The following is a 118,786-nucleotide window of genomic DNA, read 5'->3' on the forward strand; positions in this document are numbered from 1 at the left end:
AAAATGTTTTTGCATGTTTTTTTACTCTCTTGTACAAAAATACAATAAAAACAGCACTATTATTGAAATATTACAGTTTTAAATAGCCATTTTCTATTTGAATATATTTTTAAATGTAGTTTATTCCTGTGATGGCAAAGATGAGTTTTTAGCAGCCATTACTCAACTCTTCAGTGTCACATGATCCTTCAGAAACCATTGTAATATTCTGATTTGGTGCTCAAAAAACACTTTTTATTATCAATGTTAAAAGCAGTTGTGCTACATGTTTGTAGAAACCATAAGATTTTTTTTCAAACCACATTTTAAACCACATTATTTTATCAAGTCAAGTCTGCTTTATTGTTAATTCTTCCACATGTACAGCACATACATACAGACAATTTACTCTCAGACCCTTGGTGCAAACAGTTAACATTTAAGACACTGACAGTAGACGTTCAAATACAGATAAATACAGTCTAAACATATGCACATACAACTATACAGATATACAAATGAGGACATTGTAGAAAAATAAAGAAAGAGATAGATAAAGTGGCATAAGGCACATGGCAGATAGAGTGCAAACCAGTTAAATACAACAATGAATAGGAAACTCAAAACAACATTAGTAACATTAGTTACTGTCACTTTTGTTCAATGTAATGGACCCTTGTTAAATAAAAGTTGCAATTATACTCTTAAAAATAAAATAGCTTCAAAAGTGTCGCTCTTTCATGAAAAATGGAGAGCTATCGGAAACGGCGAGGGCGAGCGAGCAGTGCTGCGGGGTTGCCGGTGTGCAGCGCAGGGAGGAAGCGGCGCTCAGAGCCGCAGGGGAAAGGCTGCATCTGGTCGCTAATGAGTCGCTCACAGGCAGCGACGTTCTCATCAGCTCTGTTTGTTTTCACAGGCCTCTCTGTGTCCACTCCACAATTGTTTTGCTTGGTAGGCCCTACCGTCGTTCTCAGGCTCTCGGCCCTTATTTATCAAGTGACTGCCCTGTTTTTTTTTTCTTTGCTTCGAGTTCATGGGGCTAAATATAATCTGTCCTTCCTTCTCGCCCAGTTGCTTGCATCGTGACAGACAGTGGTTCTCAGCTACATCGGTAAGGAGAGATAGATTGGGGGTGTTTCCCATTGCTTTAACCTTCACTGGCGGTGGTCCAATGAATGCAATACGAACAGGATGTAGTACAAACATTCTCTAAAACGCATGTGTGTGGAAAAGACTCAGGCCCCGTTTACACTAGTGCGTTTTCCTTTTAAAACGCATAACTTTTGCTACGGTTACGCCTATCGTTTACACTACTCCGGCGTTTTCGAGGTTGAAAACGGAGTCTTTTGAAAATGCTGTAGACCCCGTTTTAGTTTGAAAACTCTGGGGTTGCGTTTCAGTGTAAACGGACCAAAACGGAGACTTTTGAAAACGATGGCGTGGCTGCCCACATTCTCTCTGCGCATCCTTGACGACCGTGTAAACAATAACATCATGCTCATTGTTGTACCCATAGATGTGTATAGGTAGATTGTATATAGGAATGTGTATAGGAATTTTGTTCAGGATTTTTTACATGCTTTAAAGAAAAAAAGAAGCCTTTTTGACAATTAAAGTTGGTTTAAAAAAATTAAATAAAAGACTAACAATAGAAAAACACAAAAATTCTGTCATATTTGGCCTTTTTTTGGAAACCCATATGACTTTCCATATAGTTTATTTTATTATATTAAAAATAGTTTATTTTGCTGTTCTGCTGTAATCACTTGCTGCTGATTGTGTATTATTCATCACTTCGGGCACATCTATTCATATATAGAATAAAATAACTTTCTAATAAAAAATAGTAATAAAATAAAATAAAATAATGCCTTGTGATAGACTGGCCATCTGTCCACGTACATGTATATAAAGACCAGCTTGGACATTTTTGCTAAACAACTAAACATCTCCATTTGAATTACTGAAAAGTGCAGGTGAGCAAATAATGACAGAATTCAAATTTTTTAGAGAAGCATTCATTTTATTGTAATATGTAAGCCAACTTTCCATATAGTTTTCCATATAGTTCAAGCAAATATTTTATTTAGCTGTTTTGCTGTAATTACTTGCTGATTGTGCATTTATGTTTTTAGGGTGTTTTTTTCTCCTTCAGTGACAGTTGTATATAAAAAATAAATAAATAAATAAAAATAAAAGATTGTGATGGACTGGCCATCTGTCCATGTCCATTTTAACGTTTTAATTTTTTATTGAAGTATTAATTTTCTTCTAATATTTAAGAAAATTTGGATACATACATTTGCAAAGTGTTCATTTTTCATTCTTTAATTTGTGAATTTTTCATTAAGTAATTTTTGGACTATAAGTTATATCTGAATAAATGCATGTAAACGTGAGCCTGTAATGAAACTTTGAGATCTCTCCTTCAAAATTTAAGCTTCTTTCTGGTCTCATCGCCGGATATGACCTGAGGTCGTCTGTTTTTACAGTTTGAAAAAACAAGCACATGTCTTGTGATCAGTAATCCCTCTTATCGTGGACATGTTGTGACTCCCGCTGCCATACTTCCTGATCAGTGATCCCTAAATGCTAATATTACTTCTGTGCTTTTTGGTCCTTTATAAAAGTCCTGCACATTTCTGTCCATGGTAAAATGCTCGAAACGCTCGACCAGCTAAAGGATAAAAGTTGGCCCTCAGACTCCTAAAACCCTCCTGAATACCCTTTCAGGCGGCCAGCACGGGGGGGGGTTTGGATTCTGATCCACGCTCCTTTTTACAAGTACCACCGTTGAAACGTGACAGCAGGCCAGCACTTCAGAAGACTGATTCAAAGGTATGGCCGTGGGCCGCTGTTCAATAGGTCCTACCCATCACATGCTCTTTGACTAAATCATCATGACCTGAGATTTCAACCACTCCGCCACACTCTTTCCCAGGCTTTTCTCCTTGTGCATGCTCTGGTGACAGCCAAACCGCCGGCCAGAACGAACCCCCACCCTCTTCCTTTTTCTCTTCAAACATTTCCTAACCAGACTCCTTCTATGAAAATACATAACCGATGCCGTCCCCGAGAGAACAGAGGGATAGAAAGAGAAAAAAAGAGACTTCATAGATGTTGCGTTATGCAATGGAAGGGGGCAGTCGCTGGGCAGACAGTGGCACTCTGTGTGAGAGAGCGTAGGGCACGGCGGGGCGGCGTGGTGCTGGTGTTGCGCTGGGAACAGGACGATCTTGGCACGCCGTGGGAGCAATGGTGAGGAGGACAGGGCTCCTGGCGGCACTGTGCTTCTCTCCCCCAGCCCTTTATCTCTCAGTGGGTCAGCGTTGGGGGCCGAGGTACGGTTACATTTGAGAGCCTCCACTGAATGAGCTCTACTCCCTTGATTACAGGGCAACGTTTCAAAACGTCATTTATCAGAAGTGTTACAAAAGATGAAATGAGAAACTGAAGGGATATCTTTAGGCCTGCAGTAAGTAATCTGGTAACAGGAGCTGATATGAGATTATTTGTAGTCGTATTTGTGTCCTTTGAAAATTATGACAATTCTACATGTTCATGTCCTCTAACCTGATTAGATGTTCCAAGACTGCTGATAATTATATATTGTACTATAACAACACCGAAACACTTTTCATTTCCACATCAATCACTAATTACACTAATTAACTCAAGTTTAAGTTACTATTGCTTCTTGGTTATAGAATTTTGTATAAATTCTATAAAAGTGTGCGGTGATACTGAGTTTTAGCACATCTGTTATTATCTGCAGAACTTTAAAATCTACACAGTATTAAAGGCAAAGTTCACCCAAATGAAAACCTGTTAGACTTAAAGACAAAAGAAGATTTATGAATTTAATTTTTGTATGAACTATAAGTGTTAGATGATAGATAGACAGACGGACGGACAGATAGCTAGATAGATAGATAGATAGATAGATAGATAGATAGATAGATAGATAGATAGATAGATAGATTTAAAAAATATATATATTTATACATTATTGACCAGTTTACAGTACTTTAGCTAAATATCACCTCATGTAATTTATGCTCTTTAAGATGTCTTCGCTGGGGTTAAATTTCAGAGCCACAATGATGGCATTTCAACATGTTTGTCGTCAAAGAGGACGTAGTGCTGCTGCCTTTAAAGCGCGTCAATAATCGATTCCATGGCCGCCAAAGGCTTCACCTCTACTTTAACAAGAAGTGAGCAGAGCGGAGGCACAGACCTCTCACTGTGCGTCACCGCCGCAGCCTCTCACAGCCTCTAAATCAAAGCTCAGGAGCCATGAATGACAATGTCCCTTTCTTCAGGCTCTTCCCTCTGAGGAAGAAAGGCCTGCGAGCCCCCAATGTGCTCCCTGAGAGGGAACAGCGTGGCCTCCCCCCTACCCTCCCCACCGCTGAACTCAGTTTATGGCCGGGCTGAGGTTGCTCACTTCAAGGTAGTGTTCTTTTGAACAGCAGCGTTGCCGGGGCTCGTGTTACACCTGCCCCCGCTCTAACCTCTACTCATTCACACGGCCCTCCGGGACAAGGCCCTCCTCTGTCTGCCTGCCCTGCCGCACAAAGCACCCACAAGCCATCACTGCCAGTGCTGTTTGTTAGCCACCATCGCCCCAGCACTGTCCGCTCACACAATGCGTGACTGTGGTGAAAAGGCCCCCTGACACCCAGCATAGTCAGCCGGGGGGATTCCAGATCCATTACCCATCACCATGGCAATGTCCAAAGAAGGATGCATGTTTTATTTATATGTATACCTTGTAAGTCGCATATGCATTTACCAAATTAATCAAAGCTTAGACTTCTTTTGGGATATGGATATACTGATCAAAAGTTTGGGGTGGGTCAGATTTTCCTAAGAGCACAAGTCTTATATGCTCACCATATTTATTTGGTCAAAAATACAGTAAAACGGTAATATTTTGAATTGTTCTTTTAATTAAAAAGAACTGTTTTCATTCAATATATTTTAAAATGTCATTTATTACTGTGATGGCAAAGCTGAATTTTCAGCATCATTATTTCAGTCTTCATTGTCACATGATCCTTCAGAAAACATTCTAATATGCTGATTTGGTGCATATTAGATTTATTTATTTATTTTTAAATAAGTTATAAACAGTTGTGCTGCTTAATATTTTTGTGGAAACCATGATATTCCCTTCTCAGGATTCTTTGATGAACAAAATGTGCAGAACTGCATTTATTGTCAGAGGATGTATTTTATTTTTAATTTTTGGTAATAATGTAAAAGACTTTACTATCACTTCTGATCATTTTAATTGCAGAACAAAGGAATTAATTTCTTTAAAATACATATAATAAAATAAAATACTGACCCCCAACTTTTGAATGGTACTGTATGTGGTAATCTGCATATTTTGAATAATTTGCCATAATTACACTGCATTTTTAAGTAATTTAATCAAATTGTTACATGTCATTGATAAATATATTTATCTATATTTTAATGTTCTTTTAAAGCAGAAATAGCTCCAAAAATGAGTGTCTTCTATTACGTTTTACACCTGCCTGCATAAAGATTTACTTTGATTGGAAATTTAAATTAATATCCCAATACAGTCACATTTCCAAATACAGTGTTTACATGACAAAGAAAAATGATTAATACAGGAATATGTCAGCACGTTGTATTTAGATTTTTAGAAATCAGAATATTGGCTTAAAGGAATAGTTGACCCAAAAATGACAATTTGCTGAACATTTAATCACCCTCAGGCCATCCAGGCCATGAAAATGAAATTGGTTCTTCAAATCAACATTAAGCAATATTATGTATAGAGGATATTTTAGTCAGAAGCATTTTAAGTTAAAAACTCTTAATGGTGGATTTTTTTCTTAATTTGAGGGACTGGAGTCCTGTGGATTACATCTGGATTATTGTGATGTTTTATCAGCTGTTTGGACTCTCATTCTGACGGCATCCATTCACTGCAGAGGATCCATTGATGAGCAAGTCTGTTCCAATGAAGAAACAAACACATCTACATCTACACTGTATGGCCTGAGGGTGAGTACATTTTCAAAAAAAATAAAATTTTTGGTTTACATGACACATGCATAATTGGTATAAGGTCAAATGCTGATTCTTGTACACAGAGAAGAGTTCAATAGCCATTTCGTATGCATTTCTGAATCTTAAATGTCTGGCAAGTCACTCTCACTTGACTATCAAGCAGTATGTGTTCAGAGTTGTAGAGGTTCTTTACTCTGTAAACAGAGCGGGCCAGAATCTAATCACAAACACAGACAACACAGCACTGAGCAAGGATGGCCTGTTAAAGTATCAGCTGGGTGCCGGGAGCAGACCTGCCGTCGTCCCCAACACACCCCTGTGAGTGATGTTCTGAAGACCCCACGTGCCCTCTGTAAACATTCCCCTCCGCCGCTGATGGGACAGCACCGCATTCTCACGAGAAACTGTCGTCGTGTCCCACTATCCATTTCCGAGGCAGTTCACACAACTTCCAGAGAGCTGCAAAATCCCCCAAAAGAGTTCCCAGAGCATTTTTAGCTTCTGTTTCTAATATTAGACCTTCTCTGGTCAACTGAGATCAAAGGTCGGCGGAACGCTTGAAATGTAATACAACCGAACAGTTAAATATAGAGGAAGAGACAATTAGGGAGATGAGCGGTCAGCAGCCCAGTGTCTTTCTGCAGTCAGCTGTAGGTCTATTTTCTGCTGCCAGAAGAAGAGAGGAAGGAACATTGTGTTTCCTGTAAATAAAGAGAGGAGCGCAGCTATCATTGTTTTGACAACGGAAGCAGCATTAGTGTCGTTCTTTTTCTGACACTCGTCACACCTACGTGTGAAAAGAAGCATTCCCTACTGGCCCAGGGGTCAATTAGAACCATTCACAAGTTGAAATGAAGATCTCTACGTCAGGTGAAGTTGTAAACAACACTGGAGTTTCATGCCTCAAAGGGATGAAGCGGTTCAAATTACATCCGTGAAGCTGCATTTAGAAACATGTCCTGTCTTGAATTTATTTTCAAAGTGATCTAAAACACAATCACAGTTTCAAACGATGGTAATATCTAACAGACTATTTTTGCAATAATGCAAATTGCATCAAACTTTGAGAAGGAATCAAAACAAGGAAATCCTGAAATTATATATAAAAGATTTTAAATTTATGCTGAAATGTACAGTACTGCTTTAGGATCTTGTGACAGTGAAGGCTGGAGTTATGATGCTGAAAATTCAGCTTTGATCACAAAAATAAATTACATTTTAAAAATATACTGAAATAGAAACAATTATTTTAAATTACAATAATATTTCAAAATGTTACTGGTTATAATGTATTGTTGATCAAATAAATGCAGTCTTAATGAGAATAAGAGACTTCTTTCAAAAGTTTACAGATACTAAACTTTTGAATGGTAGTGTATATTTGAGATCTTATATTCATATTTATTGAATAAATAATCTAAATTTATTTTGTCAATTAAAGACTGTCTTCCACAACTTATTTTTTTAAATAACATTTCACGCCATTTAGTGTGAAAAAATACTTTTCTTTGAACTTTGAAATGGACACTGAACTCTGAAATGTTTTATTAAACGCATCTTATGTTTTCAACTGCATGAGCTAATCAAACCATTTAAAACCCTATTTCATTAAAGCTGATAGCAGGTATCCCACAATGTGCAAAATATCCACAGTACATCCTTCCTGGTGGATGTTCAAGAAGTGATAACCAGAACACCCACAAGCAGGATGTATTGTCTGCACCCTCTACAAATAGACCGTACCTCCAGGAAACTGTGTCATGAGAAAAAGCGGTGACTTAGGTAGGGGAAGATGACCTATATCTGTCACCGCAAACACATGCCCACAAAAAGATTTGCACGAGGAAGAGACTCGTATCTTGTAAATAATCAGTCCGCCGCCTCACATACAACACTGTCTCATTTGCTTTTTATCAATGTACAATGAAAGTGAAAATTATTGTCGTTGAATCTATATCATATTGTATACGGAAATACAAAGCTTAAGTTTTACATTTCCTGCATTAACCTTGAATCAGTTTTGTTTTGTAGTCTCTGAGGAATGTGCACATGGTGAAGTGGCCATTTCTCAATCCCACTCACTTACTTTAAGGAAACATTGTAGACAAAGTCTATGTCAAGGCCAAAACAACTGAGGGAAGAATGATTTTGAGAGTCACAAGATGGTTAAATGATTAAAATTTGAGAAGCACATGATTTTAATCAATGATCAAATACTGTTTTTGTCAGTTACATTATTTAATAACTGCTAAAAAAATTCAATAAATATCAATAATGATGGAAAAATGTCTTGTAGAACTGCGTTCTATTTAAATGTAGAAATGTTATCTTTAATTATTTTAAAACTTTATTGTTTACTAACATTATTTTTGAAGTACTGTACTTGCAGATGTTTCTTGACTTGTGTAGTTTTTTTTTTTTTTGACTTGTGTAGTTAGACGCCATCGAATTGCTTGTATTCTTTCATCATCTAGTGGTGGCTGCATGTCCTTACAACCACAACAACCGGCAACTTGACCCTTTGTTGCACATCCGGGTCGCTGACGTCGGCGACCTATTGGTTGGCTCTGGTTGGTGTAACGGAATGGACAACATGTTACAATTCATGAAACTAGTTGGACAGCTAAAAGTGAGTGAGATTCGTATTAATACCAATGTTTTGCGCGTTAACCTATGTTATATTAACGCTTGCTTGTGTTACAGCGTGTACCACGAACAGGATGGGTGTACAGAAATATCAAACAGCCTGAGAGTGTATCTGATCATATGTACAGAATGTCTATGATGGCCTTAACCATACAGGACAAAACTGTCAATAAAGAAAGGTTTGTATGAGGGGTCTTAAAATACAGGATTTTTGGCATATAGGCCATGTCGGTTGTTTACCTTGGAGCGAATGTAGATGTCCTTACTGATGTTCTTCATGTTTATTTGGGAACGATGGTTGACAGACGGTTTAAACCACAGAAGAAGCCTCTCGACATTTACGGGGGGAAACACCGCTTATATCCTCTTCAGGTTCTTGTGTTATTAATACAGCAACAATATTGTAACGTATTTCTCGTCAGTTTTGATAAAACTGCATATAAATGTATCCAAACACACATATCCTCAATGTAAGCGAGCAAAAGTTTGTCTGACAACAGTTGCTAAGGTAGGATTGGTCAGTAGCGATTTTAAGGCGGGGCTTAAAGGCTTTCATACTTGTGCGGTTCATTTTGACTCATTCACACTTATTCGATTCATTCACATTTCTGAAGTTCATGTAGTTGTAATTAGCTTTCTGCACCAATGTAAATGGTACAAAATGTATAAATATCTTTACAGTATTAGAAGTTTAATAAAAACATTTATTTATAATAGTGCTGTCAAATGATTAATCGCGATTAATCGCACCCGAAATAAACGTTTTGTATACATTGTGTACTGTATTATGTATACACACACACACGCAGTATATACATTTATATTCTTGTTTTATATTATATATAAATATATTTAACATAATTATACATGCATGTGTTTGTATTTATACTGCATACACACACATATTATGTAAACAAAACTTTTATTTTGTATGCGATTAATCGTGATTGGTCATTTGACAGCACTAATTTAAATAAAAAAAACACGGTTATTCTAAAATGTCTCCACAGATGCATGAAGCTGGCTTTAGTTCATGACTTGGCTGAGTGTATTGTGGGAGATATTGCTCCAGCAGACAATGTTAGCAAAGCAGAGAAGCACAGAAGGGAAAAGGTATGATGGTTTAAGATCATTTTTTACATTTGAAATATTTTGTGTTTGTACAAATTAAACATTGAGAATCTTTCTCTTTAGGAAGCGATGGTGCACATCACAGGTCTGTTAGATGATGGCTTACAGAAAGAGATTTACAGCTTGTGGGAGGTGAGTTGATCAAAACTAAACAACTGGACCAAGTTTTGTGTTCCTCTTTTTTCGCTTTGGAATGACTGGACATTTTTCAAAGGAGTATGAGACTCAGTCCAGTCCAGAAGCCAAACTGGTGAAGGAGTTGGACCAGCTGGAGATGATAATACAAGCTCATGAGTATGAGGAGTTAGAGGGGAAACCTGGAAGACTGCAGGAGTTCTTCACCTCCACTGAAGGTTTGATCTTTACATACACATACACATATCTAACTTCTACCAGCTCAGTAATTCTAAAAATACCACTTTTATCAAAAGTGCTCAATAGTGGCCGTTCACTCCCATAAAGAAATGTGAATGAATTAATCAAGTATGTCTCTCTACACTCTACACCTACTTAAAGGAACAGTTCACCCAAAAATACATTTGCTTAAAATGTGCTCACCCTGAGGCCATCCACGATGTAGTTCAGTTAATTTCTTTTTTAGAAATTGTTTTTTATCAGTTGTTCAACTATATACAGTATCCTCTGCTTTGAATGGGTGCCATCAGAATGAGAGTCCAAACAGCTGATAAAAACATCACAATAATCCACAAGACTCCAGTCCACTCTATATATATTGCATTCTTTAGTGAAAAAGTCATCTCGTCTCAATTAAGAGAGAAATACGCACTGATAAAGTACTGTTTACAAGAGAAAAGACCAGTTCTAAACAAAACCTGTCAGTGGATTTTAAAGTAAGAGGACAACAGGGGATAGACTTTTTCACTGGAGGATGCATTACTATAAATTTTGGCCAGAAGTGATGGTTTAAAGTTAATGATGGATTTGTTTCTTAGAAAACCCAGTTTTAATCATTTAATTTTGGGGTGAACTATTCCTTTAATTATTTGTAGATATTTGAAAATGCAAATAATGATTCTGTTAAATAGCTTTATATTTTGCCTGTTATGACACAGATGTATTTCTCCTCTGATCACAGGCAGGTTCCATCATCCGGAGGTGTTGGGTCTGGTGAAGAGTTTGAATGAGGAGAGAGCTCGACACATCGCTGTCAAAGGAGATAATGATACAGAGAAGGCCACTGACACAAACCCTCACACCCTAGCGACACCATGATCTCAGTTCCTGTCAGGCTATGAAACTACCTCCACACATCTGTACACGAGTGTTTATTTTGTCCAGATTTGCTGTGTTTTATTCTAATTGTATTTAATTGCACAGAAGCATGGTTTGCGGTTGTTTGACGTTTGTGTCCTGTTTGTCGGAATTCTCTGCAGGACACAATGTTTCCATGGTTGCAATTTTTATAAAAAAATATTTTTTTTTAAACCAAATGGAAATGTGACTGTTTATTTAGCGTTCAGAAGTTGTCTTTATTTCTGTTTGTATTTTGATCAGCATTTACTGCCTTCCAGTGACTGATTTTTCAATAAAAATAATATTTAGTTTCAATTGAAACTTGATTTTACTTTGTTGAATGCATGAAAATGGAATGGAAATGTAAACACAACTCATTCTGCAATAATTATAACAACTTTCAAAATACGTTTGTACTGTATAAACATTAGGTTCTGTGAAATTTTGAGTTAAAATAGTTACAAGAGTGCTAGTTTTCCAAGTGGAAACATTAAGCAGAAGCTACAAAAATGATTTTATAAACAACTCAAAGTTCAAAACTGAGCAGCATCTATCTTGCAAACATTTTTTGCAGACTTTACCACGCTTTACCCTTTTACTGACAAAGGAACAGTAAAATTAATGTTCATTTTATGGTTTTTGATCACGGTTCAGTTCACCTTAATTTCATGACTGATGAGCCGGGGACTTTGTGACTTTGCAAAAAAAACATTTAATGACTAACAATATTAATGAACAGCAGCTGAACACTGGGTATGAATTTGAAGAAAGATTTCAGCTATAAAATCTTAAAACAACACCTGACTTCATTGTCAATGTTAAATATGTAAAGCTGCAACAAATTTCACACAAATGTATGAAGTAAAGAACAAAAAAACTGAATATAATGCTATACATTTTTGGTCAGTGACAATTATTATTACCAATACATTACAATTTACATCAGGCATATCAGATAAGATAAAAAATTGCAGTAAAATGTAAATCGTCATTCTTTTATTTGCTGTTTGCATCTGTTATTAACAAACGTGCTCTAGTTAGCAGGAATTGGAGCATTAACACATTTATGACAGGAAAACAAAGTCTAACATCTATTTTGTTGAACATTCAAGTACTTCTCAGCCATTATTTTTGGTCCTGGAAATGTATCATGCTTTGTTACAGTTAAACAATGTTGAGTTAGTATAAATAATAATAAAGTAATGCAGGACTACACCAAAGACAGTATCCTCGAAAAATATACATATACTTAAAGAATAAACAGGCTCCACTTTGTGGTAGTTTTCCTTCCGTGCACAGATAATCCACCAACATGCACCTGAAAGGCATGTATCACCATGTTATGGGCCCCTGGTGCAACTTTCACTGTGGTCTCCAAACCACTAGGGGTCATCAGAGTTCCACTGGTAGACCAATAAAACTCTTAGTGCTCACTGTTCTCGGTCACATTATTAGTAGGGGTGTCCTGGGCGCTGGCTTGGGCCGCTGAAGACAGGACCTCTTCAAAACTGCCCGCACCTCCTGTTCCTCCAACCTTTGACTACTCACAACACAAAACTCTCATGACATTGGATAGTATGTATGTTGACATTTAGGATAGTGAAGTTGAAAAATTCCTAATGATAAGCTGATCAATAATCAATAAGGGGCAAGCCAAGCTATAGTTTGCTTGTTTGACCACTAATAAGGTCAACAATGTATGTCAGACTTACCTTAATGTTTGAAACTGTGCTTTCGACTTTCTCTTCAAAGGACTTGAAACTAGGCGAGTTCCTGTAAGATAAAAACAGTTTAGTTTTATTTACCTAATCTAGACAGTAAACCTCAACTGGTTCGTTCAACTGCAGTCCAAATATTCTCTCCAGGTTGTTTTAGTTTAATGAAGGTACATAAAAGATGCTACATGCAAGGATTACCATTATTAAAAAAAAATTTATTTAATGCAACAAAACCACTGTTTATACATCTGACACACCAACAGTCAGTTGGTACTATCACACCTGTAGTGTACTATTTTATATATGCATATGTGCTACATAATGTCACATGCATTTTTATGTTGTTTGTCTATCCTTCAATGTTTTAAAGTTTTTTTTAAATGCAATAATAGAACAAACATGCAAAGCAAGCTGTCATACACATTTACCTCATTGTAGGCATGCTCATTGAATGCCGTATAGAATAGCTGTCCCATGAAAGCATGGCCAAGCAAGAGAGAGGGTCGATCATTATCATGGACAAACAAATACATTGCAAATAAGAAACATAACATTGCTAATAATTAAAAGGTCTAGTTATATGCAAGTGTAGCCTGCAGCAGTATATTTCACTACACCTACACAACCAAACATTTGGATTAGTAAAATCTTTAATGTTTTTGAAAGAAATCTCAGTTACGCTTTAGATTACAACCCGCAACGTAGCTACTGCATAAGTAAACATAATTTACGGTGTAACTTTCAGTTCAGTAGGTATAAGGGAATTATATGTGAAGTTTGGGGAATAAAGGGGTAATAACCTGTAAAATTACAAATTATTTCTACTGTAAGTATTTTAAAACTAAGTGGTACCTATTCTAATATTACGTGGTATTTAGGCTGTACAACAATTTTATATTTGAAAGCGATTTAGCAAAAACGTACACTGTTTCATTGAGCTTTGTAAACACGCTAATCGAGCAAGCTACTATTCATTGACCATAGTTCAGCTTTCAACACTATAGCCCCCATCAAGCTGGCCTCTAAATTCACAGACCTCAGCCTAAACTCCTCACTCTGTGACTGGATTCAAGACTTCCTCACCGGCAGACCTCAAGTGGTGAAAGCTGGCCAGTTCACCTCAAACTCCATCACTCTGAACATAGGAGCCCCACAGGGCTGTGTCCTGAGTCCCCTGCTCTACTCTCTCTACACTCATGACTGCGTGTTCTCTCACAGCTCCACATCTATTATCAAATTCGCTGATGATACTGTGGTTCTGGGCCTCATCTCCAACAACGATGAGACCGCATACTTGGATGAGGTAGAGAGACTCACATCGTGGTGCCAGGACAACTGTCTCTCTCTGAATGTGAGCAAAACTAAAGAGCTGATCATGGACTTTAGGAAGAGACAGCAGCTGCCCTACACTCCTCTTATGATCAGTGGGACCCCTGTGGAGAGAGTGAGTAGCTTCAAGTACCTCGGTGTAAACATCTCCGAGGACCTGACTTGGACTACACACATCCAAACACAGGTTAAGAAAGCCAGGCAAAGACTGTACGATCTGCGACAGCTGAGGAAATTCAGGGTCTCACCAGCAATCCTGAAAACTTTCTATTCAGGGACCATAGAAAGTGTATTGACTCAGTGCATCTCAGTGTGGTATGGAAACGGCTCCAATCAGGACTGCAAAGCACTACAGAGAGTTGTGCGCTTAGCTGAGCGCATCTCAGGATCTGCTCTCCCCTCTCTGCAGGACATCTACCTCAAACGCTGCAAAAATAGAGCTGTCAAAATCATCAAGGACTCAAATCACCCTGGTAACGTCTATTCACTTTGCTTTCATGTGGTAAACGCTTCCGTAGCCTGATGGCAAAGACTTAGAGACTTAGGAGGAGCTTCTTCCTCCAGGCCATCAGGCTCCTAAACTCTAACTCTGTGTCATAACATCACTTGACTCCATGTAAATATCACCATATCAATAAGCTATTCATAATTTTTTCTACCTCATATTGCTGCTATTTAAATACCCTGTACAACTTTTTGCTCATTCCTCTTATTACTATTTAAGTCAACAACATACTGACCCGCACATTTATATTTATATTTTTTATCTTTTATTTCATTTTATTCTTTTATTTTTTCTACTTTTCTTTTTCTTAATATTTGTATACTTTATAACTGCCCTGTCCTTGCAGCGGACCTGACCTACATTTCACTGCTGGTTATACTCTGTATAATTGTGTTTATACAGAGTATAACCAGAGAGTTATACTCTCTATAATACAGAGAGTTTTGTCCGAGTATGTTCTCACAACATTGAGCAGTAAAGCCGGGAACTGAAGTAAGTCAAAATGGTGCTTGAGGAGGTGGATCAAAACAGTAAAATCAAAGATGGTAAAATCCTGTCAGTTCGTTATAATACATAGTTTAATGTTGACTTCAGTGTTTATTACTGTGTGTTTATTGACGTGGTTTGGCCATAATAGTTTAACTTCGTCAGTGGGTGAAAAACATGAACAAATTGAACAAAATCTTAATTTTGTTCTTAAACTTTTCAAAAGAATTTGTTTTAACTGTATAAGCTGTATAGTATGGAGCTGCTTTGCTTTTTCTGAACTGGTGTAATACATTTTTATATTTTATTATCTGTTGCCTGTGTTGTTACTGTTGTCATATTGTGTGTGATTTTAATTTAAAAACCCAAATTTCAAATAATATTTAAATAATATTAAATAAAACAGTCACCATGTTTATATTGATATATTACCTGATATATAATGTATGACCTACTGTATAAACAATTGTTTTAGAGCAATTTGTTGTAGCCACTTACCCTGTAACTACATAGAATAAGGAGGGAACAAGCACTACTTTGATTTACAGCCCGCAAATGTTGTATTTACCCTGTAACTATATGGAATAAGGAGGGAACAAGTTGGGCTTAAACACAGAACAAGTGTATATTTGCACAGTAATTACAGAGAAAAATATTGCACTAGTTTTAATTTAATTGTTTGATGGCCAAACTAAATCCTTTTTTTTTTTTTGCTATAAAAACATCACAGTATACATCCACTGAAATACAAATGTTGTATCATGCATTTTTTTCTGCGAACAGCTGGAAAGAGGTAAGCTTGTTTTAAGCTGCATTGAACCTTGATGGTATAGTTATTTGGTGAAAGTGGTGTTGGGAAGTTGCTGCTGTGACTCGGCTGAGATCGACGAATAAGCTTTCATAAGGTAAGCTGACTTGTGAATTATAAATCATAGCAGAATCTCATTAACTCATTTCACTAGATGTCCAGTTTTGTTGTTCAGTAATCATCATGTTTTCTTTAATAATATAATGGTTAAAAATACCTAGGCCTATAATAAAATACCAGTATAAAATTATACAAAGAATATTGTCTTTCTAAATCATGCCTAAACACAAGATTATTGTTTAGGCCATACCACGTAATATTAGAATAGGTACCCCTTAGTTACGCTGCAACTTCAGTTTACTTATGCAGTTCTTTGCAGGTTGCATATCTGGTTGTTACCCCCTTATTACCCAAACGTAACATATTGTTCCCTTATACCTACACGTACGTTCTTTATAGGTACACTATAATTACAGAAACGTAAACTGTAAATTCAGTATAGTTACGTAGTTCTTTGCGGGTTGAAATCTAAAACGTTACCGAAAGCTCTTATGCTCACCAAGGCTGCATTTGATCAAAATAGCAAAACTAGTAAAAATGTATATTATTACAATATAATATAACTGTTTTCTATTTTAATATTTTAAAAAATATTTCTTTCCTGTGATGCAAACCTGAATTTTCAGTAGCAATTATTACTCCAGTCTTCAGTGTCACATGATCCTACAGAAATCATTCTATTTCTAATATGCTGATTAGGTGCTCAAAAACATTTCCTAATTATCCATGTTGACAGATGTGCTAATATTTTTGTAGAGGGAGCATCATTTTTTTCCCCAAGCATTTACTTGAAATAGACATCTATTGTAACTAATGTCCTTACTGTCAATTTTGATGCAATGCATCTTTGTTAAATAAAACTACTAACTTCTTTCTAAACAAGACCTGACCCCTAATTTATAATGGTACAGTACAAGCTGGTGTTTTTCCAATGGACAATACAGTACAGAACTGTGATCATTTTGCACTTCCTGTTCTCTTTCATAGGTTCACTCAAGGCTGCGTAGCTTACGCAATGGGAAAACCCCCAGGTGTGAATTGTCTGAAACCCTTATAGAATCAAGCCAATTCATTGGCTGATGGCGCGAAATACTGCCCGTACGTCATAAGCAATTGACATAGACCCACGCTCGGTGAGTATTGAGTAGCGGTGAGTGGAATGGACTTTAGTCGGTGCCAGCCGCCGTGCTCTCGTCTCATTGCGAGTGACGACCAGCACGGTAAGTGCGTCAGATGTGTGGGCCTGGCCCATGCACGAGACGCTATCTTTGGCATTTCTAACTGCAAGTACTGCGAGAATTTTACTCTTAAAACCTTGCGCGCTAGACTCGTGGTTTTTGATCGAGAATCTGCCATTCTCCCCCGCCGCGCCGCTCAGGAGGCCTCCTCCCTCCGCGAAGCTGCGGCCTGGAGTTCGGATGCGGAGTTCGAGGCTATGGAGAGTAAGCAGTTCTCACTTTCTCTCCCTCCATTCACTACGTGAATTCTCCGGTCGAGTTTCCTTCGGGTTGGAGGATATTTTGTTTACTGCGGCCTCCAACTCTTAGGATTTCAGAGGCGCGTCACTCGACGCTCTCCCGCCAGGAGGTGCAGCCTTCTCTGGCCTATACTGAGCTTGTTGATGTTTTGGCGCGCACCACTGAGAAGTTGAGCTTAGATTGGCCAGGCAAGCCTCGCGAGTCCCAGTAATCTAAACTCGATGAGCGTTTCCTCAGTAGCTCCGGTTTGCATCCGGCGAGGAGAAAGCTGCGTTTCTTCCCTGACCTGCATCACGAGATTTCCAGGTCTTGGAAGCTGCATTTCTCGTTCAGTGCGGACGGTTGGGTGCAGTATGGCAGGTTTGGTGGCGGCTGAGCGCCACCTGTGGCTGAATCTTACAGAGATCAGGGAAAAGTAGAAGGTTTTCCTCCTCGACGCCCCGATCTCCAGCTCTGGCTTATTCGGCGATGCGGTTAACACCGTCGTCGGTAAGTTCAGGGCTGCTAAAACGCAGTCGGCGGCGCTTAAGCAGTTCATGCCACGACGTGTGCACGAACGAGCCTCTGCCTTGTCCTCCAGGGAGCACCCGACCCCCAGAAAGGAGCCCGTCAGTAGAGTGAGCGATCCGATACATCCCCCACCGTACACAGTCTGTGGAGCCCGTGGTCGTTTGACTACTCGCCAGCGCCCCCGCAATCGGGTAGATTTGAAGCATCCGAACAAACTCCCTGCGGCGGCTTCTTTGGGTCGCTCCTGGTATGCGTATCAGGAAGAGGAGAGGTTCCCCCACCTCGTTGGATTGCGACGGACCGCTAAAACGTATCTGTCCATCTCCGAGATGCTCTCATCCACCAACTGTGTTGTGCTGCTTAATATTTTTTGGAACCTTTTTCCTTTGATTAGGCTTATAAAAAGTTAAAAAGAACAGCATTAATTAAAAATATAAATATTTCCTAACAATATAAGTATTATACTATCACTTTCTATCCATTTAACACATCCTTGCTGAATAAAAGTATAAAAAATAAATAAATAAGAAAGAAAAAATTTACTGACCCCAAACTTTTGAATAGTAGTGTATATTGTAACACAAAATTCCTATTTTGAATAAACACTGTTCTTTTTAACTTTTTATTTCTCAAAGAATCCTGAAAAATATCACAGGTCCCAAAAAATATTAAGCAGCACAACTTTTTCCAACATTAATTATAAATTAGCATATTAGAATGATTTCTGAAAGATCATGTGACACTGAAAATTCAGCGTTGCTTCACAGGAATAAATTATATATTTTAAGTATATTAAAATAGTAAACTTTCATTTTAAATTGTAATAATATTTCACAATATTATTTTGTGAATATTCAGTATTTTTTATCAAATAGATACAGCCTTGATGAGCCTAAGAAACTGTACTGATCCCAAGCTTTTGAACGGCAGTGTATTGTACTGTAAAAATGATTTCTCAGATAACCTAAAATGTACATAATTTAGTTACATCAAGGGTCAAATCAAATATAAATAGCACATTAAAGTTAAAAGTTACACACTTTTTTGTGCGCGCTGTACAGATCTGGTATAAAGAATGTTTTTGCTCAGGTGCCCGAAATGTCCGCCCAATAGAGAAAAGTTTTGCTCAGCAAGAAAAAAAATTAGGGAACATTGCTACACAGTTTTTTTTTTTCTCAGAATCAATGTAAGACTGACACTCATTGCAATTGTATTGAAATATTCATATTAGCTTCTCAGATACTTGAACACCCTTTCACACCCATATTGATTATTTATGGAAACACTGTGTCTGAGTAAGTCAGATTTAGTTTCAGCACCGTCACTCTTCTCATGTATCATGCAGATGCTAAAAGCTATTACTAGCAGCTATTGCTAATCTCTAAGATCTATAAACACAATATCTTACCCAAGAGAATATGATCTTTGGTGTGCACAAGAGACAGGGAAAGAACATTATAAATAATTTTTTGCTGACAGATTATAGACCATACAACAACATTCTGGTAATATGAGCCTCAAAACATGTTTGAGGACATATAAAATTCATGCAGTTATCAAGTTAAGAACAACTATATCGGTAGAACTTTCACTCACATAAAACATAACAATAAATCAGAATTATTTCAGACGATGCAACTGATTTCTAAATTATTAAACAAAATCATAAATTATTTTAGAATTGTAATACAGTGGTCACAAAAGTTGTTTGAACACTTAAATGGAAATAGGAAAAATATTAAACCAAATGATGTTTGACCTTTTTAGACCTAACTTTTATCCAAGTGGTGTCAAGTTTTGTTTTTAGCAGATGTCTGAATTTAGTTTCCATAAAGTTTACACTACAAACACTTGTCTTCATTTTAAACAATTGCTCTGTCGCATGAAACCTTGTTAAATGAGCTTTAAAACTCTGCATCTAATGCAATGGCATTCACACATTTTTAAGTGTGACTTACTTAAAGTGTCTTTACTTTTTAGGGCCACTGTATACTGGCATTTAAATTTGCTAATGAACTTTAACAATTTCCAATAATTGCCAATTTAGGCCTGATGCATCAGGCTGAACACAGCACTCGGCACACACAGAGAGAAACTGTGCAGAAGTTATAAGTATATTTATCAACATTTCCAAAATAAAAGTGAATTTTGACACTTTTTGAAGTATTGATGAACTCCTGAAAAGCAAAAAGCATTATTTTCCATATTGACTCCATATACAGACTGTAATCATCCAATATGCTGCTATAGCTATATAAGCCATTAACCATGCAAGGCTAAACATTGTTTTTTGAAAGTTCACTGCAAACGTGAGGTAGAAAACCCCCAAGCACATGCAGAGAGATGGTGTCACACACTGGCAACCAAACACACATACCTCCTAGGATACAGTATCTGAAGGCCAAACATGCTGAAGTAAAATAAAGTAATGAGGTGTTGGATCCACAGAAATGTCCAATTACAGTCAAATCAACACTATATTGCTAAAGCAAATGCAGGAGCGAGTGGCAAATTAGAACTGGGCATCATGCAATGATTTTGATCATTCTTTTCAATTAATTGATGAATAAAACATTGTCTTACGAACACACAAACACACAACATAATGTGCATCGCATCCTATAACACTCCTGCAAATTCTATTACATTATGTAAATTATATATTTTGTCACTTATCAATCTATATTTTTGACCTTTTTCCCAGTACATTTTTTTTTCGAAACATCATTAAAACATTTGAGATGAAACATCTATCTATCTATCTATCTATCTATTAGGGGTGGCACGGTACACAGATGTCACGGTTCGGTACGTACCTCGGTTCGGGGGTCACGGTTCGATAAAATTTCGGTACAACAGGGAAAAAAAAAGACATCTACTTTGCTCAGTTTCTTTTATTTTGATGTGAAAATGCTAAATATTGTTACATGTTATATATATAAAATCTGTTTTGTTTTCATTGTGAGTGTACACAAATAAAAGCAGACCTTAGACAATAGAGTAAAGATACAAATAAAATATCAGTGATTTTCAGGGGGTTTTTTAGGTACAGAAATTGAAGTACGATTAAAGTAATCAAAGGTAAAACAGCATTGCATATTTGACTGTATAAATTAAACATTACTCTTTATTAAAGTTACAAAAGCGATTCAATCAAGAGCAGTGAGTGATTTCTTTGTTGTTGCTGTTTATTTAATATTAACTGTCACTTTAAGAGAAAGCACTGATACTGTACGCCCAGCCGGCTATGTCTGCTATAGGATACTTACCAAGACGGGCATTTTGACAGAATTTTGTGTGAATTTATCCATTAAAACACAATACTTCAGAGAGAGCTTCATATTTGCGCGCGTTCTGAGGCGCAGGTTTGTGCGCTTCTGATGAACGCACGCACTAATCTTCTCACTGCGCGCGCGAGCTCGCGTCCTCTGGCTCTTAAATATTTGAGCTGGCAAAGCTTACATGACTTTAGTCTAAACACCGATATCAACGTGTGCTGTTCAGGTCTCACCTGTGCGCGCGCTATCAGCACCGGGTGATGACGGAATAAATGCTCATATTCCAGCATACCGCACTCGCATTGAACAAGAGTGAATGATTTGTCCACTTATTTTTATTTTTTTCCTTCTCAACGCTGTTGTTATAATGTACTGGGAAGCCAGAATGCGCATCCATTAACAGAAACATACATTAGCCGAACCCTATTTGTTTTACGTTATTTATAACAAACCACATGCATTGTCAGAATTCAGTTGAACCGCGGTCCTAGCGCGTGCCGAACCGTGTGTGGAGAACCGTGCGGTTCGGTTTTTTTCCGCGAACCGTGCCACCCCTACTATCTATCTATCTATCTATCTATCTATCTATCTATCTATCTATCTATCTATCTATCTATCTATCTATCTATCTATCTATCTATCTATCTATCTATCTATCTATCTATCTATCTATCTATCTATCTATCCAATATATATAAGCAAAATTTAGCTTTTCAAAATAATGTATTTTCTTTTATAAATATATTTATTTATATATTTATATAAAGGAGGAAAAATCTGTTGTTGTTGTTTTTTTTGCAGTGTTTAGGACTTTCATCTGTACAATAAGTATAACCATTATTAATTATAACTGTCAACAGTCAATCCTTTATCACCCTGCTGTAGATGTGGACACTTCTCTCTTACTATTCTTCTGAACTGAATGCATCTATTGTCAAAGAGTGTCTCAACCATCCAGGAGCCAGTGAAGAGGAGCTGGTAAATTCTTCATGCCATCACAAGCTCTTATTTTTATGCCAGCTGGATCTGCCCCCAATCTGGCCCACTGAAAGCTGCTTAAATGAGGCTTACGTAACAGAAACATGCCACTCAAACAGACTGGCCAAAGTAAATGCCTCAAGACCACTGTCATTTCACTGCGCAACAATCACAGTGTGTACTATGCATTTGTGGGAGATTCCTGCAGAAGAGAAACAGGAAATGATAGATAGCAGAAAGAGGCAGAGGGGGAAGTGACATTGTACCTCATATCGCCAAACTTCCTGGTGATGACATTGCCCAGGTTATTGAAGGCCGTTGAGGTCCGCTGTCCTGCCGTGGTCAGGGTCTCAGACGTCTTTTTGTATCTGGCAGAACATTATAAAACCAGATATTCTTACTCAGATATTCCTATCATAGGTGTCATTGATAAAATATTTTTCATAAATATAAAATATGCACACAAGGCAAGGCACAGTACAGTTTACACAGTTTAAAGCATATTCCATAGCAGAAATTACCTCATGGTTTGTCTAATTTTACAAACCCCTAGGGTTCACAAGAGTACTGCAGGGGATTCGCAAGTTGAAAGCTAATAATTAAAGTAAATGTAAAATTTAAATAAATATATGTGGCTGCACAATTAATCGAATAAAACTGAAAAGGCAATACAGCTTAGTGTGATTATCAAATCAAAGGCTACGATTGCTGCGATATGCACATTTGCATATAATTTCTGTGGATAAAAGTTTAGTGTTTTACCAGTATTCTGCCAAAATAAAAGCTGAAAACATGAAAATAAAATTTGCATAAATTAATGATATATAAATTAAGTGTCATTTTTTTATTTTACACGAACTGTAATTTTCTAATAGCAATATATTTATGTAATTTATTATATATATTTTTTATGCATTTAAATTTTTATATAAATGCGGTAAAACAATATAATAACACCTCAACCACCAAAAAGCCATACATACTGGCAGCACTATACAAATAATGTGACAATAAAACATTTGATATTAAACAATGATGTTATTTGATATTAAAATTCAATATTTTAAGTTTAATTGCATGTCATGTGACCATTAACCAATCTCAGAGAACTATGAAAATGTGTCATTATTTATTTATTTTATTTTTTTAAATATTAACTTCAAATATTAAAATCTCAAAGGGTTCTTCAAGAAAATGTTTTCTAAGGAGTTTGACTTATAAAAAGTTTGGGAACCCCTGATGTAACTCTTTAGTGGATCTTAGAATACATTAAACATGACATTTAAATATTAGACATGCCAGTTCCCAAAGGAGAGTGAAGAACGAGAACAAACTTAGAACATGCACAGGCAAAGAACAAAAAGGTGCCTTTTCTGAATTTGTAGACAGGAAGAACTTCACTTCAGTTTTTTCTGTGATCTCGTACAAAACAGGAAGAAATTCGGCTTTAATCCACAGAATACAACAAGACAGTCTACAAAGGCAACACTGCAGCCACAATGCTATTGATACTCTACAGAAATAAAAAGTGAAGTGAAGTGAAGTGACATTCAGCCAAGCATGGTGACCCATACTCGGAATTCGTGCTCTGCATTTAACCCATCCAACGTGCACACACACAGCAGTGAACACACACACACCGTGAACACACACCCGGAGCAGTGGGCAGCCATTTATGCTGCGGCGCCCGGGGAGCAGTTGGGGGTTCGGTGCCTTGCTCAAGGGCACCTCAGTCGTGGTATTGAGGGTGGAGAGAGCGCTGGACATTCACTCCCCCCACCTACAATCCCTGCTGGCCCGAGAATCGAACCCGCAACCTTTGGATTACGAGTCCGACTCTCTAACCATTAGGCCACGACTTCCCTCAGACATTTCTCAGAAAATCAGACCCTTCAAAATCAGAGAAAATTCCCTCAGAAAATCAGACATTTAGAGAAATATATATGCTTAAATATAGGTTTGTATTGTATAAAAATTATTTCCTACTCTTAAGTTTTTTCCTAAATGTTATTAGGTCTGTTGGATGAAAGTCCCATCACATTTTAAACAGCAAGTCGACTAAAGTCACTTTTTGAACCCAAGAGCTCTACATTCCTCAGAACAAAACTTCCTCATTTAAAAACATTTTACACACACAGTATCCAAACCTGGCACATTTTGATCAGTCAAAAGTCTACAAACAACATTGGTGTGTTTCTCACACAAAGAAATAGAAAACCTGCAATATACCATAGTCTGAGATTTTCTGAGCTCAATCATCCCTCTTTATTGTATTAAAAAAATGCAGTATGAACATAGTGTGAAACATCTTTTATGATAGAAAGTCTTAAAGGTTTGAACTGACATGATGATGAGTAAATCATGACAGTGTTAATTTTTGAGTGACCTGATTCTTTAAGTTGTATCATGCTAAAAGTCACATTTCACAGCCCAATTACAGTACGTGAGGTGAATCACATTGTGAAATTGCATGCTTTGTATAACAGCACATCTAGACTGACCCGAGACCAGTCTAAGAGATGGAAATCTAGTCCTTTAATGGGAGTATGTGCAGAGACACTCAGGCTAATGCAGGAATCATCCATATCGGTCAGCAGGCGCCATCTGATCGCTTTGTCCCTCTCAGCCCACAACCTCCTCACCATGGCAACTGCGACATGAGAAGGACTATTCACGCTAGTTACCATGTCACTGTAGTAACCGAATAACCAGGTGAACATGGGATATAAACAAAGTCAGAAAGACTTATTACAGATTTAATTTTCAAAAAAGAACTCTTGTGAAATCAGTTCACCACAGGTACTGTAACAAGAATGACAACCAACTAAGAACCATTTTACATTGGTGTAATAAAAAAACATATCACTCAGGTGTTTGAAAATACCAAATACTCTTTATTAAAACAATAAGAAAACAATAAAGGCATAAATCGTAGACTTAAAGGAACAATTCACCCAAAAATGAGGATGACGTCTATATTTACTCACCAACAAAGTCATTCCAAAACCTGTTTTCTGGTATTTATCCAACAAAAAAGTAACATTTAACATGGTGCTTCTTACAGACAACGGCCAACCTGACAAGCTCAAGCATTGCTAATTTGGTACGCCAGAATTACAGCACTTTCTTCTTGAGATTAATTGTTCCTCCATGTATTATTGTAATTTGCAAGTTGCTTTCGGTAATAGCATCTGCTAGATGAATAAATGTTCTTCTTTTAGAATAAATGCACATAATCATTGCTTATAAATAGTTTCTGTTCATCAAGCTTGTAATCTGTGTATTCGTCTGCATTATTCCTGAGGGTAGTGATAGTAATCATGCACAACAACTTTATTATGAGACTTCATGAGTCATAAAGAGACATGATATAAAGTAAGTCTTTACTTTTCTTTCATTGACAATAATAGCTAATTTATCTTTTCAGTGTGTGCGTATAAAGAGAAAGGTGCAGCAAACCTTGTTGCAATGACGTTATTATTGTGCAAATGGGTTGTGTCTCAGAAAGTCATTGTTTGTCAGGGTGAATGTGAACAGAGGCAGATATGGATCACACTGTGATGCAATAACCTAAATACACATCGACAGAAGGAAACGCCGCTGTGTCAACATGTTCATTCAGATTGCAATTCATTCTCAAGAAGGAAGCTGGCTAATAAACAACGGGTCAATGTAAATATTGTTCTTTTTGATGCAAAGTACTGGATTTTAATAAGAAAACAATAATACTGCATGAGACATTGTTAAATAACTATTGCTCATACTCTTTGTGATACAGACAAGGACACGTGTCAACTCAGAGTCGGACCTGTAATCCAAAGGTTGCGGGTTTGAGTCTTGGGCCGGCAGGGATTGTAGGTGGGGGGAGTGAATGTCCAGCGCTCTCTCCACCCTCAATACCACGACTGAGGTGCCCTTGAGCAAGGCACCGAACCCCCAACTGCTCCCCGGGCGCTGCAGCATAAATGGCTGCCCACTGCTCCGGGTGTGTGTTCACGGTGTGTGTGTGTTCACTGCTGTGTGTGTGCACGTTGGATGGGTTAAATGCAGAGCATGAATTCCGAGTATGGGTCACCATACTTGGCAGTATGTCACTTCACTTCACTACTTTTTATAAATATTTAGAATTAGCTTTTGTTTTTATATTTTCAGTTTTAATTTTAATTATTAATAAGTTTGTTATGCGCTTTGTACTTTTAATTAGTATATTTTAATTAAACTATTTAGGTTTAATTTTTTTCAATTTTCACTTTTAGTTTTTATTTATTTACAGTTAGTAATTTTTTGCTTGAAGTCTTCCATCTAATATTTTTTATTTATTTAATTTCAGTTTCATTTGAATTAACAAAAATATTTTAGTTTTAGTTAACATTAATATCTCAACTACACAAATATATACATTCAGAAATATATAAAAAATAATTGTCTGAATCTGAAATAAACGTCTAGGTTGTTAAAAAGTGACCCCCCCCCCCCCCCCCCCCCCCCGGTCATGTCTTTTCTCCAAGTGAGCAAGGACCACCACTGTTGTCTTTTTCAAAAAGGTGCATGATGCATCTGATATCATAAGCTACACTGTAAAGAAAAACTGTAACCTGTAAAATTTACAGTAAAAAAACGGCAGCTGTGGTTGACAGAATTTTACCATAAAAAATATGGCAGCAATGTTTTAGGTTTTAACTTAAATTTACAGTTAAATACCGTAATTTCCTTAACTGATATAATGTTAAACGGATACTCCACCCCAAAATGAAAATATGAAAAACATTGCCAAAATAGTCCATCTGCCATCAGTGGTTCAACGGTAACGTCACCGTAGCGCCATTTTAGAGAGTATCGCTGCACGCAAAATGCGTACGCTCTTCCATGTCAAGCCCCGTTCACACTACAAGCGACATTTAGCGACAAAGTGACACAATCCCATTCATTTCAATGGAGAGCTGGCGATTTCCGGCGACATGAGCGACAGCGACCGTTGGCAACCAGATGGAGCGTGTCCAGCAACGTGACAAAGTTCAGAATCCTTCAATTTTATGCAAATGAAGAGCGACTTTCGGGAGCGACAGCCAATAGGAAAGAAGACGGTTGTTCTCGTCTCAGCCGTAGACATACGCAATGGAAGAAAGTAGACTCTGTTTCTCATTCATTTTTGTTTGCATGTACAAATTTTATTTAGATTTAGATTATATTTATTCTTTTGCCTCCAAAATGTTTGTACTTAGCTGCAAGACACCTGATTCGCTGTCAAGGCAACCAGTAGTGGAAACGCCCACTAGCGACCTCATCGGCAGCCCCTGGCGACATAAGTCGCTGCTAGTGTGAACGGGGCTTCAGCCACGACACAGGGATGCGCTGTTTGCGTTCAAATCAAAGCGTAAATCCACGTAGAAAATATATCTGTGTGTCATGGCTGACACGGAAGAGCGTACGCATTTTATGTGCAGTGATACTCTCCAAAATGGCGCTACGGTGACGTTACGGTGCTGAACTGACCGTTCGCAAAACCCGCCCACCCTTAGTTACTGTTGCCATGACCGACAAACAATGCCATGTTCTCACGCAGTGAAAAATACAATGCAGAGCAAAGAGGAAACTGACAAAACACGGACAGATAAGACAGAGCAGAATACTTTTTTTTTTTTTTTTGGTATCTGAGCAGGTTACTTCTGATATGAAACAAGGTCTCAGGACCCTCAGCTTTCAAATTGAGTAATTTTAAAAGAAATTCAAATAAATACCGTTTTGTGGCTCTTCAATGTGTCATGACAGATCACTGTATTGCCTCAGTTCAAACACGTGAACTGATCGTCTTTTCATATTTACTTAAAGCACCAAATGAACATGAATAAACATCAGAAAGTGTTTTATTTCAACCGCGGAACACACCATTTTTCATGTTTAAGTCCACCGAAGTTAATCTACTCTCCTGTCTGGTCTGATTTGTGGTTAAGGCTAGAAGGGATACAGCTGTGGCTACACTGGCCATGCGTATTTACATATTTTCCGAGCCAACAATATAATATGAAACCTATAAAAATGGTTTTTAAAAGTACATAGCACCATAGTTTTATCACTTTAGAGTGTCGCAGTGACCGTCTTTTTGCAGTAAAGTACCTGTCATAGTTTAATGAGTGGGAAGATGACATGAAGCGTCGCGAGGTTAACTGCATTGAAAACAGATGAGCACACGTGTATATTTAAAGTTCCCATTTGGGGCGAAGTTCACAGGATTTTGTCCACAGAATGATAAGAGCATACGTTTTAACATATTTTATTATTTAACACTCAGTATTTAACTTTAGCGCTGCAAGCCATGCATACAGCGCCGGACATGACAGATTTTCTGGTACGCAAAACAAGTACTTTAAAGGAATACCTTAGCTTATTGCCGTTATCGTGGCAGCCAATAACAGCACAGCTTAACCCTCCGCACATTTTCATATTGAGTTATATTGAAAAAGTTTCAATTCAGTCTATCTTTTTTTTACCCCGTTTTAACATGTATTTCTATGGAGACAGGCCGTAGCTGTCGGGCAAGATGGCAGATAGCAGCGGCAGCACATTATCTCTGCGTTCTGATTGATCAGATCGCCTGTCAATCAAGCTCTTTGCAAACGGTCAATTGTTGAATAAAGTCGTTATCTTTGTTTTATTTCCGTGCAAAAAGTATTCTCGCCACGTCATAATGTTACGGTTGAACAACTGATGGCAGATGGACTACTTTGGCGATTCTTTTCATGCTTTTCTGGACCTTGACAGTGTAATTTACTTGGCAGTCAATGGGACAGTTACAAACCTCCCGGTTTTCATCTAAAATATCTTAAATTGTGTTCCGAAGATGAACGAAGCTTTTACGGGTTTGGAACGACATGGGGGTAAGTGATTAATAAAACAATTTTCATTTTGGGGTGGAGTATCCCTTTAATATACAATCTGTTTTGTACCTTTGTAACATACTGATAACCACCAATAGCAGGTGGTGATGAGAAGTCACATGATGAACCAAAGCCAATCATTAGCAGCTTTTAAATATTAACATATACAGAAGGCGCGCAGTGTCATTCACACAAACACTTAACACCATCGTGGTAACACACATGAAACTGAAATAATGCAATAAACATTAATTTAACAACATTTAACATACAACCCTAATGTGCAAAACTGATAAAAAACAAACAAACTAAGAAACATAGTTATTTCAACAAAAAAACCCATCAAATTTGAAATGTAACACAGGGAATTCTGGGAATGTCAATTTACAGTTATTCACTGTAAATTATACATTCTTTTTCACTTCCAAAATGGTATACTACCATAAAATTACATGGTCAATACAGTTTTTCACCGTATATAGTAGGGGAACTTACCGTTAACCATTTAACAGGTTTTTATTGTAGCATTTTTTCAGTCTTTTACCGCTAAATTCACAGTCATTTTTTACAGTGCAGAATGAAATATGGCATAAATCACGAGGTTTAGCAAAGGCTACTTACGCTGTGCTGGTCTGCATGTCATACCAGCTCTTGGAGAAGTTCTGTCGCAGTTCACTCAGGGGTGTGATCCCTAGTTTCTGTTTCAGCTCCAAGTGACGCTTTTCTTTGGAGCCCAGGACTTGTTTCAAAGTAGTGATTTCTTCTTCTAACTGACAGAAGGAAAATAAGTCAAGGTTGGGGGCTGAAGCTTAACAACAGATAATTCAGTTCTGATATGAAGTGTCCACTCTTTTATTTCTGTGTCATATGCCAACTGTTTTACAGTTAACATCGGCCTTACATGGCTCAGCGGACCGAGGGATAAAGCAGCCAAAGAAAATGGGAAAGATTTGGTCATATAATTTTCAATCATGGGTATATGTTCCGGATGAGATAATGCTGACCATTTGTGTGGCAACAGCACAGTATATTTCAGGAAATACATTACAGTAGACTGGACCGTATTTCAATACTAATTGCTTTAATATGACTGAAATCACCTTACTATATTTGTACACTAATAAATGTAATTTTTAACTCTCATAATATATAGAAATACAATAGCTTCTTAAGTGAACAGTGGCACATTTGTCTTTCTCAGAAGTGTGTCACAACATGCAAAGAAGGAAAATGGAGACAGATCTGCAGGATTTACATAACATGCGCTATTTCTGCTTGAGCTTGCTTTGTAGCCTTCAGGTTCACAGACTAACATAGTTTCTAAGGATCAACCTGCCCATTTTCCTGGTCTAGCACTAAAACACTGGAGAAAATACCTTGATCAGTTCATTCTCAATTTCCTCTCGCTCCTCTTCTGTGACAGTGTTGTTGAGATCCACCTCTGACACCATATCCTCGTCCACTTCCTTTAGAGGCTCTTTGTCCAATAAACCTGGAAATAAATGTACAAAAATTGCAGAACAATGAAAGTTATTGTTAACATGTCTCAATCAAATGGACACATCTTTGTGCACACATTCTTGCGCAGATTTGATTTTACTGAAATAACTTGTGTTAGGTCAATCCACCAATGCTAATAGAATGATAAAACCTTAGAACCATTTAGCCCAAGAGTCCCAAACACTCATTAAAACACAGGATAAGGGTATAATTTATATACATAAAGGAATAGTTTACCCAAAAAATAATTCTATATTTATTTATAGCTATTTTTAGGAAAACTTAATCACGTTTGCACTGTACAGAAACTTTTCAGTCAGTCTAAAAAGCCTTTAAACACATTTAACCATCACCTTAACGATGTAATGATCCTGCCTCACGTCAGAATGAAAGTGTATTTTCAGTTATAATGAAAGGTTGTACAAAAAAGACTGAAAACACTAGAACATAGAGATTGATGACGTATAACAGAGCTTTACATGTTTACTTTAAGATCACACTACAGTTAGTCAACTGATTTTACAAACATGATGGCATTTTTTACAAGCATTATGACAACATTAATTTCAGGCAACATAAGGCTGATTTCAGTCTAAAGCACCTCATTATAGACACGCAGAGACTAGAGACCAAAACAACAGTATTCTCTTACACATTTCAGGATTTAAATGTAAAGAATAGAGGACATGAAAGTAGAAATATGGTTTAATTACCACACCTATCACTGAAACCTCAACCCAGTTCCCCAAAATCCCAGTTTCAACTGCAGAATAATCTACTCAGTACATCATGTTTTAGTTTCATTTCATTGCAATACATGACTTACATAAATCAATCATTTAGAATCATCCAAGAGTGAAATTATAGCATGTACTGTGTGTAATGTGAATGCACAAAACAAACTCAGACCCCTTTAGAATTGGACTCAAATGTCAAAACACCCTGTTACTTTTATAATTAATTTACTCAGGAACTCAATGTGCTTCAGAAACATTATGCTGGAGGTCAAAAACACTCATGATTAAAGTGAAAGAAAAACTTAACCCTACAATAGCTAGAAAATGAAAGCTCATATGATGAAGCACTAATGCATTTGATATGGCTCCAGTAATGCGAGTAAATGTTAAGGTTGTTTTTGCCCACAGGAAAACAAGAGTCACATCTCAGAGATCTGGTCAGTCATTACATGAGAAACTGATTAGAGTACTGTGGCATGAAACGCGTGATACACTTTTAGTGGCTAATGCGATCAGCAGGTAGAAGAGCAGAGCTGGACGGTCTAAGCAAAGGAAAGCACTCAGGAATGAGATCTCAGATCCATCCTTTACACCACACACAACAGCTTGTACAGAAGATCATATCTATCTGTTTACAACTAAAGCAAGATGGTGCATTGATAGCTTGAGGACATTATAAACATGAAAGAATCAGACTGTGTATGTTATGCATTTACAGTTTTCTTCATCTGTCTTTCAACTATGTATATTTGCTATTTGCACAAAACCCATTTGGATTTGCAGGTCTTGAAGCAATAAAATAGTGCAAATAAAAAATATAGGCCTGCAAATTTCACAGTTATTTAACACACTTCACTATAAAAACAAGCATCATCAATGTTTTATTTAAAAAACAAACGTCTTCTATGGCCCAACTATTACAAATTTAGATTTTCTAAACACATATTAACATATGTGATTAATTGTGAATTTATTTTTATATTATTATTTGTGAATTAATTAATCGGCATCTCAAAATGTTTTATTTTGGTGGCAGCCTTACTTTGGACATACTTTGACTGTTTCAGCTTTGGTCTAAATATTTAAATGTCAATATGATGCAAAAAAGTTTCCAACATAGAGCATGAACATGTCCTGTGTGGCTGACATTTAACATATGAAAATAATTAATATGACATATCAGAGTCATCAGAGCATGTCCTCAAAATCACTTTTTCATAGAAAAAACCCCCTAATATTAAGACATAGGCACCAACATATTGACTTTGCACATGCAAAATTCTGACATTATCTGAGATGCTGGATTACCCCTCTGGGTCTTCAGTTTGTAAGATGTCAACACTGTTTATTTACTTATAACAAGAATTGATTTCTTGATATAGATTAAATCTGAAGGTTGGATCTTTGAGCATAACTCAAAAGAAAAGCTACTTTATAAAAGCAATTATCTCACAATTCAACAGTCTCATTGTTCAGGTTGCCTAGCAACTTTCTTGATGTCTTGCATCAAGCTCCCAATTATCCCATGAATCAGATTCCCTAAATCTATTTAAGGCCGGGTCTGCGTCTCGAATAAGAGGAAGTACAGAGGATCATTTTCGTGTTAAATATGTAAAATAATACCCTTTCCATTCCATTGCCTTTCTAATTTGTCTACAGATACTGAGCTAAATCTTTGTTGAAGGTTTATTACTGGAAAAAGAGAGCTGTGTGATAGTAAATTGGTTCATTCAACAACACCAAGATGAAATGCTGAGACATCTAAGATTTAAGCCAAGATCATTTGAAAAGATAATGCTACGGTGCATTTCAGATGGAAAAAAAGGGTTAGTTTGAAAACTAATTTAAATAATTACATGGTTTCCAGGTAGTTCATACCTGTTTAACTGGTCAGTTTGGCTATTAGCCAGTATAGCTTAGACTGACCTTGAATGTAGACCATTATTTTGAACCTATCTAGAGCTAGGAACCTGGTTGAGCTGGTTAATCAAAGATAACATGAAGTGGTTGGTCATCTAAATCTGTCTTCTTTCATCAAATAACTTTAAACATGGAAGGAATCATTCTTTTGAGCTGATTTTTTTTTTTAATGAATTGATCAAATCTGTTTATATGGACTGCTCAAACGAACCAACGCGTTGAATTGAGTATGACTTCCCATCACTAAAATTACAGGAAAATGCAATAAAGAAGTGATAATCAGAAACAAACTCCTCCATATCTTCAAACATTCCCTTTCTAGGTTAGTTTTGTCATTAATGGGCCAATCAGAGTTGATCTTTCTCATGTTCTTCTGTCCGGGTGAGCGAGTCCGAGTCGTGTCATGGAGTGTCATCTGAGTAACTAAGTGTCCCTTCAGGGCAGTGTACTCGACAGTTCAGCTTCTTCAAGCTCACTGGACTATGCATCAATGTCCTCATTTTCCTTCCCAACGACGCAACAGATTCACAAAGAATCACTTCACTGTCCTCAGAGAAAGATTTCAATGTGAGGAGGAGGAGGGCATTCTTATTATCAGATGAACAAAACACCTATTTCTTATCACCCACTGATAGAAATGAAGACAAAGGCATTCAAACCCAGACCAGAGATGATCAAGAAAACAAATTAATTAAATATTTGAGATACTATTTTAATCTGCGTAATCTGTACTGTAAAACAATGCGGTCAATTAATTCAACTAATTAATCACCACTTTATTATAGTTTTTTTATATACACAAACCAGCAAAAATTCTATAAATCAACAGCTAAATAAACATTAAACCAATTGCACAAGTTAGTGTTATATTAGTATTATTTATATACTATTACTGTTTATTAATATCTATAGATTTTATATATATATATATATATATATTAGGTTAATGCATTTTTTGTAATTTTTGTTAGTATTTTAATATTTCTATTCAGTTTCCATTGATTTATTTCAGGTTTAGTGCTAGTAATTTTAGTACTTTAGTACAACTTACAAACAAATATTTTTTTTAGTTTTAGTTAACAATAGCAATGCTGGTTTGACAGCACTAAAGTCCTAATAAAGTGTTTTCTGTGACAAATGGAACAAATCCTGTTGTTGTTTTTTTTACTAAATAACTCCATTTCAATAATGCAAGCACAATCTATTTGGAGCTTGAAATAAAGCAGTATAATTTAAGGACATAGTTTCAGTGAAGCATTGCGTAATTTCTGGCCTTGCCGGAGTAATCTGAGGGATTTCTCCTTAGTGATTATCTGGCTGGATTTAATTCCATCTGACTTCTGCACTGAAACACGACAGAGTATTTAGTGACTGGCAGGAAATTCCAGATGGTGACCATGCAAAGCGTGTAATGGGTTGCTTTTAAAACTCAGCTAAACTACATTCTTCAGATGAAATGAGATGTTTCTGAGACCTACCTGTATGGAAAGTTTCTCTGTCCTCTGTGGTTCAGCAGATTGAAAATAAGGAGAACATACATGATCTGATTCATGAGCTGATACACCAAGTCCAAACAGATTACATATTATAAATTGCACAAGAACATGTAATCAGGCAGCATTCAACAGCAAAGAACTGAAATTAGATGTGCTAAATCATTCAAAAACAAAATGTACACAGACTTGCTTATCAGACCCATGCTGTCTCATTCAGGGAACTTCAACATGGCATGCATTTGAAGCACAACAAAAGGTCTGTCAATCAAATAATGTCACGATTCTAGGGTTTAGCAGTGTCTACAAGTTTTGAATGTGCTTAAATCTTTGACATGGCTGTCTACTTCCATCTAAAAGCACCTATGTCAACACAACTCAGCACCAATCAGCATAGAGGTGGAAATGGAGTGATCTACATGGCTACAGAGGATGGGTTTGTCACATTCACTTTCATTACATTACACAGCAAGCTCTTACCCCAGTCTACTATTGCTTCAGTTGTCAGTACGCTAGAGTACAGCTCTGTGAAATACAATTGGCAAAACCAGCACAAGATATTAAAGTAGGATAAGTGCACAAATGCGTACATACATGCATTGACTTTACAGCTTATAAATATTTAAATAAATATATTAATTACTTTAAACTTATAATAAACATATTATAAATATACTATTTACAGGCTTGTGTACTTCTTGTAATGCACTATATTATTGTATTCATATTCTAAAGCCTACTATAATGAGTGCAAAAATACATTGACTTGACATTTATTCACGAACTCAACTACTTTGCTATAAATCTACTTGCATTTTGTCTAGTCAAATTATAAAAAATATATAAATACATAATTATACATTAAAAATAAATTATTTACATTTGATAAAAATACTACACTATGGCATAAATTGCTATTTTAACTTTACTGTACTGTACTACCATAATAACAGCAGAGCTGCACTGACTTCACATTTATTGTTCTAAATGACTCTAATTACAAGATCTTACTAATTTAGTTTTTGTCATTGCAATGATTTAATTTACTATACTACAGCTTCACTTTGTTACTGTTTGTTTCTTTATGTTTACTGTTCTAATATTAATGCATTGTTTATCACTGGCCTTGCTGGTACAGGTGTTGATGATGCTTGCCTAGATCTCAAACAGTATACCAAAGTGTGTTTATTACACTGACATTGATTGATGATAATTATATGACTTTTCATCGCCCAACCCTGTCATTAGAGCTTGTTACATTGGTGGAGGAACACAATACTCGGTGCCAACAGGATGTCTATACTACTAAACTGTACAGTTTTGTTTAGTTAAAGACCAACCAATTCACTGGTACTACCACTTGAACATATCTGGTCACAAGATTGCAATTATTTAGCTCTGGACAGTCACGTGGAAATGAAATGGGAAGGTCACGAGAGAGAGAGAGAGAGAGAGAGAGAGAGAGAGAGAGAGAGATCATTTGTTTAGGTGTTTTGACACCAGATCCCTGGAAGACTTGATCACAAGTCTGGCTTAAACTCATGCACATCGTTAGAATGAAGCCTAAATTAACTAGCCTACAGAAACATATGACTTTTTAAATAGCCTAATATTTGTGTTAAAAGATTAATATTAGGCTGTTAGCTGTCTAGTTATCTGTTCTAATCTATCATATCTATTTTTCTAGTATGCAAATATAAAACCAGTATAACATAACGTGTCTCTTCAGTGAAGGACTGCTCAAGTTATTTGAGGATACACAAGAAAGTGAAACTATATTTGCAGAAACACATTTACAAGTATATTTACAGAACAATAAGAGATGAAAGTGTTCGGAAAGTAAGCTCACCCTGTTGTCTGGGCTCCATAACAGCGGTACTGTGCAAATGCAAGTCCAGTTCACATGAACAGAAACTCTCAGTTCAGAGAAATCCACTCACTCACTCTCTGCTCTCAAAACCCCGCCCATTACCAGGGCAGCATCAGCCACAGACCAATGGGAACTGTTCTAATTAGCATATTCTAATTTAATAATGCATGTCATGGTAAACAACAACAGGTGTAAGTTCCTACATAAAACAAAAACAAAGATATGTATAGATTTATACGATTAAAAACTACAACGGTTGTCTGATATCTTTGTGGTAGTTGTAGTCATTATTTGACAAACTGTTAGCAACTTGCATTTTTTAAGCAACCGTTTCAAAATCCAAATAGCCTACTTACTTTATTGTTTATTTTTACAGGGACAATGCACAATTTAAAGTAATTGCACCAGAGTTAGCTAATAGCTAATGTACATCTGCTGTCCCTGGGCAGGTAACTATTTGCAATACATGGAGAATAAAACGGTTAAATCAGTTGAAGAAATGTAAATCACAGACCTTATTTTCTTATCTTCAACCCCAAATGAAAATCCAGAGGCAACACAACTTGAAAATGCTAATTTCTTTCGTGTTTTAGAGCAACAACCTGCTCTAATCGATAATTTGTAAGTTATAAACAAGACAAAGTTTTTAATAAAATCCAGGTAGGGCTAAATTTGCACAGTCTATTTTTTTTCTTTGTTTACAAAGACATTTATTATTATTGCTTTATTGATTCAATGCCACAAGTTGTTTAAAAAAGACGTGAGTTTGGCATAACACACCCGAGGTTTTCCGGAGAGCAAGTCGGATAAATGATCGTTGCAGTCAACAGCAGCATCTCCTGGTGAGACACGGAAAAACAGAATGGCCTGAGAATGCAACAGAGGTATTTAATATAAAACAATAATTCAACATAAAATGGTAGTAGAACAGAATAGAACATGCTCAGTACAGCTTGTGGCAAGCTATGCCTATGAAGTGTTTACTGATGTGTAACAGGAGCTGATATTTATTGATGTGATTACAGGAGCTCTAGGACAATTATTAAACTTCATTGTTGTAATAATGAAGGTTAAAACTGTAATGAGTCAACAGCATGGATATACAAACAGAATAGATGATCACACACAATAATGGCACAGTTTAATTAAACGGGTGGTTATCATTGGCCAATCATGGGAAGTATAAGGCAGATCTGTATCAGAATGTAATTAGGTTATTTGTTTCTTAGTAGTTTTTATATGTATGTTTCATGTGCATACCAAGTTCATTAAATATTATAAATTTTTCAACTCTCTTTTGACCACCCAGTGTCATACTTGTACAAAATGACCACATACGAAAATATTGATATTGAAAAAATTCTTCTGCAACTACTTAAACTATTTCGTTGGTGAACTAAGGAAAATAACGAGCTATGACTGATATGACAGAAGACATTTTATATTTTAAATATAAATTAAATAATTAAATGTTAAACAACACAAATGTATCTAATCCCATTTTATTAACCAATGTCTTTGCTGCTGACCTTTGATGATCCAGTTCAACCATACTAATAAGCCAAAATGACTTTAGATAAACTAACAATTGTGCTCCATTGTTTTTTTATTATTATTACTGAAGAGTGTTGAACCCTCTTCTCCTGCGTTCTACTTTACAGATGTGAATTTACTTTTCCTTCAATACATATTCTGATATTTAATAACCCATTTTCATTTGAGTTTGCTTATTGAGATATTCATATTAGGCCGTTCATGACGTTTAGGCCTACAAGTATTCATTTAGCATACATTATGTTGTTTATCACTTCATTTAGCATATCGAAAATTAGACTGATAAACGAGGAAGTGTCAATTATAAATCAATATCTGCAGTACCATGTTTCAAGAGTAAGAACTGCAACATACAATTGTGAGTCAGGTTTTTATTGTATTAACCTGACAGAGATTGATATTTGTTGTCATTCTTCATTGGCCTGCACTGCCATTATAGCCTGTTATAGTGGTGGAGCAGCGGTGGAGCTGGTGTCAACAGGATGTCAGTCAGTCAGCTGACCTCAGGATGCAGTTCTATGGCCAGCAAACCCTAACAAAGTGCTTAGACAGGCAGGAAATTGATCTGACTGGAATGTGCATTATCAGAGACTACCAGCAGGGAGGTACAAAGAAGGAAATCTGAGGAAACCGTGAGTCATGTGATACACAGGTTGTAATCTCTGCTTGCTGATGTTGTTTCTGACCACACATGGGTCCAGATGGTGATCTTCACTAATGGATAAAAATGATTTAGTTGATTATTGGCCCCCCCTCAGTTGAAATCTCGGTCATTTTCAAAGTTCAAACGGCAATGGATTCTATCTACAAGTGAAAACAACAGTATTTTTAGCGATATGTTATTTACACTAAGTGCAAATAGCTGTAGATTATATTTACACTGTTAAAATAGCAGGATTTTCTGCTATTTATACTACTTGTTGCAAAATAGTACTAATATACTAGGTTTTCTGAGTCCGTGCCGCAAGGATGAAATTGCTGAATTGCAGGTGCCCAGTAGGCCCGTGCGTTAATCCGTCCCTGGGAATTCAGCATAATGACACTATATCAAAATGCTTATGTATTTCATTGTAAAAGCTGGTAGCCTGCCACTTGGTTGACATTTCTAAACTTAGCTAGTGACAGCTGCTAGTTCAGTTGACAGCTGCACCCAGACCACATAATGAGGGACAACAGCTCTGTAGATGAGAAAAAGAAGACAATAGTTATTTTACTCCAACGTGTGGTCAGACTTGCATATTTTATCTCTCTGCACATGCAAATCACAGCAGTAAGCTTTCATTCAGCAGGGACCACTGTCACAACACACTTCCTTGATGTAGATGTAGGTCACACAGTCATCTACTGTATAGCTCCAGGACGAATTTGTAACGTGATAAACATGTAAACTTGTTTTTACTGTATTAGCTAAAATAAACATGTTTAGAATGAATCATTGTAGCATGGTAAGATGAACTTTTTAACATTTGTGGTTGAATTTTTAAATGTTTTTGAAAGAAGTCTCTTATGCTGCATTTATTTCACTAAAATACAGTAAAAACACTAATATTGTGAAATATTATTACTATTTAAAATAATTGTTTTCTATTTTAATACATTTCAGAATGTAATTTATTTCTGTGATGAATTTTTATTGTCCTTCAGAAATCATTCTTGATATCCTGATATAGTGCTCAAGAAACATTTTTATTAATGTTGAAAACAGTCAATATTTTTGTGGAAACCATGACCCATTTAGGATTCTTTGATCAATAAAAAGTTCAAAAGAGCATTTATTTGACATAGAAAACTTTTGTGACATAAATGTCTTTAAAATTGTAATTTTTATCAATTTAACGTGTCTGTGTTGAATAGAAATATTAATTTCTGTCCAAAAATATAAAAATTAAAACTAAATTACTGACCCTAAACAGTAGTGAATCTATAGCACAAATTGTGAGCATGGAATACATGGCAAAATAATAGTCTTTTTTTTTTTCTTTCTCTCAGATCACTAACCCTGAGTATGAGCAATTATAATAGTGATACTGTACTTAGCAAACACCACTAATTAAAAGCCAAGTGAGACCAAATGTTGGCAGCTCCTTTTAATTCTTAATTAAATATTACATATATTTGCTGTCTGCAGGCCTGAATCGACTCTTTAAATCTGAAAATAAAGTGCAGCAGCAAATGTAACAATAATAAAAAAAAAAACAATGTGCATTTTTAAAAAAAGAAAACACAAATGTAACAGGTGTTGTGGTATAGATTCAGACACATACAACAGTATATTTAGGGAATAAAATATTACGGTCTTCGAAAATCAATCACAGAATATGTGCTCTCAAAATATACAAAATAAACTCATTCATAGAGTTCATTTGAGTAAAGTTCAATCCCACTGGTAAAAGGCACCGTCTCTGGAGAAAAATAAAAAAATAAAAACAACACCACCACATTGGCAGTCAAAGCTTTCAGTTTATAATGTTAGCATGTCGAAAATAGCCCAAGCTAACATTCTGACCGATTTCTGTTGCGTCTTCCTCAATATACGTACAGAAAATTCAGTTATCTGCACTGGAGTGATAAAGCAGTGTGTAGCAGATGTGACGAAATTCTCCCTGAGAATAACAGTGGCATTCACTACCAGCCTGAGTGCATCTTCATAATTGATTGTCTCCAGAATCCCATGGATAACAGCTTTGAAATGATACCTGGCAACCACTTATAACCAGAGTTATTACATTGATGATTTTGTATAGGGCATGTCCCAAATGAGTATCGGACCAAGTACCTCCAAGCCTTAATACTCATATTCCTGATACTCCAGCCAGACCACGTTTCTATGGTTACAACCTTTCCTGCAACACCTTTCCCTGTGCTTTCTCTCTGGCTTTCCTCCAGACCAGCCTTTGTTTGAGTAGTAAATGGCAAGCTCAAATCAAAACATGGGACAGACGTTAGACTTGAAGCTTTAGGGGTCACCTTTTGCATGTACCCTAATATACTATGTCTAATGGTCAAGGTTATACACTTGTTGACATGCTACAGTATTTGGTTTCTGTAACAGCATGAGATTGAAATAAACCCAACATGTGGCAATGGATTACAGTGGATATGAATCTATAACACTGTGCAATATACAACAGGGATTGATAGTCTTGAGCTCAGTGGCTACATCTCAGTGTGCAAAGCTAAAATATACTAGAAATTAATGTCAAAGTTTCCATATTATGGACTCTCAATTTGAATTAACATATCTAAGAATAATAAACACTCAAGTTATGCAAGGTGTAAGGCATGCACTACGCTTCAGTGTGGGGTTTGAAAGTCGGAGACCACACTGCAAATCTGGGATTCAAAATCAACTATGAATATTCTCAACAATTCTTCATTTCTAGGTCACATATTTCTGATATTAATCATGTGAACTCCTACAGATGGTGAGATGTTCTTTAGAGCATTCTCAAATCGTGCTGGATAATATGATCAGGTTCCACACAGTCTTTCCCCAGATATCACATGCACAAGATGAATCGCTCACAATAAGATGAATTTATATAAGGTGCATTTTGATTTCATGTTGACTTGAAAACAATCCAGGACTGCTAAAATAGACTATTATAATATGACTAAATTCAAGTTTTCAGTTCAGTTTACAATAAAACATTTATATTAACATTAAAAAAATACAAATTAAGTCAGAAAATCCTAAATGCTTTTATCTTTACAAATTATATTATCAGCATAACGATTGCAGAAAACTAATTTAAATTTAAATATTAAATTGGAGAATTTCAATTCATGTAAATTTTTCATTTCATTTATTTTGTTTCACTTGTTATGCAGTTGTCATGCTGATTATATAATTTGTACGAATTAAAAACATTTCAGATTTTTCTAACTTAATTTTAAATGTTTAAAAAAAATCTCTCTCTCTTTCTTTCTCTATATAGTAACATTTAGTAATATTTTTACATTTATATTTTTTTATATTATATATTTAATATATAATAAACATTGTAATTATATATATATTAGCATAATTATAATAAGAAAACATTAAGTTAGGAAATACAGAATTACCAAATTTTGCCATAAGTTAAACATATTAAGGTTCTGCAATATATAAATATATTGTGGAAACTTAATTCCTGTAGAGCTGCTTTGCAACGATTTGTATCGTAAAAAGCGCTATAACAAATAAACTTGAATTGAATTGAAATCCTAAATCTATTTATCATTACAAATTATATTATTAACTTAATTGCAGTGAAATAATTTAAATTTTAAATTAGAGAGATTCAAAATTGCATTTTCAAAAGTGTTCTCAGAGTGGTCTTTTGGACCCCACAGTGTATTTTGAGTTTGGTTTACAGCTTTAGATTTGTGCAAACACAGAGCTTGAACACTTTTGCATGACACAGTACTGATTTGCATGACCTAGATGACCTACATGTCTTGGCGTGGAGCTGCGGGTCCCCTGTAATTCTGGGCCCTTTGTTTTCCACAGTGCAGTAGACAGAAACGTGTTTTGTTGATCATGCAAATTCCTGCGGATATTGGCACAGCATGAAGTGCAGGGAGGAATAGAGAGGCTATCAAGAGGGACAGACATTAAATTCATCAACTCTCCATCATCAAGCACTAAACGCTTACAGATTATAACATCTGATGCACGTCATAAATAGATCGAAGGGGCCACTGTGCAATTGAGGATATTCACGAGATGAAGCGAACAGGAAAACTGCTCGTCGTGATTGTTGTATCTAAGTTCGGTCACTTGGCACCCAGGGCTATTTTTAGGGTGTGTGTTTGTGTGTCCAGGTCCTGAGCAGGATGACCCAAGCTGAATCAGCACAGCCAGCGGCCTGAGCCCTGTGAGCGCTTCCTCCTCCTCTTACAGATGTAGTAGATAGGCAACGCAAACAAGCCTGCAGAGAGATCAGTCACAACACAGGACAGCTCGGTCACACCGAAACAAGGTTGAAAACAAGAAACTCATCTAGCCATACAATCCAATAATGTGCTTTACAGAAACATTAACCAAATTCAAATATATATATATATATATATATATATATATATATATAGGTATTAATACAGTTTTCTATCCACTATTGATATTTAGAAATTCTTTTTTTTATGGTATATCGATATATTTGGGAACACAATAATTCTAAGTAAAATGTTTTGAAAAAATGTTAAAAAGCAGTAATAACAGATTTGTGTTTTTATTAAAGACAGAGTTTGTTCAGGTAAAAAAGTTTTAGTATAAATTAATTATTTTTATTATTTATTTCATTTATTATTCAAGTGTATTTTCATGATTATAAAAATTGTATTTTTTACTTTCAGGACTATGAAGGGTTTTTTCCTCAAATTCCTAAATGCGAGTTTGTTTTTCAAATACTTTTGTAAAATAATAATTTCATACAATTTTCATTAGCTTTTTTAATGTTCATATTAGAGATTAAGTGAATCTCAATACTGTTTTATACTGGAAAAATACCCCCACATTAAATTAATATATGAATACATAAATTAATGACAATAAAACAAATATTGCCAAGATGCATATAAATAATTACTTTTTTATAATATAAAAATATAAATTTCTTGGACTAGACAGTTGAAAGATACCCACTGTGCCCAATATGCATATTGCCTTTCCACATTTTTGAATTTGGAAATAAAACCATTGTTTTTCATGTTACAGCCACATTTATATTTTCACAATAGAACTGAAAAAAGGGCTTAATTATCATGAAAATATTCAATTTTTTTTTATAAATATTCTTTTATAAAAAGCTAATTATATAATCTGTTTTCTTTTGAATTTGGGATAAAATAAAACCCAGACATGTTCCTGAGAGGCTTTGTGAGATTCAGGAAGTGTAACACAATCCTTACCTATGACCAAAGCCAGAGCTCCAACAACCACCACGAGGACAATGACTACTGGAGCCACCAGCACTTTACTCACTGTGAATCGAGCAACAGAAAAGCATTCAGGCTCACAAAGACAAACACATTTAAAATTCTTATCTACTTCTGGACTAAAAAGAAATGGATGGAGTGCATTTGTCTTTCTCAGCAAGTCAGTTGGTTAAAGTGAACCCGTGTGACCTGTAGACCAAACACTTGTATCTGTGATGTATGGATGGTTGGGTATTATACTACGGTTCGCTGCACTAGCCTGAGGACACCACACAAACACTGGCTCACGTAAAGTATACACAGATATGCAAACTAAAAGCAGATCATAGAGTGAGTCATATCTATTACTAACTGGCGTTATCAGGGAGTTGTAAACTATCATGGTCTGGAATAGTGTAAACTGCACTTTTAGGTGCTCTAGTTGCGTCAGAACCATTTGTTTTTGTGATATAACCTAGAAGTGAACTCGTATTTCGTCTGCGTAAAAATTGGGTTGTACAGCTGTATACAAATACAAAAACACCACAGTATGTCTGTACACTGATGTTTATTGGTGAGCTTGCAATTAAAATGAATGAGTCAATATAATAAAGAGATGATACATAAATAATGCAACTTTTTTGGCCATGTTTGACTCAAAATAATCATAAAACTTTTTTCTTTTAAGGCAAAATAAAATGGTCAATTAGTAAAGTTTGTGAGACTTAAATCTGTCTGCTAGCTAGTTGTATCTAAAAAATATACAGTTAAAGAATTATCATCTCCAAATGTGATTGAGTCCAGTAGGAAACACCGATATATATATATATATATATATATATATATATATATATATATATATATATATATAAGTTGGTATGGAGAGCATCTAAAAGCACATTATGATAACAAATGGACAAGAGAGCTCAAGATAACCCAATGTTATGTTTCCAAAGTAACCCCTAGTACTCCAAAAGAACTTAAATAAATCAAAATTGTGTCCTCTGGTTATGCAAACTCACTACAAACAGAGCCTCGGACCAGCCGGCGCAGATGGGGTTTCTCAGGCAGGTAGCGGTACTTGCATCCAAACACACTCAGGTTGGCGGTGTGGTCCCCAAAGAAGCGCAGATGTCTGTACTTCTCCCCGCAACGATAACAGAAGTTAGTGTTGCACTGCGTGCAAGTCATGTGATCACAGCCCTCCGTTCTCTGAATGTGGATCTGTTGGTATGGAGAAGAAATCATTTGGCAATAAGTAATCAATTCACAATGATGCACCATCCAGCCAATTATTTATAGTCAGATGCGTGAGCTAGTGGAGCAAATATTTTTCAATCTGGGCCAGCTACTGACATGTTCAATTAGTGAAAGCCTAGAGCTCACAAAATGATAATTTACAATGATTACACTGCAATTATTCCATCAAATAATACTCTTCTCAGTATTATGGGCTGAGAAACTCATTCACAAAGGGAAGGTTCTCAACGGAAAGATGTTTGCTAAGCCCTTAGGTATCTGGCCCAGGTATGTACACTATGCCAAACACTCATGTTCTGATGTATCCTCCAAAGCACCATGAATGCACATGTCTTGATTCAAAACAGCAACGCCTTGTAGAACTTGTTGATCTCTTGCAATTATGTCAGTGGTAAGAAAATGGTCTTGAGTGAACTTTAATTCAGGATCACTTTGCCCAGACCCCAGTCTTATGGCGTCTTATGACTGGAATGCCGTGTTTTCCAAGACTGTAATTAAAGTTAGCCAGGAAGAAAGGAAAAGAAAAAACACACAATAAACACAATCCTTCTTCACTATCTCAGAAGAGAACATTTGGTTTTTACAATGACTGACTCTGTTTATCTGAACCATGTACGATATCCTTACAACCTTTCTGGCCTTTGAATGTGGTAGCTCTGTTGCTATTTATGCAGGATTATAAAAATCTCAGATTTCATCCGAAGATGAACGAAGGTCTTACGGGAACGACATGAGGGTGAGTAATTAATGAAAGAGTTTTCATTTTTGGGTAAACGAACCCATTGATATACTCATGGTTATGAGTACAGTACATAAAGTAATAACTTTTCCATGTCAAAAAATGAATGGAAATCTAGTTTTCAGTATACGTACAGTGCATTTTTGTAGAGCATGTTCATTACCTTACAGCGTGGACACTTCTGAGCATTCCTCTGGCCGTGTTCGATGACGCTGGCCCAATGGCGCAACAGCTTGTCTCCTTTCTTGTAGTCTCGACACTTCAGGCCTTCGTGCCAGGGTGCATGGCATTTAAAACACCAGACAAACTGGCACGTTGTGCACTGAATCTGTGAGGAATATTTAAGGAGATAGACAGACAGTTTGCTTACTCAATAATGCCTTTTGGCAAACAAAATCATTCTGATTCAGAGTTTAGACACATAATTCCACATCGTAACTACAGAATGGACAAGAAGCGAAAAACCAGACCTTATACTTATGTTCACTCTTGGTGGATGTCTGTGTGCTATGACCCTTCAGGGACGTAAACAGGCTGCACTGGGGACACGATTTTGTGCTGGAGTCCAATCTGCTCAGCTCCAAGAAGTACTTGTATTTTGCCAGCTCTTCACTGGACAGGTGCAAAATCACCAAACTTTCCTCCAAGAAACCACTGCACTCTGTGATGGGACACAGCAAGTGTGCCCGACCCACATGAACCTTAAAAAAAAAACATGGAATCAGGTAAATACGTTAAAGACCGCAGCATTAATGCAGTGATAAACCTTTGCATGGCTCTAAGTGCAGTTAAATATGTAATCCACCCTATTTGGAAACTGTGACGTGTGGAGTGTGATTTAGTGCTCTTGGAAATCATGGGTTTTAATCAGTGATTGCAAGCGAGGACAGAAGCAAGCAGGAAGTGCAAACGATCTGTGTACACAAGCAACTCAAATAGCCACTGTACAAGCAGCATTGAACCTGAGGCACTTCCAAGTCAACGACCAACGTCACCTTCTCAAACAATCACTGAAGTACGGTAATACGTGATTGAATAGGGCTCAGCGGTTATGAACAAACCCTAGGGGTTAGTTTGCACAGGTTGAATGCGGTATGATTTGTTGATAAATGGATCCATGTTGAATGACCTTTCCCAGTCTCCTAGAGGGAGTTAAGGGATCTCATGGATCAGTGAGCTCCATTTCATTCTCATTGTTCACATAACAGGGCTTTGGTGTAGCCCTACAGCTGTGGGACTATGACTGTCGGCACCTCCCCTGTAAGAGGATTGCTTTGCGTCCTGCCTCTGGTTCCCCACCCATCTTCCTCCGCTCCCCCCTCTGGGACAACAGGATTACTGAGCGTTTCCATAGCGAGAAATAATCTACTCTCCACCCTCCTATTTTTATGCTCAAGCAACAGCATTTAAGGGACATTATTTGAGGTGACAAAAAAAGGGACTGGTCAAGAGACTTCTGTAAAATCAGGCAGAGCACCAGGAAAGGGTGATAACAATTACCACCAGTTACTACCACTATCACAGTGTCCATCCCTAAAATATGGAAATGGCTTGATCACAATAACCCCATTTTGAATTAGGGTTGATAAGAGTTACTTTTAGAGGTAAGTCACAACAATACAGCAGCTGACTAGTCATTTAATCAAGATAATTTTGGGGGATATTTTTAGGGGTGGTGCGAGCATGCTTTGCTTAAGCTGTAAGTCATTTTGAATAGTAAAATTTCTCAGAAAATTTACGTCCCCTTTACAGCCCCGCCACTAGGACCATACACATTTAGACTGACATATTTGGCCGCTTTATCACCTCTCAGCCTGTTTTTTGAGCATTTTGCCACAAGCTTTGTATTATTTAGACATTGTTCAATGCACTTTGTTGAGCTGTGTTTGAATACATAAATGCATCATTAAAAACTGAGAAACACATTAGGGCAAAAAACCTGAAAACCAAACCTGAAACTAGCTTAATTATACAGATTTTAAAGTCGATATGAATCCGAAATTTTATAAATGCATCTAGTGATCTTATTGTAATGATTCATCCATGCATATGGTTAAATAATAATAAAAAAAGTTAGGTTAAATAAAATAAAATGGTTAAATAAAATTAAAACGTCCTATTTCAATCTTTCAGTGAAATGATAAGCATCTCTCTGGTGACTAATCCAATTCATTTAATTTTTTTTTTTTGTTAGTCAATAATAATGTACAATGTCACAATATGGAAGATATCATGCTGCTATTTTCATTACATTGTGACTTTAAGACTAAATAATCAACTAGTACACAAATATCGCTTAGCCTACTACAGTTGGGCTAAATCAGGGATCCTCAAATATAGCTCACGAGATCCACTTTCCTGTTTAGCTCCAACCCTAATTAAACTTACCTACCTGTGATTTTCTAATGATCCTGAAGACATTGATTAGCAAGCTCAGGTGTGTTTTATTAGGGTTACAGCTAATCTCTGCAGGAAAGTGGATCGGGGCCTAATGGTTAGAGAGCTGGACTCGTAATCCAAAGGTTGCGAGTTCGATTCTCAGGTCCGGCAGAAATTGTAGGATTGGGGGAGTGAATGTACAGCGCTCTCTTCCACCTTCAATACCACAACTGAGGTGCCCTTGAGTAAGGCACCGAAACCCCAACTGCTCCCCAGGCGCCACAGCATAAATGGCTGCCCACTGCTCCGTGTGTGTGTTCACTGCTGTGTGTGTGCACTTGGATGGGTTGAATGCAGAGCACAAATTCCGAGTATGGGTCCATACTTGGCCACGTCACATCACTTTCATCTCACGAGCCAGATTGGAGGATCCCTGGGCTAAATGGATAAATTTACACACAAGAATTTGAGATTTTTTTTTAAGAATGTCAAAATCATCGGCGCCGACAGCCTCGTGGGCAGTGCGTCAACATACAGTGCCGTTGTGCTTCAGGTGTCCCAAGTTGAAGTACCGGCTCGTGGACCTTTCCTGATCCCACCCCCTTCTCTCTCTCCCACTTTGCTCCCTGTCCTCTCTACATTGTCCTATCAAATTAAAAAGGCAAAATGCAAAAAAAAAAAAAAAAAAAAAAAAAAAAAAAAAGTCAAAATCAGGTGAGTAAAATAAGGTGCATCCCAATTTGCATACTTGTGCAATATTCTTGTTCATTTTGTAGTCACACTAAAAATTCCAGCAAGTGCAATTAAAAAATAAGCAATGATGCACTAATCCAATATATATATATATATATATATATATATATATATATATATATATATATATATAGATATAAAAAATTCCATGTGGAATATTGGACACTGTTCCAGCTTTCTTATGGTGGATAACAAAATAAACTTTTCAATATCATGCACTAGATGGTTGAGTGCAGTATAAGTGCACAATGTATAGGGACACAGCTTTAGTTTACCTAACTTCAGCTTGAACAGGCCTGTACTAGTTTGGGGACGCTGCTGGAGTCATTTTTAAATGATGCACCAGACTAATGCGAAGGATTTGGTAAACAGCACTAACAATGCTCATGTTGGGAGAAGGGCTCTCGTGGCTGATTGTGTGGCAACTTGTGCTCGCAGCAGGTGAGATTCTGAGAGCCGGTGTGCTTGGAGTTTACTTTGGGATCCTAATGAGATCTGGCACTCCCCATGAGAGCCCTTACCTGAGTACGTGGCACCAACTGGTGACAGCAGTGTTATCACTCCCCGGGGGCCACCCACCGGTTATTTTTACACCTGTCAGCCTGCTGCTAATGGGCCGACCGTACAGTTATAGCACAACGACGGTGCTCAGCATCCACCGCAGGCGTGAACAATCCTCTTAGTATGGATGGAGAGTCTGATTTTCAGCCTGCCATGTCACACGCTGGCATCCTGTATTAACTTTGACATGTTTTCTGATTGACCAGCACCACCTCATCAGGTGGGCTATCTTCTTGGGGAGATGGATGTGAAACAGGGAGTGCAGAACTCACTGTTTGAGGCCGGCCACATGCCTGCTAAGAACACTCAGTCAACATAAGACAGCAACCAAATTGCTGTGGGTAAAGTGCAGAACAGACATGAAAATTTACTAGTGGCACTCATCTTTCACATCTAGTTTCTAATATTAGCACTAACCAGGTACGGTTTAACTTAATCTAGAAGAGCAGTCCTATCCTTAAATGACTTTAAACTATGCTGCATACGCAACACAAACCACGTGAGAAAGCTGATCAGCGAGTGGCTGTCACACACCTCAGGGTGTAAATTGCATGTCAGTATTAGGGATGTAACGGTATGAAAATTTCTAATCACGATTATAGTGACCAAAATTATCACGGTTATCAGTATTATCACGGTATTGTTAAAATGTGCTGGAGATGTTCAAAAAGTACCGAAACATAAATCACTTCACCAAGTTTCATACTTAAAAATCAACAAACAGCAAATAAAATGACTTTTTGTTTGCATAATCACTAAAACAATAACATTACCAATGAGGTCTGGATTTTAAATGACAACTTGACTGACACCAGTTTAATAGCATGTTCAAATAAATAATGTAAATGTTCAAATAAAGCTTTGAAAAAGTTTAACATAAAGGTAGACCACACATTTCAGCCTTTAAAGAAAAGGGTTAAATTAAAATGATAATTAATAAATGATTATATGTATTTTATCTGCTCCATAAATAATTCTATATAGCATATCTGAATTGTTTAAATGTACATAAGTTTGTTTTTCATCAACCGGTTAAAATTTACAGCAGGTCATGCAAATTTGGTCCATTTTTTGGCCAGACAGAAACTGCACACAGACTGAATGTAAATAAGTGTCTGTAAATCCAGTCTCTGACAGCAGGTGGCGCTTTATACGGAAAAGCTGAATTACAGCTGATTCCTGTGAACTCCGCGAACACTTCCTTTAGGTATTACATGGAGCGAAGATGAAAACAAAATGCCATCGAATTGTTTCTGAAGACAGTCAGAACCTTCAGAGGTACATTCATATGATTAATTCATTGATATATTAATTTGTATAATTCCCTTAGCACTCTTTTAAAACCTCCCAGCTTTTCCGCCCTATTTTCACTCAGAACGAAACTACTGTGCTGCTGTGCGCACGTGAGACTGTTACTGAAAACTCTGCTTTATGCCGGACAGTATTTATTTATCGCGAGTTGTTTAAATCACGGTAATCGAATACGGTTTTAATGATAATTAAAATATGAAACGGTAATACTAACCGCGGGGAATTTTATCATGATTTATCGTCAAACCGGTAATCGTTACATCCCTAGTCAGTATAGAAAGTAATCAAACATTTTTCATTTTCTTAGCAGATTTCCTGCATCACCTCATCTCAGCGCTTCATCACATATTTTAATCTAAGGCCACATACATCTCAATTACAGTAGGTTGTAGGTAATATTCAGTCAAGCAGAAACTGTATACATTCATACATTTAAATGGATCGGTTATTCTGCAAGTCTACAAAAGGTCAGTGAAACCAACTATACAAATCTTCTACCAAACCTTTACACAATATGATTTCTTATATCAAATCTACTGAGGCATATATAAAAATTCATAAGCAGAAAGACATTTCAATTTTTTTTTAGGCATTACTCCAGTACCATGCCTTTTAAATGCTTCTTTTACAATGCCAAAGCAGACCTGTAAATGTTTCGATCAACAGAGTAAAACAGTCTTTTACCAAATCCTTTAGTAAAATACAAAATTATGTGTTCTAAAACATGGGTACAGGTTTATGAAACCCAACTGTCACTGCTTCAGCCATTTTCTGTCATTTAATGTTTTTGACTATCCTGTGCATCAAGGTTTGGCAACATTCAAAATTTAGGAATTGTGTCACTATCAGTTTATTGAGAGTCCAACTAGAGTTGGAATTCATAGACATTCAAGTCGAACAAAAGGAATTTCATTACTCCAACAGAAGAAACAAATATAGCAACCTCCAAAAAATAAAACAAATATTTAATTTTGACTCATTTAAATTGATTCAAATTCTTACCATGCAGCACCACAATGCTGTATAGATAAATTTATACTTTTTTGAATTAAAGTATTTATTTTATTAAATAAATTCACAACACATATGCACATCATACGTTCATATAGAACTTGCTATCATTGCCATTTTAATCTAACATCTAATGTTTCTGGAAATTTGGGAAGTATAAACCTACATGTCTGAATGACTAGTCTGTCTTAAGGAAAACCTGAATAATTAGGATGATTAGGGTCCCTTTTTTTAAGGAGGCATTCCCACAGACTGCATGCTTGGGTTCAAAAACAGCTGGACAGGGCACAACAAAATAGAATGGAATGCAGGGACCTTGGATCTCATGTTTTAAAAAATAAATAAATTCAGAACTATTTTTACCTTGATACATTCATGATGCTGAAAAAAAGCAACTTTTATATTTAAAGCAACAATCAAAAATAGAAGACTGAAGAAGTTTATGCATTATAATGGAAACATTACTTAGAGCAGCCGTTTTGAGGTCTGACAGTAATTTATTGTTGAAGGCTATATAATTGTTACAAAAGCAGTGTTTTGATGGCTGTGGCAGTGCTGCTTTAAAGGGTATGAATTTAAAAAGACACAAACTCTCAGAAACACTTTACAGAGCCAAACGCTATCAGCACACTAGACAGCTCTGAGAAGCTGTCTTTTTATTTATTAATTAATTATATATGAAAGATAACAGTTCTGGAGTTTTGATTTCATTATGAATGCAAACAACACTTAACAACACTAGACCAGCCTCCCCATTTGCCAAACCCAACACAAAGGGCTGAAATGGGAAACAGTGGCTCGGTGAAGTTAAATATTAGCTATTTAAATGAGTCTTTTGTACTGCAAACCTCTTGCCATTTCTCTTCAGTAAAAGTGCACATTAACCGATCGCCCTTTCCTTTCATCTGCTTACAAACCATATTCTAAGCATTCATTTGATCTCATATATTCTTATCATTTAAATTACTTTTGAAATCATGCACCGCCCATGCCTATAAATGACTGCAATGAAAGCAAGATTGTTGAACGTCACCTTTAAAAAGTAGAAAAGTGCACAAATGATAACTCGAATCAACAAAAGGGAAAATTTAAAGGGGTCATATGATGCGATTTCTTGTTTTCCTTTTCTTTAGTGTGTTATGTAGCTGTTCGTGCACGTATACGATCTGCAGAGTTACAAAGCTCAAAGTCTCCCACAAAAGGATTTATTATATCTAAAAGAGAAGGCTGATCCAGACCGGGCTAAAACGCCCCCACGTCTACGTCACGATGTGGAAATATTTGCGTAATGACGCCCAAATGTTCACGCTAAGAAAGAAGGCGTGGTTTCAGTAACCGCAGTAGTGTTGATGCAGTAATGTCAGGGAGACGCTGTGTGTTTCTATGTGAAAGCAAAAGCCTTCCGAAAGTAGATGCAATTAGGAATCATTGGTTAAGATTTGTTTACAACAGAGGAGCACAACCCAAATGTTCGAATTTGAGCAACGCATTTTATGGATGACCGTTTTGTGAACCTAGTAGAGTACAAGGCTGGCTGTGCACAAAGGCTATTTCTAAAAAAAAAAGGGTCAATTCCGACTTTGCTATGGCAATCTGGCACTTCTGAATCAGCGACTGGAAGTATGTTTTGTTATTAGTTTAAGTATTTGCTATTGCCTGTTCAAATGTGGAGTTATGCACAGTGTAGAGTAGCGCGTTGTGTGTGTGTGTGAGAGAGAGAGAGAGAGAGAGTCATCATCACAGTGGAGCCAGCTGTCTTAACCGTGGCTTGTGTACTGCAAACACATACGAGCTTCATCACTGTGTCTGTCACGTGACTCTGTTCCACTCTCGCGCTTGAACTGATGGTAAAACTAAGGACATTACTAACTGTCTTTACATTTACTTTGAAAGCTGAAGCTCGCGATTATGGTAAGAGGCGTTAGATTTCCGACACGTGTTTGTGGTGTTCGGCCAATCCCAATGCACTGTGTCAGCTGGCCAACCAGAGTAGACTGCGCTTGTCGGAAGGAGGGACTTTGTAGAAAACGACGCGTTTGAGAGAGGCGGGGCATAGAAGAACTACAATAATGTACAGTATTTGAAAAATAATGTGTTTTTTGAACATTAAAGCATGTCAACATATTCTGTTACACCAAACACACAAAATAATGATCTTTAAAAAAGCATCATATAACCCCTTTAAATCATAAACTCAAACGTTAAAGAAATAGTTCACCTGAAAATGAAAGATGATATTTTGATTAAAGTTGCAACAGTTCATAAAGTCAACAGGGTTCAAAACAAGACAATGAGAGGGAGTAAACGATGATAGAAATTTCTTTTTGGTTGGACTATCCCTTTATATTAAATCATTTCCAAAGTAAAAACCCAAATCTAGCCATAGATTGCACTTTACTTAAATTTTTTGTAAGCCAAATTCTCACATAAAGGATGTTTTCAAGTAGCCAGAGCCAGAAACTAAGTACTTATGCATTACGCCACCTTGTTATGATGCTATACACAGCTGTAAAGCTGTCATTGGATACGATTCAAACAGACAGGTTTTACAGGTAATCAGCTTTTTACAGTACATCCATGAATAGCAAAACACATGCTGCAACAATGGGAGGAGTGACGATATATCTGCAAGCGGCTATATAAAAAAAAAATATTTTTGGCAGCATCATCGTCGTAATTGTGCACTCCAGAACACAGCCAAGAAAATTAGGTCTAGCTTGCAGCTAAACAGGCCAAGTGAGCCCACCAAACACTGGTGACTGCTTGGCCACGAATAAGACAAAACCAGACCAATACCTTTGGCCACAAAAGTCAGCTAACATTACCACATCAACCTCTGCCTGACCCCCAAGATCATTCATGGGGGCAATAAATTTGATTTGAAAGAAGACCAGCAACAGTCAAGCCAACGTTACTTGATTATGACCACAAGATCCCTCCAGAAGGGCAAATTGTTCTATGTAGCCTGCAAACCGCGCACAGACCTTCCAGCCAACAGTCATGTAATGTAATTAGGGCACAGAGAGGCTGAGATCAGTGATTAAGCAATCAATTACAGCACAAGTTCTTCCTCCCCTTGTCAGCGACATGACTCACTGCCACTAGGTAGAAAAAATAAATAAAAAAAAATTTAAACTTTTCTAGACCTCTTCCTCTTTCTAAGAACCTGATATTAGATAATTTCAACCAAACTAGGGATGTAAAAAAAAAACTATATATTTTTAGATTAGGGTTACATTAGGTCTTGATGTTTACACGAAAGTGAAAATTCTGTCATCATTTAGTCACCCTTATGTTGCGTCATGTTTTTTTATGTCCATACAATGAAAGTCAACTCTGAAATTCTAAGTTTTAAAGATGATTGCAGTATATTTTACAAGAACATACAAATTCAAAATTTCACATTTAATTTAATGTGTTAATTGTAATTGTTTGTGGAATTTGCTAGCAATTTTCAATTGAAACAGTTTCAAAGTAAATATACTTTCAGTGAATGGGGTCTGACCACAGAATTCTTCAGAATATCGTCTTTTGTGTTGCACAGAAGAAAGTAAGCCATACAGGTTTGAAATGAAATTATGTTGGGCAAATAAAAGCAGAATTTTCAACTTGGGCTTGACCTGACATGATACGATGCATTTCTTAGGCCACCTTTTCAATGTCTGCAATCTTCAGCTACAAATGCTACAATTCTCGTCACACTAGTTGAGATATTTTAACATAGAAGACAGCTTAAGGGGTTGTTTACACTCAGGCATGTTCTTCTGTTTAAAAATATAAATAGAGTGCAATCGAATGGGTCTCGAGAAGTTTAGAAGATTAAAAATTTTCAACTTGATATGCTGTCTCAAAACCCCCCAAAATTTCAACAGCCAATCTAAATTTTTAATACTTTAAATGGGAAAAAAAGCCAACTTCTCCAAGAGGTTTTTACCAAGCAAAATGTCTAGCTAAAGTACCGCATGCAAATTAAAACACCATTAAAAATCTCAAAATAAAAACGGCCGGATGACTAGCTGACCATTCCTAATCCAAATGTGTTTAAATATACAAATAAGTTCATTTTTTTCTTTTAACCAAAACCCTGACAAGACTTGTTTTTACACATGCTGGTGTGTCATGTAACTCAGAAACGGTAATGCTTTTTTATATCACACAGACATGACTATTGTATTATGCAACAAGAGCCTCTGCTCTGCGGGAAAGGGAGTTCTAAAATGACTAAAACTAACATTTCCAAGTCTATGATGATGACCACATGGGCCAGACTAAGCAACACAGGAAATGCATCACTTCTACAAAGCGGGAAAGGACAGGCTGAGAATGTTTTCACAAACACAATGGAGAACTTCTCCATTAACAAACAGAAACATGCTATAATTAGAAGACAAACAATTAAGAAAAGCAAATAGCAGGCTGACTGACAGGTGCTCTTCCAACAAAACATGCTTGTCGAAACACTTTAGAGTACCTTGTAAACATGGAGCATCACAGTATTACCATCACTATACCAGGGTATAAAGATAGAAAAGCACATGACACGTTTCACAGCTTCAGGAGGATGTGATTCTCATTGCTGGCACATAGAGGCATATTAGGTTTGCATCAGTCCACTTTAAAAGTGGTTGCAGACACAAACAAAGAAACATCCCTGATTTTATTCAATGCTGAAAAGAAAGGAAAACTGAGATGGCATGGATGTGGATACCTGTGAGATGATGTATCTTTTCAGACATTCTTCACAAACTGCATTTTTGCAACAGTGTAGCGGTATTGTTTGTTTGTCATCAAGACAGATACGACATGTTAACACAACAGATAAACTGCTGCCAGTGTTATAAGAGCTGTTTAATCCAGACAGCATCAGGTTGGAGACTGTATAGGGCTCCGGATAGTGATCATGGTCCAATTCTGAATTTGGCAAGTCGGTGGGAGGTAAAACCAGCACATCTGATGATGATGATGATAAAGATGTAGCTTCATGATCAGATATTGTTTTCTCAACAGGTATCCTATAATTATCATTGGCAATACAGTATACAGTGCAGTAAACATGCTCTTTTGATTGGCTGGGATCTTCACCACTCTTCAAATCAATATTATAATCAATATGATGATTCCAGTCAGGATCTCCCGATCCTGAGTTGCTCTCCATGTTGTGTTGGAGACTTTTTGTGCTACATTGCATCCGTTCATCATCCTCTTCATGATCCAAGTCGTTCAGTTTGATGTCAAATCCTACTTTCTCCAGATCTTCAGGATTTCTGATAGTGGAACCAAAATTCCTCCTTAAAATGTCAACGGCTCTTATGTTTTCCCTCTCGTTGTTTTCTTTATTATTGCCTCCTGGTTCATGTTTGTGTTTATGAAATTCCAAAACATCCTTCGACGATAATGATGATGGCACCTTCGCGTCGCTGCTGCGGACATCCCGGCCGAAATCAGTGCTCCGCGTCCCGCTGGATACATGGACAGATTCCCCGTCGCGTCCAGTATAACCAGGCATATTTTGAGCGGTGACATTCACACGCACGGAAGACTCATCTTCCATTCCCGAGCGGTCAACTTTCCATCTGTGCGAAAACACCCACAGTCCGCTTTCAAAAACTAAACACAGAGCGAGTTACTATTACACCACTTCCGGGTCCGAAATCGCGGATCCTACTACGGCGAAGATTCTGCTCATGCATATTAATTAAGCCACGTTGACGTTGCGTGGAAACGTTCCAATGGCACAAGGTTGACTTATGAATATAAATTAGGCGGCTTTGACGTTATGTCGTTGCCTTCCAATGGCAAAGACTTTGTTTATAAATATTAATAGAATCCTTCAGCGTAGTAGGATCAATTTAATTCACAGCCGGGCGTTATTCTACTTTCGTTTAGGCTCTGTAGTTGAAAACCAACGAGTTCTGTTTATAACCAATTAAATGCGCTGAGTATCTAATTATAATATTTACAATTATTAGAATAGGCCAGATTATACAAATAGTAGTAGCATACAGTTACAGAAAAAAATGTACGTTTCTCTTTTTATTTTTTATTATTATAAACATAACTGAACGTGACTGCAACATCAATTTTTATTTTTTTGAACATACTTAGAATTGAATAAAATCGAATAGAACTCTTCTTGATTTTATTACCACACTGAGAATGATTCATTTTTATATAGGCTATATTTTACTTTATTATACTATATTATACACAGGCTATATGTATCTTTGGTAATCATACCCTGTCAATTTTATCTTGATTAATTGAATGTGTCTCTAGACACTAGAGGGAGGTAGAGTGTAAGGTAAAAACTAATCTCAATTTGCAAGCTTTAGATTGGTTCTGCTTTAGAGGCTAAGCATGTTAGAAAAATAACGACATAAGCAAATACTGAGTGTGATGTTTCTTTGGAAGAGTAAAAGGCAAATTAACCCAGTAATAGGTCACTTGGGCACGCTGTACAAGCTGAATCAACATTCTGCCCCACCTTGTTGATCTCCTTTAGGATAAAGAGGCCCCAGGGTCCCTGATGATATTTGCACATTCACAGCATCTTTAAGCCTTGTAAGGTCAGAAATGAAAGCTTTACACTTTATCAACAAACAACAAGGAAATTAAGAATAGTTGCCATTGCTAAATGTATTAATAATAGGCCTACAATAAAACCTACATGTGGCATATGTAGCATGTTAAGAATTTCACATTTTATATATTGATATACATTAGTAAACACATTAAATACATTAGTAGTTTTGCTTCATATTATGCTATGGAAGCACATCTAAACACAAGATAGCTATTCTATTCTTTTTTACTGCTTCCCAAGTTGGCTTTTTAAACTGAGCATGTTTGACAAATAGTCACTGTTGTGTGGCAATTTATAAAAGCGTGACACAAACTCATTAATTAATAAATCAAAATCACAGATATTAGTCATGCTTAAACGTCCATCTGTTAGGAGGCTAATTTAAAAAAAAATTCTAAAGAGTGACCATCTGTTATTATCTGTGATGAACCAAAGAGGGGTCACAGTGTCACAGAATGCATTCAAGCACGCATCACACGTTCAAAGCAACCAAACCAAGAGTCCCTCCCTGCCTCTGCCTTGAGACATCTTCATATTTTCTGGGATTTTAAGTGCTTAAGTGGATACAAAAGGTTGGATACAAAGATTAAAGAAGATTTTGCCAGTGAAAAACTCATTAGCCTGATGCCAAAGAGTTTCTGGGTGGTTGCCAGGATGTTGCTATGTAGTTGCTATGTAGGTGTTTTTTTTTTCACATGATGCTTTATAGTTGCTAGGGTGTTCTTGAAAGGTTCCTCTTTCAAAATGAGTTTTTCTTTTTTTGGTCAATTTATCATCTGGCAGGCTAAAATCCTATGGTGGCCCAGTAATGCACAACACTCCACAACACAACGCATAGGACTAATTCCGTTGTGTTGCAGCTTGTTTCCGTTGTGTTGTGATGATTTCATTGTGTTGCGAAATATTTCCGTTGTGTTGTGGTGATTTTGTTGTGTTGCGAATTATTTCCGTTGTGTTGTGGTGATTTTGTTGTGTTGGGACTTGTTTCTGTTGTGTTGTGGTGATTTCGTTGTGTTGGGACTTGTTTCCGTTGTGTTGAGGTGATTTTGTTGTGTTGGGACTTGTTTCTGTTGTGTTGAGGTGATTTTGTTGTGTTGCAAATTATTTTGATTGTGTTGTGGTGATTTTGTTGTGTTGGGACTTGTTTCTGTTGTGTTGTGGTGATTTCGTTGTGTTGGGACTTGTTTCTGTTGTGTGTGGTGAGTGGGGCGGGGCCGAGAGCCGTGGGAACGGAGCGAGGCCGGTGGAGTTAATGATAATGAGCGACACCTGCGACACTCACCGGTCTCGAGTCCCACGGAGGAGCTCCGGAAGGATAAAAGGAGGAGTGACGACAGTGGAAGACGAGAGAGGACCAGGCCTGGATATTATTTTATGTTTTGTGTGCGGCAGTCGTCCGTGAGGGGCTGCCGCTGTACTTTTACGTTTGTTTATTTTGATTATTAAATCGTTAAATGTTTGCCGGTTCCCGCCTCCTTCTTCCCGACCTACGAACTTTGTTACATTGGTGCCGAAACCCGGGAGGAAGGAGGGACACGCTGTCAGAGAGCCCTCGCTGCTGAGGGGGATCGCGGTGCTGAGGAGATCGGGCAGCAGGGAGTAGCGGGGACGGCCGCTGGCTGCCCGAGGCGACGGTGGTGCTGGAGCGATGGAACATCAGGTGGGACGGAAGGCTCGCTGCCGTGCTCCTGGGTCGAGGAGGGGGGCTGCCGTCCGAGAGGGAGCGGAGGAGTCGGCGCCATTCGCCGAGTGGCCGTAGCCTGCTGCCATCCGCCATGATGGGGAGGAGCAGGGAATGGGGGACTCGCTGCCGGCTGCCCTCGACCGGAGGAGCCATCGCCGTCCGCCAGGAGGCGGAGCGTCGAGCCGTCCACCAAAGAGGTCCAGTACCATCGCATGGCACCGCGAGTGAGAGCCTCTCAGCTGGTTGAGGACCAACCAGCAGTGTGTCCGGGAACCGGCAAACATTTAACGATTTAATAATCAAAATAAACAAACGTAAAAGTACAGCGGCAGCCCCTCACGGACGACTGCCGCACACAAAACATAAAATAATATCCAGGCCTGGTCCTCTCTCGTCTTCCACTGTCGTCACTCCTCCTTTTATCCTTCCGGAGCTCCTCCGTGGGACTCGAGACCGGTGAGTGTCGCAGGTGTCGCTCATTATCATTAACTCCACCGGCCTCGCTCCGTTCCCACGGCTCTCGGCCCCGCCCCACTCACCACATTGTGTTGTGGTGATTTTGTTGTGTTGGGACTTGTTTCCGTTGTGTTGAGGTGATTTTGTTGTGTTGGGACTTGTTTCCGTTGTGTTGAGGTGATTTTGTTGTGTTGGGACTTGTTTCCGTTGTGTTGAGGTGATTTCGTTGTGTTGGGACTTGTTTCTGTTGTGTTGTGGTGATTTTGTTGTGTTGGGACTTGTTTCTGTTGTGTTGAGGTGATTTTGTTGTGTTGCGAATTATTTCCATTGTGTTAAGGTGATTTTGTTGTGTTGGGACTTGTTTCCGTTGTGTTGTGGTGATTTTGTTGTGTTGCAAATTATTTCCGTTGTGTTAAGGTGATTTTGTTGTGTTGGGACTTGTTTCCGTTGTGTTGTGGTGATTTCGTTGTGTTGGGACTTGTTTCTGTTGTGTTGTGGTGATTTCATTGTGTTGCGAATTATTTCCATTGTGTTGTGGTGATTTCGTTGTGTTGCGAATTATTTCCATGGGTTGTGGTGATTTCGTTGTGTTGGGACTTGTTTCTGTTGTGTTGTGGTGATTTCATTGTGTTGCGAATTATTTCCATTGTGTTGTGGTGATTTCGTTGTGTTGCGAATTATTTCCATTGTGTTGTGGTGATTTTGTTGTGTTGCAAATTATTTCCATTGTGTTGTGGTGATTTCGTTGTGTTGCGAATTATTTCCATGGGTTGTGGTGATTTCGTTGTGTTGGGACTTGTTTCTGTTGTGTTGTGGTGATTTCGTTGTGTTGGGACTTGTTTCTGTTGTGTTGTGGTGATTTCATTGTGTTGGGACTTGTTTCTGTTGTGTTGTGGTGATTTCATTGTGTTGCGAATTATTTCCGTTGTGTTGAGGTGATTTTGTTGTGTTGGGACTTGTTTCTGTTGTGTTGTGGTGATTTTGTTGTGTTGCGAATTATTTCCGTTGTGTTAAGGTGATTTTGTTGTGTTGGGACTTGTTTCCGTTGTGTTGTGGTGATTTTGTTGTGTTGCGAATTATTTCCGTTGTGTTAAGGTGATTTTGTTGTGTTGGGACTTGTTTCCGTTGTGTTGTGGTGATTTTGTTGTGTTGCGAATTATTTCCGTTGTGTTGTGGTGATTTTGTTGTGTTGCGAATTATTTCCGTTGTGGTGATTTTGTTGTGTTGGGACTTGTTTCCGTTGTGTTGTGGTGATTTTGTTGTGTTGGGACTTGTTTCCGTTGTGTTGTGGTGATTTTGTTGTGTTGCGAATTATTTCCGTTGTGTTGAGGTGATTTTGTTGTGTTGGGACTTGTTTCCGTTGTGTTGTGGTGATTTTGTTGTGTTGCAAATTATTTCCATTGTCTTGTGGTGATTTCGTTGTGTTGCAAATTATTTCCATGGGTTGTGGTGATTTCGTTGTGTTGGGACTTGTTTCTGTTGTGTTGTGGTGATTTCATTGTGTTGTGAATTATTTCCGTTGTGTTGAGGTGATTTTGTTGTGTTGGGACTTGTTTCCATTGTGTTGAGGTGATTTCGCTGTGTTGCGAATTATTTCCGTTGTGTTGAGGTGATTTTGTTGTATTGGGATTTGTTTCTGTTGTGTTTATGTAATTTTGTTGTGTTGGGACTTGTTTCCATTGTGTTGTGGGGATTTCGCTGTGTTGCAAATTATTTCCGTTGTGTTGAGGTGATTTTGTTGTGTTGGGACTTGTTTCTGTTGTGGTGATTTCAAGAGATTCAAGATTCAAGAGTTTTTATTTGTCACATACACAATTATACAGAGTATAACCAGCAGAGAAATGTAGGTCAGGTCCGCTTCAAGGACAGTGCAATTATATATTTCCGTTGTGTTGAGGTGATTTTGTTGTGTTGGGACTTGTTTCTGTTGTGTTGTGGTGATTTCGCTGTGTTGCGAATTATTTCCATTTGTTGAGGTAATTTTGTTGTGTTGGGACTTGTTTCTGTTGTGTTGTGGTGATTTCGCTGTGTTGCGAATTATTTCCATTTGTTGAGGTAATTTTGTTGTGTTGGGACTTGTTTCTGTTGTGTTGTGGTGATTTTGTTGTGTTGGGACTTGTTTCCGTTGTGTTGTGGTGATTTCGCTGTGTTGCGAATTATTTCCGTTGTGTTGAGGTGATTTCGTTGTGTTGGGACTTGTTTCCGTTGTGTTGTGGTGATTTCATTGTGTTGCGAATTATTTCCGTTGTGTTGTGGTGATTTCGTTGTGTTGGGACTTGTTTCTGTTGTGTTGAGGTGATTTCGTTGTGTTGGGACTTGTTTCCGTTGTGTTGAGGTGATTTCGTTGTGTTGGGACTTGTTTCCGTTGTGTTGTGGTGATTTCGTTGTGTTGGGACTTGTTTCCGTTGTGTTGTGGTGATTTCGCTGTGTTGCGAATTATTTCCGTTGTGTTGAGGTGATTTCGTTGTGTTGGGACTTGTTTCCGTTGTGTTGAGGTGATTTCGTTGTGTTGGGACTTGTTTCCGTTGTGTTGTGGTGATTTTGTTGTGTTGGGACTTGTTTCCGTTGTGTTGTGGTGATTTCGTTGTGTTGGGACTTGTTTCCGTTGTGTTGTGGTGATTTCGTTGTGTTGGGACTTGTTTCCGTTGTGTTGTGGTGATTTCGTTGTGTTGGGACTTGTTTCCGTTGTGTTGTGGTGATTTCGTTGTGTTGGGACTTGTTTCCGTTGTGTTGTGGTGATTTTGTTGTGTTGGGACTTGTTTCCGTTGTGTTGAGGTGATTTCGTTGTGTTGGGACTTGTTTCCGTTGTGTTGTGGTGATTTTGTTGTGTTGGGACTTGTTTCCGTTGTGTTGTGGTGATTTCGTTGTGTTGGGACTTGTTTCCGTTGTGTTGTGGTGATTTCGTTGTGTTGGGACTTGTTTCCGTTGTGTTGAGGTGATTTCGTTGTGTTGGGACTTGTTTCCGTTGTGTTGAGGTGATTTTGTTGTGTTGGGACTTGTTTCCGTTGTGTTGAGGTGATTTTGTTGTGTTGGGACTTGTTTCCGTTGTGTTGAGGTGATTTCGTTGTGTTGGGACTTGTTTCCGTTGTGTTGAGGTGATTTCGTTGTGTTGGGACTTGTTTCCGTTGTGTTGAGGTGATTTTGTTGTGTTGGGACTTGTTTCCGTTGTGTTGAGGTGATTTTGTTGTGTTGGGACTTGTTTCCGTTGTGTTGGGACTTGTTTCCGTTGTGTTGAGGTGATTTCGTTGTGTTGGGACTTGTTTCCGTTGTGTTGAGGTGATTTTGTTGTGTTGGGACTTGTTTCCGTTGTGTTGAGGTGATTTTGTTGTGTTGGGACTTGTTTCCGTTGTGTTGAGGTGATTTCGTTGTGTTGGGACTTGTTTCCGTTGTGTTGTGCTAATTTAGTTGTGTTGTGCACTACTTGGTCACCATAAAAAAAATAGCATCAGATCAATAATAAAAACAATAGCACACTTAAGCTGCATAATTTTAGGAACGATTTAAGTTTCAGCTAGTTGTTAAAGCTACATTTCTCATTTTCATTTAAACTAAAATAAACAAACAAGGAAATAAATAAATAAATATATAAACTGAAATAAAAATAATTAAATAGCCTATATAGATATAAAAAACAAAAACATATAAAAAAGAACATATCTCAATGATAGTGCTGAGGTAAATACATGACTGATTAGGTGCGTGTGCATGTGATCTTTAATCATTTGCTTCCCACTGGGCAACTGCACAGCACATGACTATAAAACAAATAAACACCTTCAGCATTGATGAAAGAAGAAAAGGCAGTGTGCAGCTGGAACATGTGATGCTGAAGCATATCACTGTGAGAGAAATTCAGGGCTTGCGGTTTATGATTGACATCTGATCCTTTTTAAGTGGAAGACAGTCATCAGTGACTATGTCAGAGCTACAGTCTGTTGCTAGGCACAGTCGCTATGTACTGTATGACATGTTACTATACTTAGAAATGACATAATAAAGCAAGAAGTGATGTGACAGAGAGGGGGAAATCAAATAAAGAGTCATTGACACAGTCTGGTTTTATTTACAGTCAATCTTTAAAAGTAACAGAAATAGAAAAGGCCTATCAATTCAAATCTCAGCACTGAACCCAATAAAAACAACCTGGAAAGCTGCTTAAAGCATCTACCATGAGCATCATTTGATTTAGAATATCATAATTTACCATTTAATTAATGAGAATGGTTAAGCTACCCTTACAATGTATTGTCAAATAAAAGCTATATTTGTGATTTCGTTTGGACCATGTTGTACACTCCACAAGAATTTCAACTAATTTCTAAATCAATATTTTTTATTTACAGTTTTGGTTAGAGCATTGTCATGGTGACATCACATACACTCCTGGGTAGAAGCATCATGCAAGATTTCCTGAACTTGAAGGGTATTCATTTTCATTCAGGCTTCTTTCAGCTCAAAATTACTGTATGATAGTCAAATTTGACATTAACACTGTCAAGTCTTGTTTTACTTGTATTAATGCAGGGTAAATCTCACGTAAGTTTAGACTGTGCCTTGCAAGTATATTGAGAGCAAGAGCATGTTTTTTTTTGCTTTAATTTTGCCCTGTTTAATATGATAAAATCTAATTAAGCACCATGTTGATTCAGGATGTATTTACAAATGTCTTGCACAGCAGCCAGACTGATGTAATCTGCTCATCTTTGAGTAGTTGAGGCAATCAAAAACCTTCAAACAACAGCAATTACTCAGGCAAATCTCTGGAAAACATGTCCAAGTCACATTTCACCCCAAAATCCACCCCAATAATAATAAAGTATTATTTTGATTACGATATTTTGTAACACTGCTGTTATAACGTTCTTTCTCACTACCATTTTGTTTTATTTTTAGTTTATAGTTTAAGATAAATTATATAATAAATAGTACCTCTTATTAATAAAAAAAAAAAAGACCCCAAAAAATTATATTTAAAAAAAAAAAAGATTTTGGGGATGAAATATAACCTCAAATATGTTCTTTAACGGTTCTGTGAGACATACCCATACAGCTTTCCTTTCCGAGTGCCATCGTTCTTATTAATTGCATTACCCAAACTAACATTTATCACTCCTTATTGTGTCGGATGCAGAAAGATTGCAGCAAAAGACTGCAGGGAATTATTTGCCAGTGAGGTATGGAGAGTGGTGCGGCTAAAATATCTTTATTAATTATCAAAGCCACTTAGCCTTGCCAGTGCAGTTCACAAGGGGTTTGATTAAACACAGCTCAGTCGGACCCTCTGTTTATGTACAGCCGTTCTGGATGAGAGCAGATTGCCATTTATTGGAATGTTTAACAGGATGTCATTTTAGGCACTTTCTCTCAGAAAATTCCACACCAAACTGCTGATATACGTCAACTCCACACAGTTACTAGCATCAGTTTAAGGGAAAAGATCATATACAGTGGAGAAATACATATTTCATCATCCATTATCAGTTGAGGAAGGGGAAAATGCGTTATTCAGCTGCGTTTGGCATGGTAGTTTGACCAAAATGAAGACATTTCATGCTTTCACGCATCATCCATGCGCAGTATTTTATGCGATTGAAAGTGCAGCATTAAAAAAACTCTTTGTTGATATTCATTCAGGAGACAGGTTACAAAAGCAGCCATACAGCAGAGCTAAATCAAGGGGGAACACCTGAATAGCTTCAGCATTTTGCACAATTCTAACCTCTCGCTTAAAAGTTGGGGAACAGTTGCGTTGAGAAATCATTTAGAGACTTGTTATACTTGGGTTCCTGTTACTACACAAAACAAAGCGTTCTAACTCAATTAGACTCTTCCACACACCTCCTCGCACATCACATCACTAGAAATACTGCATCTCTATCCCTACCCCCCTCAATATGTACAGGAATATCGAAAAGAAAGGCCCACTTACACGGCATAATAAATTATTAGTCTACTACAAAAGAGTGAACACCTGCACATGTTAAAAAAGGCTTAAAATAGAAAGAAGTTACAATTGGTTTTCTATCCGTTATCTTGTTAACAAGACTCAACACCGTCTTAAAAAAAACAACAATATTCACAAGTAACCTTTTGGAGCGACTGTTACCCCTTCCAAGGTCGGCCTATGTCTAGCTGAAAGATATTAAATACGCAACAGATTTTGACACCTCATGCAAACAAATACGGTTGATCCCATGGTGACGTCAAACGGATAAAATCAGATTTTTTTTTCCCAGGACTTTCGTTTAACTCCAAAAAATATGAATCTCTTAGCAGCTACTGATTTCTTTATTTGTTTTGTTTTGTTTTTTTTGTAACTGTTCTTGGCACTTTCAAGACAAGTACATCCAGGAGAAAGAAGAAAAACTACTTGGGTTGCAATTAAACACCGACGGTAATTCCAATGCTTGGAATGACCCTTTGTAAACACAACTGGAATAATGACTCTCCACTCCAGTCACCGTTTGAAAGATTGTAGGACTAGATAACTAATATCATTCTGACTATTTAACGAACATTCTTTGAGTATGGATGGTTTCCGTGAAAGCCAGTTGGAGACACTGACACTATATCCATTGCACAATTCCAAGTCTTTCTTATTGCAGATCTGTCCGCTCAATCTGCTCCTCTGTTTTGCACTGCTAATGGCCGCAATGATGAGAGTCTGCTGAGGGGTTGGCCACACGAGGGCTCTCTAGCGCCTGGAGGCAGCGATTTGGAGGAGAAAGGGCTGGGCGTAGACAAAGAAAATCCACTTGGAGTCTTTGAGGTTAAAGTGTCGGTTCTGTGTTCCTCCGACAGTTCGTAAGACACTATCATGTTAAGACATTTACGTAGAAAGACAAGTCCAAATATCAGTTCGTTGCTTTGATTGGCTGATAAGGCAGTTGTCCTTTTACTTTGACCTGTGAGAGAAGAAAACAAGTGTTAAAGAATGATCTTGACAGTGTAAACATAATAAATGACAGTGCATGCTTTTAAGACTGATTAAGCTCAGCCGGGTGAAACAAAGCGTATTTTTGTTTACAAAATATTTGAACACCTAACATTAAAAATATATGAATGTCACTGCATTAACTAACAAAATATCAAACCAAATGGTATTCCTTTTAAAGGGGACCTATTATGCTCTTTTACAAAGTCTTGATTTTGTTTTGGAGGTGTACTAGAACATGCTCTCATGCTTGGTCGCATTATTTTTTATCGCATTATTTTTCACATAATTTACATTATTATACCTACATTATTACCTTATTATACCTTTCTCCCCAGCCTGACACAAACGACTAGATTAGTTCTGGGTTTGATGAAGGCCTGTCTTCCGAAAAACTAAATGTGTTGTGATTGATTAGCTGTCCCAGTGAGTTGTGATTGGCGAACAGCTTAGACGGCGTTTCAGTATTGCCCTGTCCCTTGCCAGAACAGCAAATTCGTCAATATTGCCACATCAATTCAGACCTCGAGAATATTGAACAAGAGGATCGTGCAGAACCTTTGCATGCATGGATATTGCAAGACATATTAAAGTGGTAATGTTGTTGTTGTTGTTGTTTTTTTGGCTAAATCACGTTTTTATGATGGCGTTTTAGTGCCACGATTAAAAAAATAAAAAATCTAAAATTACGAGGTTAAAGTCATAATATTTAGAGAATAAAGTCCAAATACTACGAGAATAAAGTCGAATACTACGAGAATAAAGTAGAAATATTCCGAGAATAAAGTCGAAGTACTACGAGGATAAAGTCGTAATATTTAGAGAATAATGTAATAATATTTCGAGAATAAAGTCGAAATTACGAGAATAAAGTCGAAATACTACGAGAATAAAGTCGAAGTACTACGAGAATAAAGTCGAAATATTTAGAGAATAAAGTCGAAATATTTAGAGAATAAAGTCGAAATATTATGAAAATAAAGTCGAAATACTACGAGAATAAAGTCAAAGTACTACGAGAATAAAGTTGAATATTATGAGAATAAAGTCGAAGTACTACGAGAATAAAGTCAAAGTACTACGAGAATAAAGTAGAAATATTACGAGAATAAAGTTGAAGTACTACGAGAATAAAGTCGAAGTATTACGAGAATAAAATCGAAATACTACGAGAATAAAATCGAAATACTACGAGAATAAAAAGTCAAAGTACTACGAGAATAAAGTAGAATATTATGAGAATAAAGTCGAAGTACTACGAGAATAAAGTAGAAATATTACGAGAATAAAGTTGAAGTACTACGAGAATAAAGTCGAAGTATTACGAGAATAAAATCGAAATACTACGAGAATAAAGTCGAAATACTACGAGAATAAAGTCGAAAAAAATATTTAGAGAATAAAGTTGAAATATTTAGAGAATAAAGTCAAAATACTACGAGAATAAAGTCGAAATATTTAGAGAATAAAGTCGAAGTACTACGAGAATAAAGTCGAAATACTACGAGAATAAAGTCGAAGTACTACGAGAATAAAGTCGAAGTACTATGAGAATAAAGTCGAAATACTACGAGAATAAAGTCAAAGTACTACGAGAATAAAGTAGAAATATTACGAGAATAAAGTCGAAGTACTACGAGAATAAAGTCGAAATACTACAAGAATAAAGTCAAAGTACTACGAGAATAAAGTAGAAATATTACGAGAATAAAGTCGAAGTACTACGAGAATAAAGTCGAAATATTTCGAGAATAAAGTCGAAATACTACGAGAATAAAGTCGAAGTACTACGAGAATAAAGTCAAAATATTTCGAGAATAAAGTCAAAGTACTACGAGAATAAAGTCAAAATATTTCGAGAATAAAGTCGAAATACTACGAGAATAAAGTCGAAGTACTATGAGAATAAAGTCAAAATATTTCGAGAATAAAGTCAAAGTACTACGAGAATAAAGTCAAAATATTTCGAGAATAAAGTCGAAATATTATAAGAATAAAGTCGAAATACTACGAGAATAAAGTCGAAGTACTATGAGAATAAAGTCTAAATATTTCGAGAATAAAGTCGAAGTACTATGAGAATTAAGTCGAAATGTTTCAAGAATGAAGATTAAAGTTATAATATGAGATATTCTAGCCTTTTGCACATGCAAATGGCCCGGATTGGGAGCACTGCCAGACATTCCAAAGTCTCAGCTTTCAAAATCTGTCAGTTTTACAGCGAAATACAAGTATATTATATTTTTCACACTCTTTAATGTGGAGTGACAGATCGCTGTATTCGCTTCAGATTAAGCGGCATGCGAGTTAATCATCTTTCCGATTACAATGAGACATTATTTTCATTATAAATTAGTAAAGCTGTGTTAAACAGTATAGGCTACTTTAATGAACTGATTCACACAAATACAGCGATCTGATCATTAAAGAGCTTGAAAAACACTATATTGTAAAACAAATCATTTGTGTTTCGCTATAAAACTGATTTTGAAAGCTGTAGACTTTGTTTTATAGCCTATTAAAAGTACCAAAAGCACAAATATTGCTATTGGGTGGCTGGCGCACTACAAATAACGAATGCAATTGAAGACATGACATATTATTTCCAAGCATACTGTCCCCGCGAATATGACACATGGGATGATTTCTGATAATAATCCCACATATTGTAGTGTATTAAAAAATGGTTAAATATGAGAGCTACGGTGCCCCCCAAAGGAATGTCGTTTGAGTGTGTGAGCTGCTGATGTTAAGATAAAAAGTTGTTCCTGTTCAGTCTGTTAATAAATATCATATTCTTGATATTAAGCTGTTTCCGCAAGTCCTTAAAATGGACTCTTCCTCATCTCAGTAAGATGATGTGGCTGCTCGGACGCAACAATTTTCAAATAGGCATAAATTCCGCTGGCCTGGCAGCTTCTCCCGGTGCTCCCAATCCAGGCTATTTGCATGTGCAATAGGCTATACTCTCAAAATATTATAACTTTAATTTCTACGATTTAAATTCTCAAAACATTTCGACTTTATTCTCGTAACATTTCGACTTTATTCTTGTAGTATTTCAGCTTTATCTCGTAATTTCGACTTTATTTTCTAAATATTACGACTTTAACCTCGTAATCTTAGATTTTAATTTTTTTTTAATGTGGCATTAAAACGCCGTCGTACGTTTTAGATGGGATGTCAACAACATCTTAAAAATAACTGCATTGACTATGTACAGATAAGTGCAACGGTAATATGTATTATGTTTATTGTTCTTTAATTGTAACATTATAACATGAATTGCACTGAAACTCTTATATTTAATATATATATTCTTGAATTTATTTATACCATAGTCCCACAGATTTACACTATTTGTGGCCGAATATATATGCAAATTAATTCTCTGCCAGCGGGAGCCACTGTTGGAGTGGGAGAGATCGAGGTTTCCCCGTTAACGCTCTACACAAAACAGAGCTCCGCTCTCAAACGCTGCTTTATCAGACATTATATGCAAGATGAAATGAAAATTACATCCAAAATTTTCTGAAAACAGTTGGTTTCCATCAGAAATACAGTGATATAAAAACACCTGCACTGGGTTTCGATTTTGAAATGTGCAGTGCTCAACCAAGGGTTTTACCCACCCGCCAACCATTCAAATTTCTGTAGGCGGGATTTACAATTTGTGATGTCACAAATACAGGAAAACAGCTTTGTAGTCCAAACGAGCCATTCGCTGTAGTTCTTGAAAAGAGATTTAAAAAAAAAATGAAATATCTCCCTTTGGAGTGGACTTTGAGATTTGTAGCTTTGTAGATCGTTTTATGCCCAAACATACACATTACACACTGACTAAAATTCAAAAAGTGAAAAAGCATAATAGGACCCCTTTAACATGCAACCTTGTCTTTTGAGAGACACCAGTGGCACTTTCATTTTCACTCATCATAAGTGATTTTTTTTCTTTTTTAAATAAACCAAGGTAATTTGCAACTGAATTTGACAGCAAGTGATCATCATGCATTTATTTTGAGCTGCATGAGGTATAGGACTAAACTAGACCAACCAGATTTAAATGAATCCAGTCCATCAATTAACATCTTTGTAAAAAAAAAAAAAATCATTTTTCTGATGTTAACTTTGGTTAACATCTGAAGAGTCCTCTAACCACAATAATGCTCTCTTACATCAAAATCCACTAAACATATTAGTTTAGAACAGTTTTTACTTGTAAATGTTTCTTGATCTGACCATATTTCTCACCTGATTCAGATAAGATTTTTCCAGTGGAGAAAGTAATATTATGGATTAAGGACTTGTTTAAAATTTAAAATGTCTTAATTATGGCTTCGTTTATTACAAACATGCAACTGTTTGCTTCAGAAGATGTTATTTGATAGACTGGAGTGGTGTGGATTACTTGTGGACTATTGTGATGTTTTTATCAGCTGTTCTCATTCTGACGGCACCCATTCACTGCAGAGGATCCACTGGTGAGCAGGTGATGTAATGCTAAATTTCTCTGATGAAAAATCTCACTCAGCTACATCATGGATCGCCTGAGGGTGAGTACATTTTCAGCAAAGCAAAACTTTTCACAAAAAGAAGTTGGTTATAAATGATGAAACACTAGATATTTAAGACTGGATAATTCTGAGAAAACCTTTAGCATAATTTGTTTGCAGATGATGCCTAATGTGATACTTTGCATTTAAAGCAATGAAATCCATACATTAAGTGTGATCCGTATTTTTAGGTCTCCAAATACTTTTTAGGCTGCTGTAGGCCTACGTGTGTTTTTTTTTGCATTATGTTAAAGGGCTTCTGAGTGAGATCTATTCATTTAATTTCATTTTTCTCATATCGTCTTGCCCTTCTAACTAATTATTAGCTGTGACCTTTTCCACTTTTCATTATTCTATTTTTCTCCACACACTGAATCTCAAAATGCACTAAACAACACGCACACGCATGCTTTCACAGAAGCACGTGGAGAAAAACCTCCTCCCTGAAATATCAAAATATGTCATCTGCTTATGGATGCACTTGCCATTCAAAGCACTCCAATGCATTATGGAAAAGTGAGAGTCTGACATTTACAAAGGCAAGAGACTCATGACGTGACAGAATGATTTAGTCAGCCGGCCATGTAATAAATACAAAACACTGGCTGAAATTGAAACTGAAAAAAGTGAATATTCAGTGCATCTTCAACAAGACACTTTCTCTGAATAAGACCAGGGGAGCAGCCGTGGGTACAGACGGGGTGCGGCTCTTTAAGAGAATAATTAATTTTCTCTGTAGTCTTTCTCTGGATTCTGTGTAATCCTCATTAATCCCAGTTTTACAGCATCTTTTTCGCACAAGACAAGGATGGAGTTGCATTGTTACTTGTCACTGATCTCAAAGCCCACGTAATTGCACCTTTCTGCTGTCTGCATTGGTGGCAGAGAATGGAAATGTGTATACATAAACACTTTCCACAAAACTATTACGCAGATTTCAACATTGATAATAATAAGAAATGTTTCCTGAGCAGCAAATCATCAATTTAGAATGATTTCTGCAGGATCATGTGACACTAAAGATTGGAGTAATGATGCTGAAAATTCAGCTTTGCATGACACGGATAAAATAAGGAATAAATAAAAACCACAATTTAAAATACATTACAACAGAAACGCTATTTTAAATTGTAATTATAATTCACGATATTTCAGTTTTTACTGTATTTTTGATCACATAAATGCAGCCTTGGTGTGCATAAGATACTTGCATAAATATAAAAAAAAGCTTACAGACCCTAAATGTTTTGAATAGTAGTGTGTATATACTACGTTACCCAGATTTTTCAGAATTATTTCTTAACAAGGGATATCTTGTTAAGAAATTCTCTAGGGATAGACTATTTGTCTGTATTATTGGTAAATCAACACAGTCCCTTGCTATTTGAATCCATATGGGGTATCTTTTCTGATTCCATTTCACTGGCAGGATTCCAGTCAGCTTTTTTTCTTGTGTCTGGACTGTGGCGCTGGACAGCTCAGCTGTTTCCTTCCTTCCCTGGAGGATGGCGGGGAATGTTCCTGCTGATATTTTGCCATTGGTGTCACTTGTGTGCCAGGACTGGTGACAGGCACATTTGGACCCCCGCCATATGTCCTCACATCAGTTGGGCTGATCTCACCCACAGGCCAAAAATGACTTTCAATGAAACCACAGGGTAAAATACAACTGTAGCTGCTTATGTTTATATATGTATATATGTATAATGTCTATGTATGCATGTCTCTAAACACACACACACACACACACACACACACACACACACACACACACACACACACACACGTCTGGTTAGCTATCCTTGTGGGGACTCTCCATAGATGTAATAGTTTTTCTACTTTTCAAACCGTATTTTCTATCGCCCTACACCAACCCTACACCTAAACCTACCCCTCACAGGCATTTTTACATTTTTAAAAAAACGAATTTCTTCATTCTCATTCAATTAATATTTTGAATTAACACTGTTCTTTTTAACTTTTTATTTATCAAAGAATTCTGAAAAAAGTATAAAAAATATTAAAGCAGCACAACAGCTTCCAACACTGATTATAAGTAAGCATATTACAATGATTTCTTAAGGATCATGTGACACTGAAGACTGGAGTAATGATGCTGAAAATTCAGCTTTGCTTCACAGGAATAAATTATATTTTAAAGTATTTTAAAATAGAATACTGTTATTTTAAATTGCAATAATATTTCACAATTTATTTATTAATTGTTTTACAGCCATGATGAGCATTTAAAAAAAATATCTAAATCTTACTGATCCTTACTGAAGTGTAAGTACACCAATGATGTAAGCCATATTACATAAGTTACAAGGTGTTTTATTTTAGTATCATTAAGATTTTTTATTTTTTAATGTCAATTAGCTTGTTATTTTTGTATTTTTGTTTTCATTTCAATTTCAGTAACTTTGTTGTGTGCTTTCATAACTTTTATTAGGTTTTTTATTTTAGTTTTTATTTCATTTTTGCTTTAGTTATTTTAGCAAGTTAAACGAAATGAAAACGAGAAACGTGTTGTTGGCAACTAGCTGAAATAAAATAAGTTAAAGATTTTTATATTTTATTTCAGTGAACGATAAAAAAAGTCAGCTATAATAACCCTGGTTAAAGATGAAGTGTGTCACCTCAAATCCCAAAACGACACAAACTCACGTCATTGGTTGTTGCTATGCTGACTGGTTTAACATTTTGATGTCGCCTATATTTACACTTTTGGGGAAAACAACCTATGAATGGCATACTTATAGCTGTCTATCCGACAATAAAGGCAATCGCTGTCTTCAAGAGTCTTTTTCTGTGAATGGGCAGCAGACTAGAATATCAGACAATTCTGAAGTTTTATTGCACATTACTGATTTTCAGAGACTTCTCCAACCCCTCCTGTACTGCAGTTTGGTCTTCCATCAAAGAGCTGTCTCCATATAGATCATGGGCCTAAGCTTTGATAGCATTGCTGTCTCACCTCCTGGCATAATGGAGTGCATTGTGGACATAAAGGCTGACTCTGTAGAACACAATCACCAATAGATCAGTGTCAATAAGCCAAATCCTCTTAAATCTCCTAGCGATCACCCAGTCCCACCTCTGAGCATTCAACTACTTCCTCATAAACATTTAAGCTGCCAACAGAGACTAAGCAAACAGATCCCCTCCCCTAATATTGACCTAAGCTACTATCCCAGCCAGACTGACAATGATATTATTTCTTCGAGATGTTCCGCTACAAATACTCCTCAGGGTTTTTTTTTTGCTCCAGGTCTGTCACGGACCAGCTCTCATAAAACTACTCCGCTGTGTGTCTGGTATGTCCAACAGAGAGTCTTGTGCACCCAGATAGAAAAACAATGACTCACTGTACAACAGCACAAGAGTCTAGAGACTACGGCTGTCGTTTGTCTTGTTTTCTGGTTCCAGAGGCGCAAGAGCCCGCCTGGTCTGTCCCTCCAGCTCCACTCTGGCCCTCAGCCAGGTCTCCTGAACTGCTGGAGCCTCACCGGTCCGTCCCTCCAGCTCCACCCTGGCCCTCAGCCAGGTCTCCTGAACTGCTGGAGCTCCACTGGTCCGTCCCTCCAGCTCCACCCTGGCCCTCAGCCACGTCTCCCGAACTGCCTGAGCCTCCCTGGCTCAACCCTCCCGTCCCACCCTGGACCATCCTAAAGTCTTCCTGGGCTTATTTCCTGGCTCTGGCTTGGCTTCCCACCCACCCTTCCTTGTCTCTGTGTGTTGACCCCTGTCTGTCTTGTGTTCTCATGTTGTGCTAGTCTTGTCTTGTGTCATGTTCCTGTGTTTATTCATGGTTTTGTGACGGAGCCCTGACACTCCCTTCTTGTCTTGTTTTCTGGTAAGCGCGCAGCTTTGAGTGTGCTCGAGCTGCACGCTCTCTCGTCTGCGTGCTCTGTTTCATGTTGGGGCGTGGTGTTTGGATCCCGGCACTCCTGTCTTGTTCAGACTCAGTTCTGGTTTTGTGTCGGGGTTCGGACACTCACGCTCCAGGTTTGTTCTTGCTGTAGGAGTGTGCGGTCTCGAGTTCGCTCGGGCCGTGCGCTTCTCTGTGAGTATGTGTGCTTTGTTCGGCACGCGGTTCAGTTTCAGCTTTTTCGTTGTGTTGTTGCACGCAGCTTGTTCTTCGGCTGCGTGCTTTCTCTTGTTTTGTCTTGTTCTGTGTTGCACGCAGCTTGTTTTTTTTTCACTGGCTGCGTGCTTTCAAGTTTGTCATGTTTTGTGAACACGCAGCTTATGAGTCTCCTCATTAGCTGCTTGTTCGTGTCCTGTTTTGCACTTGGCTAGTGATTTTGTTTTGCTGGCCATCTGCTTGTGTTTTTGTTTTGTGTGAGCACATGGCTTGTCTTGCTTGGTTCTATGTGTCATGTGCTCTCATGTCAATTGTCTTGACCCCACCCACCTTGTTTCCTGATTCTTGGTTAATTTGCCCCACCTGTTATCTCGTTACCCTCCTCATTTGCTCCCTTTATAATCTCCTTGTGTTTGCAGTCCTGTGCCGGTTCGTCGTAGATGTTACCCTGTTTGCTGCAGAGGGGTTGGGGTTTAATGGTCCAGCCCTCAAGGATCTCTTTAATAGTGCCTTGGATGAGCCCCTCAACTGGTGGAGGATGAGGGGGCTGGACCACCTGACACTTGGGGGATTTGTGGATTTCCTAGCACGTCCCCCAGCTATGGAGGCTTCAGCGCCCCCAGTGACGTCTAATGCTGCAGCTGCCCCAGTGGTGGTTGATGTCGTTGCAACGCCTCCAGAAGTGCTGGCTGAAGACGCTGCAGGTCCCCCGGTGGTGGCCGATGTTGCTGCTACATCCCGCTCTCGGAGGCGGAGGAGTAGGAGGAAGGCTTCTTCCACCCTTCAAGGCCTGGAGGCCGTTCCAGAGCCCTCTGCTGGCCAGGAGGCCGTCTCTGAGCCTTCCAAGCTCCTTGCCCTGATGCCGGCGCCGTCCAACCTCCATGCCCTGCCGGCCCCACCCAAGCTCCTTGCCTCCGCCTAAGCTCAAGCTCCTTGCCCTGCCAGCGCCGCCCAAGCTCCTTGCTCTGACGGCTCCACCCTTGCTTCCTGTCCTTCTGGGGCCGTCCTTGTTGCCTGCCAAGTAGCTGGTCCCGCTCTGGCCTCCTGCCGGGGTTCCAGAGGCGCAAGAGCCCGCCTGGTCCGTCCCTCCAGCTCCACCCTGGCCCTCAGCCAGGTCTCCTGAACTGCTGGAGCTCCACTGGTCCGTCCCTCCAGCTCCACCCTGGCCCTCAGCCAGGTCTGCCGAACTACCTGAGCCTCCCTGACTCAACCCTCCCGTCCCACCCTGGACCATCCTAAAGTCTTCCTGGGCTTATTTCCTGGCTCTGGCTTGGCTTCCCTCCCACCCACCCTTCCTTGTGTGTTGACCCCCTGTCTGTCTTGTGTTCTCATGTTGTGCTAGTCTTGTCTTGTGTCATGTTCCTGTGTTGTTTTTGGTGTCCTCATTAGGGACGCCATGAGGCGTTGGGGAGGGGGTAGTGTCAGGGTTCTGTCATTTCAATCTAGTTTATTCATGGTTTTGTGACGGAGCCCTGACACTCCCTTCTTGTCTTGTTTTCTGGTGAGCGCTCAGCTTTGAGTGTGCTCGAGCTGCGCACTCTCTCGTCTGCGTGCTCTATTTCATGTTGGGGCGTGGTGTTTGGATCCCGGCACTCCTGTCTTGTTCAGACACAGTTCTGGTTTTGTGTCGGGGTTCGGACACTCACGCTCCAGGTTTGTTCTTGCTGTAGGAGTGTGCGGTCTCGAGTTCGCTCGGGCCGTGCGCTTCTCTGTGAGTGTGTGGCATTTGTTCGGTTCAGTTTCGGCCTTGTGCTTTTTCGTTGTGTTGTTGCACGCAGCTTGTTCTTCGGCTGTGTGCTTTCTCTTGTTTTGTCTTGTTCTGTGTTGCACGCAGCTTGTGTTTTTTTTCACTGGCTGCGTGCTTTCATGTTTGTCATGTTTTGTGAACGCAGTGCGTGTTCATGTCCTGTTTTGCACATGACTAGTGATTTTGTTTTGCTGGCCATGTGCTTGTGTTTTTGTTTTGTGTGAGCACATGGCTTGTCTTGTTTGGTTCTATGTGCCATGTGCTCTCATGTCAATTGTATTGACCTCACCCACCTTGTTTCCTGATTATTGGTTAATTTGCCCCACCTGTTATCTCGTTACCCTCGTCATTTGCTCCCTTTATAATCTCCTTGTGTATGCAGTCCTGTGCCGGTTCGTCGTCGATGTTACCCTGTTTGAAGTCCTGTCCTGCCTTGCCAGTCTGTTTTCCCCTACGGGGTAGTTTTTGTTGTTTATTTCATTTTTTGTATTAATAAAGCCCTTTTGCCTCCTGCAATTGAGTCCTCGCTCTATCCCTTCACCCACACCTGACAGCCGCATAAAATCTATACGGAAAAATAGCTGCTAATGAATTTCCTTATCGGTTGTTTGTGTCGCTATTACATAACTTACATACCTGTAAATCTTTTGAATTTAAATAAATTATTTTTGTTCAATTCTATAAGAGATAAAATTGCAATTTATACATTGGACAAATAAATAATTTTCTAATATGAAAATAACAAAATCAATGTCATGCTTTATTTAACATGAAATGTTATAGATATGAAAATTACTATAAAATTTTCACAGTATTTCAAATAAAACAAAGTAAATAAATTAGCGAACACTAAGGTGTCCTTGATACACATTGCATGTTGTTACTATTATAATAACAATAAATTATGCATAATTACATGCAAGTAACCCTAAACCAAACCCTAATCCTAACCCTAATCTTATAGTAAGTACATGTAGTTGATAAATATTACTCAGTACTTAAATAATTACACTATAACAAGGACACCTTAAAATAAAGTGTAGCCATAAATAAATACATGCATAAATATTCCACAATTACATAAATATATAAAATGTTTGGATAATTATAGGTTATGTTATTTAAAGTCATAATTTCATTAATATGTTTAAATAAAAAATATAATACAAGTTATTAAATGTAACTGATACATAAATAATTGCTATTACTTTTACAAATAAATAAAAATTCTAATAATTACATATAAATATTCTGATAATTGTTATACATTCAAAGTCACAATTTCATTAATCAGTTTAAATAAAAAATAAAATATGAAATATTTATCTCACACAGATTAATCATGATTATTATTATTATATTAAATGTAAATATTCTGATAATTGTTGTAAATTAAAAGTAATTTCATTAATAAATGTACATTGAAAATAAAAGTCAATACATTTATTTGACAAATAAATAAATAAATAAACAAACGAATAAGTAAATAAATATGTGATCCAAATTATGTAATAATTTATAAACATGTTAGACACAGTTTACTAAGAAAACATAAATTTCCTTGCCAAGTTTTTCCATTTATGAGCAATTGTAGAGAGCTGAGGGGGGAGGGGGAACACCCCCCCCCCCCCTGAATAAAATACAGTGCACCATGAAAATGTACCCTGAAGCACCAGTATATAACAAAACACTGTATAAGACAACGTTGTGTACTATAAATTATGTTTGCTTTGATTTAAAACCATTCATGTTTGTGATACTTACATGTACATTGGTTGTAGTTGCAAATGTGAAGTCTTCTGAGGCCCTTGGTAACCGTACGAATCAAACCCTCCTATAAAGTCAACTAAAGAAATGAGACAGGGAGAGAAAGAGGAAGATGATTCATTGATTTATTGTACTGAATGCTGTCATTCATTCAAATAAGCATTTTTGATTAAGTATTCCATGTGTCAGTGTGATAATCATGAGCAGTTGATGATCAGCGGCCGGACCCTCTGTGAGACTGACATCTATGGAGGCAGGTTTGTGGCATGCTGCCCGATGGATTATAAAATAGGCTAACATAAAGCAAACTGACAGGATTAGCCCTGGACCCCTCTGTGAGGGCCCACCAGCTGTTTCAGGCCCTGGAAACTCAGACTATCTGGGCTTTCCACAAAGACGCAAAGGTAATAAAGTGTGCGATAAAAATCCAGGCTTTGGCAATCAGAGGCTGTTTCCTAGACCAAAGAACACAGGAGATAAGATGTGGAATTAGCAGAGCTTCTCTCGTACATCCCAAACAGAAGGAGAACCGAAGCCTGGAACCATTATCATTCTGATGATAGATTTTAGGGGGTATATACCTACAAATCCCCTAATCTGTGTTGGTCTTATTGTGGAGTTAGACCTTTGTCCTGATCAGTGTTATCTGGGGACCCGCAGAGGTCAGTCTGAAAGCTTGTCCCAGCAGTTTAAACCAGAGCGCTAACGTTTAGCAGAACACTGTTTGAATTCCCCTCTAAACATATACTGATATGACATATCTTGTCATTAATTAACAATACATTAGTTCCAGTCTTTAAATTGATTGACAGTCCTTAAAATATTTTAACAATTCAATAACATAAATAAATGAAAAACAAAACAAAACAAATCGTAAAAATATTAATGTGACAAATCCACTCATATGTTATAGGGATTGTTGAGTTTTGAGTAAAAAATCCAGATTGGGCTTAAATAGGCCTTTAGAACCGTCATTCACATTAAACACTGTAAAAAATTATTTTTCAAAAGAATACTGGAGTATGTTTTACCAAAAATATTATTTCCGTCTTTCTACTTCACATTCAATTCAATGTGTTACTTGCCATTTCTTTGTAATTATGAAATTTACTAGCAAATTCCTAAGAGAAAAAAAATGTTGCTTATTAATATTGCTTTAACTCTTCACTCATGATTCATTACATTATTAATAAGTATGTAATGAATATGAAAATGGATATAGGGCCAGTAAGATTTTTATGAAATACATTTTTCATGCTAAACAATGGTGCATTTATGTGATTCAAAAATAGTTAATATAGTAAAATATTATTACAACTTCAAAACAACAGTTTTCTATTTTAATATAATTTAAAATATAATTTATTTCTGTGATAGCAAAGCTGAATTTTCAACATCATTACTTCAATTTTCAGTGTCACAAGATCGTTTAGAAATCAGTCTAATATGCTGATTTGTTGTTTAATTTCTTATTAGCATTGAAGTTGTTCTTTGATGAATAGAAAGTTTTTGAAACAGATTATGAATATTTACTGTCACTTTTGATCAATTTAATGCGTCCTTGCTGAATAGAAGTATAACATTTTAAATCTTACTGACCCCAAACGTTTGAGCACACACACACACACACACACACACACACACACACACACACACACACACAAAACATTTAAAATAGAAAACACTGATCATTTCAAAAAGAAAATTAAGTTACGTGCACTTCAGAGCATTCCCATGTTAATGTCCTTTACATAAATATGTCTGCAGGGGGTAAATGTTAAAATAGATTGCCTGAGGGCAGATATGTGCTCTTAAAACATTTCCCCTTTGCAGTGAAACAAATAGCTCAAGTTGTTTCAAGGCAGAAATTCTTCCTGGCTATTCCTGCCAAGATAATGGGAAATGCTGGGATCACTGATCCAGTAATGAAGTAAAAAACAACAACAACAACAACAAAAAACATACAAGTACCATCAACTGTGGGCAATTGGACAGATTAAAGGGTCTATGGGCCGCCTTGAGCTACAGCATTAGCATTCAAACCCATACAACAACCGTCCCTCAACCTCAACAAAACGACTCAAATAGCTATTTATTCTGTTTTAAGCGACACATCCCAGAAAGGAAACATTTTGATGGCACCGGCGCTGCAGGGAATTAGACCGAGATAGACGTTTTCTCCTCACAGCGTCCATATAGCAAAGCTTTATGGGTTTTATGGGTTTTGGCTTCACCCATCCAAAAGCTCTTCGTCGACAAAGGCATTTGTAAACCGCATGCGGTGCACAAAGACTATCAGCATGAGATCCCACCTCCCTGCAACCACAAAGCCTGATTGCATATCCCCAAAGGAAAGCCTTAACCTAATTTCCTTGTTCTAGATGCAAAAAGATGTTTGATTCTAGATGTTTCCCCGCAACTTGCATGCTCCGACACTTCCTAATTCTCTCTCTCTTGCTTTATCGTGCTCTCAGAAGCAGAATTTAAATACTGTCCTTTCTTTAAATGGACCCTGGGACGTTACCCGATAGCAGCTGTAATTACGTGCGGACCGTGTTGATTGGTTTGAGCTGTTCATTACCTTTGCGGAGGTGCTTCATGCACTATATTAATTAAAGCCGTAATGGCCAATATGGCATCCCGATTAGTGTTTCTACATGCCTCAGGGATCAAGCCATCAATATCGTTGGCCTGCTTGGAGGATTCAGAGCTTCAACGATTATATTTCTCAGTGGAATTTTCCTGGGCCCACCATTGGAACATCAACACCGCTGATAATCTCTCAAAGGATACTAACGTCGCCGTTCATCACGAGCGCTCCGGCAGTCACTCAGACTCGGGCTGCTCATGGACTGATTGGGAGAGACTTTTGAGAGGGATTTCCAATTACACAAATGTTCTAGAATCTGTCCTGATCACTGATTGAGACAATCAGAAGCCCCACTGGACACCGGGAGCACTGCTGAATGATGTTTGAGGAAGTTAAGCGATCAGTGTGGCGGCAGAAGTTTTTGCGGCACAAATCTTTGCACATTTGACTAATCTAAAGCCAATAAAATGGATTTTGTGAGAGGAGAGGATGAAAGTTAGTTTTTGCACACATTGCTTAATTAAGGAGTTTTTTTCATAAGGTACTCTGGAAAAGGCTAGCGAGTAACAATGCACACATTTCTAGGGATTCTGATTTAAGATGCTTTTCTCCACCAAAGGAAATACTGTGTGAGGAGATAATGGGAGATAGGCTCATGAGAATATATAATAAAATATATATAACATATGTTATAAATAAATATATATAATGTATAATGTAATGTTGCAATTTAAAAAAGAACATTTATACATACGTCACAAAATATTCCTATTTAAAATAAATGCTGTTTTGAACTTCCTACTCATCTATAATGCTTAAAAATGTATCACGCTTTATATAAATAAATTAAGTGTTTTCTACATTGATAATAATAAATGTTGCTTAGGCACTAAATATAAGAATGATTTCTGAAGGATCATGCTACACTGAAGACTGGAGTAATAGCTGCTGAAAAATGAATAATGCACTGGTAATTTTCTGCCAAAACATTATCATTTACATTATCATTATTTCCATTGACCCTAATATACAATATTCAAAATACATTTAAAACACCTGTATAGAAATAAATACGATAAAAGTCTTTCATATTAACACACAAACTATATATATATATATATATATATATATATATATATATATATATTAATCGCATCTAAAATAAAAGTTTTTGTTTACATAATATGTGTGTGTACTGTGTATTTTTATTATGTATATATAAAAACACACACATACTGCATATATTTTGAAAAATGTACATGTATTTAAATGTATATATTTTTATTCATATAATTTATATCATATATAAATATATTTAATATATAAACAACATATGTTTCTTAAATATATATGTGCAAATGTGTGTACAAAAACTTTTATTTTGGATGCGATTACTCGCGATTAATTGTTTAACAGCACTAATATATATCTACAGTGTTGGGGAAAGTTACTTTTATAAGTAATGCATTACAATGTTACTCCCTAAAAATGTAACTAATTACGTTACTTAGTTACTTTTTATGGAAAGTAATGCATTATGTTACTTTCGCGTTACTTTTGCGTTACTTTTTAAATATGAGCAGGGCTTGATTGTTTGTTTTTAATATAAGAAGTTCTATTTATAGCAAATGTAAAAGCCCTTTCACACCAAAAAGTGTAATGAATAAGCCTCAGGCTGAAGGAAGAGTAAATTCACGTCTGTAAAGTAGAACGCAGGAGAAGAAGGTTCAACACTCTTCAGCAATAAAAAAACAATTAAGCACAATTGTTATCAAAGATCAACAAAGGTCAGCAGTAAAGACATTGGTTTATAAAATGGGATTAGATACATTTGTGTTGTTTAACATATTTAATTATCGCAGGTTTGCATCATATTCTGAGTTTGCATTTCACGGTTTTAATTAATTTTGATATGTAGACACACACAGTATAAGGATCCCACTCTAGCCTGGACCAACATCCCAATGAAGTCATGCGTAAAAACCCATATACGCACAAATATTCTGCACTAATAGACCATTACACTACACTGGATGTATTCTGCCAGAGGGCTCCTTCTCTGTGATCTTAACATGTAGTGAAGGCACTCAGTTTAATGAGAGGCTGACCCTCCAAATACAGCCATGCTTAATTACATTTAGAGTGAAGTTTAATGATTCTGATTACTCTGATTATGAACTGATAAAATGCAATGTAAATACACGACAAAGAAGGGGGATGCCTAACAAATAAACAGCCACACAAACACACACTTTTACATGCATCTCTCTTTCTGTCTGTTTTAGTTGCTTGGTGATGAGAGAATGAATGATGAGAACAGGGAAAAAAGCTTGACTCTGCAAGAGAACAACAGTATTGATCTTGTATGCCAGTGTTAGGCTGCATTTCCTGTTATTGTAGCTATTCCTCAAAAGACTCTCCTAAGAAAAAGTTACAAGCATCTGAGGGCAAAACACATTAAACGAATAGTCTGTCATGATCCGCATGGGTTTCCTTTTTTCCATAGAACACACATGGGGAAATGTTGAACAATATAGTGGCCACATTTTTCAATATAACGAAAGTGAAACAACAAAAAAGCAACATAAAAATGAACTCCTATAAAGCCATATAATAGCCTTGTGTTTTCGTTTTGTGTTCCACAAAAGAAAGTAAGGCATACAGGTTTGCAATGTATAAAAGAGAGTGAGTAAATGACAAGAGTTTTCATTTTGGGTGAACTGTTCCTTAAAAATATAAGGAATATTATATATCAGGCCATCTTCTGTCATCATTATTATTATCTAATCTTTAGTCAGGACAGAAAGGTGACTAAAGCGAATGACCCATGTGTCTCAGCATGGCAGTAGTGGTAAGTGTGATCATCTGAGCATTACAAATGGAACAATTTTCTCCTTGCTTTAAAACACTAGGCCACAGGCTGGTCGTTTGGGATCAATAAAAGCAATCTTTTAGATCCTGCAACATCTAAATTCAAATGTTTACTGGGGCATTCAAACTAGGCTAAAGATCTGCCACCAAGACCTATGTCTATGTTAGTGCTTCATTACCACAGGAAACGAATATTCCACAACAATGTTAAAGCAAATACAAAATATAATAATGATCATATAATCATGCATCTTTACACCAATTTAGGTTATAAACTAAAAATAAATCTAAAAACGTATTAAAGTCTTATTAAATGCTTTTTTCAAACAATTAAAGATATGTAAATACACACACACACACACACACACACGTTGGTTTTTGTGGTTTATGGGGACTCTCCATAGGCGTAATGGTTTTTATACTGAACAAACTGTGTGTGCTATTGCCCTACACCAACCCTACACCTAAACTTAGCCCTCACAGGAAACTTTGTGCATTTTTAGATTTTCAAAAAAACACCATTTAGTATGTTTTTTAAGCCTTTTGAATTACGGGGACATAGGCAGTGTCCTCATAAACCACCTTCATATTGTAATACCTCTGTCATACCCATGTCATTATACAAATTTGTGTCCTCATAAACCACATAAACATGCACACACACACACACACACACACATACACACACACAACAATTAAAAATATGTAAATATATATATATATATATATATATATATATATAGGATAATACGTATATTTGTAATATCTTAATATACAGTGGTGGCAAAAATTATTAGAACACTAATATTTTCACCAGCTAAAAATTATTTTAAGTCAGTTCTATTTTTTGCTGTAGTGTGTCAGTAGGAAATATCAGTTTACATTTCCAAACATTTACTTTACCATTTTTTAGCTTGGGAAAATACTGTACTAGTGTTCTAATAATTTTGGCTGCCACTGTATATGTAAATCATATATTTAGATCTGATGTGATAAATGGAATTTTAGATCCTATATCATTTTAGATTTAAGACATATCTTATAAGCATGCATTATATATTTGAGCATATGCCAAACCCTCATTAAAAATGAACAAAAACAAACTCATGATTGAGTTATGAAGATATACTCACAGCTGTCCTCCTCTTCTGAAATGAGCTTCACAACATAACAAGCATAGATGAACCCAGCAAGCTGTGAAGAGAACAGAAAACAACATTGATTAGAATAATCAACTGTACTAATCTATTTGCCTATATTAAGGTTAAGTATAGTGCAGCAAACAGAACAGGAAACATTGTTTCCTGAACAGGTTTCACAATCATTCCTAGCAACCTTTTACAATGTCTGCGGTTGAACGTTGATGTTAGACCAAGGAAATAAAATGAAAAAAAAAAAAATTGCAAGAAATCTATGGGGCAGAATGGCTATTTTCAAGTGGTACAAATGGTAGCTAATGGTAAAAGTCGACTTTGTTGACCTAAAAATAAACTTTTATAACATATACACATTTAAAATGTACAGTTTTTGCTATCAACTCAATTTCATGTGGTCATTATATCAGAATAAGCAAACAAACCATCATTGAAAACTATTAGTGGTTCATTCGGTTAATTAGAGATAAAAAAGAGAGCATACTTTTAACAGAAGAGAAAGCATGCTCATATGTTTTGCTCAAATGACAGAGAATCTGAAATAATAACAGGAGAATGAAGAGATCAAAGATAGAGGGAGGTAGGCTTATTTTCATTGAGGAAACAGGTGTTGTAGCGGCGAGAGTTTTACATCAAACTGAGACACCGCCACAGGAAATGGCTCTTTAGAGCAATGAGGACAGAGCGAAGTAGAAATGTTGGAGCCTTATCCTCTCTGCCGCTCCAAAACACAGCACTTCCGAATCATAGAAGCACACGGATACACAAAGCTCTGATTTTCCTAGCTCTGAATCACTCATCAGCATCCGTGTTTAAAGAAAAAGACAGTAGGTGGCAGGCTTGGGACTTCAGCCGTGATTAAGAAGGATGAATGTGAAACGATGATGAAAAGATCGCAGCAGAATATTGAGTACTGTAAACACATTTAATGGACAAACAAAAGACTTGGATCTCTCGGAGCAGACTCTTTAAAATGCTCAGGGAGCACAGCTGTGCTTTTTATAAACCCTCTTCATCAGAGAGCCGTGTTGTTGTGTGTTACACCGGCGATTTTATAGAACCAGACTGATTGGACGTCTCTGATTGAATCAAGACAAATGATAGAGTGGGACAGCTTGAACTCCTGTCGTCTGCACTGCCAAAATAAGGTCTACAGGACCAGTGTTGGGGGAAACACAAATAAAACCCAGGTTACGTAATCAGATGAGTATATTAATATAAAATATATTAATATAATTTAATATAATTAATTTATATATTTATAAAAAATTCAATTATTATATAATGATTAAAAATATATATTAAATGGCTGAATTTGTACATTGCATCAAAGCAGCGGTGAATTTGTTCTGTTTTGGAGCTTTTAGGCTGGAGGCTGCATTTATTTGATCAAAAATACAGTAAAAACAGTACTACTGTGAAATAGTATTACAATTCAAATAACTGTTTTCTATTTTAATATATTTTAAAATGCAATTATTCCTGTGAATTTTCATCAGCCAATATTCAGTCACACAATCCTTCAGAAATCATTCTACGCTTTAATAATTTCACCAATTTTTACTTTTCAACAGTCATTTCAACCAAAATTACATTAAACTGACTTACATTACATTAAACTCAAGTTGAATTTCATATAACTTATACAAAAAGTTGAAATTGTTCAATGTATTTTGATGATTTAAAGTAATATAAAAACAAACTTTTTACAGCGCAATACGCTGATTTGATGCTCAAGAAACATTTCTTATTATTATTAACGTTGAAAACAGTTGTGCTGCTTAATATTTTTGTGGAAACAATGACATTTTTTTTTCAGGATTCTTTGATCAAAATAATAGCATTTATTTTAAGTAGATTATTTTGAAACATTCTAAATGTTTTTTATTGCCACTTTTGATAAATCTAATGCATCCTTACTGAATAAAAATATTTATTTATTTTTGAAAAAAAAGTAAGTTTCTAACACCCCCCCCCCCCCCCCCCCCCAAACTTTTAAATGGTAACATATTGGATGGATTAACACTTAAAAAAAAATCACTTTGAATGTAAAATTTATTTGTAAACCAATCAAAGCACTTTCATTAAGGACAAGGAGACATCTGGACAGAAAAAGTAACACAAAATAATGTAAGTAATGCAATTAGTCACCTTTAATTAGTAACTCAATACAATAACACATTATTTTTAAAAGTAACGTTCCCCAACACTGTGCCACAGTTGTGCTGAGAGCAAATGTACTTTGACATACTGCTAAAAAGGTCACTCAGACTTGAAATTATAATTAAGAGGCTGAGTGCCATTTGCTATTCTATGAGATACAAACTCGTGTCCCCTCAGGGAATGCTCTAGAATGCGGCCGTGTTTACAAGAATGTTTATGTATCGCCATTTCTTATCATTTGAGCAATTCATTTAACTAAACGAACTGAACAAACAGTCCAGGACTGCATTCCCGGTCCAGTCCCTCCAGATAATCACAGTACAGTGGTAAATGGGAGGAAAAGCAGATTTAGGATTCCGAGAATACCTCAAGGTCTTGCTCTCATTTACACAGAATAATGTACCACTCCCTCCTCCTTCTCAGTGGTGGTGGAGAGCATGGGGCCGCACACATGCAATCCCAATCCAGACAGGGTCATTTACATAATATTGCACAGCTATGTGAAGGACGAGGGCCCAATGTGGTGTCACCTCGTCTCAGCACATTGGCCCAGACAGTATTTTGGTTCCCGCTACCTTGGATACAGCACCCAGCGTGGATGAGGAGACAATGAAGCTAGCTACAATCTGTTTGTTTGTGTGGGGAAAGGGGCGGATCAGGGTTCAACACACACAATACAGGCTGCTCTTTTGATTACCTGATGCTATCATCTGTCCATTGTGTTTGCAAAATATGTAAACCAAATTAGCAGGATGTAAATACAGTCTGCGCTAACTGTGTGATGAAGAGTGGTGAAAAGAAACTTGCAAACTGTTTGCCCCAAACAATAAATATTTATATTTTTCTGGCCAAAATATATTTGAAATTTATGCTAATATATGTCATAAACAGCAAAGGTAAAACAAATGTATTTTAAAAATGTTATATGTTTAAGTTTAAACTTAAAATGGCAATACCGATTGAAAAATGATTTATAAAAATATAATTTAAATGACATAAATACTTATATTTTGGACAAAACAGATGTATATATAAAATGTACAAAGATATGAGATAATATAAGAAACTGAAACTTATTAAAAGTATATTTATGTAAATATAATAACTATAAAATCTACAGTAGCTGCTGTGGATTTATGTTGATTAGCAGTTTTGATACGTTTATACTGTAATATGTTTTGAAAAACTACAGTAAATACATACATTTTGGCCATTTGTTATTGTTTGCAATATATAAATATATATATTTTTATTTAATACTACACACATACACATACTTCATTGCATATAATATTTTTCTATATTTCAGAACAGAAAAATGGCCAAATGTTTGTAATCTATATGTTTATGTAAATATTAGTGCTGTCAAACGATTAATCGTGATTAATCACATCCAAAATAAAAGATTTTGTTTACATAATATATGTGTGTGTACTGTGTGTATATATATATATATATATATATATATATATATATTTATATATATATATATATATAAATACACACACATGCATTCATATATTTAAGAAAACTTTACATTTATATATTAAATATATTTATACATGATATAATTTATATGAATATAAATATATACATGTAAATACATGCAAATACTTTCAAAATATATGCTGTATGTTTGTGTCTTTACATACACATAATAAATATACACAGTACACGCACATATATTATGTATATGTGCATTTTGGATGCGATTAATCGTTTGACAGCACTATATATAATATAAATATAAATATATTTGAAAATCTACAATAACTACATAAATTGACCATTTTTTAGTTTTGAAATATAGAAAATGTATGCATGCACACAGCATAATTATGTTCAATATACTGCATTATACTAAATACTGACGAATATATATATATATATATATATATATATGAATATATATATATATATATATATACATATAAAGTTATATATATTACATATAAGTAGAAATCATATAAAGTTATAAGTTATATAAATATACTGATGTATAACTATGTTTAAAAGTAACATGTGAAATGATATGCATTAGGAAATATTAATTAATATTGTAAAAATGACACTTCTGTCTGATTAAAATCAGAGCCAAGAAAAAATACTTATTTTATTTAGTTATTACTGCCTGGAGAATGTTCACAATATAAATGGAAGGTCAAGGAAAGCTCACTGCATTGTGGGATACTGTATTCAACACAGTGAGCTCTGCTGTCATGAGCACAACAAAATTACATTCTGTAGAAATGAGTAATAATGAGAAATGAGAATAAAAGTTGCATGATGTGCTCCTCTGAAGAGCTCAGTCTGGTACACACTCACTCACTCACTCACACACTCACTTCACTCACTTCACTCACTCACTCACTCACTCACTCACTCACTCACTCACTCACTCACTCACTCACTCACTCAGAAACAGACTTTTGTTGTATTGTGTTCCTCTGCCATGTCATTCCCAATAGACAAGACTAAATTTAGATTCTATACATGTGAATAATACATGCAGGGTTTCTAAGGAGGTGCTAAATTATTGAGGACGCGTCTGGAAGCAAGCACTGATCTCGATGCAAGTATCTTAAATTTGAACCTCACGCACAAGCTTGCTCATTCTTCATCACCTGCAGTTTCGATTAATGAGTTTTAATGTTTAATATGTTTATCTTCAAAGCATGGAGCAAATTCAAATAATAATAAAAACAAACATCGGGTTTAGCGCTTTAAAAACGCAAATGTTATTTAAGCTACATCTGCTATAAAGACATACAGAAACAGGCTACATGTCTTACATGACACAGAATAGCAAACGTGCTAGTGAGTACCGTTTTACATCCGTGGAAATCAGAATAAAGAATAAACTCCCATTTAAGTGCCTATGAAGAAACAGATGAATCATCAAAACTATACATAGATAAACATAAACATGTACAGCATTATTTGAAACAGAAGTGAATTCTGACTTCGGAAATGGCTTGACAGTCTCTTCCTGCACAAGGTCATTGTTTGATCAGCCTAATACAACCACTCAAGCTTGAAATATTATGGACAGTTTTACAAACTACTACAATTTAGCCATTCACATTGAAGTAGTTTCCCTTCAGAGATATCCATCATATTAAAAAAGTGCAGTTCTGCAATTTTATTAAGAGGTTATTCCCTTAAATTTTGTCTCTGAACATGATAATAAAATGTTTTTTTTTTTTTTTTTTTTTTTTTAGTGCTGTGCTTTTAACAAAACCATCCAAAATTTCAAAATATACACTGCCATTTAAAAGTTGGGGACAGTATTTTTTTATTATTATTAATATTAATATTATTATTATTATTGTTCTTAAGTATTTTGAAATTAATGCTTTTATTCAGCAAGGATGCATTAAATTGATCACAAATACAAAAAAAACTATTTTAAATAAATAATTTCTGAAGGATCATGTGACACTGAATATTGAGAAATGGCTGCTGAAAATTCAGCTTTGCAATCACAGGAATACATTTCATTTTAAAATAGACAACAAACTTTTAAACTGTAATAATATTTCACGATATTACTGTTTTTGCTTTATTTTTGGTCATAAATAAATGGAGCCTTGGTGAGCTTAAGAGCCTTTTTTCAAAAACTTACCGCCCCAGTAAAGAATCTTACATCATCTTCTAAAATCTTTGGATGACTGGTGTTCTCATGTGTTTTTTCACTTTCACTAAGATCAGTTTCTTAGATAACCTACTTTCTTTCACTTTTTCTGGGCAGAATCACCTGGCTTAATCAATTTCGTATGTTGACACAGCATCAGTCAACCCATTTCTGTGCCAATGTGAATGCCTGCTTCAAACTGCGCTCTCGCACTTGGCGGCTTGGACTAATTCACATGTCCTTGACTTCCTCCTCGGGCGCTGGGCCTCTCTCCAGGTGGGCTGCTCACTCCTGGCTTTTATAGACTGCGCTAGTGAGCTACTTAAAATGCCAACAATCACCCATGTCCTGACGCACCAAACGTCTTCTGCAGTCTTCCAAGTGCAAACACTTATTCGGGGGGAGTCGGCGTTGTGTTCTTTTTTAACACAGTACTCTCAGCACAAATCAAGGGTGAATGGTTTATGCACTCTTTATGAAATGATTTAAATAGACAACCGTTTAGAGTGGCTGCGTTCTTGTAAAACGTGGACAGCTGACACAAAGAAATGCTGATTAGTTGGCGTCGGGGTCGTTTATGGGGTGAGAGGAGAAGTGAAGTGTTTTTTTTATGAGTCATCGTGGTAAAGTCAAACAGTTTTTTTCAGTAAAGCGGTCTTGTTTTCAAATGGATTGAATGTTGCTTGGCTCAAAACGGACAGAACATCACAAACTCGGCTAATGCCTTTGATTAGCTCTAGCTCAAGGACACAGATGCTAAAATTGTGAAAAATCTAACTTTTAAGGAGCTAGTCTGCATAAACTGACAAAATAAAAGACTGCTAGAATGAAATACAAAGCTTGAATAGCTAGTTAACTGATAATGCTAGCAATCAATCATTTCTGATGCGCAAACCTAGATATGGAATGATATTCCGGACATTATTCAAACGGAATTGCAAATTGTATTTGCAATTGCGTTTTCAATTTGTGGACGCATAAAATGTGACATAATCCAAACGCAAATGCAAATCGCGCATTACCGTTTGCATTTTCGTTTAAGCGAATGCACAGTGACTGCCAAATTTAAAATGGAAATGCAAAGTCCGTTTGCATCTGTGTTTCCCATATTTTACGAGTATTGACCCAGTCATATTTAAATAGCAATTTCAATTACCACATCTGCTTTTTCACTTTCTCAGCGTCGCGTATGTAGCCAGCCAAAACTCAAATGGAATCGCAATTCCCTTTGTATTTCCATTTCCGATGCCTTACACGGAAACCTGTCAATCAGTGTCAAGGGTGGGATTATGCTATGGGGCGTGTTCGTGTTGGGACGTGACGTCACTCACAGTCGACCGCATTTGGCGGACCATGCGTTCAATGGGTTTACGTAAAATGTGTTGATCAGAAGATCGGGAAGTTTTTTTATGTACAATTTTCATTTAATCTCGTAATGGAGAAGTCAATTACAAAGTCAAATACAATTTGCAATTCCGTTTGAATAATGTCCGGAATATCATTCCATACCTAGAGTTAAAGGTTTGTTCAAATTCTTAACCATAGGTTTTACAGGCAACATCGAGTCATTTCAGTGAGAGATTCGTTCATTTTGTGCTGACCGCACATGCGCAACATCCTGCTAGTTCTTTACAGGAAACAGAAATGATTAGTTCACCTCCTGAGTCTTTGGAGTATGAGTCGCTCGTTCTTTTGTCATGTGACAGCAGTATTGGATACAGAAACTAGTTAACAATTCCCAATCTTCCTTACAATTACAGTTATGTGATGCGCTTCTGGTCTCAAATTTACGCTTTTTTATTTCTTACAATATATACATTTGTGAATTTTTGTCATGATGGTTAACATGTGATAATAAAGAGTTGGCTTTAAAATGTATCCGTATTATGAGGAAAAATCACTTTGATAAAGCAAAGATATCTCCACATAATAGCATAAAGTTAATAATATGTAATGTTTGTGTTTGTTGTAAGATACTGAGCCGGGAAGCGGGCACGTGAGAGAAGAACGAATGACTAAAACCAAAGACTTGAGAGATAAACTAATGAATTCTGTTTCCGGAACTGCATAGCATAATAGCCTAAGGGGCTGGATGAATGAAAATGGACTCAAATCAATTCTATTTCCGGGACACACTGCAAAGCTTCAGTTTATTTGAATGTGATGTGACAAACGAATGAACGGAAACGAAAAGACTGTATAACCTGAAACAATGAATTAATAGTTTCTGTTTTTCATAATGTGGCCTTTGTTGCAATATTGTTTTTGTTTTTTTATTCGAAACATGACGCAAGTAGGCGTGTTGTGGAATTTGGCTATTAACATGTAACATTTTAATTATATTTTGCTGAAATGAACGAAATCACTCAAAAAAAGATTTGTTAATTTTCATGTAGGAGATTCAAAGATCTGAGTCAGTAAAATGATCCAAAATTTATACATTATATGGTACGAGAGTGGCCTCTAGAGAAGTAATCACTGACACCTCGTGCTGTTTGTTTTGACACTCAAGACTAAACGCAACACCGAGCGGGACACTTCAGATGTGCATATGAAATGGACAATGAAACCGTGCATATACAGTATACTACAGTACATGCTTTCATATCAATAAAAAGTAATTCATATGCTGACTAGATGTTGCATGAGTGGAGAACAGAAGTGTGAGGCAAAAGAGAGGACGCTAATGTAGTACCTCAAGTGGTTATAACAATGTGACAGAAATACCCAATGTCCGACCCAAATGTTTAATGTCTTGATAGTTCTTTTTGCATTCGTTTATGTTCACTTGGTCACTTTTATGCATGCGTTAGCCAGCAAAGTTGCAGATAAAAAGCTTGTGGCGTTAGAAAGTAAATTTATACGTTCATGCAGCTGGCAGAAACGTGTTAATTTGTGTTAATTTCAACTTTTAGTAACACATTTTCAACTTTTAAAGTTGCATCTTTTAACTTTACTTATTGCACTTTGAACTAGCATTCATTTAAACAATGCAAATAATCCAGCAGCATGTACTTTGAAAATGCACCACATAACAGAACAGACTATTTTATTAGAGATGAATGTTCCAGACTTTGACTGTAAGTGTTTTAATTGGGTCATTTGCTGTGGGCTACAGCGGTACCAGACATGCCATCTTTGACCTTCTTACTGTGCCACCACCAGTCTTAGAACAAAACGTGCCGAAGGAACAAAAGAATTAAACATTCAAAGCCTCATTTACAATTCAGATCATCTAAGATAAATGTCAGACTATTTCCAATCACAAGCACAAACACTGATTATTTGTTAAAACATTACAAATGATTTAGTCCTTGTGCTTTCGGAAAGTCACTTTTTGAACTATATGGCATATCCCCTCTATATGCCTTTAGTCCTCGGAAGAAACCAATTTCAGTGCTGACCTCCTTGGGCCTCATCCACCCGGCTGTTAATCTGAATTAGACGCAGTACATTAGCGCGGCTAAGGCCACGCTATAGCTCGGAGCTAGCAAAGAGAAGTCTTGTTAGGAAAGCTAAATGAACCTTTTAAGCTTTTTAATCACGGCTAAGAACTTCCTTCATTCACTGCCTTGAGTTCTTGGCTCCTAAAGTGTGGTTTGGTAAGAAACAAAAAGGGATCTGGGGTTTTTAAGGCAACAAAGATAAATATAATTGGCTAAACCTGTGTTACTAATCAAATGATGCTAGTATAAATTAACAACAACAGAAAAATGCTTCTCAAAAAAACAAAAACATGGTATTAATATGGTACTCCATAGTGCATAAAAGAACACAACATTACTTTATTTCAGATTGCTACTTAAAATAAAATGTAAACTAGTGATCTATAAATTAATTAATTAATCAAAACATAACACCTTAACAGGCACCTTGCAACTACCTAAACAGCCTAGCAAATGATCTTTTAGACAATTTATATATTTAATAAACATATTTAATTAAATTATGAATGTTTAATTTAAAACAATTATTAAAGCTGCAGTCCGTGATTTTTAGGGTTAAAAATGATCCGAAATCGATATTTGAGCAAGTACATAACCAGCCAGTGTTACTTTAGCCCGAATCACAACGGTTAGTTTATAACAATGTTTTCTAATTTGAGTGGTACGGGTAGGTTTTTGCGGGAAATTCGAGCATGGTACTGCATCATTATGTCACGTCTGTAAACATAAAGAAGTTGTCCCGGCTAGTAGGCTATGTGAAGATCGTTTATAGCCTAGCAGCTAGAATGATTAAACGTATCATTTTGATGGCGGATTGTAATCCAGAAAGGATTATGTGTTTATGAAACACATGTGAATTAAAAAATTAAATTATATTCATTTAGTTTTAAATGTGCTTCTGATTACAGATAGCCTGGGATTACACAAGATTTGTATTTTAAAGAAAACCAGTTCGAAGGGTGCATAATTTGCTTTCTGGGTTAAAAGAATTTCTTAATATGAAATTTGAATGACAATTAGAGATTAGACTGTACAGAAACCGAAATCTACACGCTAATACACATGATACTCATTGTCACACAATGCTGATGTTGTTAGCATTAATAATTTGAGAATAAAGTATAGCAATAATAATAATTTGCACGGTTAGATGTGATATAAACTAACCGATCGTTAGATTTAATTGCCATTGGTAGCGCGATTTATTGTAATGCTTTTTTCCTCAGTTGGTCAGAACAAACGTGGCAGACTTGTTACTTACTTGTTCAGAAGACAATATACGGTGAAAATTCTTATTTGAGTCATATATTCCAAGATGTAGGCTAGAATCTGTGATTCCGTAGTAAAGTATCCACACCGGTGTGGTGACTGACAGACTGACACACATACTCCTCAAAACATTAGATTAATCCACGCTGAAGCCGTGCCAGAGCACAACCACACGCATGGAAGATAATTCCGTACAGAGCTGCAATTCCAGGTTTTCAAACAGAGATGGCGACAAAGAGGCAAAACTTACGTACTGCGGCTTTAAATAAAGTAAATATTATTATTTAAAATCCCTTCAGCAACACCAAAGCCAAGAAGCCAAGACTGCAGCCTCTTCCACATGCTTTAGTAATTTCTTCTTCAAAAATCATCAATAACAGACTTAATTCTCTATCTATTGTTGCCAAAGTTTTTCAAAAGGGCAGCAATCCATGAGTCAGTGCTACGCGCCAAGAGTTTGCGCTTTGTTGACAATTGGCAGAATTTGTCAGTGATAGTGGGGAAGGAACACAAAAAAGAGAGTAAAGCAGACACTTTCATCACAACTGCTTTGATTTCCGAACAACACATCACACCCAATTTTCCACTTTCACAATTGAGCAGGCACTTAGCCAGAGGGAATAGGCTTCTCCATGACAAAGTAGCACCCGATGCTCATAGAGGAAGCTCTTCTTGAGAAGAGACACACAACACAGACCTCCACAGACTACAGAATGATGGTGAACTTGCCGTGGCAAGAAAGGAGCGAATCAAGAAATCACACCTCTGTGTCCCCTATGAACTCTTCAATACAAAGAATGGGGATCGGAAAGGAAGCAATTTTATTCCATCTGGAGTAAAGGTTTCTTTCTTAAGATGGATACTGTATGTAAGGAGTCTGACAGCAGGATAGAGAGCAGCTTTCTGCATTTTATTATTTACTATATAGAACTTTCCTTATTTATAACATATGCGATTCACAATGGTCATGTGTTCTTTTAGGGTGAATCTCAAATATACATGTATATTTTACACCAAAAGTATGAGAAATTAAGATTTTGCATAAAAACAAAACCAACTTATTTGAAATTATTAATAAAAATAACTCATTAGCTGTTGGTTATTGTAGCTTAGCATTTTTAATTGTTGCTTTAAAGAAAATATGCTGAACACTCGCTGTCTGTCGTTAGTAAATATAGGGTCAATAAAACTTATTATATAAAACTGTCTATTCATTTTATGTTGGGGAATTGAACATAAAAACACGTTAGCTTTAAAAGATCGAACAAACCAACGATTAGCAAATAATTAAAAATGCAAAAATATACATCAGGATTTTTTACATTACAGTAATGAGAATTGTGGGGGGAGGGGAGTTGTTTAATTACATTTTATTCAAGAAAATGAAAAAGAAATGTGATTAAAGAAAATTACACACATTATTTTTAATGCATTTCATTAATTACTAAATTACATTAATGAGAATGTAATGAGAATCATCAATGAAAATAATTAGAATTCCAAACAAATGAAAAAGGTTTGTTATGCAAATTATCACAATGCAAAAAATAAATAAAAAACAAAAAATATTTCTATTGTATTGTATGTAAAAAAAGAAGAAGAAAGGTTTCATGAGATCAACCCATGAAAAAATATATATTCATATAATATAATGTAATATAACATCCTTCATAGATAGGCAACCTGCTTCTTCCCTGCTGTGAGGGATTTATGCATTTCAGCTCTGGTGTTTCTGCTAAATTTTTACTGGCTTCAGCAGAGCTGCTTTTCCTTCACTTGATGCTAATACATATCGTGGCCCTGAGCTCCCAGCTCCATTGTGCCTGGATTGATTGTCTGCTGTAAAAGCCGACTCTCCAAGTAAAGAGCATAATTGCTCTGTGTTTACAGTAATGAATTCAGACATCTCATTGATCTTGACAAAATAATGTTTGAATACCTGCTCTGCAAAGCGGCTGCCAAGAGTGCCAAAGGCCTGGAGCGCGTTGGTGTATGCTCACTTGCATTTCCGGTTTTGCACTCTGCAAAGTGACAAAAATGCCACCAGGAGTGATGCTACTGAGTTGTGACCTCCATAAAAAATGGCATAAAACATACAAATCATAACAGCAGCCTTATGAGTTGTTCAGACAGCCGAAGGAAGCAGGAAGGAAAATTTGCGCACTGAATAAGACACATGACATAACGCTTAGCAGACCTCATGGCCTCCTGACGTGTTAGCGCTCATATTTTAGAAGGAAAAGATGGGTGGTGGGCAGGTGTCCAGCTGAGATCGAGAGGTCAGGCATCGCTCGGAGCAAAGCCGTAACGACTCTTGGATAATTGCTTCAGTGACCTCCTGAAGCCCTCCATCAGTAATGGCAATTTTATAACACACCAGAGATATTTCCTTTCCTGCTCGAGTATAACTGGGTAAGTGAAAGGTTCTATCCTGACAAACAGAGGAACAGAGAAAAGGATTTAAAGCTGAAGCCTGCAGGCAGTGGGTTGGTTGATATTGGATAGCGAGGCTACTGGAAGGTTAAAAAAAACAAAAAACTTGCAAGTGATTCCAGTAAATAAATTGCATGTTTGTTTTGACAGGGTTTTGGAATAATCTCTCTATGTCATCACACACGCAACATAGAAAACAACATCTCTGCCTACAATAACTGATGACAGACAGTTATTTGGTTTCAGTCTGACAACCGAGTCCAGCCGCTAATACTGTGAATCATACATGTAGAATATTGATCTTGGTCCAGACTCTGATGTGTGAGTGAAAGGCTCTTCTTCATCACACAAGTCATTAATCTGTATTCAGTATGAGCATTCAGATGAGATAAACTTCTAAAGATTTGAACAATTCCCTTTCTTGCTGGATTTGTCTTTAATGCTAGCGCTGAAAAAAAATCAGCTTCAAACCCATATACGTATATATTTTAGCACTGTGATTATGCAAAGTTTGAGTCGGTAAGAATTTTACAGTAATACTGTAATATAGATTTTAGAATTTTGTAAGAATAGATTTTTTTTTCTGATTTGCAATAACAGCCTAATATTACCAATTTTAATTATGCTGGGTTCAAAAATCTAAAAACAAACAAACAAACAAAAACCACCTTTCCTCATGTACCATTTTTTTTGTAAAAAATTATAGTTTAAATTAATTCCTAAATTAATTTTAAATCTTCAAAAGAGTGGAAAAAGTAATGTCTTAAGAACCATTTATACAAGTAAAAATCTAAGAACTGAACAAATAGTTGTAACCTGCCTCAGAGGAAGATAGGAATCATGTCTTTGTAGCTGTTTTTCTGATGTTTAAGTCAATAAAAGTCAAAGTATACATTTATTGAGAAAGAGAAAGCTGTGGACTCCATGTTGGTATACAGACAAAGATAATAAGAAAAAAAAAAAAAATGACAAAGATATCCAACATTACCACACAAACACACACAAAAAAAAAAAAAAAAAGCTAGGTATTCACATCATATTTTGTCAGAAAGTGTGACATGCAAAAGCAAAACATCACCCCAAAATTAGTAAGAAGAAACAAGTATTGGATTTAATTCTGCAAATATGATGAAGAACATTGTTATCAAAGTGCTGCTTAAGTTACTCAGTATTAACTTATTGAATAAGTTTCTAAATATAACACTCACAATTGTTCTGAATTTATAATATATAACCAGCTCTGCTCAGCTGACTCCTGTCAGCTTTCTGCTCATGCCGTGTGTGATGTTTGAGTAATAGGCCTCCGCCATTCAGCCGCAGTCACTGATTTCTCTGACTTATCAGATGAGATGCTCGGCCATGTCAGCCGGGCCGGCGATATCAGACCTCCTGTCACTCAGCCGAGGCCCGCGTCGTTACTCACTCCGCCAGAGTGACAGAGAAAATAGCAAGACAAGAAAGAGAATGAAAGGGGTCAACAAATGGATAAAAAGAAACAAAAATAGACTTTGAATAAGATCACTGGGGAGTTCGCCTAGTGTTGACATTTACGAGAGCTGATGGCAATCGCCTGCCGCAGTGGCATCTGCCATGCTGATGATTTGCCGAGCACAACTCATCCTCGCCACCAAATTAAGTCTTGAATCGAAATTGGCCATGGCAATAGGTTTCCATAGAGGTCTTGAGGGATTGGCAAGTAATGAGGTCGATTGATTTTCTTCTCCTCTGGGTGTTTTGTTTTGTCAAAACAGTTACCTATTCTTCTTTAGGCGCTCCATAAATAGTTCATCGACTGACAGCTTAAGAAGGGTTATTGTTGTTGTTTTAATATAAATGCTAAAGGATGTTCACATTTGCATAATGGCTAATGGGAGATGGAAGCATTCATTTTTAAATGCCTTTTTGACAAAAGAAAGCTCACATGATCTGGAGTCACTAGTTAGATGAGCTAAAACTTTTTCATTGTTGAAAAAAACACCCATTATATAGTACATCCCAAACAAACAAATAAATGCAGAATAAAATAAAAAAAATAATAAAAATAAAAATAAATAAAATTAATTACAATTAAAATTAAATTAAAATTATATTTAATTTAAAATATATTCAAAAATATTGACCTAATTGAACTAACTACATAAATAATTAAATAAAATGCAAAACATTCTATCATTGGACTATAGGGATCAAGGTGGTTTACAAGTTGCTTTTTAATTTCTGGCCTATCATCATGTTCCATGAGCATCTTGAAACTCCATTCTGTCAAGCTGTTTTTTTAACACAAAAACATCCCAAACAAAACATGCATTTGAACATGGATCCAGCTCACTCATTGACTTTATTTCAGGAAAAAAAGGGTTAAAATATATACCATAGATAACAATCAGCTTTGTCAGAGTTTGAAAAATCACTTTTGAGCGGATAATCCTTTTAGCCTTTCTGCAATGATTGCATTCAGTTTGATTCAGTGTTTGTCTTTTCCCATTCGATGCAGCACACATTTCCCTCACGAACCTGGCACTCACCTTTCCTTCATTTTCTTATCATTGCCACAAATATCTCAGAACAATGGGCATAGAAATGAACAGCGGAAGGTGAGACACGTCTAGGTTCAGCTGCTGAAATAAATGTGTGGGCTTGGGATCCCAATCAGTCATCCTGAGAATTCAGAAAGCAAGCAGTATTAAACCGGCTACCCTGAGAAAATCGAGCAAGGATCTCCCTCCATGCATCTCAAGAGATGCCACACCGGGAGAATTGTTAGCACACAGGGGGTTATGCAAATTCTACCACTCAATCAACAGACTTAATAGGAAAAAGGTACATAAAACCCAGAAAAGCGGGGCTATTAATAAGGCAAATATGATACAAACAGCTTTAAGCAGGGTATAAGAAATTGAGGAAATCTCGGATCAAGAAAGCTTGTTCGTTTAATGTCGACACTAATGCACTCAGGATCAAAGCTCCTCACTAAACAACTAAATACTAATTAAGGCAATATATTCACAATATATTTGTGAAGATCTTGCTGCTAATGTAAAATTAAGCAACATTATTGCTTTTTATTTGGCCATTAAGTTCCTCCTTTATATTAGTTTTGCTCTGTGTGTTAGGAAATATCTAATTAAGTCTCTAAATTAAAAAGTAGCAAAAACAGCTCTGAATAATTTTTGTGAAACAGTGGAAATGGTTTATTTAAATCACTTAATTCAAAAATCTGATTCAGTTGCATCACTCAAAATATTTACAGAAGGGTCTGTGAAGCATTTGTCATGTATTGGAATGTTTTAGTAAATCATATGCAGATAATATTTATAATTATACTAGTAATTTATAATAACACTAAATAATTGTATATTGGTGAATAGACATTTTACTTTACCTTGCAGCATTAAACACTTCTTGAATCTACTTGGTAGCTGTTCTTTTTGGTTTATAAAAAATAATAATAATAATAATAATAATAGTAATAATAAAATAAATAGATGCAGAGGCCAAGTTTGGTTAAAAAATAAATATTTTAATTTTTTTAAATAAGCAAATAAATATTTTATTTTACATTAAATAAATACTATAAAATAAATACATGAACAAATATTTAAATTAACATACGTAAGTAAATAAATTTATTTATTTTACATTAAATAAGTACAATAAAATAAATATTTAATATTGAGTTAAAATAAATATATTTGTTAATTTATAAATAAGTAAATATATATATACAGTATATTTTACATTAATTTGAACAATCTATCTATCTATCTATCTATCTATCTATCTATCTATCTATCTATCTATCTATCTATCTATCTATCTATCTATCTATCTATCTATCTATCTATCTATCTATCTATCTATCTAATTATTCTTAATAAAATTAATTCTATTAATTTTAATTCTTCAGCAAACTCATTTTAAGATACACTAAATAGTCTAAACAGAGATTTGTTTTTGGTTATAACACCCTGCCCTAGTACAGGCAATCGAGACCTGCAGAGCATAACGATAACTCTAGCATCAATAAGATGATGCACTGTAATTGAACAAGGCTTGATTGATTATGAGAGTCACTGCTAATGTTCTCAGAAGCTCATCGGTATAGCTGCTAATAGAGGCTTTCATTTGGCTGGACTCTCTGGCTACGGCTGCCAGTTGAGAAGCACGCAGGTTTGGGACAAGTATAATAACGAAGAGGAGGTGACTCAAAATCACCAGCTGTCAGAAGACAGCATAAGTCCGACAAACCCGGCATGACCCAGTCATCTTAGCAGAGGCCTGTTACAATCCTCTGCATGAGAACAGAGACTGGGACTCGACACAAACAGGGACTAGCTGAAATTTCTGTTAGCATATGTCACGCCACACAGATATGACAACTGATGTGAAGGTAAGCACCAGGATGAGAATCCGCCCAGCGCCCACATAGCAGAGATTACTATGACGTGAAATTTTCATAGTCCACATGCTTTAGCTGCTCACTATCATTACTGTAAAGTCTGTGTAATAGAGATGGCATTTAATGTTTAAAATAGCATGCAAGATGAATAAAAAGCAATCGTACGAGGTACTGAAGCTCACATTGCAGCTCCTAGTGAGATGACTTGCTGTCTACGTAGCTAGCTTCTGAAGAAACAAACTAACAAATTAACCATATCTAAACTTTCTATTTGTCAAAGAGTACAGAAAAAGATGGTATAATAATCAGAATCAGAATCAGAATGAGCTTTATTGGCCAGGTATGTTTACACATACGAGGAATTTGTTATAGTGACAGAAGCTCCACATTGCAACAGAAGACAGCAACAGGACAGGACACAGATAATAAAAGAATAAAAGAATAATATACAAAAATACAAATTGGCAATGTACAAAATAGCAAAAACACAATATATATTATAGACAATTATGTGTGTACAGGTCTGATATGTGCAAATTTGAAATGAAAAAATAAGTATGTGTGGTGAATAAATAATGTATAATAGAGTTGTGTGTTCCACGTTTTGTGTCAAGTGTTCATGAGATGGATTGCCTGAGGGAAGAAACTGTTTCTGTGTCTGGTCGTTCTGGTTCTCAGAGCTCTGAAGCGTCGACCAGATGGTAACAGTTCAAAGAGGGAGTCTGCTGGATGTGAGGGGTCCAGACTGATTTTGCCAGCCCTTTGGCTCACTCTGGATAAGTACAGTTCTTGGAGAGTGGGGAGGGTTGTACCAATGATTCGCTCAGCAGTCCGGACTATCCTCCGTAGTCTTCTGAGGTCAGATTTGGTAGCTGAGCTGAACCAGACAGTTATTGAGGTGCAGAGGATGGATTCAATGATGGCAGAGTAGAACTGTTTCAGCAAGTCCTGTGGCAGGTTGAACTTCCTCAGCTGGCAAAGGAAGTACAACCTCTGCTGGGCCTTTTTCACAATGGACTCAATGTGACTGTCCCACTTCAGGTCATGAGAAGTTGTGGTGTCCAGGAATCTGAATGACTCCACTGTTGTTACAGTGCTGTTCATGATGGTGAGTGGGAGGAGAGCAGGGGGGTTTCTCCTGAAGTCCACGATCATCTCCACAGTCTTGAGCGTGTTAAGCTCCAGGGTGTTAAGACTGCACCAGACAGCCAGCTCTTTAACCTCCTGTCTGTAAGCAGACTCGTCACCATCCTGGATGAGGCCAATCAGTGTGGTGTCGTCTGCAAACTTCAGGAGCTTGACAGAGAGGTCTTTAGATGTGCAGTTGCTGGTGTAGAGGGAGAAGAGCAGTGGGGAGAGAATGCAGCCCTGAGGAGCTCCAGTGCTGATGGTGCGGGCGTTGGATGAGAATTTTCCCAGCATCACTAGCTGCTGCCTGTATAGCAGGAAGCTGGTGATCCACTGACAGACAGAAGTGGAGACGGAGTGTCATTTTATTCTGAAGGGTGTCCGGGATGATGGTGTTAAAAGCGGAGCTGAAGTCTACGAACAGGATCCTCACATAAGTCCCTGGTCTGTCCAGATGCTGCAGGATGAAGTGCTGTCCCATGTTGACTGCATCATCCACAGACCTGTTTGCTCTGTAGGCAAACTGCAGGGGGTCCAGTGGAGGCCTTTAGATAAGCCAAAACCAGTCTTTCAAATTATTTCATGGCCACAGATGTAAGAGCCACAGGTCTGTAGTCATTAAGTCCAGTAATTTTGGGTTTCTTTGGGAGGGGGATGATGGTGGAGCGTTTGAAGCATGAGGGGACTTCGCACAGCTCCAGTGATCTGTTGAAGATCTGTGTGAAGATGGGGGCCAGCTGATCAGCACAGATTTTTAGGCAGGCTGGTGACACACCATCTGGACCTGGTGATTTACTTCTGTCTGAGTTTTGCAGTGAACCATGGTTTTTAATACAGGTTTTGCAGATTTAAGTTTCTGCCAGTAGGTCGGTATGAGATGAACCAAACAGTGATCAGAGAGTCCTAAAGCTGCCCGTGGGACAGAGTGATATGCGTCCTTTATCGCTGTGTAACAGTGATCCAATATATTACTGTCTCTGGTGGGACATGTGATGTGCTGTCTGTATTTAGGCAGTTTGCGGGAGAGATTTGCTTTATTAAAGTCCCCGAGAATGATTAAAACAGAGTACGGGTGTTTTTGTTCAGTGTCTGTGATCAGATCAGTGAGTTTCTGTAAAGCTGTGCTCACGTGCGCTTGTGGTGGAATGTAGATACTCACGAGAATGAACAAACAAATCTCCCGGGGCGAATAGAATGGCTTGCAGTCTGTCCGGTATGTCGCGATTCAGTCAGGTTTCCGTGAAACACAGAGTTAGAAAAATCCTTGCTTGTCTGGGAGAGCAGAAGGAGTTCATCCGTTTTGTTGGGTAGAGAGCGGAGATTCGCCAGATGGATGCTAGGCAACGCCATTCTAAATCCGTGCTGACGAAGCTTCACAAGCGCGCCGGATCACTTCCCCCGTCTGCGCGTCCTGAAGCGTTTGACCAGAGCTACGGCTCCGCCAACTACAATGTCCAGAAAAACGTCAGAATAATCAAAATCCGGTGAAAGATTTTGTGGTGTGTTTTGCCGATTGTTCAGCAGGTCATCCCTGGTAAAACTGATCGTGTTTGAGAAACAAAAAACAGGAAAAACAAACAAAAACAGTACAAACACTTAAGAGCAAAGCACTGTAGCTGCCATCTGCGGCGCCATATTAGATATATTTTATTTTTATTATTTATAATAATAAAAGTTTCTTGAACCACAAATCAGCATATTAGAATGATTTCTGAAGGATCATGTGAAGGCGTCAGTGCTAAATTCATCTTTGCCATCATAGGAATATAAAAAAAAAAAATTTAAATTATTGAAATTAAATTATTAATGCTATCAAGAATCAGACACTTCTTTCAAAAAAATAAAAAAAAATAATACATATAGGACCTTTTCATTTGCAGTGTGAACAAGGGGGAAATAAAAAATTCTTGTAAATATTTTCTTAGCTAGAGAGATGCTCACAAAAACCCTGAAATAGAGGCCTGAAATAATAACAAATAAATCATTTAAAAAATAATCACACAAGAGGTCAAAGAAGAAACACTTATGTCATCATACCACAGAGAGAAAAAATTAATTAACAGAAAAGATCTGAGTGATCATAATGCATCACCCAAAGGACAACTAGCTCTGGTCATTCCAGATCTACACCAGTGCTCTCATTGGTGGAGGAGTGGGAGGAGACAAGCAATCAAGCAATCAACCAACCCCCACTCTATTTCTATCTCTGGCTAAAATACCCAACATTTAGCTACTCTATGGCATAAAAACAGCTAATTAGTTCTGACTAACTTATTTTGTTTAGTTAAAAATTAGTCACTGTTGTTGAATTTAACTCTACTTCCTCACATTCACATTTAAATTTCTATTCTGCATTCTGTTTGCTCAAAAATAAAATTGTGTCAATGTTTCGCAACCTTATGTTGTATAAGTTTCTTTCTTCTGTGGAACACAAATGAAGATATTTTTTTTAAGAATGTTGGTAACCAAACAGTTTCAGTTGGTTCCCATTGACTTCTCTTGGATTTTTTTCTCTCCATAAACTGGAAGTCCAATAAGAACTGAAACTGTGTTTGTTACCAGCATTCTTCAAAATATCTACTTTTATGTTTCACAGAAGAATGTAAGACATACAGTACAGGTTCAGGGTGACAAGAAGGTGAGTAAATGATGACATATTTTGGAGGACTATCCCTTTAATTCAAATTCAAAAATTTATTTTAAAATTTTAAAAGCCATTCTCAATTCAACTGAGAAAAGCACACAACCCTGAAACGGGAGCAGGTCTTTTGACTAGACTGCCTATTGGAAAGCCTTCTGGTTACACAGTCTGCTCATGGTCAGTTAGCTCCCAGGGCCGTGCGACATCAGTGCTGCTCGGGTGTGCTGGACACAGCTCATTTGCTGATGCATCCATGCATAAGAGAGCCCCACTCTCCCCTTCATATCTGTGTCTGTGTGAAAGAGAGAGAGAGAGAGAGAGAGCAGAGGTTTGGCCAACTGACTGCCAACACTCTCTACTTCTCTCTCACTGTGAAGGAGAAATCTGCCCAGGAACAGTTCCCAGCGCCCCAGAGGTGGAATCTCGAAAGTCATTCAGCTAAACCACACAAAGGACTTGTGTGGAGAATGTCAGTTAAATGTATGCTATTTTAGCACATTTGCAGTGTGTATGGCAGTATAAAAGTAGGGAAGCTTATTTCCATCATGGAATAAAATTTGCGACGTTCACATTTTCACAATTCAGAGTTGTCTCTGAGAAGAAAAGTGTTATTGCATGTTATTAAATCTAAGAATCGCGAGATATTAAAAATGTGCAAAAAGTACAAATTGTGAGATAAAAAGTATTTAAGTTTTTTATTGCTTGGTGGAAAAGTACTTCTCACAATTCTGACTTTTTTTCTTGCAATTTTGTGTTTATATCTCAATTCTTTCATTTGCAGAATTGCGAGTTAACATCTCAGGATTTTGACTTTTTTTCCTCAGAATTGTGTTCAAATCTAAAAATTCAGATTTTTCTCAAAATTGGGAGAAAAAAGTCTGAATTGTGAGATATGATTTGAGAATCTGAATGATCACAATTCTGACTTTTTTCCTCACAATTATGAGTTTATATGTAATTATATGTAATTGTGACTTTTCTTCTCAGATTTTTGAGTCAATATCTTGAATTTAAACTTAGATTTTCAAGCTTAGATAAGACTTTTAGCTAAGACTCTTTTCTCTCAATCCTGAGAACAGAAAGGTCTGAACTGTGCGATATGAACTCAGAACAGCAAGAAAAAAAAAATCATAATTGTGAAACAGAATTGCTTTTGTTTTTAATTTCTTGGCAGAAAAAAAAATCTCACAATTCTGTCTTTTTTTCCTTGCAATTCTGAGTTTATATCTCGCAATTCAAACTCATTTTCTCAGAATTGCCAAAAAAAAAAAAAGTGAGACCAATAAGTTGCAATTACAGTCTCTATGTTTTATTCTGAGTCAGAAATAAGCTTCCATATGAAAGAGTTTTGTTTCAGGTGAGTCCTATTTTCTGCATATGACACGAGTGGGGACAAAAGCGTTTCCTCTTTCTCTTGTCTACAGCGCTGCAGACGCTGGAGGATAGCAACACAACAGACCTCATGAGTACTCGGGGCAGGAGTTGAGGGAGAGAGCATTAATCACAGATGAGAAGTGTTATCTCTCTTCCTCTCAATGCACTTGCTGTATGCAGCAGCAGATACAAGTGCATACTCTGTTTCTTCCCAAGCACCTGAGGAAATGAACACGCTCTCCTCTAAAGGACCTCCAAAGTTGGTGTCTGCAGAAGGGTTATTCAGAAATAAGTTTGAAATCCACTGTCGCATCTTCAAATGAGGAAATATATCACCCAAGTGCTGCCATATAAATCTGATCTGCTCAAATGGCTAAGGATTTAGTCAGAGGCCCGCAGAAACATCTTCCAAAAGTTAACAATAAACAAACTTAACCAGGTCCTAACCTGCATTCGATAACATTATTCTTTCACATTGCACAAGGGAGCCCACCCACTAATAATGCCCACCTGCACCACCACAGCACCAGCTGTATATAAAGCATGTTTTGTCCATGAAAGTCAATGGGGTCCAAGACAACATTGGCCCCATTAAATTTCATTGTATATGAACAAAAGAAATAAAAACATTTTGGAATATCATGAGGGTAAGATGGTGAGGAAATTTGTATTTTTGTTTGAACCCTTTTTCCTTTAAGACTGTAGATAGTCCATTTTGATTTCTTGACCGCAACATCAAGCCATTCAATAAGTTTTTTTTGTAAAAAGTAGTCGCTTCATTTGATCAAAAATACAGGAAAAACAGTAATACTGCGAAATAATATGTTATTTTCTATTTGAATATATTTTAAAATATAATTTATTCCTGTTATGCAAAGCTGAATTTTCCACAGCCATTACTCCAGTCCTCAATGTCAAATTATTATAATATGCTGATTTGGTACTCAAGAATCATTTCTTATTAATATCAATGTAGAAAACAAAGTTGCACTGCTCAATATTTTTTAGAAACCGAGACTGATTTTTTTCAGGTTTCTTGGATAAACAGAAATAAATCTTTTGTAACATTCTAAATGTCTTTACTGTCACTTTTGATCAATTTAATGCATTCTTACTGAAAAAAAAGTATTAAATCTTTTCAGAAATCGTGCTGACTCCAAACTTTTAAACAATAGTCTATATGATTGCCTGCAAATTTGCTCTTTAATATGCAGAAAGGGATATAAGCCTAGTCTTTTGCATCATTCGTGCTCATTTAGAGAAAATAACCTCAAATATCATTTAAATAGATTTTGCATACCACCTGCTTTCTGCAGGCGGAGAAAAGCGTGTTAATTGCACCAAGCAAAGAGCGCTGAGATTTGTAAATAAAGTGCATTCCATAATAAGCTTCATTTGCATAGGAAAGAGGCGTGTCTGCACTGAAAAGAATGACAGCTTACTTAATGACTTCATTTAAATACGTATACCAGTTCACAAACCACCTGGTCAAGTTGGACAGCGAGTGGTTAGAGAATATTTTTGCAGGGAATTTCCATTCTGAAATCTGGTGAGATTTCAGTGCATTGGCCCTGCAAAGACTATCACAAAGGATTATCACGAAGCGATCGGTATACGATTCCGATATTAGCTCACACCACGGGCCTTTCATTATCATACAACTCTACTTAATTACTTTCAGACTGACGCTCCCTTACTGTGTAATGATGCATGCAGCCTTACTAATGTCTGAGATGCTTGTAAATGAATGGTCGAAGGCTCCACATCCATTTTGGCTGGGAGAGAAACCTAATTAACTGAAGGTGCCGCACTGTTGCTCTGACGCGAGAAAACAATGGGACCAAAGGCGCATCTCGAAGCCTGCTGCAGGTGTCGGTCAAAAAAAAGCGCAAAGTGGCTGACTAGTAGTGAAATGGCAGCACTCCCTCCCAGATGCCTCCTCTGTAATCCACATAATTATCTCTGTGTGTGAAGATCGAGCTGTCATTACTGTAGTTCACATCAACGCCCTTTCAACAAGCCACATCCATCTCCATATTACTGAATCGAATTAACCTCCAGGTTATTTTCATTAATAAATATGAGATAAGAAATTATTACTTGGACACTTTGTGTTCTGTCAAATGACAGTGTTTTAGCGAAAGAGAAGACAAGCGAAATTTGCTGATCAATTGTGTTCTTGTCAGCTAGATAAAATGAGAAGTGGGAAGAGGGAGCGAGAGAACGGTTGTCTCCATAGTTAACCGATCAAAGAGGCACTTATTCGCTTTAAGAGAAAATAATGAACGAGTCAATTTTTCAACACCCCGATTTCTGTGTGGGGAACAAAGATGATCATTATGTATCTGGGAGCTTGAGGGATGATTGAAAATACTGTCTATGCATCCAGACACAAATGTGTATCTGGGGAGGGTCTGAAACATAAGAAACACGTTGTGAGGCGGCAAAACAGCACTGGCGCGTATTTCTAGGACCAATTATGAATTTCTTCTCTGAGATGTTGCTGCAAACAAAAACGTTTCCAGAAAAAACACATTATGAACGAGCATCTGAGGTCACCTGGTTGCATAAACAAAGACAGATAAAGCAGACAAAGCTCTGGAAGAACTTGTACCGTGACAGTCTTGACAAATGCTTTTGAATTTTGCTTTTGAATGAAATAGATTTGAACAGCAAATATTATGTAATGGATAACGTACTGACACATACAGCCATCATCTCTAATACTGTTATTTTTTGTCGCCCTGAAAAGATGATTGGCTGAGTGTACACAGTCTGGATAATTACACAGCTGCCAACCAAATAAATAAAGAAATGGACATGAAATATATTAATATCAATGTATATACTATGATTCAAAAGTTTGGGGTGAGTACGATTTTTAAGAAATTAATACTTTTATTCAAGGCATAAAAGGATGGTTGCATTAATTTTATCAAGGGTGCATTAAAATGATCAAAAGTGAGAGTAAATTAATTCACAATATTCAAAAAGATCTTTCTTTCAAATATAACACATGGAGCTTTCCACAAAAATATGAAGCAGCACAACTGTTTTAAACATTAATAGTAAGAAATGTTACTTGAGCACCAAGTTTTTTTTTGCTGAACTTTTGGTAGTGTAAATTATATGAATATTATATTGTATATTACTATTATCACAATTATTTTATTGTTACGGCCAATGAATGATAAATAGTCAAAGGGGTCCTATTATGCTTTTTCACTTGTTGAATTTTAGTCAAGTGTGTAGTGTGTATGTTTGGGCATAAAAATATCAACAAAGTTACAAATCTCAAAGTCCACTCCAAAGGGAGATATTTTAAATTTTTTAAAAATCCCTTTTCAAGAACTACAGCGAACGGCTCGTTTGGACTACAGCTGTTGTTTTCCTGTGATATCACAAAGTGGCCCATTAGAATATCATTAAAATAATGGAGTGCCTTGTTGGCAAAGGCTATTTACACTAACTCCACCCACCAACGGGTGATTGGGTTAGTCAACAATAAAAAAAGATGCTCATTTTGTTTCAGTTTCAGTGGTAAGGCGCGTGCTTTTTGACGCGGTCGACCTGAGTTCGATCCCGCCTTTTGCTGAACCTTTTTTCTTCCTTTTCAAATCTCATATCGCATCGGAAAGGCATTTATTTACAATGAAAATGAAGGAAATAATCAAAAAGTTGAAAATAAAAGTATCGGGGTAGGGTAAGGGTAGGTGTAGGTATAGGCTTTATTGTCCCAATAAGATGGCATCCATTTAATAATTTGAATTAAAACTATAATTTGCACTCAATACGATATTATTGTGTACGGTTTTATAATGTACTACAATACTGAGGTGCAGATAATTGCCACTATATGCAATAAGTAGTATAAATAGCAGAAAATATTGCTATTTTAACATCTATCGAATCTATAGCTATTTGCACTTGGTGTAAATAGCATATCGTTAAAAAATACTGCTATTTTCACTTGGTGTAAATAGTATCTATCGCTAAGAAAATATGCTATTTAATATGCTAAATATGCACTTAGTGCAAATAGCCGCTGCCTTAAAATAAATCCCGCCTATGGAAATTTGATTGGTTGGCGAATGGGGAGAACGCTTGGTTGAACACTACACGTTTCAAAATCGAAACCCGGTGCGGGTGTTTTCATATCACTGTATTTCTGAAGGAATCCGACTGTCTTCAGAAAATTATGGATGTCATTTTCATTTCATCTTGCATGTAATGTCTGATAAAGCAGCGTTTGTGAGCGGAGCTCTGCTTTGTGCACAGCGCTACCGGACAAACCTCGCTCTCTCCCGCTGGCAGAGAATTCATTTATATACGTGGCCACAAATAGTGTAAGTCTGTGGGACTATGGTATAAGTAAATTCAACTGTATAACAGTTTCACTGCAATTCATGTTGTAATGTTAGAATCAAAGAACAATAAACATAATACATGTTAAATAAAACAGTATAAATTAAAATCAACAAGGGAATTCAGGCATCACATCATCATAAAATACAACATGCAAAATGTATATTAATACCAAGATTGGCTAAATATTACAATTAACTGTGCTTAGTTATTAGTTTTATTAAGATTCAATGAATATTAGATGAAGCAAATGTAATCTAAATGTAAAAACTGTCACATAGTTTATATATTCTACACTGATAAATATATTAAAAAAATCTCTACTAATGCCCATATGATACTGATATCCATCTGTATATTGCACACTAATGAACAAACATGTCCCAAGTCACAACATTTTAAGCAACTTGAAAACCATAAACATTTCACTTCAATAAGCTTGGACATTCAAGAAACTTGAAGCAATAAAGTTAGCTTGTCTCAGTTTGGTGGGTTTAAGGAACGACCCAAACTGTGACTCTCCTCATGGACATCATGAACAAAATGCTAGAAATAAACTTTAGGCCTTGATATTGTTTTACACTCCGTAGGAACAGTCTCAGCAGCAGCCATCGGTGGGACTCAACGCACTTCTGCTGACACAGACATATGTCTTGTCCCTTTCAAAGCTTCAGAGAGAGCTTAATTCAATCATTGTCATATTGATCCTGGCAATATGCGTTCTCCCGACACTGGCCTACTGCAACAGCGTCTGTGTTTAGAAGACTAAGCATTATTGAACATGCAATGACTTCAACAGATTCCTACATAATATCTGACAGCCTCTAATGATATTTCTTATTCTGCATATGAAAGTGTTCTTTGTGACCCATCAGAAAGAAAAAAATCACAAATGAGATCTCTTTAATATCTCATAGACAGCAATGAAATTAAATGGAGGGCAAATGTTGCCCTTCTCTGGCTTTCAATATGAACATTTTTTATTAAATTCTTCCACATTCACTCTATAGCTCTATACTCCAAGATTTTCATAAACTGTCTCATTTCTATAATTGTTTGAACTTTTAAATGTATTTTTTTTTAACAATTTCGAGTTAAAAATATCAGTATCCAAATATTGTCCACAAATGTTGCCTTGATTTAAATGTGCAGTGCATTATTAGATATTAAATACTTTTGGGAATTCCTATGGTGTGACAATCTTTAATTCATCCAAAACTATTTTAGAATAAATGTAGCTAATTCTAAAATAATAATAATAATAACAACAACAACTGTAAATATTGTTATAAAAATATGGTTTGTGTATAATAATAATAATAATAATAATAATAAGACGAAGAAGAAGAAAAAGAAGAAGAATATTACATTAAATTTATAATTTTTTTAACAATATTTGTTTAATAATATCATCAAATTATTATTATTATTATTATTATTATTATTAATATTATTATTATTATTTGTATAGAAGCTTTAATATATAGGCCTATATTTTTTTATAATTAATATAATCTTTTATAATAATCTTATATTGACAGAAACAGAGGGCAAATGGCGATTTTCTTGAGCTATCAATATAAACTCAAACATTTTAATACATATATCCAAGACCAAGACATCCACATTCATTCCATATAGTTCTATACTCCAACTTTTCCATCAACTGTCTTTATTGATATATTTTTTTATTTCTATTTCTTTGAAATAAATGACCCAATTAACAATTTTTAGTTCCTAAAATTTTCTGGCAAAACTAGTGTTTGGTTCTCTGAATGTTCCCAGAATGGTTTGTTATCCATGAAGTAATCTTTATAAGTAAAGAGAATGTTCCCTTTAGGTATAAAGAACAATGCCCTAAAATAAAGGATCTGTTCAGATGAGCTTTTTGTCAGTCTGAAAAGTACTTCATCATAAGGAACAGAAAAAAACAAAACAAACAAAAAAAAAACACTGAAAGCAAATTCCCTCAGGTTCACAGTCAGAAGGTGAAGCTCCCTCGGGAAGCAGGTGTGCTTCAATATTGTCATTTCCACCGAGCCACGTTCAGATCTGTTTCATCAACACACGCTTAATTACATGGCATGTGTGAAGTCATTATAAAACACCTCAGCAGCCTTGGGATTCTCTCATACTCAAGCAAACTGACGAGAAGCTCTGTAATTATGAGAAAATGGAGAGAAAAAATTATATAAGTATTTTTTATATCTATCTATGTGGGTGTATAACCCCGCCCCCAAACTGCACATAGCATCCTGCAGTTGATCAGACCATCAATAGGGAATAGCAGTTCCTGCTTTTCTCTCTGGAGAGGGGTCTCCACAAAGCCACTAAAAGCTCCCACCAGGCTCTCTGTCGGCATAGACACGCAGCTGCCTTTCTCCTCCGCTATTCACTGTATAATATCTCCACAGGCACATCAGTCCTAACAGAGGAAGGTCTATAAATACCGGGGTGAATGGAGCACCGGTGGTCACCATTAAAGTTACTGACCCCCTGACATCACACCCAATAAGGTATATGGGTTTCACAAAGAAATGCTCTCATCTCACACTGTAATCATTTTACTTGAGGTATTATGTACAAAAAGCATACTATCTGTATACAAACAATGTTTACAACTGTTGCCTTTACAATGTGCAGTAGATGACAAACATATGCTGCAAATATATTTGCATTGGTAATATTATTCATGAAATTGGGAATTCCTGTGGTGTGACAATCTTTACTTCATGTAAAACTATTTAAAAATGTTTTTGTTGTTGTTGTTGATGATTATTCTTAGTAGTAGTAACAGTAGTAATATATTGTCATAAATTATTATTAGATTTTAAAATATGTACATTACAAATATAAGAAGTATAGAAGTATATTATTATTGTTATATATTTTTGCATATGCTCATTTGCATTTAAAGAGACATGCATGAAAACAGCATGTTTCTGCTACCAATCAAAATAGGCATTTTCAAAATGATATAATAAATCATCTGTGGAGTATTTTGAGCTTAATCTTCACAGACACATGCTGGGGACACCTGAGACTTATATTACATCTTGTGAAGAGGGGGTATAATAGGTCACCTTTAATATACAATATAAGGGAAAATTTTATATCCAGTAATTGGTCACCTTTTTTCCCACTTTTCAAGTATTTCACCTTTTTGTCTCTTAATTCACCATTTTTGCCTTCACACAGTCAATTTTAATGGTCCTGTGTTGTGACAAATTAATTATTTTAAGTACAAATCGTCCATGTATTCTCTCAATTAATCAGCTCTTAAAAGGTAGTAATTATTGAAATATTATCCGCATTTTATATATTAAACCTGCTATATAAATATATAACAATAATAATATACTTCTATACTTCTTATATTTGTAATGTACATATTTTAAAATCTAATAATAATTTATGACAATATATTACTACTGTTACTACTACTAAGAATAATCATCAACAACAACAACAAAAACATTTTTAAATAGTTTTACATGAAGTAAAGATTGTCACACCACAGGAATTCCCAATTTCATGAATAATATTACCAATGCAAATATATTTGCAGCATAACTATTATTGTAAGGGCGTTACATTTCCGATGTGTGCTTGTGTTGTTCGGCCAATCACAATGCACTGGGTCAGTTGGCCAATCAGAGCAAACTGAGCTTGTCGGAAGGAGGGGCTTTGCAGAAAATTATGTGTTTGTGAGAGGCCTGGCATAGAGGAACTGCAATAATGTACAGTATTTGACAAATAATATGTTTTTTGAACATTGAAGCATGTCAACATATTCTGTTACACCAAATACACAAAACAATGATCTTTAAAATAGCATCATATGACCCCTTTAAACTTCTGATATACGGTTTTCTGAGAGCACACATCAGAAGAACGCACAAAGAAAGCAGCTGTCACATGGCATGTAAGTACTAAACTCTTCTCTTTCATATCTTATTGCGCTTAAACGGTCAAATACACACAAGTTTATGTTAAAAATGCACATGAGTTACAAAACAGTTGGTTCTGTCTGTGAAGGTAAACAGTTGGAAAATAAATCACAAGTTTATATTAGATCTGTGTGGCAGCAGCGTAATATAAAGTAAATAAATTAATAAATCCACTGCTTCCGAGGCTGGGTCACCAAAACAAAGTAACTGGGTTGTCCTTTTTTTAAGTTTTCTGGGTTGGCCAATTTATTGACCACACTTTAGCTAAAGTAATATAAGTCTCAGGTGTCTGTACATATTTTATTTTAATTAAGTCTCTCAAAAAACTTATATGAAAAATATGAAAACTGAAGGAAAATATTGTCATACTGCAGGATAAATGTCAACTAACATCTGTAATGTGATACCTTTTCAAGTGAAACATAATATTTGGCTCAAACTACTGTGTACGACTTCACTGCATTCATTTGGATTTGGCTGGATCGTGAAAAGTAGGCTCTGATATTATTGGTTATTATTTTTCCTTGCCCCTGCGGCCTTGGTTCCATCAACAGAAAACAAAAATCTTTTGGTTAGAAATCAAAAGATATTACAGCTCGATTATGAAAACAAACAAAATAACGTGCACTGATGAATCATGCAGTAAACAGGGTCAATTTTGATTTCATGTTGCGTTGGAGAAACAGCAATAAATTAGATTTCGGTGTATGAGAATGAAAGCCGAGGGAGAGTCTTGTACAGGCTTGTAATCAGAGAATTGCTGTATCCACGTTGGAGGGGGTTCACTTCACTATTGCATTAGAGACACTGATTGTTGAGGGGGGGGGGGGGGGGGTAGAAGCAGGTGTCGCAGGTAATGGAAGAGATAAAGAATAAAGACTCGGAGGAAGGCATCATGCTGAGCTCCTATTAACAACCCGCATTCAAGCAATATCAGCACTGGAGCCCGGCCAAATTTCTCAATGCCTCTCATATTCAGAAGCATTTCCTGAACCGTTATTTACAGAGTTGGTGTAATCATCTGGTTAGGTTTTAAATAGACAAAAACAAATGCGCTTCACCGAATTTGAGCTTCTCATACTCGACAACAGTCAATTATACAGTTTAGCTGTCATTGTACACCCAACACTTCACTGCAGAGTTCCACGACCGACCAATCAGAAGAGATGCATAATAAAGGACTATATATATTTAATACCAGGAGCTGCAATCGCAAGCAAAGCAAAAGGACAGAAAAGCCTGTAAAGGATTAGACTGTACTCACAGCCAGGATAATCTGCAAGGAACTGTGGGCCACCTCCACATACTGGTATTCCAGCAGACATCCGGCGATGCTGATGTAGCGGTGGTCCTCCGGGGCCCAGGAGGGAGGAGGGGTCACGGGGGTCACCCTGCACCCCGGGCCGTTCTCCATCCACCAGGAGCGATGCATGGAGATGTTGAAGGTCATAATCAGGTCTGTGTCCTGCAGGAGAGAAGAATG

At 36.7% G+C, this 118,786-nt stretch overlaps 4 protein-coding genes across 10 annotated transcripts in view; 1 reads left to right on the forward strand and 3 right to left on the reverse strand.

The window, feature by feature from the left end:
• The first annotated feature begins 8,534 nt into the window (after positions 1 to 8,534).
• LOC306880066 (5'-deoxynucleotidase HDDC2) lies at positions 8,535 to 11,596 on the forward strand. Its single transcript, XM_079433347.1, has 6 exons — positions 8,535 to 8,659; positions 8,734 to 8,855; positions 9,687 to 9,789; positions 9,871 to 9,939; positions 10,022 to 10,160; positions 10,904 to 11,596. The coding sequence occupies exons 1-6, from the start codon at positions 8,615 to 8,617 to the stop codon at positions 11,038 to 11,040; spliced, it is 615 nt and encodes a 204-aa protein (XP_079289473.1). The 5' UTR covers positions 8,535 to 8,614; the 3' UTR covers positions 11,041 to 11,596.
• Positions 11,597 to 11,754: 158 nt separating this feature from the next.
• LOC306879841 (tumor protein D53-like) lies at positions 11,755 to 36,691 on the reverse strand. 6 transcript variants are annotated; one of them, XM_079433046.1, is made up of 9 exons: positions 36,586 to 36,685; positions 35,217 to 35,261; positions 34,722 to 34,745; positions 30,463 to 30,578; positions 29,708 to 29,856; positions 22,478 to 22,579; positions 13,208 to 13,246; positions 12,774 to 12,834; positions 11,755 to 12,601 (listed from the first exon to the last, which is right to left on the reverse strand). In XM_079433046.1, the coding sequence occupies exons 1-9, from the start codon at positions 36,602 to 36,604 to the stop codon at positions 12,485 to 12,487; spliced, it is 672 nt and encodes a 223-aa protein (XP_079289172.1). In that variant the 5' UTR covers positions 36,605 to 36,685; the 3' UTR covers positions 11,755 to 12,484. The 6 variants fall into 6 exon arrangements, with proteins under 6 accessions (XP_079289172.1, XP_079289173.1, XP_079289174.1 ...); XM_079433047.1 differs by lacking the exon at positions 34,722 to 34,745; XM_079433048.1 differs by lacking the exon at positions 13,208 to 13,246.
• A 6,259-nt stretch (positions 36,692 to 42,950) lies between these two features.
• On the reverse strand, positions 42,951 to 57,626 carry LOC306880086 (E3 ubiquitin-protein ligase RNF217-like; the record flags this gene model as incomplete). Its single annotated transcript, XM_079433378.1, has 6 exons — positions 42,951 to 43,076; positions 44,056 to 44,127; positions 45,084 to 45,285; positions 46,224 to 46,388; positions 46,531 to 46,761; positions 56,784 to 57,626. The coding sequence occupies 6 exons, from the start codon at positions 57,624 to 57,626 to the stop codon at positions 42,997 to 42,999; spliced, it is 1,593 nt and encodes a 530-aa protein (XP_079289504.1). The 3' UTR covers positions 42,951 to 42,996.
• Positions 57,627 to 67,111: 9,485 nt separating this feature from the next.
• Positions 67,112 to 118,786, reverse strand: part of LOC306879966 (sodium/potassium-transporting ATPase subunit beta-1-interacting protein 2) — a gene marked incomplete at both ends in the record, with an annotated part of 195,642 nt that continues 143,967 nt past the window's right edge. The window contains 4 exons of one of the 2 annotated variants that reach the window (XM_079433195.1): positions 67,112 to 67,703; positions 79,884 to 79,965; positions 86,481 to 86,541; positions 118,568 to 118,768. In XM_079433195.1, the coding sequence (XP_079289321.1) occupies positions 67,694 to 67,703; positions 79,884 to 79,965; positions 86,481 to 86,541; positions 118,568 to 118,768 (354 nt within the window). Of the gene's footprint in view, positions 67,704 to 79,879; positions 79,966 to 86,480; positions 86,542 to 118,567; positions 118,769 to 118,786 lie in introns of those variants that run through there. The other variant, XM_079433196.1, reaches the window with a different exon arrangement.

This window comes from Barbus barbus (genome assembly GCF_936440315.1).
Source record: "Barbus barbus genome assembly, chromosome: 14".
NCBI lineage: Eukaryota > Metazoa > Chordata > Actinopteri > Cypriniformes > Cyprinidae > Barbus > Barbus barbus.

Bases quoted from the DNA above. Each gene is read 5' to 3' on its own strand.
- LOC306880066 (XM_079433347.1), top strand. From the start codon at position 8,615: ATGGACAACATGTTACAATTCATGAAACTAGTTGGACAGCTAAAA. The intron at 9,790-9,870 runs GTATGATGGTTT...CTTTCTCTTTAG, and splicing joins AGAAGCACAGAAGGGAAAAG to GAAGCGATGGTGCACATCAC. The intron at 9,940-10,021 runs GTGAGTTGATCA...CATTTTTCAAAG, and splicing joins AGATTTACAGCTTGTGGGAG to GAGTATGAGACTCAGTCCAG.
- LOC306879841 (XM_079433046.1), bottom strand. The intron at 34,746-35,216 runs GTAAGAGCTTGC...GCTGAACCACAG, and splicing joins TGAAGCAATAGTAGACTGGG to AGGACAGAGAAACTTTCCAT. The intron at 13,247-22,477 runs GTACAATGTCAC...TTCATGGGACAG, and splicing joins AGGAAGTTTGGCGATATGAG to CTATTCTATACGGCATTCAA.